This window comes from Phyllobates terribilis, unplaced genomic scaffold (assembly GCF_046119375.1).
Source record: "Phyllobates terribilis strain yellow unplaced genomic scaffold, ASM4611937v1 Scaffold_8__6_contigs__length_399053987, whole genome shotgun sequence".
NCBI lineage: Eukaryota > Metazoa > Chordata > Amphibia > Anura > Dendrobatidae > Phyllobates > Phyllobates terribilis.
The window spans coordinates 80695583-80839761 of record NW_027362768.1 but is presented as its reverse complement, the minus strand read 5'-3'; the positions used below and the strand labels follow the sequence as shown (position 1 = coordinate 80839761).

Sequence of the window (144179 nt, the reverse complement as noted above, 5' to 3'; positions counted from 1 at the left end):
TGGTACGTAATAAAGGAAGGTGTTATACATAATAAAAGGTGAAGCTATATAACTAAGGATGGCACTATACATAATAAGTGAGTACACAATATACTAAGGGAGTATGCTATACATAATAAGGCAACATTCCTGCATCTGTGTGCAGTGTCGGTGTCCTGCCCACTTTTAGAGAAGCATTGGGCATGTCCTATTCTGATCCTCAAAATTGGATCAGAACAGGACATTCTCTGACCCTCACAGATCTCATTCTCAGCTCCGTGATTTTCATGGATGTGTGAATGGATCTATAAAACTCTACGAGTCCATGGATCATCCGATAAAAAAATCTGGCAGCACATGGACATTTCACACAAATGTGAGAATGCAGCCTAAGGGATTTTACAGATAACATTATCATTACAAGTCACACAGTGCAGATACAGAATAATATTTGCATCCAGGCACTTACCGCTGACGTCTCATCTGATCAGAGTCGGTTTCTGTTGCTTCTTCTCCATCTGGTCAGACCTTCATGTCGACATCTCCCAGCCATGACTCGTCTTGTCAGTGTGATCAGTAGAGCACTAAAAATAACAAGGTCACATATATTGTAAATATACATGTGTCTCCTCGCATTGCGCTCCTGAATACAGATATGTACCCCACCATTAATATACTATTAGCCACTTAGTAATCAAAATACAAATTGATAAGCAGCACTGTGCCCCCCATTAACTATAATCTCCACCGGCTAATAATATAAACTATTCGGTCTCTGTGACTCTACCCAATTAATTACAAGGCTTTACAGTACAAGCAAAGTGAAACCCCCATCATTGCTCTCTCCCAGCACCACCATCATTGCTCTCTCCCAGCACCCCCATCATTGCTCTCCCCAGCCCCATCATTGCTCTCCCCATCGCCACCATCCCCATCATTGCTCTCCCCAGCCCCACCATCCCCATCATTGCTCTCCCCAGCCCCATCATCCTCATCATTTCTCTCCCCAGCCCCACCATCCCCATCCGTGCTCTCCCCAGTCCCATCCCCATCATTGCTCTCCCCAGCCCCATCAGCCTCATGATTGCTCTCCCCAGCCCTACCATCCCCATCATTGCTCTCTCCATCGCCAGCATTCCCATCATTGCTCTCCCCAGCCCCATCATCCCCATCATTGATCTCCCCAGCCCCACCATCCCTATCATTGCTCTCCCCAACACCATCATTGCTCTCCCCAGCCCCATCAGCCCCATCATTGCTCTCCCCATCGCCACCATCCCCATCATTGCTCTCCCCAGCCCCACCATCCCCATTATTGCTCTCCCCAGCCCCACCATCCCCATCATTGCTCTCCCCAGCCCCATCATCCTCATCATTTCTCTCCCCAGCCTCACCATCTCCATCAGTGCTCTCCCCAGTCTCATCCCCATCATTGCTCTCCCCAGCCCCATCAACCTCATGATTGCTCTCCCCAGCCCCACCATCCCCATCATTGCTCTCTCCATCGCCACGATCCCCATCATTGCTCTCCCCAGCCCCATCATCCCCATCATTGATCTCCCCAGCCCGACCATCCCTATCATTGCTCTCCCCAACACCATCATTGCTCTCCCCAGCCCCACCATCTCAATAATTGCTCTCCCCAGCCCTATCATTGCTCTCCCCAGCTCCATCAGCCCCATCATTGCTCTCCCCAGCCCCATCAGCCCCATATTTGCTCTCCCCAACCCCACCATCCCCATCATTGCTCTCTCCAGCTCCATCGGCCCCATCATTGCTCTGCCATCACCACCATCCCCATAATTGCTCTCCCAAGCCCCACCATCCCCATCATTGCTCTCTCCAGCTCCATCAGCCCCATCATTGCTCTCCCCATTGCCACCATCCCCATCATTGCTCTCCCCAGCCCCACCATACCCCTAATTGCTTTCCCCAGCCCCATCAGCCCCATCATTGCTCTCCCCAGCCCAATCAGCCCCATCTTTTCTCTCCCCAGCCCCACCATCCCCATCATTGCTCTCCCCAGCTCCATCAGCCTCATCATTGCACACCCCATCGCCACCATCCCTATCATTGCTCTCCCCAGCCCCGTCATTCCCACCATTATTGCTCTCTCCAGCTCCACCATCCCCATCATTACTCTCTCCAGTTCCATCAGCCCCATCATTGCTCTCCCCAGCCCCACCAGCCCCATCATTGCCCTTCCCAGCCCCACGATTCCAATCATTGCTCTCCCCAGCCCCATCATTGCTCTCCCCAGCCCCACTATCCCCATCATTGCTCTCCCCAGATCCACCATCCCCATCATTGCTCTCCCCAGCTCCATCAGCCCCATCATTGCTCTCCCCAGCCCCACCATCCCCATCATTGCTCTCCACAGTCCCATCAGCCCCATCATTGCTCTCCCCGGCCCCACCATCCCCATCATTGCTCTCCCCAGCTCCATCAGCCAAATCATTGCTCTCCCAGCCCCACCATTCCCATCATTGCGCTCCCCAGCCCAACCATCCCCATCATTGCTCTCCCCAGCCCCATAATTGCTCTCCCCAGCCCCACCATCCCCACCATTGCTCTCCCCCACCCCATCATTGCTCTCCCCATTGCCACCATCCCCGTCATTGCTCTCCCCAGCCCCACCATCCCCATCATTGCTCTCCCCATCGCCACCATCCCCATCTTTGCTCTTCCCAGTCCCACCATCCCCATCATTGCTCTCTCCAGCTCCATCAGCCCCATCATTGCTCTCTCCAGCTCCATCAGCCCCATCATTGCTCTCCCCAGCTCCATCAGCCTCATCATTGCTCTCCCCAGCCCCATCTTTGATCTCCCCATCACCACCATCCCCATCATTGCTCTCCCCAGCCCCACCATCCCCATCATTGCTCTCCCCAGTCCCATCATTGCTCTCCCCAGCCCCACCTTTCCCATTATTGCTCTCCCAGCACAATCATTGCTCTCCCCATCGCCACCATCCCCATCATTGCTCTCCCCAGCTCCATCAGCCCATCATTGCTCTCCCCATCGCCACCATCCCCATCATTACTCTCCCCAGCCCCAACAGCCCCATCATTGCTCTCCCCAGCCCCATCTTTGCTCTCCCCATTGCCACCACCCCCATCATTGCTCTCCCCAGCCCATCACTGCTTTCCCCAGCCCGAGCATCCAGATCATTGCTCTCCCCAGCCCCATCATTGCTCTCCCCAGCCCCACCATTCCCATCATTGCTCTCCAAGCCCCATCATTGCTCTCCCCATCGCCACCATCCCCATCATTGCTCTCCCCTGCTCCATCAGCCCATCATTGCTCTCCCCATCGCCACCATTGCCATCATTGCTCTCCCCAGCCCCACCATCCCCATAATTGCTCTCCCCAGCTCCATCAGCCCCATCATTGCTCTCTCCAGCCCCATCTTTGCTCTCCCCATCGCCATCATCCCCATCATTGCTCTCCCCAACCCCATCATTGCTTTCCCCAGCCCCACCATCCCCATTATTGCTCTCCCCAGCTCCATTAGCCCTATCATTGCTCTCTCCAGCCCCATCTTTGCTCTCCCCTGCCCCTCATTCCCAGCATTGCTCTCCACAGCTCCATCAGCCGCATCATTGCTCTCCCCAGCTCCATCAGGCACATCATTGCTCTCCTCATCGCCACCATCCCCATCATTGCTCTCCCGGCCCCACCATCCCCATCATTGCTCTCCCCAGCTCCACCATTCCCATCATTGCTCTCCCCAGCTCCATCAGCCCCATCATTGCTCTCCCCAGTCCCACCAGCCCCATCATTGCTCTCCCCAGCCCCATCATTCCCATCATTGCTCTCTCCAGCCCCATCATGGCTCTCCTCAGTCCCATCATTGCTTTCCCCAGCCCCACCATCCCCATTATTGCTCTCCCCACCTCCATTAGATCCATCATTGCTCTTCCCAGCCCCATCTTTTCTCTCCCCAGCCCCCCCATCCCCATATTTGCTCTCCCCAGCTCCATCAGCCTCATCATTGCTCTCTCCAGCCCCATCAGCCCCATCTTTGCTCTCCCCATCGCCATCATCCCCATCATTGCTCTCCCCAACTCCATCATTGCTTTCCCCAGCCCCACCATCCCCATTATTGCTCTCCCCAGCTCCATTAGCCCCATCATTGCACATCCCACCCCCATCTTTGCTCTCCCCACCCCCCCATCCCCATCATTGCTCTCTCCAGCTCCATCAGCCCCATCATTGATCTCCCCAGCTCCATCAGCCGCATCATTGCTCTCCCCATTGGCACCATTCCCATCATTGCTCTCCCTGGCCCCACCATCCCCATCATTGCTTTCCCCAGCTCCACCTTTCCCATCATTGCTCTCCCCAGCTCCATTAGCCCCATCATTGCTCTCCCCAGTCCCACCAGCCCTATCATTGCTCTCCCCAGCCCCATCAGCCCTATCATGGCTCTCCCCAGCCCCATCATTGCTTTCCCCAGCCCCAACATCCCCATTATTGCTCTCCGCAGCTCCATTAGCCCCATCATTGCTCTCCCCAGCCCCATCTTTGCTCTCCCCAGCCCCCCATCCCATCATTGCTCATCATTGCTCTCCCCAGCTCTATCAGCCGCATCATTGCTCTCATTATTGCTCTCCCCGGCCCCACCATCCCCCTCATTGCTCTCCCCAGCCCCATCAGCCCCATCATTGCTCTCCCCAGCTCCATCAGCAGCATCATTGCTCTCCCCATTGCCACCATCCCCATCATTGCTCTCCCCGGCCCCACCATCCCCCTAATTGCTCTCCCCAGCCTCATCAGCCCCATCATTGCTCTCCCCAGCTCCATCAGCCCCATCATTGCTCTCCTCAGTCCCACCAGCCCCATAATTGCTCTCCCCAGCCCCATCATTCCCATCATTGCTCTCCCCAGCCCTATCATTGTTCTCCCCAGCCCCATCATTGTTCTCCCCAGTCCCATCATTGCTCTCTCCATCCCCACCATTGCTCTCCCCAGCCCCATCATTGCTCTCCCCAGCCACACCATTGCTCTCCCCAGCCACACCATTGCTCTCCCCAGCCACACCATTGCTCTCCCCCACCTCCCCTCATTCACTTGTTCCTGTCTCCAGCATTTTAAGTAAAAAATTTTAAAAAAAACAACTTACTCCTCAGCACGCTCTACTGCAGCATCCTCCTAGTTGCTGGCAACTTTCTTCCTGACCCAAGCACGCGCTGCATGATGATGTCATCAAGCTGCGCGCGTCTGTGTCAAGGAGGAAGCTGGCATTTTCCTCCTGTCAGCAGCGGATCTGCAGGGATCGGTCCCTGCCCGCCGCGAGCAGGGAGCAGCTGCACCGGTGAGCCGCCCGATATATCTGCCCTGGGAGGCCCGGGTGCAGCTGCACCGGTGGCGGTATGTCCTCCCCTGGACTGCTCTGGGGCCCCGGCTCACGGGCCCCATAGAAGTCGCGTGGCCTGCCGCCATTGGTGGTATGCCACTGCCCCCAAGTTACTACATACCTGGCTTATATTGGCGAAAAAACTGCTCCTAAAGCATTAGCTAGATCCCAATATCCCTCCCATTATGGAACTAATAGCACAAATGAAGTATTATATGGAGGTAGAACAACAAGATGCCCTATGTAATAAAGAGAAGCAAGCAGGGAAATACCTTATAAAATGGAAACAGTTTATTATAAATTGCTGTTCAATAGAGGACAAAAGGAAAATGGTAGAACCCTTTACATCTACAGCAAAAATAACTTAGGTCCACTTAAACTTAAAATGGAGAAGAGAAAGGTGAGGAGAACAATCAATGGACCAGGGCTTCTGGCATAGATATAAATGCATTAATTATCCATGATGGCTTCAATGAGATATAAGACATACTGTCAACTAATTCATTTTGTTGTTTTTTTATTTGTATGTACTCAATTATTAGTTACATTTTGAAGAATTCTAGCTTTGATTTTGATCTGTGAATAGAGATATATCTGTTAAACCAATTAAATATGTGATTAGAGTTGTTATAGGCCCAGTCTGTGTACTTATCTTTCAATGTACCAGATTTGATTTATGTTATGTATTTGTGTCATGGAAACTCAACTAAAAATGATGCTGAAAAAAAAAAAAATCCGAAATGTTGGCCTACTGAAATGTATGTTCAGTAAATGCACTCAATACTTGGTCGGGGATCCTTTTGCATCAATTACTGCATCAAGGCGGCATGGCATGGAGGCTGTGGCACTGCAGAGGTGTTATGGAAGCCCAGGTTGCTTTGATAGCACCCTTCAGCTCGTCTGCATTGTTGGGTCTGTTCTCTCATCTTCTTCTTGACAATACCCCATAGGTTCTCTAAGGGTTATGGTCAGGCGAGTTTGCTGGCAATCAGGCACAGTGATACTGTTGTTTTTAAACCAGGTATTGGTACTTTTGGCAGTGTGGACAGGTGCCAAGTCCTGCTGGAGAATGAAATTTCCATCTCCAAAAAGCTTGTCGGCAGAGGGAAGCATGAAGTGCTCTAAAATTTCCTGGTAGACGACTGCGCTGACTTTGATCTTGATAAAACACAGTGGACCTACACCAGCAGATGACATGGCTCCCCAAACCATCACTGATTGTGGAAACTTCACACTAGACCTCAAGCAGCTTGGATTGTGTGCCTCTCTACTCTTCCTCCAGACTCTGGGAACTTGATTTCTGTTACGGGTCCGGGTGGTGGAACCTCTGTGCTTCGGTGCAAGGAGGGACCAGAGGGGCGTGACTAAGTGCCTAATCGGCCTGACCCAGGTCACACGGCGGCTTAGTCGACTCCGTGAACGAGGGAGGGACTGGGCAGGTGAACCAGGTGCCACTCTGGGACCGACCATGTGTGAGAGCAGGCGACTCCCACGGTTCAGATGACAGGAGCTAACTGGTACAGCGGATGAGCATGGCAGGCAGGCTGGCGGGCGGACCGGGTAGATAAGCAGGCAGGTAAGGCCTGATAACCAGACAGGCGCTCCGATTAGGCAAGCAGGTGGGCACGACAGGTTACTTGGCAGGTGCTCCGGGTAGGTAAGCTGGCGGGCACGACAGGTTACTTGGCAAGTGCTCCAGGTTGGGGAGGCTGGCTGGAATGGCAGGTAACTGGCAGGTGCTCCGGGTAGGCAGGCTGGTGGGCACGGCAGGTAATTGGCAGGTGCTCCGGGTAGGCAGGCTGGCGAGCATGGCAGGTAACTGGCAGGCAGAACTATTAGACAGACTGGCAGGCTGGACTGAAGACAGACTGGCGGGTAGGACTGACAGGCAGCGGGACCTGGGGGCTGAAGAAAGTGTTAACACACGGAACAACAGCCTTGCACAGGCACCTCCATTTTGGAGGAGGTGCTTTATAAAGGGGAAGTCCTCCGGCCATTGGCCGGGGACTCTTTAGGACGGCGCACGCGGCCCCTTTAAGAGGGAGGGAGCGCATGCACCTGGGAAGCTGCGCGCGTTGCGCGCCACAGCAGCAGCAGGAGGGTAGCAGAAAGACGCTGGACCGGGACCGCGGCGGTGAGGGGAACGGCGTCTCTGCCCAGCAGGAGGCAGAGATGCCAATGCTACAATACCCCCCCTTTACACCCCCTCTTCTTTAGGCCCGCAAGAAATTTTTTAAGAAGATGAGGGGCATGAATGTTCTCCCTGGGCTCCCAAGACCTCTCCTCCGGGCCAAACCCCTTCCAATCCACAAGAAAGAAAGTCTTTCCTCTTACCCTCTTGGTGGCCAAAATGTTTTCTACCTCAAAGACATACTCAGCGGAGACCGGAGCTGGGGTGGTAGCTGGATTGTCAGAGAAGGAATTAAGGACACCTGGTTTGAGGCGGGATACATGAAAGGAGTTGGGAATCCGTAAGGTGACCGGGAGTTTCAGCTTGTAAGCCACAGGATTGATTTGGTTCAGAACCTCGAATGGACCGATGAACCGCGGACCCAACTTATAAGAAGGTATCTTGAGACGGACATATTTGGAGGGAAGCCAGACCTTGTCTCCCGGACGGAATTTAGGCGGATCCTGACGTCTCTTATCAGCATGTTTCTTCATCCGCTCGGAGGACTGAAGAAGTGCAGATCTAGTGTCTTCCCAAATAGTCGAAAATTCGCTGACAAGAGACTCCGCAGCAGGATTGTCCACTGAAGAGGAGACGGGAAACGGAATCCGGGGGTGTCAACCGTAGACCACAAAAACAGGGATTTAGAAGAAGACTCGCTCTCATGGTTGTTATAGGAGAACTTGGCCCAGGGCAGGAGCTCAACCTAATCGTTATGGTGAGCGTTGACAAAGTGCCGAAGAAAGCTGGTAAGGATCTGGTTGATACGTTCCACTTGACCATTGGACTCAGGATGATAAGCAGAAGAGAAATCCAAAGAGACATCCAGCAGCTTGCACGTAGCTCTCCAGAAGCGCGAAGTGAACTGAACCCCGCGATCAGACACAATGTGGAGGGGTAGGCTGTGAAGATGGAAGATGTGATGGATGAAGTCCTTAGCCAGCACAGATGCAGACGGAAGACCAGGCAGAGGGATGAAGTGGGCTATCTTAGAAAAGCGGTCAGCGACCACCCAAATTACAGTACAACCGGCAGAAACAGGGAGATCTGTGATGAAGTCCATTGCAATGTGTTGCCACGGAGATGAAGGCACGGGAAGAGGAAGGAGATGGCCGGCTGGAAGGTGCCTGGGAACCTTGTTACGGGCACAAGAGGAACAAGCCGCGACAAAGTCCGCAACATCCTTGCACAGGGAAGGCCACCAGTAATGTCGGGCAACAAGCGGAAAGGTCTTCCTCTGGCCAGCATGACCGGTTAGTTTGGATGACTGGCCCCAGAGTAGAACCTTCTTTCGATCCCGAACCGCTACAAAGGTCTTACCGGGTGGAAGATGAGACAGGTCCAACGGAGCAACAGTCATCACTTTGGAGGGGTAAGTGATATGTAGAGGCTCTTCCTCTTGGTCAGAAGACAGGAATGAGCAGGATAGAGCGTCTGCTTTAATGTTCTTGTCCACCGGGCGGTAATGCAGAGTGAAGCAGAATCGGGCAAAGAATAGAGACCACCTGGCCTGAGCGGATTTAGTCTTTGGGCGTTCTGCAAATAAGCGAGGTTCTTGTGGTCAGTGTAGATGACCACTGGGTGCAGAGCCCCCTCCAGCAAGTAGCGCCATTCCTCCAGCGCTAATTTGATGGCCAGCAGCTCACGATCTCCTAGTGTAGTTGCGCTCGGACGAGGAGAAGAGTTTGGAGAAGAAGCCGCAGGTTACCATTCTCCCGGACGAGGATTTCTGGGAGAGCACCGCTCTGCTCCGGAGGAGGATGCATCAACCTCCAGGAAGAACTGATTATTGCAATCCGGACTGTGCAGCACAGGAGCGGAAGAGAAGGCTTGTTTAAAGGAAGATGAAGGCCTTCTCCGCTTCGGAAGTCCATTCCCTGGGATTTGTTCCTTTATGGGTGAGCGCGGAGATCGGGAGGAGAAATGAGGAATGACGAGGCGGTAATAGTTTGCGAAGCCCAGGAATCGCTGAATCACCTTCAACCCCTCCGGTCGGGGCCACTTTAAGACGGCAGACACCTTCTCGGGATCCATCCGCAGACCAGTCTCGGAGATAATATAGCCCAGGAACGGTAGGTAGGCCTGCTCATAGAGGCATTTCTCGAATTTAGCGTATAGGCGATTCTTCCGGAGCCTTAGCAGAACCTGACGAACATCCCTCCGGTGTGAGGGCAGATCCGGAGGGAAAACCAAGATATCGTCCAGGTATACCACCACGCAAGAATACAGGAGATCATGGAAGATGTCATTAACCAGTTCCTGGAAGACGGCTGGAGAATTACAGAGACCAAAGGACATCACGCGGTATTCGTAGTGACCGTCCCGAGTGTTGAATGCCGTCTTCCACTCGTCTCCCTGGCGGATCCGGACCAAATTGTACGCCCCACGAAAATAGAGCTTGGTGAAGATCTTCGAGCCTTTAAGGCAGTCAAACAGCTCCGAAATGAGAGGCAGGGGGTACTTATTTTTTATTGTAATCTGGTTAAGGCCCCTGTAATCAATACAGGGACGTAGAGAGCAGTCTTTCTTCTTGACGAAGAAGAATCCTGCTCCAGCCGGAGAGGTGGATTTCTAGATAAATCCCCTAGCAAGATTCTCTTCTATGTACTCAGACATGGCCTGGGTCTCAGCCAGTGACAAGGTGTAGATTCGCCCGCGGGGAGGAGAAGTACCAGGTCGATGGGGCAATCATTCGGCCAATGAGGTGGTAGTGTCTCTGCTTCCTCTTTGTCAAAGACGTCCACATAGGACCAGTAGGGTGCTGGCAGACCAGGTAGATTAGCTGGAGAAGATGGGGGTCGAGCAGGACGAACCAGAACCAGACAGGACTCCTGGCATTCCTGTCCCCAGCGGAGCACTTCACCAGATCTCCAATTCAGGCTCATGTCTTTGTAACCAGGGTAGACCAAGCAAGAGGGGGTGAGAGAGACCGGACAGCACATGAAAGGAGATCTTCTCTGAATGCAGCATTCCCACCTGAAGGGTTACAGGCTCTGTGACGAGCAAGATGATCTCCGGAAGAAGCCTCCCATCCACGGAGGCAACCGCCAACGGTTCAGCCAGACGTACGGTGGGAATCTGATACCGCTCCACAACAGCCTGTTGAATGAGATTCCCAGTGGCTCCGGAATCCAGATGAGCAGTCTCAAAGAAACTGGTCTCACCACTGGAAATAGAAACAGACAGAGTCAAGGAAGGAGAGGATTTACTCTTGCCTAGGACGACCTCTCCGAGAGGTCCTAGACACTGGAGTTTCCCGGCCTCACCGAGCAGGAACGGATCGGATACCCTATACTGCCACAGTAGAAGCAACTCCCCTCGGCTCGGCGCGTCTCCAGGCGAGACTTGACCATCTTGGTTTGGTCAATTTGCATAGGCTCAGGCGAACACGCCCGGGGAATTGCTGGTTGCAAGGTTGACCTTTGGAATGTTGGAGCAAGACGCGGAAATCTTCTCTCCCTGGTAGTCTCCTCAGCACGTTCCAGAAAACGGATGTCAATCCAGGTAGCTAATGACACCAGGTCATCCAGGGTGGAAGGGATGTCACGACCGGCTAGCTCATCCTTGATCCGTCCGGAAAGACCCTCCCAAAAGGTGGACACCAGAGCCTCCTTGTTCCAGGCAAGTTCAGATACGTGGGTTCGGAAAAGTATGGCATACTGGCCCACAGTGAGACTCCCTTGGTGGAGACGGAGAAGTGAGGAGGCAGTAGAAGATTTTCGTTCGGGCTCATCGAAGACCTTCTGGAAGGCAGTGAGGAAAGCCAGAAGATCGGACACCAGGGGATCCCCTCTTTTCCACAGAGGGTTTAGCCATGCCAATGCCTTACCGGTGAGGTGAGACATGATGAATGCCACCTTGGCCCAGTCGGAGGTGAACTGCTGTGCCAGGAGTTCAAAGTGCAGCGTGCACTGAAGCCCCGACATAAGACGGGGTCACCACCAAAACGTGGAGGCGCAGAGAGCCGGGGTCCAAAGCTGGGTGCCACAGCGTCACTGGGTTGAGGTGCCGCCAGAGCGGGTGCCGCTCTTCTAGAGACAGACACCGACGGGGTAGACAGCGTGTCCAGGCGGGAGTTGACAGTCCGCAGATAGGACAGGATAGTTTCCTGTTGGGATCTCTGACGTAAGACCTCCTGGTACAGGTCAGAGAGCGAAGGAGCCTGGGGGCCACCGGGTTCCATGGCCTGTGCAAACTGTTACGGGTCCGGGTGGTGGAACCTCTGTGCTTCGGTGCAAGGAGGGACCAGAGGGGCGTGACTAAGTGCCTACTCGGCCTGACCCAGGTCACACGGCGGCTTAGTCGACTCCGTGAACCAGGGAAGGACCGGGCAGGTGAACCAGGTGCCACTCTGGGACCAACCTTGGGTGAGAGAAGGTGACTCCCATGGGTCAGATGACAGGAGCTAACTGGTACAGCGGATGAGCACGGCAGGCAGGCTGGCAGGTGAACCGGGTAGATAAGTAGGCAGGTATGGCTGATAGCCAGACAGGCGCTAAGGGTAGGCAAGCAGGCGGGCACGACAGGTTACTTGGCAGGTGCTCCGGGTAGGCAAGCTGGCAGGCACAACAGGTTACTTGGCAGGTGCTCCGGGTTGGCTGGCGGGCACAGCAGGTAACTGGCAGGTGCTCCAGGTAGACAGGCTGGCGAGCACGTCAGCTAACTGGCAGGCAGAACTATTAGACAGACTGGGGGGAAGGACTGACAGGCAGCGGGACCTGGGGGCTGAAGAAAGTGTTAACACACAGAACAACAACCTTGCACAGGTACCTCCATTTTGGAGGAGGTGCCTTATAAAGGGGAAGTTCTCCGGCCATTGGCCGGGGACTCTTTAGGACGGCGCACGCGGCCCCTTTAAGAGGGAAGGAGCGCGTGCACCCGGGAAGCTGCGTGCGTTGCGCGCCACAGCAGCCGCAGGAGGACGGGAGCGCGCGCGCACCCTAAGCACAGTGCCTGGGAAGCTGCGCGCCACAGCAGCTGGAGGAGGGGAGCAGGAAGACGCCGGACTGGGACCGCGGCAGTGAGGGGAATGGCGTCTCTGCCCCGCAGGAGGCAGAGACGCCGATGCTACAATTTCCAAATGAAAATTCGAACTCTGGGACCTTGTTCTTAGAACACAACAAATGAAAAGAAATAAATTAATATAAGTTCACCCTAAGGCCAAAACTGTCCTTGACCGAAAGGGGTTAATGCTTGACCTAAATGGGCAGTTTTATGTGGACAGTGTATAATTGTTCTTTTCACTTTATTGTGGTAGGAAACTTAAAGCAATGGGGTTATAACATGTTTCTTAGGCAAAAAAGTACTAACAAAGTCATCCGATAAAGTCTGATGAATAAATAACTTGTAGTCAAAAAAGTCAAATAAGGCAAAGGCATAAAAAAAAAAAATAATACAATCTTGGTATCCTCCTTGTCACTGTATAAGCCATCTCTCAATCTAAGCTGCCATTACTGGGCTGGAGCACTAATTTGTTCAATGATTACATAATACATCCCTGAGGTGCGTTACACTTCAGTCCACAGCGCTGTTTTTTGTGTGTATGACAACTTCAGTGCAAGGTGTGAATACTATATACACTATTTGGCAACCAAAAAATATAGCAACACGCTAAATATCAATTACAAGAGTTACATATTCACCCAAATAGTAAACAAATAAATTGTTTCTGTGCAGTGGTGGGATCCGATAGTCTGAGAGTGTAATTCTTGGTTACTGCCCCCCCATGTTCTGCCATGTCAACCCCTGTTCTTGTCACTTGTTGTCTCATTGATGTTAGCTGTGTTCTTCAAGAATCACTGAACTTTGAAATTAGGACTGATAGGCTTGCGAAATGCAAATGTATCCCATGTAGACTGTTAGTAACTCATATTAGCTGGAACCATTATATAACCCACTAGCTGTGGATGGCCCAGTAACATAGAATGTATATGTAGAGTGGCAAGTACTAGTTATTTTATTAACTTTGGAGATAGTGATACAATATCAATTTTGATGTACTCATTAAATTACAGGGGTGTTCTCAAGTTTGGAAGTTATCCCCTACCTTTTGGATAGGTATAACTTCCTGATCGCTGGGGGTCCGATTGCTGGAACCCTACCGGTCCTGAGAACTGGGGATTTTGTGTATGAATGATGCATTTACAACCCCGGGCAAAAATTATGGAATCACCGGGCTCGGAGGATGTTCATTCAGTTGTTTAATGTTGTTGAAAAAAAGCAGATCACAGACATTGCACAAAACTAAAGTCATTTCAAATGGCAACTTTAGGGCTTTAAGAAATACTAAAAGAAATCAAGATTAAAAATGTGGTACTCAGTAAGGGTCATTTTTTTTCAGACCAAGCAGAGGGAAAAAATTATGGAATCACTCAATTCTGAGGAAAAAAATATGGAATCATGAAAAACAAACACACAAAAGAACACTCTAATACATCACTAGTATTTTGTTGCACCACCTCTGGATTTAATAACAGCTTGCAGTCTCTGAGGCATGGACTTAATGAGTGACAAACAGTACTCTTCATCAATCTGGCTCCAACTTTCTCTGATTGCTGTTGCCAGATCAGCTTTGCAGGTTGGAGCCTTGTCATGGACCATTTTCTTCAACTTCCACCAAAGATTTTCAATTGGATTGAGATCCGGACTATTTGCAGGCCATGACATTGACCTTATGTGTCTTCTTTCAAGGAATGTTTTCACAGTTTTTGCTCTATGGCAGGATGCATTATCATCTTGAAAAATTATGTCATTATCCCCAAACATCTTTTCAACTGATGGGATAAGAAAACTGTCCAAAATATCAATGTAAACTTGGGCATTTATTGAAGATGTAATGCCAGCCATCTCCCCAGTGCCTTTACCTGACATGCAGCCCCATATCATCAATGACTGTGGAAATTTGCATGTTCTCTTCATGCAGTCATCTTTATAAGCCTCATTGGAACGGCACCAAACAAAAGTTCCAGCATCATCACCTTGCCCAATGCAGATTCGCGATTCATCACTGAATATGACTTTCATCCAGTCATCGACAGTCCACGATTGCTTTTCCTTAGCCCATTGTAACCTTATTTTTTCTGTTTAGGTGTTAATGATGGCTTATGTTTAGCTGTTCTGTATGTAAATCTCATTTCCTTTAGGCGGTTTCGTACAGTTCGGTCACAGACATTGACTCCAGTTTCCTCCCATTCGTTCCGCATTTGTTTTGTTGTGCATTTCCTGTTTTGGAGACATATTGCTTTAAGTTTCCGGTCTTGACGCTTTGATGTCTTCCTTGGTCTACCAGTATGTTTGCCTTTAACAACCTTCCCATGTTGTTTGTATTTGGTCCAGATTTTAGACACTGTGAACAACCAACATCTTTTGCAACATTGCGTGATGATTTACCTTCTTTTAAGAGTTTTATAATCCTCTCTTTTGTTTCAATTGACATCTCTCGTGTTGGAGCCATAATTCATGTCAGTCCACTTGGTGCAACAGCTCTCCAAGGTTTGATCACTCCTTTTTAGATGCAGACTAACGAGCAGATCTAATTTGATGCAGGTGTTAGTTTTGGAAATGAAAATTTACAGGGTGATTCCATATTTTTTTCCTCAGAATTGAGTGATTCCATAATTTTTTTCCCTCTGCTTGGTCTGAAAAAAATTACCCTTACTGAGTACCACATTTTTAATCTTGATTTCTTTTAGTGTTTCTTAAAGCTCTAAAGTTGCCATTTGAAATGACTTTAGTTTTGTGCCATGTCTGTGATCTGCATTTTTTCAACAACATTAAACAAATGAAGGAACATCCTCCGAGCCCGGTGATTCCATAATTGTTGCCAGGAGTTGTACATACACTATGAGCTATAACGTTAAAACCTAATTTTGTGTACTTCTCTGTCTTTCTGCCAAAACAGCTTGGGATTGGCTCGTGTTCTCTCCCCATGAGAATCAATGAGCCTTTGGCACCCACAGCACTATCACTGGCTGTTTCCCCTTGGATCACGGCATGCCAGAAACACCCAAGAAAAAAATTGAATTTTGTAAATACTCAGACGTCTCACCATCTGGACCTTGTCAAGGTTGCCCCATTCTTTACACATGACCATTTTATCTGCCATCAACAGGTGAACGTCAAGAACTGACTGCTCACCAGCTGCTTAATATATTCAACCCCTTGACAGATGTCATTGTTAAAAGGTAATCAATGTTATTCACATCACCAATTTTAATGCTATGGTTGATCGGTACATTGGGTATACATTGCTGGTCCTGATTCTTGTTTCTGAGACTCCGCGTGCATGGCGATCCCCCCACGTGCTACTCCATGATGCAATACTCCTGTGGAGCTAATCTTCACAATATACCATCTAAGGGTATGTGCACACGGTGTGGATTTGCTGCGGTTTTGACGCTGCAGAATTTCTGCACCGTTTCCGCACCTAATATGCAAATTAGGTTACTTGCGGTTTTTGGTGCGGTTTTTACATGCGGTTTTGCCGCATACGTTTTTTGATGCATTTTTTATCCATGAGTTTTTCATGTCTTCATGTTGAAATTAGAGAATAGTTTTTTTTCAAACAAACTTTATTGATCATCATGTAGCGTTTTTGTGTGCGTTTCCACTGCGGAAACGCACACAAAACACACATACGGTTTTTACGCATGAGGATTTTCCTCATCTAATGCAAGTCTATGGGGAAAATCCGCATGCGTTTCTGCAAGAGAAATTGACATGCTGCAGTGTGGAAAGACGCGCCTCATGTCAGTTTCCACGTGGTGCACAAAAACGCATAGTGGGCATGGGATTTCTAGAAATCCCATTCACTATGCTGTAACATCTGGCCGCTGTGGTTTTGATGTTGCATAAAAACGCAGCGTCAAAACCGCAGAAAATCCGCACCGTGTGCACATACCCTAATAGAACATACCATAATTTCCGTTCTGGTAGATATGTACTGAAATTGTAATCATATTGGTGTACAGTAGTTCCCTATGGAGTTCTACGGGTGCCCTATTATACCTTCAATTTTCAATCCGCTTAGAGGTTGGTTATAGCCATAATACTCCTGTGTGCGTTTCACAGAGCATGCCATAGTGAGTATGTATGTGTTATAGTAGATTTGCAGACACATTTGCAATCCAGAAAAGTATGAACCACTACAAAACCAGTGGGCATGCCCAATAGCAAATTTGGCAATCAATCATATCAAAAGTCCATAAATTGCTCATGTCAACATGTTTCACCACTGACATCACCAGCTGTGTTTATTAGGTTATCTTTTCATTAGTATTCTTTATCACACATTCGTGGACATTTATAAAAAATAACCTGAAGCATAAGAAGGCTATGGGAACATATAGAAGAAAAGACCAGTTTGATGGATGAGGGAGTCTGGATCACTTGTTTCATGTTCTGAATAAGAGAAAGTGATCGTCCATGTCACTGTTACGTCATGTCCTACATGATATGGTTACATGAGAAAATTTCAGCTAATTAATTTTGTAGGCTTTTCATAATAACACCAAATATACCTGGCGATAGGGTAGGTGGCATCATGCTTGGGTGTGAAGGGTTAAAGAAAGCCTGTCACATCAGAAAACACTATTTACCTGCAGATATGTGGTCAATCTTCAGGTTAGTAGCGTTATAATGCTGTCTGGCCACCTTACTAAAAATACATGTACCGGGAGAAAATTAACTTATTTCCTCTAGTGAGATGCCAGCTTTCAGTCATGAAGTGGTACATAGAGCGGCGTCAGTCACTGCTCACAGCGTGGCTCACTATTCTGTAGGGGCTGTAAGCACGCCCCATCACTTTGACAGGTCGCTTTGCACAAATGCGCTGCAGAGATGTCTGTTAATCAAAGTGTGGGGACCTGATTGCAGCTGCAGCTCACAATATATATATATACCGGATGTCAGGTGACCGGAACCGGAAGTGACACGATTATGAACAGAGCGCGACCAGGATTTAAAACAGGATCTATTAGAACGTTAAGTAGCGCTGTCTGGTGAATGAGCTGCGCGATTTTGGGCAGCGTGCATACCGCATGTCCTCTTCCCTTTTCCCCTGATGAATAACTAAGGCTAAGAAACGCGTCGGGAGCGGCATCTGGGGAGCGGTATTTGGCTGGTGACCTCATGAGTTTCGGTCCACCTCCATCATATGGAGCCCCCTCTGAAGTCTGAGAGCAGGAACAGATATCAAAACTGGTGAGGATGTTCCATTTCTATACATAACAAAGTTAAATGGTCACCACTGGTAGGGCGAGTGTTTTCATGTTCCCATATCTCAGGGCGAGTGTTTTCATGTCCTCATTTTTTTGGGGTACAATAAGTTGATATAGTGTACCGTGGGCTCCACTATTTCTTATTGCCATTTTTTCCTTGGTTTGTGTTAGAGATACAATATGCTTATATGACATATATTTATATCTCTGGAAGCAACAATATATGGAAGTTTTTTTGGCTATTCTATATCACAGACAGTCAAACTGTGTGGTTTTAGGTCCTTGCATTTTGCACATATTTTATCTAATGGTATTAAACGTTAAGTTTTAAGTTCCTATAGCACTACACCTGCTTGTATTCACAATATAGTCAGCAGTGACCGAAGCCACTCTATGCACGCCTTCATAACTGAAAGCTGGCGGCTCCCTGGAGGAAGTAAGTTCATTTTAACACTACATCTGCAGGGAAATAGCATTTTCCAAGGTGACAGGTTCCCTTTAAAGAGGTTGTCCACTATTTTTTCATTGATGACCTATTCTTCCTCCGGCCGGAAGTACTCACTTGCAGAGCTGGCCATCTTCTGATAGTGGCCGAGGCTGGGTACTACACATCCGCCTCCTATTCTAATCAATAGGAGGCAGATGTGCAGTACCCGGCCGCGGCCACTATCATGAGATGGAGCAGCTCTGCCAGTGAGTATTTCCGTCCGCTGTCTGAATAACAGCTGATCAGCAGGGGTGCCGGATGTAGGACCCTGGCAAATCAGACATTGTTAACCTATCCTAAGGATAGGTCATCAATGAAAAAATAACGGAAAACCTCTTTAATGTGATGATGCAAAAAAAATATCAGTGATTTAGGCTAAGTGCATACTTCGTTTGTGCACTTAGCCTACCATATATATCTGAAGCTTTTCCTGACATAGCGTGACAGCAGATTTGTACCCTAAGGCCGGACAATCCATTTAAATCATCAGTTTGATCCTTTGACAACTATTTTATAACATCAGCTTTATAAAATAGACACACAATTTGTAAACTAAAAGTAATTAAAAAAAAAAACAAATAAAAATGTCTGCCCATAACAACAAAATAAAACTGATTTAAATTTCCGATACCTCAAATATTTCCAGTGGAAGTGCATATATATGATACAGTCTTTATTCTTTGCTATATTTTTTCCTAAGCGCTCCCAACTATAGTTATAAACATGAAATAACCTAAATGGGCAGCATAGTATTAAATGCTATGAATGAATAAATCATATAAACCACAGGGAAGCTTCCTTGTGCTGAATAATTTGTGAACTTAACTATTTCAGCTCTGTCGGTTTAACACTCGGTCACCACTCCACCCTGGGAGATCTGAAAGTCAACACCTTGGCTGGTGAGGGTAGTACGGGGCCCAAAATAGCCCTGAGGTATAGGACGGAGAGCTGGAGTAAAACATAGTATTAGATGGTGGAGGGGTCATTCATAGACCGGTATACTGCCGACTGCGGGGACACAAACTTTCATTATAACACTGATTTTTCATATTCTAGTAAAAGAAAATGTTTAGGAATTAAGGAATTTTGACTGCAGGTAGATTAATTTACTAATATTATGTGACGCCAAGCATCTCTTCACACACTATTTTATTCTAATTTATATGATTTTTTCACAAAATATAGCTTCTGTTTAAAAATGTATTGTCAACTGTACATGAATATAGTGAAGAAAAAAAGAAATGATATTTGTTCTTACTAGTGCTAATAAAATGAAAAATGGACATTTCCTAGGGGCGTAATTACTATGTTGTGGCATTCTGCTATATAGCTGGGGCACAATAGAAATGTGGAATGTGCTACAGCAAAGTCTGAACATTGCATTTTCTTTGCTGTCAATATTAGATTGAACATTGGTATGACTGATGGAATCCCGTATAGCTCACTGCATAAAGTGGAACTCTGTTTTTTATAAAAACAATTCTTGACTTCAGATGAAAATGAAGGATGATTTGTAATCTTTTCTCTCCCAGCGTTATCACTGTTTAATAAAGTGAAGTGTATAATCTAGCCAAGTCGGCGTAGCCCTTGTAAATATATAGTATCTGAAATAAAATTCAAGTTGGCCATACAATGGGGCCACCAATCTTCATTAAAGGGGTTCTCTGCTTTCAACAACGCCTTCTCGTGGGTAGAGTCCCTTGACAACAAATTAAATACAAGTTATCTCACTGCATGAACTTGCAATCTGTCATAGATGCACTTTTAGAAAACTGTTGACATATTATAGAGAAAAGTCAGAAGTTTTGATTGGTTGAGAAGGTTTGAAGGTTGAGACCCCCACTGATCACTTAATTGAATTAGTAAAACTGCTCAACTAACCGCTGATCACAACCAAGACTGAAAATGGGCTTCATGAAATTACATGGAGTCTGAATTTAGTCTTGGAGGAGAGCAGCATCTGGCTCAGAGCTACTTATCCATACTTTTAATGATTGATTGGGATGTTAGAACCAGGATCTCCACCAATTAAAATGTTGACGTGCCTTTTTGACATGTCAAACTTTTTGACTTTCTTTTATAGTCCCAACTTATCCAAACTATCCACTTTGCAATATACTTTTATTACCAATCAAATCAATAATCAGTAGTGCAACTTGAAGCTTGTGGGCCCCAATGCAAAATCTCCAACAGGGTCCCCAACTCACACATGTCTTTAAAGGGACCTGTCACCAAATTTGGCTGATATGAGATACAGCCACCACCTTTCAGCCCTCATATACAGCATTCTATAATTCTGTATATAGGCCCCCAATCCAGCCAGCAAGACAAGAAAAAGAGCTTTTATTATACTCACCTGGGGGGTGGTCCGGTCTGATGGGTGTCACTCATCTTGGTCCTGCGCCTCCCTTCTTCTTGCTTCGTGTGTATGATACGTCCCGTATGTCATCCACACAGTGTCCCCGGCATTGCACTCCTGCACAGGCGTATTTCTCTGCCCTGACGAGGGCTGAACAAAGTACTGCAGTGCGCAAACGCTGGGAAAGGTCAACCACATGCGTCATCCACAGGAAGCAAGAAGGAGGACAGCATCGTAAGAAGAAGGCAGGCGCCGGACCAAGATGAGTGACACCCATCAGACCGGACCGCCCCCCAGGTGAGTATAATAAACGCTCTTTTTCTTGTCTTGCTGGTCGGATCGGGGGCTTATATACAGCATTATAGAATGTTGTATATCAGGGCGGAAAGGTGGTTGCTGTATCTCATATTGGCCAAACCTGGTAAAGGGTTCCCTTTAAAAGTTTCCCTTCACAGACAATTTTACATTTTTTTTTCCTCTGCTTTTTCCAAGAGCCATAACTTTTTTACTTTTCTGTTCACATAGCTGTATGGTGCCTTGTCTTTTTTTTGCGGGATGTGTTGTAGTTTTGAATCACACCATTCATTTTACCATTCAATTTACTGAAAAACAGGAAAAACATTCCAAGTGAGGTGAAATTGGGGAAAAAAATACAATTCTGACATGTTTTTTTTGTGTTTTTATATATATATATATATATATATATATATATGTACAGTGCCTACAAGTAGTATTCAACCCCCTGCAGATTTAGCTGGTTTGATAAGATGCAAATAAGTTAGTGCCTTCCAACTGCAAACGAGAGTAGGTTTTATGAACAGAAGCATAAATCTTACAAACCAAAAAGTTATGTTGCTCAGTTGAATTTTATTAAATTTTAAACATAAAAGTATGGGTCAATTATTATACAACCCCTATGTTTAATATTTTGTGGAATAACCCTTGTTTGCAATTACAGCTAATAATCGTCTTTTATAAGACCTGATCAGGCCGGCACAGGTCTGTGGAGTTATCTTGGCCCACTCCTCCATGCAGATCTTCTCCAAGTTATCTAGGTTCTTTGGGTGTCTCATGTGGACTTTATTCTTGAGCTCCTTCCACAAGTTTTCAATTGGGTTAAGGTCAGGAGACTGACTAGGCCACTCCAACACCTTGACTTTTTTCCTATTGAACCAGGCCTTGGTTTTCTTGGCTGTGTGCTTTGGGTCGTTGTCTTGTTGGAAGATGAAATTACAACCCATCTTAAGATCCTTGATGGAGGAGCGGAGGTTCTTGGCCAAAATCTCCAGGTAGGCCGTGCTATCCATCTTCCCATGGATGCGGACCAGATGGCCAGGCCCCTTGGCAGAGAAACAGCCCCACAGCATGATGCTGCCACCACCATGCTTGACTGTAGGGATGGTATTCTTGGGGTCGTATGCAGTGCCATCCAGTCTCCAAACGTCACGTGTGTGGTTGGCACCAAAGATCTCGATCTTGGTCTCATCAGACCATAGAACCTTGAACCAGTCTGCCTCAGAGTCCTCCAAGTGATCATGAGCAAACTGTAGACGAGCCTTGACATGACGCTTTGAAAGTAAAGGTACCTTACGGGCTCGTCTGGAACGGAGACCATTGCGGTGGAGTACGTTACTTATGGTATTGACTGAAACCAATGTCCCCACTGCCATGAGATCTTCCCGGAGCTCCTTCCTTGTTGTCCTTGGGTTAGCCTTGACTCTTCGGACAAGCCTGGCCTCGGCACAGGAGGACACTTTCAAAGGCTGTCCAGGCCGTGGAAGGCTAACAGTAGTTCCATAAGCCTTCCACTTACGGATGATGCTCCCAACAGTGGAGACAGGTAGGCCCAACTCCTTGGAAAGGGTTTTGTACCCCTTGCCAGCCTTGAGACCCTCCACGATCTTGTCTCTGATGGCCTTGGAATGCTCCTTTGTCTTTCCCATGTTGACCATGTCTGAGTGCTGTTCACAAGTTTGGGGAGGGTCTTAAATAGTCAGAAAAGGCTGGCAAAAGAGATCTTTAATCCACACATGTGAAGCTCATTATTCTTGGTGCCTGAACTACTTCTTAATACTTTAGGGTGACCAAACAGAATTCTTGTGGTTTGAGGGGTTGAATAATAAATGATACTCTGAATTAACTTTTTACGTTTTAAAAAAAAAAAAAATTGCTGCAGTGCATTTCCCACTTCCAGGCTGATCTACAGTACAAATGTCACAATGCCAAGAAAATTCCGCATGTGTCAACCAGCTAAATCTGCAGGGGGTTGAATACTACTTGTAGGCACTGTATATATGAAAGCTTTTTTAAATTTTTTACTTTACTTTTTAGTTCTTTCATGGGACTTTAACCTGGGATTGGCTGATTGCTTATGATATATGCTGGAATATCATAGTATTGCAGTATATAGTGTAAATCTCAGTCTATTTGAACCTCAGCATATAGCAGAGCTTCAGAGAAGTATCAAGATGGTGGTGATGGGGGCCTTCAGCAGGCCCCCAGCTGCCATAGTAACTCATCGGCGCCCCACAATGGCGTCACAGGGTGCTGATGCGAACTGGCAAGCATGAGCAGTGGCGAAGTTCCATTTAAATGCCTTTGTCAGAGATAATCAGCACTGTTTAAATGTTTAATAGCCGTGGCCGGAGAAACAATGTTAGCTCTCTAATATACTGTAGGGAAGGAGATCAGCTTCTGATCCCCTTCCACACGATATCACCCCCACAATCATGTAAGGGATATTGCGTTAAGGGGATAATAGTAACCATCTTTTCCTAAAAGGCAAAGGTTCCTTTTGGGGACCCCGAGTTTCCAGGGCCTGGGTGTGATTACAACCACTGCACCTATTATAGTTACGCCCCAGTCAATAATGTATCATATCCAGCAGAAGGATTTTAATGAGTTCCTCCAGGTTCATCTGAATCTAGAGCCTGGTACAGGGGTGGATTGGACAAAGCAGCACAGGAAAGAGGAACGGCATGTGAACGAACAATACATCATGGGACTCCTGCAAGATGCGCTCAGAAAAGAAGTGCAGGTAATACAAGTATATTGTAAAGTGGATTGTTTTGAATGTAGGTTAAGACGTAGTGGAAAACCGCTTTAATCACAGTGCCCATTCAAATGAATGGGTTATCTGTGTAATGCAAGAAAGGAGATGTCCTCCGAGCTGTGAGAGTCTTAGACTCAAAATTCAATAATACAGTATGTAAAATGAGGTTTTTGAGCTGGACAGCACCTTTTAAGAGGATTTTCTGGGAATCAAGAAAACCAGTAGGGAACATTTTAAAATAAATAATTATCTATTACTTACCTGCTCCAATGTTCACCACCATTCCTGCAGTGAAAACGCCCCGTCCATCACTCATGTCACTGTTGCCGCCAATCACTGGCCTCAGTGGTCACATCATGTACATGCAAACATTACTGCCGAGACCAGTGGTCACGTGAATGCTGGACAGAAGGTCATCACTGCAAGACTGGCAACATTGGATTGGCAAGGACTTCATTAGGTAAGTACTGGTTATTTATTTATTTTAGAACATTCCCTATTTTTTTTATATACCTAGACACTAAAAAAGCGTAGAGTGGGGTCATATATCTTAAGAAAATAGCTAACCACCTATACACAAAATGATATATGCCCAAATAAAAGAGAAATTCAATCAATTGAATACTTTATTGTATTCTAACATACCATTGTTTTTTGTTTTTGTTTTTTTTTTACCGCCATTCGGCTCGATCTCGAGCCATGGCGACTTGATGAATGAACGATCTATGGCAGGGGTGGGCATCTAATTTTCCTCAGGGGCCACATGAGAGACCTTGACTCTTCTCTCGGGCCGAATCAATAGGCTGAAATTAATTCTGCTCAATATTAATATTAACATATTCATTATAATAATTATATTAATATTAATTGTATCACTTAATACTGAGCAGAATGAAGTATGCTGACATCCCCCTATATACTGTTTTACCCTGCATATTGCCCCTTCTATAAATCGTTTGAGCTGTCACACAGCATGAACCCCCCACAGCCTCCCCATGTCCAGCATGAGAGCACCATAGCCTCTCCATGTCCAGCATGAGATCCCCATAGCCTCCCCATGTCCAGCAGGAGAGCCCCATAGCCTCCCCATGTTCAGCATGAGAACTCCACAACTTCTCATGTCCAACAGGAGAGCCCCATAGCCTTCTCATGTCCAGCATGAGAGCCCCATAGCCTCCCCATGTCCAGCATGAGAACCCCACAACATCCCATGTCCAACATGAAAGCCCCATAGCTTCCCCATGTCCAGCATGAGAGCCCCATAGCCTCCCCATGTCCAGCATGAGAACCCCACAACATCCCATGTCCAACATGAAAGCCCCATAGCTTCCCCATGTCCAGCATGAGAGCCCCATAGCCTCCCCATGTCCAGTATGAGAGCCCCATAGCATCCCCATGTCTAGCATGGGCGCCCCATAGCCTTCCCATGTCCAGCATGAGAGCCTCATAGCCTCCCCATGTCCAGCATGAGAGCTCCATAGCCTCCCCATGTCCAGCGAAACATTCGATACACATAAAAAAAACACCACATACTCACCTCGCTTCTGTTCCAGTTCCCGTTCCCCCAGCACTCTGCCTCTGCTCCTGTCTCCGATGCACTGACTCTCTGCAGTGCACAACTGATGCGATTAAATGACCAATGCATTCACCGCGGATGGAGATTCACCGTGGATGGAGACGGCAGAGACAGCGGTCGGGTGGGGGAGTCACGGTACGGCCCGTGGGCCACTGTTATCAGCTCCTCGGCTGGATAGGTCTGCGGGCCGGACTGGAACAGCCAGAGGGCCGGATGTGGCCCACGGGCCGCATTTTGCCCAGGTCTGATCTATAGGAAATGGATCTTGTGCAAGCCTAGATAGGTCCACCAGGCTCTTCTCCGCCATTATTTTGATAGTATCAAGCCATCGGGTTGCTGGTCTTCCTCTTCGCCTTGTTCCTTCTAGTCTTCCGAACATGATGACCTTCTCCAGTGATTGCTCTTTTCGTATGATGTGTCCAAAATAGGCAAGTTGTAGCTTGGTGATCCTTGCTTCCAGTGACATGTTTGACTTGATTTGTTCCAAAATTGATTTGTTTGTTCTCCTTGCCACCTGTGGTATTGAGAACATCTTCTCAAGCATCACATTTTGATGGTGTCGATTATTCTTCTGTTTTCTTTCTTTATCGTCCAGGTTTCTTTATCGTCTAGGTGTATACCATTGTATACATAGCATTATAATGGTATGATAAAGTGCTCAGTGCTTAATAGTGCCTGTAGCAGTGGAGCCAGAATTGCGGGACCTAAAGAAGTATATCGCACGAGCCCCAAACTTCATAATATGAAATGAAAACTTAAAGGGAATCTGTCACCCCCTGGGACTTTTCTAATATGGGCATATTGGTGATAGAAATGTAAATCTATACTTACCTGTATGTCCCATATTAGAGGTTTGCTTGCTTTGAAATACCTTTTTATTAAATTAGTTTTGACAAGCTTTGCGTCTGGGGGATGCGAAGAAATTCCCACCTATTAACTTAATTTCTATATCCTTCCCTCCCCTGCATGTCACAGTGCCCTGTAACGTGCAGTTCCCGTGGCAGGATCCCGCGTCTATGCAATTTACCTTGTACGGAAGGCGCAGTAATCCCTGCCGTCGGTGTAGCCTTGTGGAGCAGGGATCTTGTGCGCAGGCACCGGGAAGGCAGAGTGACTCACCGGCGCCAGCGCACAAGATCCCTGCTCCACAAGGGGAGGGAAGGATATGGAAATTAAGTTAATAGGCAAGGATTTCTTCGCGTCCCCCAGACGCAAAGCTTGTCAAAACTAATTTAATAAAAAGGTATTTCTAAGCAAGCAAACCTCTAGTGTTAGCCATACAGGTATATATAGATTTACATTTCTATCACCTGTATGTCTATATTAGAGGTCTGAAAAGTCACAGGGGTTGACAGATTCCCTTTAAGGAATATTAACATAATTCAGCAAAAAGGTGCAAAGCATGTATCACAATACATATCAAATCCTCACAATGTGTTACAGTGATGGAATAAATTGCTAGGTGCTTAAAGTGAATCAGACAGCAGACTTTCGCACCCCAAACTATTTGTGTGCATGTAGCTCTTTCAAAGAGAAGTCCAGCAATACCTTTACAGGACCAGTTTGTTCCTCTGTTCCTGAGAAATCAGCATTTGAATTGATATGCAAATGAGGCTGGAGAGCTATGGTAAATCTGAAGTCTCTGTCACTCCAGCTCTATTTCTGGCCCAGTGCCGCCTCCTCCAGCTTGATTGATGGTTCCTTTGCCTGAAGTCACACAGCATAGAAGCTGAAAACGTTAAAAACGTAAGGTACTTAGAGAGCGTTTTTTGATCAAAGCGTGCACGAGCCATCCAACTATGTCAAGGTGTACCTAAATATGGATGGTCTCTAACTCCCTATCACTAATATTATACCTCTCCATGTGCCAAACCAGACCTCATCTGAATGTGGAGTGAAAGGAAACAAGGCATAGTTCTCAATTACAACCTTGCCTTGGAAAAATGGGTGGATATGGAAGCTGCGCCTTGGAGGGGGCCACACCCCTTAAAAAATAGGGCCAGCACACCTTTAGTATTAAATTAAAGTACAGGTGCACAAATACGCTATGCGGCCATATTTTGGTGACATAGCGTAGTTCTGCACATGTGCATTAATTTAATACTAATGGAGTTAGGGCCCTATTTTTTGTACAGCATAGAGGCTGTCAGTCACACAGGAGGAGGCGGTGCTAGGCGGAGAATAGATCTGGAGTGACAGAGGCTTCAGATCTACAAATAGCTCTTCTGCTTCATTTACATATTAATTCAAACGCTGATTTCTCAGTGATGGACTGGCCATGTAAAGGTATTGCTGGACTTGTCCTTGAAGTAATTTGGGGAGTGATATCATGACAGAGCCCCGAGGGAGCCATTCACTTCAATGAAGCCGATGGACACTTTGGACACTGGCCTGTCTCCCTCCTGGCAGTGTTCACCTTTTTCAGACATACACAAAAACATGGTATGAAATATCTGAAAAAGATGAAGACCCGATGTAGTCCTCAATGGAGAGCACTGTATGTGGGTGAACCTGGCTGAACCTGATTTATAAAGGAGATCTAACGTGGAGGCAGACGACTATTAATATTACTGTGGTTGCACATATGGGCAAGTAATCAGGGGTCCACTCAACTCCGCAATGTCCAGTACTCTCATACCTTCTTGTGCACACTTGTTGGGCAGCTTAGGATAGCTCTCATACTTCTTCTTAAAAGGAACATGCCATTATATATTGCCATTATATATTGATGAGGGAGACCTGTCAATCACCTGGAGTGGCATGTGGAGAAACTGGCCAGGGGCCGCACCGGACTAGTCATGGCTCTCCCTCTCTATAGTCCTGACTTTCCAAGCTGTTTTCTCTGAAACCCTGCAGCATTTCAGAGCCGCACATACGCGGCCACAGTCGCAAGGCCAGGCTCTGTATCCCGCTGTCCGTACATCATGGATCTAGTGACCGGTTCCCTCTAAGCACGGCCGGCGCTAATCATAGGAAATACTTCTGTCGGGTTATACACTCAGCGGGCCCATCGTACAGCGCAGTAATGAGCCTGGCATTTATGTGAAGGGCACCATGTTGGGCACCAGGTTTGCCCCTCAGTAGGAATTCTATCAAATCCCTTTTTCCTAAATGAACCTTTGGAGCTGAGATATAAACCCTGGTGGTTAGTGGGATGGCGGGTGAGGGCCCACAGATTGGCTATTGACCACTGGTGGACATAGAAGAGGGCCCCTGAGCAAGAACAATATATGGGCCCTTTTCAATTCAATGCCTGTGACAGAAGCAAGTTGCCACTTTGGAGGTGTTAGTGGCCCCTTACGTCTTGGGCCTCTGTCACGGGTAGCACCATTGGTCTGTCGGCCCCTCGTGTATTGCTCCAGTGGCGGCCATGTACCCGGTCTCCTAGGACCACGCTCCGCCAGTTATGTGTCTTCTTGCAGTGAAGGGTGTGAATGTGGTGAGGACACACTGGTTACAGTCCCCAATGTAATGATTTCAGCCATAATTATTTTACCACACAAAAAATGGCCTCAGAAGACAAAACATAAGTGCAGTCACTGTGTTATCAGGGGCAGGTGGCCCTGTGAGAGGTTTCCAGTGGGGCCCTGGAATGTCATGAACACTTGTCCTGTTAGTAATACACGGTGCTGCAGCACTGCTGCCGGTCACTGCTGACCGCTGCGGGTACAGGAGGAGGAGGAGACGGCCTCCTCACAGCCGAGTCTCCTCCTGCCCGCCCCGCAGCGCTCAGGCACTGCAACAGTTAAAACCTCAGCGCTCCTTACTTCACCCTGATTGGCCGGGAGACACAAAGCCCTAGTAACGGAGGCCGGCCGCGGATTGGCTGGCGGTTACCAAGACGTGCGACTTTAAGAGAGCGGACACAGAGTGCAGGGGCAGGGGGAGAGGCTGACACCACGGGGGCAAGACGGGAAGAAGTGCTGCAGCGGCGGCGGGAAGAGGCCGGGCGGGAGAGTGATGTGATAGCGTAACGGGACAGGAGGATTATCCGGGGGCAATGCCAGGGGAAGCGGCGCTCTCCCTGTGACCGGGGATGGAGAACCAGGAGCTGATCAGCGCAGCGGAGATCATCAAGGGTAAGAGCCTCTGCACCCACCGCAGGGTATGGAGCATGTCCTCTGCCGCTTTATCTCTGACCCACCGTCAGTGTTGTGCTGCTCGGTGCACACTGCGCACCTAATGCCCAGGGATGCCCTGCAGACTGCTCGCCCACTGCCTGTGCCCCACACATGAGGAGTGCGGCCATCCCACCCGTGAGAAGTGTGGCCATCCCACCCGTGAGAAGTGTGGCCATCCCATCCGTGAGAAGTGTGGCCATCCCACCCGTGAGAAGTGTGGCCATCCCACCCGTGAGAAGTGTGACCATCCCACCCGTGAGAAGTGTGGCCATCCCACCCGTGAGAAGTGTGGCCATCCCACCCGTGAGAAGTGTGACCATCCCACCCGTGAGAAGTGTGGCCATCCCACCCGTGAGAAGTGTGGCCATCCCACCCGTGAGAAGTGTGGCCATCCCACCCGTGAGAAGTGTGACCATCCCACCCGTGAGAAGTGTGGCCATCCTACACGTGAGAAGTGTGACCATCCCATCCACTAGAAGTGTGACCATCCCATCCACTAGAAGTGTGACCATCCCATCCACGAGAAGTGTGACCATCCCATCCACGAGAAGTGTGACCATCCCATCCACGAGAAGTGTGACCATCCCATCCACGAGAAGTGTGACCATCCCATCCACGAGAAGTGTGACCATCCCATCCACGAGAAGTGTGACCACCCCATCCACGAGAAATGTGACCATCCCATCAGCGAGGAGTGTGGTCATCCCATCCATGAGAAGTGTGACCATCCCATCAGCTAGAAGTGTGACCATCCCATCAGCTAGAAGTGTGACCATCCCATCCGCGAGGAGTGTGGTCATCCCATCCATGAGAAGTGTGACCATCCCATCCACGAGAAGTGTGACCATCCCATCCGCGAGAAGTGTGACCATCCCATCCACGAGAAGTGTGACCATCCCATCCACGAGAAGTGTGACCATCCCATCCACGAGAAATGTGGCCACCCCATCCGCGAGGAGTGTGGTCATCCCATCCATGAGAAGTGTGACCATCCCATCCGCGAGAAGTGTGACCATCCCATCCTCGAGAAGTGTGACCATCCCATCCGCGAGAAGTGTGGTCATCCCATCAGCTAGAAGTGTGGTCATCCCATCCATGAGAAGTGTGGTCATCCCATCCATGAGAAGTGTGGTCATCCCATCCATGACAAGTGTGACCATCCCATCCATGACAAGTGTGGCCATCCCTGTCATCACTCATCAGACACATTCTAAAGCAGATTCCTAAAATTCTTGTCTGATCTTTTTGAATTGCCTAAGAAGTATAAAGGGATCCTACAGATTATTGAGAAAATGAAAGAAAATCCTCAGATCTGTGAGGGATACAAGATTGCAGAGATTTCTTTTAGACGCGTTGGGTCACACTTTGTAAATCACTTGATGGAAGAGGATGTGATCCTTATTGACGGCCGTCACATTTATTTCTTATGACCACAGATCACAGTGGTAATCTAATCAGCTCCCGCTGTGTCAGTATGTCAAAGCCAAATAGAATCAATGTAAACTGTAAACTCACCGCTCCTGTGTGTATGTATATAATTACCGTATATATATATATATATATATATATATATATATAGTCCACAGTTTACTTTCAGAACCTGTTTTCATGTAAAGTGCATTGTTCCTCAGGTCCACTTCCTGTATTGTGTGTCCTTGTGGTGATACATTCTTTGTCCCCATAGTAACGGGACTCTCAAGTGTTTCACAAGCGTAGCCACGCCGTCGTCACCGACCACAGTGACATTGGGTCCCCGAGATGTTACAATCATAGTGCAGCTGTGAACGATCCATAAAATAATAATAAATCACACGTACACAGTGTAATCTACGTGTACAGAATTGTCCCATCCTATAGAGTGGGCTCCTGCTCTGCTGTGAGATAATCTGCTGTGGATCCCTTATATTAATGCTTTGATAATATCTATATTATCTATAGTAATAATAATCTTGATATTATTAATGCTTTGATTATATTAATGACTTGATAATCCATATATATGCCCATGTACATGAAGATTTTGGGTTAGTAGAAAATGACCCAGAGATGTCATTTTTGTTTTTTATACATACAGTACAGACCAAAAGTTTGGACACACCTTCTCATTTAAAGATTTTTCTGTATTTTCATGACTATGAAAATTGTGCATTCACACTGAAGGCATCAAAATTATGAATTAACACATGTGGAATTATATACTTAACAAAAAAGTGTGAAACAACTGAAAATATGTCTTATATTCTAGGTTCTTCAAAGTAGCCACCTTTTGCTTTGATGACTGCTTTGCACACTCTTGGCATTCTCTTGATGAACTTCAAGAGGTAGTCACCGGAAATGGTCTTCCAACAATCTTGAAGGAGTTCCCAGAGATGCTTAGCACTTGTTGGCCCTTTTGCCTTCACTCTGCGGTCCAGCTCACCCCAAACCATCTCGATTGGGTTCAGGTCTGGTGACTGTGGAGGCCAGGTCATCCGGCATAGCACCCCATCACTCTCCTTCTTGGTCAAATAGCCCTTACACAGCTTGGAGGTGTGTTTGGGGTCATTGTCCTGTTGAAAAATAAATGATGGTCCAACTAAACGCAAACCGGATGGAATAGCATGCCGCTGCAAGATGCTGTGGTAGCCATGCTGGTTCAGTATGCCTTCAATTTTGAATAAATCCCCAACAGTGTCACCAGCAAAGCACCCCCACACCATCACACCTCCTCCTCCATGCTTCACGGTGGGAACCAGGCATGTAGAGTCCATCCGTTCACCTTTTCTGTGTCGCACAAAGACACGGTGGTTGGAACCAAAGATCTCAAATTTGGACTCATCAGACCAAAGCACAGATTTCCACTGGTCTAATGTCCATTCCTTGTGTTCTTTATCCCAAACAAGTCTCTTCTGCTTGTTGCCTGTCCATAGCAGTGGTTTCCTAGCAGTTATTTTACCATGAAGGCCTGCTGCACAAAGTCTCCTCTTAACAGTTGTTGAAGAGATGTGTCTGCTGCTAGAACTCTGTGTGGCATTGACCTGGTCTCTAATCTGAGCTGCTGTTAACCTGCGATTTCTGAGGCTGGTGACTCGGATAAACTTATCCTCAGAAGCAGAGGTGACTCTTGGTCTTCCTTTCCTAGGGTGGTCCTCATGTGAGCCAGTTTCTTTGTAGCTCTTGATGGTTTTTGCAACTGCACTTGGGGACACTTTCAAGGTTTTCCCAATTTTTCGCACTGACTGACCTTCATTTCTTAAAGTAATGATGGCCACTCGTTTTTCTTTACTTAGCTGCTTTTTTCTTGCCATAATACAAATTGTAACAGTCTATTCAGTAGGACTATCAGCTGTGTATCCACCTGACTTCTGCACAACACAACTGATGGTCCCAACCCCATTTATAAGGCAAGAAATCCCACTTATTAAACCTGACAGGGCACACCTGTGAAGTGAAAACCATATCCGGTGACTACCTCTTGAAGCTCATCAAGAGAATGCCAAGAGTGTGCAAAGCAGTCATCAAAGCAAAAGGTGGCTACTTTGAAGAACCTAGAATATGACATATTTTCAGTTGTTTCACACTTTTTTGTTAAGTATATAATTCCACATGTGGTAATTCATAGTTTTGATGCCTTCAGTGTGAATGTACAATTTTCATAGTCATGAAAATACACAAAAATCTTTAAATGAGAAGGTGTGTCCAAACTTTTGATCTGTACTGTATATCCTTCATAAAGTGACTGATCTCATTTACTATAAATAGCAGACCAGTTAAGAGTTTTTTAATATATTATTTAACTTTCTTTTACATTTTCAGCGAAATTGCTTTAATCTGATAATCCCTAAAATCTGATAATCTGATGTGTTTCCTGCACTGGCCTGCAGTGTAATGGGCAGAGAGCAGACGCAGAACACTGGGCAGAGAGAACCAGTTCAGACATCATCTGATTAAAACCCAGAGTGATGGTAGCAGATTTTGTCTTTATTCCATAGCTGTATCCTGACCAGAAAAGCCGCGGCTGCTGCAGTGTCCTGTCCAGTATAAAGGGACAAATATGATTCAAAATGTCGTTTTTCCCACAATCATCATACCTGTTATTCATCCTGTAAAAGCGGAAATCATGATGGCAGGGTGAACGGAGCCTTTCACACTTTTCTAGAAATAATCCTGTGTAATTGCCGCCCTGGCTGATGACTCTACAGTAGCCGGGGATCCATGCGGGACCGGCCGTCACTACTCACCAGAGCTGTAACATTCACCATTGTTTCGTTCTTCTTTGTAGATCGCTTGTACTTTGCAACCTTGAGGAACAAACCAAAAAGTACCATAAACACTCACTATTTCTGCACTGATGAGGAGCTGGTCTATGAGAAGTAAGTATGGCTTGTTCTTATCTTGTGTATGGGTATTCTCCATTTTTCCTTGTTCTCTGTATTAAATTAATAATGTATTCTTTCTAATCAGATCTTGTCCAAAGAATTGATCTTGAAGAATGAGCTTTGTGATGAAATTGTTGCATTTTTATTTGATCATTGTAAATGGAAACATTCAGGGGGGTTAGATCAGTGTTCCCCAAACTCCCGCCCTCACGGCCCCCAACACATCATGTTTTCAGGATTTCCTTAGTATTGTACAGGTGAGAGAACATTGGGCAATTTCTGCTGCCTTCATATTAATTGTATCACCTGTGCAATACTAAGGAAATCCTGAAAACATGATCTCTTGGGGGCCGAGAGGACGGGAGTTTGGGGCATCCCGGGTCAGATGTATGGGTAGTTGTCTTGCTACCCTTTTCCCAAACAACAAGTTTTAGAACAAACACCGTACCATTCCAATATGTCCAATAACCATCTCATTTCTGATGCTCTGTAACTTGCCATCCACTTGTTTTGAGTGTGTGATTCTTCTTCTTCAGCATTCTGCCAGCACTATAGGAGCAGGAACTTCCTTTCCCTTACATTGCACCTACCATAGTCCCATAGCCCCCCTGTCCTAAACTGAAATTTTTCTATTTCATATGTATGCAGTTTGACAGACAGGAGAGTAGGAGCAGAGCGAACAAGACCCGACCTCCTACTTATTCATTTGGCTATCTGCAAATTTCTTTATTCACTTCTATGGATGTTCTGAGAATAGCCGAGCCAACTTGTTCATCTGTTGTCTTTGAATGGAGATATCTGCACCTGCCCAACCATCTTTCCATTCACAACAGGGCTCAGGGGACCCCCATTATCAAGACACCAGAGGTGGAAGCCACATCTATTACACATTTATTTTATGGCATACACCATGCCCAAAAATGTCTGAGATGGGTTTAATTCAGCTTTGGTGTAAAACAAGGTCATACTAGATTATTTATTTACAAAACAGCCTTTTCTTCTATATGTATAATATGTAATATATATGTATAATATGTAAAGAATCAGCAAAAACAGTCAAAAAAAGTCCCAAGTTTCAGATTTAAAAAATGAAACGAAAAAGTAAAACTATAAATAAAAAAAGTATAAATATTGTATAAAACTCACCCCCCAACCAATCAGTACTGTCCTAGCTCTGACCCCGTAACCCTAAATTAGCCATGTAATGAATAAAAATGAATGCCAAGTGTAAAAAGGACGCTATAGGATTAAAATAAATATCAATAATTATGAGATAGATAGAATTAATTCTAACTATAAAAATGTTTTAAAAAATCGACAGTTATATATGTAAATGTTATAAAGAATTGGATCTTTCTCAGGTCATGAAATAAATTATTTAGAAATCACGTCCACAGCCCGACAAATGCAAAGGTTAATGCTGTTAAACTCACACATTAAAAACTCCAAATACCTATTCTGAATACATAAAATCCAGAAATTATTCCCCCTAAGAGAAGCGGTAAAGATGCAGTTAGACGTGTGCCTTCAGGGAAACCCTTAAACTGATTCCAAAGGAAAATCTATCTTTTTTTATTGAATGTGCTGTGTGATAAAATCTCCGGGGGGATTTCATTTCCTTACAGGGATTAAGCTAAATAGATGCGGACTTGGCTATCAAACTGTGTAAAGATTTAGGCCTAATGGTTCTGGGAAAGTATGACAATCTCTGGTCTAGTGAACATGTTGTCTCACAGCACTGACCTAGTTTTCTGAAAAGGGCCCCATGATTTTTAATTCTGGAGTTTTTTGTTCTACCGCCGTTGTTTACCCCGCACCATTACTCTAGCAAATGGGAAAAACAATAAGGAAACAATAAGAGCGGATAATATGCTGCCATGAGAAATCTCTTAGCCCCATAATACCGCACATGCTGCATTTATTTTTTCTTTTTATTCATTGTCGCACTTAAAAAAGGCATAACTTGTATATTTTCCACCGATATACTTTTATCAGAGCCTGGTTTTTATTTTTTTGGGGCATTTATTTTTTTAACTTGTTGATTAACTTTTATTACCGTATTTTTCGGACTATAAGACGCACCGGACCATAAGACGCACCTAGGTTTTAGAGGAGGAAAAAAAAAAAAATGTAAGCAACAAATGTGGTCATGATGCACTTTTAAGGGGCAGGGGGTCTTCTGACACTGGTATAGGGGTAATGTCCCCCAATTCTGACAATATCCCCCATCCTGGTATATATGCCCCCCCCTTCCTTTTATACGTGGTCCCCATCCCCATCCTGGTATGCCTGGCATCCCTCCATTCTGGTATGCATGGAACCCCTCCATCCTGGTATGCATGGCACCCCTCATCCCTTTCCTGGTATGCATGGCACCCCTCATCCCTGTCCTGGTATGCATGGCACCCCTCATCCCTGTCCTGGTATGCATGGCACCCCTCATCCCTGTCCTGGTATGCATGGCACCCCTCATCCCTGTCCTGGTGTGCATGTCACCCCTAATCCCTATCCTGGTATGCATGGCATCCCTCATCCCTATCCTGGTATGCATGGCATCCCTAATCCCTATCCTGGTATGCATGTCACCCCTAATCTCTATCCTGGTATGCATGGCACCCCTAATCTCTATCCTGGTATGCATGGCACCCCTAATCCCTATCCTAGTATGAATGGTCCCCCTCATCCCTATCATGCTGCATATAAAAAAAATAAACACTCCTACTCACCTTTCTTCTCTCCTCCAGCACTGCGTCCTGTCTGCCTGCACTGATCTCTCCATGTGAGCTGCGCATGACGTCAATGCCATGCGCGTCTCACAAGTAGAGATCAGCTGCCGGAAGTCACTGCTCCCCACGCCGGGTCTGTGTGCGCGGGGAGCAGTGACTTCACTCTCCCTCATAGCCGGAACACAGCGGAGCCGCGCTGCTGCCGGCTATCTCGTGTGCCCGCTCATTAAAGGCATGAATATTCACCCCCTCCCCACGCCCATGGGCGTGGAGAGAGGTTGAATATTCATACCCTTTAACAGCGGGCACAGGCGATTCCGGCAGGATCCGCAGCACGGGCGTGGGGAGCAGTGAATATTCATTTTCTTTAGCAGCGGCGACAGTGTAGGCTGCAGCTGGCGGTTGCTGCCTCCTGTGCCCCGCTCCTCCACCGCTACCGCTCCCCCCACATATATATACACCTTCGGACTATAGGACGCACCCCCCATTTTCCTCCAAAATTTTGGAGGAAAAAAGTGCGTCTTATAGTCTGAAAAATACGGTAATTCTTTTTGGGAAAGAAAGGAAGAAAAACAGCAATTCCATTTTAATTAAAATAACATTATAGCTACAACTTGGTCTGAATATGTTGACACCAAATAAGTATGGTATATGTGTTTTTTTCACCACCTAGTACTTTTGCTCCATTATAAAAAGTTTTAGACCAAAAATTTTTTGGGTCGCTGCATCCAGAGAGCCATCATTTATTTTTATGTTATAGTTTACAAAGACATATTAGAGCTTGCTTTTTTGCAGAATGGGTTAAGTTTATATTTGTACTATTTTGAAGGTCACATTTATAGGTTATTGAGTATTAAAAAAATGGAAATGCATAAAGAGTAGTCATTTCTTTTTTCTACCAGTTATTATGATTGCGGCTGTATTAAAAATTTATTTTTTTTATGCTGAAGTAGAAAAAGGAGAAAAATGCATGGTCATATGTTTATAGCAGACCAAGGGGCATTTGTTAGGTCTTTAGCTTTCATAGTAAAGAGGGTCCATTGATTTGACAGAAGGAGCCTCTCCCTCTGTCAAACATCTTAGATGCAACATCTAATGGGTTGAATAATGGAGATCACCCCTGTTGGTCTTTAATCAGTGCCTGATGCCCAAGGCTGCTAGCAGCATCCTACATATTGGGAGCCACCTACTATAGCGCCATCTTTAAAAAAAATGGTGCATAAGAAATATTATCATTACCATCCACAGTAAAATACTATTGGTTAAGTGGGAACTGTAGAAATGGTATTCTGTGATGAGCTTATAAAGTGTGGCTTAGGCCTCATTCAGGCATCCGTTTTTTTCACGGATGAGAAATACAGACTGAGTTTCATCAGTGTCTTTGATCCGAGTTTCAGCAGTTTTTCTCAGATGATAAAAATAAAAGTTTATCCATCTTCTCCCTATCAGTCCATGAAGAACAGACAGCACTCGGATGACATACAAGAGCCATTGACCCATAGACTTACATGGCTGATTTTGATCTGACTCTCGGAACAGTTTTGGACATGTCAATGCGAATTTGCACAGATCACTTGGTCCAACAGAAAAAAATTGATATGTGAACGGCCTCATAGCCTCTCATAGGTACAAGTTCTGTCCATGAAAACAATAGAACATGTGAAAACCCCCAGACCCCGAATGTACCAAAATGGGAGAAGTGCTGAGAAGGGGAATATGCAAACAAACCGCAGGAGAAGCAATAGAGAAAACCTCAGCAAGATAATCCTTCACTGGGGAGCTGGGACTCCAAACAACCATCTAACTTGGAATATAGTCAGCCAAGACTGCATGTACATGGTGAGTGTAAATAGCCCCTCCAAGATGTGATAGGACAAACCAAAATGAGGAAGCGAAAACACCTGAACAGAAACAACACAACAAAGCAAAGACAAGAGCATTATCAGCAGTTGGACAGAGACACAACAGACAGGTCCAACAGAGACGGAAACCGACCCACAGCCCGAGCTCACTGAACTTGTACGTGAAAAACGGACACCTGAATGAGGTCTAATATAGTGGTCTTTCATGGACAATTAAAGGGGTTGTCCTCTACATAGATATTAGATGGATGGAAGTCCACCACCATATAACCCCATCGATCATATGATTGTAGCTCCGTCAGTAATTGGATGTAATCAGTGTATTGAGATGGCACAGCTCAACCCCGTACACTGTGTGATGTCTGTTCTTGGTTTCCCGCAGCTCATCTTCTAATGAAGTGAATAGGTCATAAATAATAAGGAATGGACAACCTCTGCAGTCATGAATGTGACTGTAGGATGCGGAACTAAAAAGTGTATGATGTGCACACTGTTACCATCAGGGCTGTTGAGTCGGAGTCGGAGTCAGTATAAAATGGACCGACTCCAACTCCTGAAATATATAATAAATTGGGTACAGTAGTTAAATGCAGTTTGTGGGGAATATTTTTTCATAAGAGTTTGGGAAAGTTATGAAATGTCCTATAAATGTCTGTCCTATTCCTGATCTAAGGGTCTAGACTTTTAGCTGAGATGAATCTGTGCTACAGTAAATTTATCACTTAAACATGAGCCATGTATGAGGGAGTCAGAGTTGGTGTCATGGAAATTGAGGAGTCGGAGGTTTGGCTTACCAACGCCACAGCCCTGGTCACCATTCTCCTGTTTTCCCTGTGTGATGGAGGCCACCTGACTGCATGTATGCCATTTACACAGTTGCGGTCACGTGCTGACTAGTCTCACCCATGAATAGAAGAGAAATGAGAGAAGCGCAGGAGACGAGTCAGTATGTGACCACAATTATGCAAATCGCATATATGCATTCCTGTTACTACCACCCGCACGAGGAATGCAGGGGAATCGTGACAGTGTGCTATACACACATAGTCATGACTTGGTAGTCTGCAGTTACTGTGGTTGCAGACTTTTCTTCTGACCCCTTTAAGGGTCAGTTGACTCGTATGTATACAGATACTGATCCCCCATTACACACCTATTTCCTGGCCTTTGGCTCTACGGCCTGTAATGTGAGCACTGTACATTAGTAGGACAGATATATAGTATAGTGCATATGATAATTTGTTCCCATGTAACCCTTTTAACACAGATTTCACCCGGGAACTCATTAATATTTAACAGTTTCCACCTACATAATAAAAGCAGAGGTGTAAATCAATCCTAGCCTGTATAATTAAGTTGTCTTTTAGTGTTTGGCATCAAGCAGAAGAGTGGTGGCATGTTCATGTATGGGTTTTTTTCAAGCATGACCTAATTTATCTCTTTATTATGTAGTATTAGCTCCTGTATAAAAGAGCTTTCCTTCCAGCAATTGGATCTTGGCTGCAGTTTTCCAGCTGTTACAGCTCTTAGATGTTTTTTGATAAATGGTGGGAGGTTATTTTTCCAGTGTGACCTGGGGTTTAGAAGGCATCCTACCAGGGACTCGTATACATGAGCAGTGTGCACCAAGGTGTGTGCAGACCATGCAGTATTGTAGATTTTTTTCTTACGGGGGTCAAGTTCTTAAGTTGAATCATCTCAAAATAATATAATAAGGGAGGCATGTGTATTGTGTTCTTGTATTAATGCACTTTATCAGAAAGTCACCTTTAAAGTTGCTGCCTGGTTTGGAAACTCACTTAAAAATGATGGATTACTGGAGACTAGCTGATATGATGGGGTCCGTTATAAGGACCCTAAACTATTTTAAATGAAACCAATGTGTAAGTGCAGTGGGGAAAACTAAGGGTGCGTCGTCCCCAAAGAATTTGAATGGCGCACGCTAATTCCAACTACCCACTGCAGTGAGAAGAAATGAGAAACATGAGACCCCTCGTATCATGATCGGTGGGAGTCCCAGCAAATAGATGCTTAAAGGGTAACTATCATGTAATAAAATGATTTATATATTATAGGGACTGCTGTGGGGTCCTGATTCATGGGGATCTCGAGACTCCTACTGATTGGTAAAACCTGGACTCTGTAGTGTGCGCCTCATGCTGGACACATGGGGTGGTGTCCTGGCTCAGTAGTAAGCCTATGGGTTTTCACCAGTTTATTGGGGTTTCTGGACCCAAACACCCCTAAGCGTCTCGATCAGCAGCCCATGTAATATATAAAACATTTTAATAATCAATAGTTACCTTTTAACACCTACACATTGGATAGGTGATAAATGTTGATTCCGGATAGTCCTTATAATCCTGTTTAATCCTTTATGTGCATCTTCCCGTTCATTGTATATTGTGTCTCATAAGTGCATCATTCACACATGAGCGGCGATAATAAACCCTTTTATGTTCTGTAATTGTATACATGAGTCACTGTATGACATGTCTTCATTTTACTGTGATGCGACCTGAGTAGCACAACTGAGCTAACTGGTCTCATTACCATCAATTCATACATTGACATTTGGAAAGCTGGGTCCGCAGCTCCTCTGTGCAGCGAGTGTGATTGTGCCTGATGTGACAAGATACGGCGCCCTGAGGGGTACATTGCTAGGCAGTAATATTGTAACAAAAGGGAGCTGAGAACACCACACAATGGCTCGGACGCGCTCCCCACCTCTGATTTTGTCATGTTTCCTCTTTTCCACTTTCTCTAGCTCCTGATCAGCCATCCCACACCTCCTTCTTATCTATGTCTTATATCCTCCTCATATCCCTCCGCGTGCTATGAAATGAAAACATCAGAGTATGGAACAAAGAGAAGGATTATTATAATTAGACATAAAGTTAGTATTACTATAAATAGGTGTCACGGGTGTGTCAGAGGTGACAGACAGTCGCCCTGCAGTTGGTTGCAGGAGATCTCTACGTTTGGCATTACAGACATCTTCTTAGATGAGAGGCTGTCTTTGGGACCAAGCGGCTACCTCTTGCCTGGGTGTGTAAATACCTGATGTGTCTGAGAGGGAGGTGCCGGCTATATTCATTACTACTTGTGAGGCTTAGCAGGAGCAGTACTTCGTCCTCTCTGGAGCTTGAGGCCGAGTGCACATTTGGAGTCGTCTAAAGCTAAGCAATTTCCCCTTTTGTCTACCCTTGTTGTCTATAGAGTGTAGTGGAGATCGACTAGTGCTCATCTCCTCCCTTCTCTAGCCTTAGCTATACGCCAGGGAAAGACAGGGCGAGGTACGCGTCTGCGATTGGTGCAGAGCCAATATAGGGACGTTAGTTGAGACTAGGAGGACTCCACTTCCCCCCCTTTCCCTATTGTCTGGGCTCCCTTTCCCTTTTCCTTTTCCCTCTGTGTTGCTCTAGTCTTTCCCACACCTGGCGTCACAATAGGGAATTATACAAATTTCAATCACATCAACCAAACCCACTGACTTTGTCGGGACTGGACGACTGTCTAATTTGTGTGGTGGTATCCTAAGTCTTGCCCCACCGATGATGTCAGGGAAATAAAGGATCAGGCATGTAGGAAATCAATATGCCTGATCCTTTGCACTGAAGGAGATAAGCTGCTGCCAGAGTTGTGTGGCAGCTTCTTACTGCCCTCTTCCCATTGAGAACATATGCAATACACGTACATATTTTGGGGATGGGGTCAAGGGAACAGCAGTTGGCCAGTGCGTCCATGGCAGGCAGGTATCTAAGGTGTATGGCCAACTTATTATTTTCTTCCTGTCTGTCATCGTATTAAGCGGACGTGTATTGTAAAGTTTTGCATACACGTGAGATCACTGTCAGCAGTCCCACATGTACATGAGCACTTGGTTGGCTTCGCGTTCAGGTGTTTTCAATGGGGAGAGAGGAGAAGAGCCACTCATCTCCCCTGAAAACAAAAGGATTCCATCCTAATCTCCCCTTCATCATCAGTTGCGGACAGTCTGGATTCTGATCCATCTGAAATTGGCGGATTGGTCAACGTTCATCTCATGTCTACGGGGGCATTAAGGGTCCTTTTGCTTGAGCAGATTTTCTGCCCCTAATGATATAGAAAATATAAGAAGTCAAAGTCTTGTTTTATATGCGTCAGTCATCGTAAATGTGCCAACTGCATGGGGACACCCATTACCACAATCGTTATTCCCTATTAAGCTTGCAATCCTGTTGGCACTTGGGGGTGTTTTGTGGATAGTCTGATTTTTACAACTATGATGATGATGATGATGGTGCCTGTTAATGCAGCAATGATCACGGAAGAGGGCTTCTATGAATGTCTGCTCTACCGATCATTGGACCGTGTATAAGGATCTTAAATGTAGGTTATGTTTTTCCGCTTTCTGTAACTGATTTTTCGCAAGGGAAGCAGAGTTTGTCATGTGTAGTTTGTCAGCAGTTTGTTATACCGTGAAATTGAACATGTGGATTTCCATTGGACTGTAGTTATTCTCACAGCATTATCCCAATGCACAAAAAGTCTAAAATCACATCCCATGTCACCCTAAAAGGATGATCACAGAACGTCCCCACCTTCTTGTGTCTCTTACCTCTCGTGTCTGTCTTCGGGTATATGGTAACCTAAGACTCTTGTCTTTCAGCTTCTATGCAGATTTTGGGCCTTTGAACCTTGCACTTCTCTACAGATACTGCTGCAAACTCAACAAAAAGCTCAAGGTGAGTAACTTCAGAAGTGATTATTGTTTCTCATTTTTACCCATTAAAAATCGATTTTTTTTGTTTAACCAAAATAGCTGATAATTGTTCATTATAGTCAAAATCGGTCATTTCAAATGACTTTTATTTAGGGTATGATCACCATAAGTCTTGCTGTTCTTCTGTTATCCTTCCTGGTAATGTACGATTACATTTTTAAATGGGTGTTACCATTTCTTTGTCAAAGGGACCGACTCTCATACACTTTGAAAGCTCGTGCAGTCGACCCTCATTTCGGTCCAAGTGCAATCCAACAAAACATCGGATCGCTTTCGGACCAATGTTATTCTATGTCAATTTTTTATTTTTTTTGCTCTTACAGATTCTTTCCTAGGAAAAAATCATAGCATGCCTGAGTTTGACCCAATATTTGGATCACATTCGGTCATGCAAGTCAATGAGTGCATGGAAAACACCGGACTGCACTGGGATGACATCTGTCAGTCTATTTCCACAGACTGACAGAATGGAGAAGATGGAGACTTTTTTTTTTCATCCGAGAGAATCTGAGCACACTACGATCACACTCTGATCAAACCCTAATCAGGGTCAGATCTGAGTGTGATTTGCGTAACTGGTGCAATTCTTTTGGATGACAGAATATACGGTGGTCTGCACCTGCCCTGACATTGTCCAATTATTGCTGACAGTGACAGACGCTAAAGTCAAGAAGGGCAGTAACACATAGTTGTCCACTCATTCATACATTTCCAGGAAGAATGAAAAAGGAAAAACAAAACACAGCGTTCTAAAATATGGTCCCCAATTGTCATTTAAAGAGTAGCTAAGCTTTGAACTTTCATATATATATATACATATATATATATATATATATATATATATATATATATATATATATATATATATATATATATATATATACACAGTACAGACCAAAAGTTTGGACACACCTTCTCATTTAAATATTTTTCTGTATTTTCATGACTATGAAAATTGTACATTCACACTGAAGGCATCAAAACTATGAATTAACACATGTGGAATTATATACTTAACAAAAAAGTGTGAAACAACTGAAAATATGTCTTATATTCTAGGTTCTTCAAAGTAGCCACCTTTTTGCTTTGATGACTGCCTTGCACACTCTTGGCATTCTCTTGATGAGCTTCAAGAGGTAGTCACCGGAAATGGTTTTCACTTCACAGGTGTGCCCTGTCAGGTTTAATAAGTGGGATTTCTTGCCTTATAAATGGGGTTGGGACCATCAGTTGTGTTGTGCAGAAGTCTGGTGGATACACAGCTGATAGTCCTACTGAACAGACTGTTAGAATTTGTATTATGGCAAGAAAAAAGCAGCTAAGTAAAGAAAAACGAGTGGCCATCATTACTTTAAGAAATGATGGTCAGTCAGTCCGAAAAATTGGGCAAACTTTGAAAGTGTCCCCAAGTGCAGTTGCAAAAACCATCAAGCGCTACAAAGAAATTGGCTCACATGAGGACCGCCCCAGGAAAGGAAGACCAAGAGTCACCTCTGCTTCTGAGGATAAGTTTATCCGAGTCACCAGCCTCAGAAATCGCAGGTTAACAGCAGCTCAGATTAGAGACCAGGTCAATGCCACACAGAGTTCTAGCAGCAGACACATCTCTTCAACAACTGCTAAGAGGAGACTTTGTGCAGCAGACCTTCATGGTAAAATAGCTGCTAGGAAACCACTGCTAAGGACAGGCAACAAGCAGAAGAGACTTGTCTGGGCTAAAGAACACAAGGAATGGACATTAGACCAGTGGAAATCTGTGCTTTGGTCTGATGAGTCCAAATTTGAGATCTTTGGTTCCAACCACCGTGTCTTTGTGCGACGCAGAAAAGGTGAACGGATGGACTCTACATGCCTGGTTCCCACCGTGAAGCATGGAGGAGGAGGTGTGATGGTGTGGGGGTGCTTTGCTGGTGACACTGTTGGGGATTTATTCAAAATTGAAGGCATACTGAACCAGCATGGCTACCACAGCATCTTGCAGCGGCATGCTATTCCATCCGGTTTGCATTTAGTTGGACCATCATTTATTTTTCAACAGGACAATGACCCCAAACAGGCTGTGTAAGGGCTATTTGACCAAGAAGGAGAGTGATGGGGGGCTACGCCAGATGACCTGGCCTCCACAGTCACCAGACCTGAACCCAATCGAGATGGTTTGGGGTGAGCTGGACCGCAGAGTGAAGGCAAAAGGGACAACAAGTGCTAAGCGTCTCTGGGAACTCCTTCAAGATTGTTGGAAGACCATTTCCAGTGACTACCTCTTGAAGCTCATCAAGAGAATGCCAAGTGTGTGCAAAGCAGTCATCAAAGCAAAAGGTGGCTACTTAGAAGAACCTAGAATATAAGACATATTTTCAGTTGTTTCACACTTTTTTGTTAAGTATATAATTCCACATGTGTTAATTCATAGTTTTGATGCCTTCAGTGTGAATGTACAATTTTCATAGTCAAGAAAATACAGAAAAATCTTTAAATGAGAAGGTGTGTCCAAACTTTTGGTCTGTACTGTATATATTTCTGGCACTTTAGTTACTTGACAATCACTTAAAAGATCTCTGAAAAGTGCGAAGCTGGAGAAGCAGCCGTGCTCAGAGCGGATTCCGGGTCAGTAGAAATTCATAGGCTTTCTATTGAATTCGTCCTCTTCTCTGTGCACTCGCTCAGGCCGACACTGTGCGCTCCTGCCCTTTGAGCTTTGCACTTTTCAGTGGTCTTTTGTGCGATCGGTGGGGGTTTTAAGGGTTTCAGCACCCAGACTCTAACCAATCTGAAAAGCAATTAAAATGCCTGAAAAAAAAAAACAAACTGTTCAAAGTTTAGTTACCTTTTAATAGTGAAGCCAAGTGCTTTCTTAACACTGACATATTGAGAGAGGGGGCAGGCCCTCTTGACCTTTTTTGGGCTATGCGGTAACCCAATGCACCTACTGTAGTACAGGCATATTTGTGACGGTGAAAGATCAGAGCTTTAGCTCCTTGGGATTTGGGCAAGGTCAGTGCCGGCTGCTTTACTAACTCTGTATTCACAATTCATTGACCTGACATTAACTTTTTGTGTACCTGATGAGGCTTGTCTCCCGCTACAGTGGATGGATTTTCCTATTAATGAGCCTGGCAGGCAGTATCCAGGAGATGAACTGGCATTAAGACGGCCTCTCTCTTGGAATTAAATGAGCCAGTGTTAGTGCTCCCCTTCCCCCATTGTATAATCTGCCCCTCCTCGCTCCATTCTGATTGTGCAAGGAATCCGAGATCCGTGAGCCCTGCACAAAAGACAAGTCTGTATCTCCGCTGGTGAAATCTGAGCAGAATCTTTTAACAAGCTTGCCTGAGCAGCAAGTAAAGGTTGCTGAATGCGCACCCTTCGTTCACCTGCCAGGCTGCTTCTTTCCCCTTGACATGGCTCTACTGAAGCTACTTCGTCGACTTACAGGGGTATTAATTATTTATAAGGTAAACTATGTCCGCCATAGCTGTCAGTTGTGTTAATGCACAGCCATTGCCAATACCCTGAATATGTCATTTCCAATTCAGTGAGAACTGTGTTCTGCTGCTCTCCGCATTGTAGGGAAGTTGGTCTGATCAGTAGATACATCCCTCTTATCGATCCGGAGATTGCACCAGGTTCTCTCCTGGCACCAGCTGCAAACAGATGATTTTCTCTTGGGAAGTCCCAGCTTGTATGTGGAAGGGGAAACATAGTCAACATTTATCCGAAGAGACCTCTAAGTAATACAAGGACAGCTCATATAGACAATGGTTAAAGTGGGATATTCCAGTTTTAGTAAATAAAGTTTAGGAATTCCATGATGACTAGATTACATTTTCTAACATTGGTACACCGGCAGACTGAGAGATTCCCCAAAGCAGACTTTTCATTAGGGCCAGTGTATAAAAACCCCAATCTTGATGGAATCCCCCTTTTTCTCCCATTTAAGCTGTATTTACACTAAAATATTCTTATGAATGAGTTTTCGTCAGAACACTCGTTTCGCAAATAACCTTGCAGTGTAAACAAGCGGCCTTTCACCCTATGAAGGAGCAATACGATCATTTGTTGGGTGGAATGATCTTTAAGCTTGTATCAAAATCAGCAATGCAAGTCAATGTGTCCGTGAAATCATCAGAACGTACTCAGATGAGATCACGGACTGTCTGAATGGAGAAGGTGGAACCATCAGAACGTACTTGGATGAGATCACGGACAGTCAGAATGGAGGTGGAACCATCAGAACGCACTCAGATGATATCAGGGACTGTCAGAATGGAGAAGGTGGAACCATCAGAACGCACTCAGATGATATCAGGGACTGTCAGAATGGAGAAGGTGAAACCATCAGAACGCACTCAGATGATATCAGGGACTGTCAGAATGGAGAATGTGGAACCATCAGAACGCACTTGGATGAGATCACGGACTGTCAGAATGGAGAAGGTGGAGCCATCAGAATGCACTCAGATGAGGTCACGAACTGTCAAAATGGAGAAGGTGGATCGGTCAGAACTTACTTGGATGAGATCAGGGACTGTCAGAATGGAGAAGGTGGAGCCATCAGAACGCATTTGGATGAGATAACGGACTGTCAGAATGGAGGGGGAACCATGAGAACGCACTCTGATGAGATCACGGACTGTCAGAATGGAGGTGGAACCATGAGAACACACTCTGATGAGATCGCGGACTGTCAGAATGGAGAAGATGGAAGCATCAGAACGCACTTGAATGTGATCGCAGATTTTCAGAATGGAGAAGGTGGAAAAACTTTTTTTTTCTTTTTTTACTTCTTCACTTACGAGGAAAACTGATGACACTTGGACCACTCTGATCAAAATAGTCTGTTTTTCTCATACGTGGAAAAATCGGATGTGTGAATGAGCCTTCACACTGAATTCCCTGCCATGTATCAGACCCAACCACCTGTCAATTAACCAGAGTAGGGTGGTGCTAGGCAGGGATTACGGCGTGAGGCTGAGGAGCTTTAAGTGCACCGTCACACCCCAATGCACTTCCAGACACACATACGGAACTTCAAAACGCTATTTCTTGTTGCTGAAGCATCGCTTTGGGGTCATAAAGACATCAACTCTCTTATCTTTTAAACTACTACACCGACATATAAATGTTTGGGGGTGTAGAAGTTTCTTTACAGGCTCTCTTTAAGACTTTTGTATTTGTATTGTTAATCTGATAATTACAATCCCGCTCAATCAAGACAGAACCCCACTGGTAATTATCATGAATTACAGATTCGCTTGTTAGAAAGGCTGTGTACAAACAATGTTATCCTAAATGCCGAAGAACAATGTGTTACTATGGAAGACGCTGTGCAGTTGGACACCACAATAAGCTGCAGACATTTGACTTGTAATCTGATTTTTCTTAATAGCAGACAATTGTGCAACGGTTGTTTAGACATCGTGAATTACCGATGAGGTGAAAACAGCACATTTATAGTACCGATGACATTTCGGGGCCATTAAACTGCTCCATATGTCCCATGAAGGAAAAGTGTAGGCATGGTGAAAATCTAACATGTCTGCCCTTGTTTCTCTTTACATCTGTGCTTGAGATGCCCAGATATACATGAGTACATTCTGGAAGCCCTGATCACTTATTATGGAAAATTGCTGAAAGATTACTGGCATGTAATTGAGCTCTACTTTGTGGCCACCACCATGGAAAAGTTTATTTTTTATAATATTTGGGTTGCATGGTGGAGCGAAGAGGAAATGGAAAGTGTTCAACCATGGATACCAAGCAGCTGAATTTAAAGGATATCTTAAGCTCATAAATGGGTAAAATTTCAAAATGCTTGTAAAAACATGCAACTTTGCAATTTATCCCTTATTAAAAAAACTTCTCAAGAATGGAGGAATTTTTAATTTTAGGTTAGGAGCGCACGTCGGGAGCAGGCTCTATGCTTTACATCCTGCTCGCGGTTCCTACAGGCATGTAATTGAGCTCTACCATGTGGCCATCCCAATGGAATTTTTTTTTTTTTTAAAAAGAGTTGGATAATGGAGAGAAAAAGAAAGGGACAGAATACAAGCATAGATACTGAACCGCTCAACTTAAAGGGGATGTCTCAAGTTAATAAATGGGTAGAATTGCAAAGTGCTTATAAAAACATGCAATTTGCAATTTACCCCTTATTAAATAACTTCTCAAGAATGGAGGAATTTTTATTCTTAGGTTAGGAGCACGCGTCAGGAGCAGGTTTCATGCTTTACATCCTTCTTGCGGCCCATACAGGCATGCAATTGATCTCCACCATGTGGCCATCCCAATGGAAAAGTTTTTAAATGGGTTTGATGATGGAGAGAAGAGGAAATGGACAGAGTACAACCATAGATACTGAACAGCTCAACTTAAAGGAGATGTCTCAAGTTAATAAATGGGTAAAATTGCAACGTCCTTATAAAAACAAGCAACTTTGCAATTTACCCCTTATTAAAAATTCTCTCTGTTCTCAAGAATGGAAGGATTTTTAATTTTATAGTGTCCAGGTCAGTGCCTAGGTTCCCATCCACTTTGCAATCCCAGCCTGGCCGGTCGCTTGGTAAGGAGCACAAGGCGGGAGCAGACTCTATGCTTTTCAACCTGCTTGCTGCTCTCTGAAGTTGGCCAGATTGATTGAGTCCCCCTGTCCTTCTCCCATGCTGCAGAGACAAAGCTGTCTGTGCTAGCAGCCTGGCAGAGAGCACTGTTCGGACCAGCGGTGTGACCATGTCTTAGGTCCAAATTGTCAGTCTTCAGGAGCGCACCACCCCCGGCAGAATAGGAGGCCGGGAGACAGAAGAGCAGTGTGTTCCTGAAGATACAACTTGTGAAAACCCCTTTAAAGAGGTTGGCCACTTTATTACAACAGATGTGTTGGGGACCTGATTTTGTGGCTTCCGTACAGACTGCACAGCTCTCCTGCCTGTCCAAAAATGGCTGCTGGTGGAGGAGCATGTGGCCGGACCTGTCCATCCTTTTTTAATTGACAAACACTTCACATGAGGAAGGTGTTTTTTCATTTATGTGACAAATGTCAGGAATTCAGAAGACTGTATCAATGAGGAGATTAATGTCCTAAATGAAAGAGCCCCAGTATTCAGTGGAGTAGCCGGCCATTGATATTCTATTTCGGTGTAATGCCTCTGTAGTGGTATTGCTGTATTGATTCTACATGGATGTATAGCCTCCACACAGCTGAGGCATGCATTATGTAGGCTCAGCCAATATTCATGAGAATGGGACCTATAAATCCACTGACTGCATAATTGCCACATGTAGAAGCCTCCATCATTGCTCCCCTGACACACTGGTGAATGGACAGTCTGGTACACCCTATAAATCTACTTTACTGCATCCTTGTGTTAGGCTGCTTAGTAAGTAATGAAAGGGGTGGTCAAAGCTTGGGTTAATATGCTAATATAGATACAGACAACATCATGAAAAAGGGTCTTCTTTAAGAATTCTGCTCTGGTCCTGTGCCAGCGTTCACCTCCATTTGTATAAAGTAGGCCTTATTGATGTTGTGTCCATCCATAGCCATGGTAATGTCCAGCAACTGCGTAATCATATTACTGCTGTCCATACACTTAAGATAACCAAACGTTCATTCGGTAGACAGCTATCTCTCACGGGTTCCCCATACACATGAGTACTCCCGTCAGCCACACGTTCCTCGAAAACAAAAGAATCTGCTACTTTCCTCGAAAACAAAAGGATCTGGTTGTTGAAATTCCAACGTCTCGGTCCTTCTCTCCGCTAATGTGTCCGTCAGGGAAGAGTTGGGAGGCCCCCATACACACCAGGAGGCCTCCTGCTCCCTCTGACATTGACAGGTTTGGCTGACTCATCCAATGTGTATAGAGCCCCCAATGAATACAAAGTCCACATTAGTAAAATTTAGTCTCTGCCATTGTAACTTGAGAAAAATGTAGCTCAGTTCCCTATTTTTGCTCTTTTGCTTCCATGGATGTGAATTTCCATCATTAGTTTAACAAATCCTATCTTAATACTGGTGTGAACTTTGGATACATTGTAGCACTTTCTGATCTGCAAGGGGTTCTCAGGACTTTATTATTGATGACCTTTCTTTATCCAAAGGTCATCCAACATCAGATTAGTGGGGGTCCTACAACAGATCAGTTGTTTGAAGGGGCTTTGTACCCTTGGTACCATGAATGCTGTTGCAAGCGCTCTCACATTTGATTGTATGGGTAGGTTCATACTTCCGTTTTCTCCCCATCGGAGATTAGAGTGTCATCAGATTTTCTCAGACGCGGAAAAAAAAAAAAAGTTCTCCATTGTGTCAGTCTGTGAAAATCATTCAAGTGCACAGCCCCATAGACTATCATGATGGGTATGAGTGCCTTCTGTGAAAACCACGGGTAGCACTCGTCCAAAAAATCTGCCGTGTGCACGAGCCCTATGAGAGAGAACTTGCAACACCATTCACAGATCACCCTTCTGCCGATTGTTGTGGATGTGGAGAATCAACCCACCGCACCGTTCAGATGGTAATCAGCTATTCTACAAAAAATGTCCTGGATGGAAGCTAAAAAGAATATAGCAAGTAAATATGCTTCAAACACAAAGATTCATTATGGCATATTTTTTTTATCTAGTTTTTGGTGTTTTTCGTTGGTTTTTCATTTACACCTTATTCTTCTTTTAATTTGCACCTTTTTAAAGTCCTTTTTAAATGTGTTTGTTCTCCTGTTTTCTTCTTATGTTTATCATTGTGGGCTGGGTTTGGGATTTCCAGATGTTTCCAGCTGATTCATCAATTGCGACATTTTAAATAGTCGCAGAAGTTTTGCGTAACTGTACTCTAGTCCGCCCTGCCATCGCCCTTGGAGAGATTTAATATACATCTGAGATTTTTTTTTTCCCCCGCTAATTTGGCATCTTTTTAGCAGATCATATGACTTTTTTATGCTAGAAAATCACAGAAAAAGGCTAAAAACAAAAATAAAAAGTATTTTTGATTTGGCATAATATTCATGAACCGCGTGCGACATTTTGAAGTTTGTGCCACAAATGATCAATGAATACCACAAGACAAAAAAAGTAACTCAAAAAAACGAATGAATCGGGCCCATAGTGTAATTAGAAAGCTGAAGAACCCCACATTGTGCAGTATGATTTAGAAAAGGTGGAGACCTTCCAATGTCAGTAGGACCCAGACTTGCGCTGAGGGAATGTTGATGTTTATTACCGAGTTGTTGAGATAAAACTGAAAACCTGTCATCGAGAGCTGTGAAGAAGCAGCGTTGTGTGACTCTGTGTCTCATTGTGCAGAATGTTTGCCGATGCTGCTCATTAATCAGGAAATTACAGGTACAGTTTCTTGCTTGGCTTGTGTGTGTGTGTTGCCCTGGAATCACCAAGGAACTAGGCAGAGCATGGTCACTGCCAGAGTTATGGGAGGAAGCCCGGCGGCTGATAAGGATCCTCTGCATGCTACGCTGTCAAGGAAACTGTTTGGGATTTCGAGTTTGCACCCTGCTCCTCCTCTATGGCTGGATATCTTACAAGTGTTCGCTTCTGCTTGGCTGTGGACAGAAATAAATCTCCACTTTTAGCGTGCCCAACGTGTGATTGCTCATCAGGTCAGAGAATGCCATCTGACAGTGAAAGGGGTTCACATGGCATATAAATAGCATTTCAATTCCTGAATACTGGACACGGTCTAATATAATAACCGCTGACTGTTATAATCCTACCTGTGTAGACAGGCCTATGTAAAATCCTCTCCTTATTCCCTCGGAAAGAGCCTCCAGCTCACAGCACAGGGATTACATTTCAGTGGTCAGTATACTAATCACTGAGGCCCCCTTCACACCTTCATTTTTTCTGGTACGTGTGTCATCCGTTTTCACACTTACCAGAGACAAGTAGACAAGCACACCCATTATAATCTATGGGGCTGCGCACATGTCCGTGTTTTCACATGGACCATGTCACCCACACGTAGACATTTCCATTTTTTCCAGCAGCGCGGATGGCAGTACATACCACACCCGTGCACTCAGATGATATAAGTGTGACATCCGTGTGACGTTGATGTGATACAAACCGGATTAAAATGCAGAATAGAAATGACAGATGTTTAGGTGTTAAAGATGTGCAAAGATAGGTAGATAGATAGAGGGTACATGGATGATGGATAAATAGATAAATAGGTATCTGTGAGACATATAGTTAGTGCCTTGCTTGTGTCGCTTACTGTACATGGATTGTTATAAAAAAATAAATGAAAAAAATGACGTTAGGTCCCTCCTCCCATTTTTGATAACCAGCAAAAGTAAAGCAGACAGCTATGAGCTGATATCAGGCTGGGAAGGTCCGTGGTTATTGGGCTCATCCCAGCCTGAACATTCCAGTTCTCAGCTGCCCCAGAAGTGGCACATCACATTAGATGCACCAATTCTGGCCCTTGTCCTTTGCTCTTCCCATTTGCCCTGGTGCAGTGGCAATCTGGGTAATGGGGCTTGGGGTTGATGTCAGCTGTGAATTGTCCAAAAACACAGTTGGCATCAACCTTGGTGTAAGGCTATGTGCCCACGATGCAGAAATGCTGCAGATTTTTTTCCGCATCTCCCTGGCAGGAAAAACGCATGTGGATTTTACATGCGTTTTTCCTGCCAGATAGAAGATTTTGTCAATTGGTTTTGCATGCATTTCTGCATGCGGGGTTATCAAGTGCTTTTCCAAGCGATTTTAGCATCACTTGGAAAGTGCTTGACAACTTGGTCACACTATATAAATCCATGCAACCGGCATGAATTTATATAGTGTGACCAAGTTAATAGTTGGAAAAAAGATTAAAAATGGTAAAAAATAAAAAAATAAAAAAAACATTATACTCACCTTCTGATGGCCCCCGGTCTTTTCTCCGCTGCGTCCGGTCTCTTGTATGGCTCGCGGTGGTGTGAAAGGACCTTTCATGACGTCATTTAGTCATGTGACAGGTAACGCGACCACCGACGTCAGCGGTCGCATGACCTGTCACATGACTAAATGACGTCATGGAAGATCCTTTTAGACCATCGCGAGCCGTCGGGGAGCCAGGACGCATCATACAGGAGACCGAGGGCCATCGGAAGGTGAGTATATGTTTATTTTTTATTTTAAATTCTCTATTTTTTACAGGTACTATTGTACCAGGGTCTGGACGAGAGTCTCCTCTTCTCCAGACGCAGGTACCATCCGCACATTGAATCGCTTAATGTGCACATGTAGTCATGCGGATATTAAGCGATTCAATGCAAGTCAATGGCGGCAATTACGCTGCGTGTCCGCAAAATTAATGGACATGCTGCGGATTTTTCCGCAATGATAATCCGCAGCGGAAATTTCCGCAGCATGTTCACAGCACATGCGGATTATCATTGGGGACCATGGGGCATGTATTACCAAGCGTTTTTTAAGCGTTTTCGCAGCCGAAATTCCGCTGCAAAAACGCTTAAAAAATGCATAGTGGGCACACAGCCTTAGTAATGGAGAGTTGTCTATCAGACACCCCCATTAATAACCCAGTAATCAAAACTAAAACATACACAAAAATACTTTATTTAAAAAAACACTCCCCGACACTTTCCCTGGTTCACCAATTTATTTAAAAAAATTAAAAAAAACCCACTCAGGTCCGACGTAGTCCTGGAAATCCGTCATAATCCAGAAATAGAAACCTGAAAAACATAAAAAGAGAGGAATGAAAACAAGACAATGTCCCTCGTTCACCAATTTATTAGATAAAAAAAGGTCCCACACAGGTCTGACGTAGTCTAGCGCTTCTCATGTCGTTCCCCGATTCCGGACGGTGACATCACCTCTCATCAGAGTTATCGGGTCACGCTGCTCTACGCGAGATTCGGCAGCTGTGAAGAGCAGTAATGTTACTGACTATCAACGCTGTTCACAGTCGCCGGGTCGCTAACGCTGCTCCAGTTATCTTGTATTGGCTGTGCCACTGATGTCACATCGACAGCCATTCACTAAGCTCAGCAGCTCTGCCCGTTGTAGGGATTTAACTCGTTGGTAGCATTCACACAGGCAAGCAATTTCTTATCCAAACAGGAAGGTTTATTAACTCCATAAACTTCCAGCAGAAAGTAATAACAAAACATATAGTCCATACAGCAGTATGAGAAACAGAGCAGTTCAGCTGCTCAATATTCAAAGTCCAATACTCTGCCCCTTGTGGAGTCTGAGCAACTTACACAGACCCAAATACCAGAGGTGTTTGCACCTCCACTCCCAGACAAGGAGTGAACAGCTCGGCTGCCCTTTTAAACCAGCTGCCCCTCCTGGATTGGAGGGTGGGAATGACTAGTTCTTCCCATCTCATCTAATCATTCCTAACAAACCTGGATTCATATATTGCTCCTATTAACCCTCTCAGTGTCTTCTATCCAGGATTCTGCCCCTCCCCCACACTGACTCATGCAGGTGGTTAGACAAGTAGATCAGGGCTGTATCATTACATCTCACACACTGTGAAAACTGCTCTAAGCTATTGTGGGGGTGTGATCTTCTTTTCTTTGAGTGATTTTGCCTCCTTATGATTGGTCAGCATCATACAGGGGACAGAAGTACACAGCCCCAGTGAAAACTATCTGAAAACACCTGCTTGGACTTATCAAACATTAACTCATTAGGGGGCAAATATTTGATTGCTAAAATCTCCGCAACGGAGAGGCGAAATAAGAAAACAAAACGTATTATTCCGATTTCCAGCCACTATTACATCGTGTGTCCAGTTCAAAGTGAAAAATTTGGTAAAAGGTCTTAACTTAGATGGTGCCAACTTGACTAGACAGTCTTAAAATTTGTTATAGTGGTTTGTGCTGTTTGATAAAACTAGTGTAGTTTAATAGTCCAATAGAGAGGAGATGATGAAAAGCTGAACTCACCGTTTATGTAAAAATAAGAGTCCTTTATTTCATATTCGGATAAAATGAATGGAAAGCAGGGAGGGCAGGGAGGAGGTGGACGACAGCTGTTTCACACTCTAACTAGCGCTTCTGCGGGTCCATCATCTCCTCTCTATTGGACTATTGTTTCTGCATTTTAAAGTTGGCACCGCAAGTTTATCGATGTGTATTTGCCGTTAAGATTCAGGTGCGGTCATTGTGTATTTAGAAGGTGTTGCAGGCTCATCCTCCATTTAGCTAGTGTAGTTTAAGACTGTTTAGTCTAAGTTGGCGCCACCTATTAGATGCCTTATTTTGTGCTAGAAATTTTCGCCAAAACTTTGGCACATTTTTTTTTTGGGCACAGTGTTGCATTTTAGTCCTCTAATCAGACAAGGTGCAGAAAGTGTCTAAAACACATAATAAATGTGGTGCAAGTTATGAAAGATTTTGTTTTGTATAAATTTGGTGCACTTTATATTTTTGCTTTTCCCTTCGGATTGTACTCTAGTCTACTGTTGCAGGGAGTCTATTCTACTTCTTCCCCTTCCGCATCTACTTTATTTTATTGTCAGCAGTAGATTCCTTACTCCTTCCTTTTGCATGCACTCTACATCTTCTTCTTGTAGGCATAATATTTTACTGCTCCTTTCTTCTGCATGAACTCTATTCTGCTGCATCTCCCTTCTGTAAGCCTTTGTTCTACCATGTCTTCCTTCTGCAGGCACTTTTTATTAATGCTCTTTTCTTCTGCAGACACTTTATTTTTCTTTTCCTTCCTTCTACAGTCACTCTACTCTACTATCTTCTTCAGGCTTCTGTTCTACTCCTCTTTTTGATGTACTGCTCCTTCCTTTTGCAGGCACACTACTGATTTTTCATACTGCAGGCACTTTATTGCTCCATCTTTATACAGGCTCTTTATTCTACTGCTCCATCATTTTGCAGGCATCCTCTTTTTTTCTCGCACTCCACTGCTCCTTCCTTTTAGAGACACTCTTTTCTACTGCCCTTCCTCCTGTAAGTACTCTATTATACTGCTCCTTCCTTTTAGAGACACTCTTTTCTACTGCCCTTCCTCCTGTAAATACTCTATTATACTGCTCCTTCCTTTTAGAGACACTCTTTTCTACTGCCCTTCCTCCTGTAAGTACTCTATTATACTGCTCCTTCCTTTTAGAGACACTCTTTTCTACTGCCCTTCCTCCTGTAAGTACTCTATTATACGGCTCCCTCTTCCTGCAGACACACTGAGAGATATGCACAAGTTAGTGCGAGGAACAATGGAATAGCTGCCGATAACTATTATTCAGGGTACTGCTCTTTATTTCGCAAATGGCCTCTGAGAAATAAGAGCTGGAATCTGATTGATTGGTGACTTTCACCCTTTTTTTGCACAATATACAGTATAAGAAACAATGTTTTTTTTTTAAAATCCGTTTCACTGTAATATAATATCTAGCTAATGCAGTATAATACCGCAACATCCACTTTGTACAAAAACTGCCTCGTGCGTACAAAGGTTATGCAACAAACAACTTGTGACCAGTGTAAGTAAAGCTGAGTAATTAGAGTTACACTTGATGTAGAAAGTTAAATGATGTTTAAAGAAACAAATATAAAAATATAAAGGCTTTAAAGTGGATAATTCATCGTCGTACATGGCTTTAGTAGAGAGGAGAGAATCATGATTCTGGAATACAAAATAATACAATTTTTTCACTTGGTATTATCTAGGAAAGTCACCCAAGACTTTACAAGCGTATCCAATGGAATGGTCGTTTTAGCCATACAATTTGACAGCACGTTGGGTGGGTAGACGGAAAATCCATGTATGAATAAATGGAAGCGGGTGACCCTACACTCTCAGGAAGCACTGAGGGAACTGATACAACACAAATAAATACTGAAGGAAGAAAACATTTATCTCTGTGTCATACTGCGGCCGATCTCTCTTCCTTTTCTTATGTAAACATTTATATGATACATTGGCTTCCTGTGATTGCATATATACACTTATGTTTTTTTTAGGTACACATGCGAAATGAATAGGATGAACAGATAATTTGAATTAGTTGATTCTTGGATGATGAGATTCTTTATATGTCCACCTTTATAGTTTGCATTTAGATGTAATCTACATAAAGATGTGGAACCTTGTAAATAAATTGTGTTCCAGCCTGTACTGTATTCCAGATCTTTGTTCATTGTTCTGCTGGCTGTCATTGGAAGCAGACAACAAACTTATCATTAGCCAGTAGATTTTATAATAAAGATGAAAAATGCTTGCATTAAGCTACAATCACACATCCAATGTTACCATCTCAGAGAAGCGGTTCAATTTTTATCTCAAGTGTTATCCCAGTTGCATCCATTTTTTTTTTCTCATCCATTTTTTTTTCTCATCCGTTTTTTTTTTCCACTGAAGCAGGTAGACTGTCTGAACTTTTTTTTTTTTATCCATTGACTCTTAAAGGGTTGTCCGGCCTTAAGCTACAAGTCTGCAGTCATTCTGGGTGACTGCAGACTTGTGAATCCTCACATTGCGTGCACTGCCCACTGTGAGGATCCTCTGGTGCAGGCGGTCATGTGACTGCAAGTTTGTGATTTGCATATGTACGGTCACGTGCCGACTAGATGGGTGCGGCCTCACTCAATACAAGTGTATTGAGCGAGGCCAGACTCAGTCTAGTCGGAATGTGGCCGGAAGTATGCAAATCACATATTTTCAGTCACATGAGAATCCTGACAGTCGGAGAATCCTGACAGTGTTCAGTGCGCGCGATGTGAGGATTCACAAGTCTGCAGTCTCATAGAATGACTGCAGACTTGTAGCTTAAGGCCGGACAACCCCTTTAACAATGGATCAGTTAAAAATATATGAAACTTGGATAGAACTGTGAAGTACAAAGTATATCCTCCATGTTTCATCCATTTTACATGTATCCCTGTAGACTTTAATGGTTGATGTAGATGAGAGTAGGACATGCTCTGGAGTCTCACGGACTGAAGACATGAATCCATTTTTAAAACTGATGTCTATATAGATCAATGAAACTCTATTGGTCCATGTGCTGTCTGAGAAAAATGGAAGCACGCAGACTTGTCACACGGATCGGATGTGTGAATGCAGCCTAAAGATAACACTTCTCAGAATTCAGATTCCCGGATTACTTATGCAGGAAGTGATTTCTGCTTCAAGATGTGCGATATAATACAAGATGTAAGTCAGGATCAGTGCAGGATACACTATATGGGCACATGTATTGAGGCTCCCACAAACTACACCTGCGGGAGCTTTTATGACATCCCAATATCCACTTGAAGTTTGTCCCCCTTCTGCAGCTAAAATAGTTTGCACTCTTCTGGGAAGGTTTTCTACAAGATTTTGGCGTCTGTGGGAGTTTTTGCCCATTCATCCAGAAGAGTATGTGTGAGGTCAGACGCTGATGTTGGATGACACAGCCGGGCTTGCAAACTCTGTTCTAGTTTATCCCAAGGTTGTTGGATGGGGTAGAGGCCAGGACTGTGTGCGGCCAGTCATGTTCTTCCTCTCCAACCACACTCTTTATGCACTAGGCACAGTCATGGGGGACAGAAAAAGGCCTTCCCCAAACTGGTCACAAAAATTTGGAAGCTAGAATTGTTCAAAATGTCTTGATATGATAAAATATTAAGATTTCCCTTAATGGAACTAAGGCATCTAGGCAAACCCGTGGAAGACCACCCTATAGCATTAGCCCTACTCCACCTAATTTTACAGTTGGCACAATGCAGCCGGGCCGGTAACATTATCCTGACATTTGCCAAATTCAGACTTGTCCATCAGAATATGTTTTCACTGCTCCATACTCCAGTGGCTGCATGCTTTACACTTATCCCACCCTTGTGATTGTGCTTGGTGGTGTAAGGCTTGAATATAGATGCTCAGCCGCAGAAGCCCATATCATGAAGTTTCCCGCCCACAGTTTTTGTGCTGATGTTAATGCCAGTAAAGTTTTGGACTCTCCAGTTACTGAGTCGGCACAGCGTTGGCATCCTTTATGTAGTGCAGCACTCGGCGACCCCACTCTGTAACTTTACGTGGTCTGCCACTTTGTGGCTGTGTTTCCTAAATGCTTCCACTTTTCCATAATATCACCCCACAGCTGATCATGGAATATTTAAGAGTGAAGACATTTCACGAACTGACTTTTTAGGACATGATCACGCTCCGTCTTTTTTGCCCCATTTTGGTCGGCTCAAAATAATGGCACTAAAAGCCCTCACAATTCGATCGAAGGAATAATCCTATTAATTTGTATGGCAAAAACAACTTGCTGTTCATACGTTCAGGCTTTCAAACGATTCAGGCTTTCAAGGACGCCAAGCGTTTAAAAGAGGTGGCATGTCCATTCTTCTAGCGTTTTCCGCTAGGAAGACGCTCCATACTATTCAATAGAAGTCAATGGAAAGACTAGAAGACACCCGAGAATCTTTTTGAGTGTTTTGTGAGGCTTTTTGTTTAAAAAAATGCTAACATTTTCTTCATTGTGTAATGGATTTTAAAAAAAAAAGTCCAAAAAAACAGTAAAAAGATGTCCAAAAACACTGAAAAAACACACACACAAAAAAATAAAAATACACAGCAGTGGAAAAAAAAAACGCTCAAAATCCACTAAAATGAGACACTTTTAGTTTCCACAAAAAAGTAGCGATTCATGAAGCTTTTTCAACTTGCGAAAGATGTTTTTAACTGTTGTAAAAAGAGGCAGTGTGAATATACTCTTACAATGACAGTTTTTCTATTGACATAACCTTATGAGTACTTATTTTTTGTACGACGGGTTGTAGCTTTGAATGACGCCATTCATTTTGCACGGTAATGTACTGGAAAAGAAGGAAAAAAAATTCCAAGTGTTGTGTAATTGCAAAAAAATGCCATTCCACAATAGCTTTTGGGATTTCATTTTCACAGTGTTTATTGTGTGGTAAAAATGATCTGACAACATAATTCTCAATTCCAGTATGAACGTGGCGATACCGATCTTGTCCATTTTTTATATTATTTTAGTAGTAAAAAAACCCACAAATTTGTAAAAAAAAAAGTATAGTTTATGTTGTCTATTTCTGCAACCTGTAATTTACCTTCTTTATTTCCTATCAGTAGAGATGTGTGAGGGCTTCTTTTTTTGCACCCTGAAGTGACGTTTTTATTGGCACCATTTCAGGGTACATATGACATTTTGATTTTTTTTTATTGTACTGTTTTTTTAAATGAGGCGATTGAAAAATGGCAATTCTGACGTTCTGATTTATTTTTCGCTGTTCAAAATACAGTTTGAATAATTTTATATTTGGATTCATTGGACTCTTCAGATATGATAATAACTCATATGTTTCTTCTTTAAATTTCTTTATTTTTTAAGGGAAAGAAGGGGGTGATTTTTATACCTTTTTATGAATTTTTTTAATTTCAATTTTCCTTATAGTCTCCTTAGAGGACTTGAACCTGTGGTCTTTCAATTGCTTATATTATGTGCTGCAATACCACAATATTGCTGTATGTAGTGAAATTGCAGAGCTCAGATGCCGGCTGCGTTAACACAGCTGTTATCTGCCTGGTATGCAGCAGGCTCAGCTCCTGTACTGGCTCCAGACTTCCCTTATGGATTTTTTTTTTATACTGCAATACTATAGTATTGCATGATGGTCTCCTATGAAGCCCAGCCTTATTTACATAAGAAGTAGAAGGTTATAAAATCGTATCCAAAGATGGATGTTTTCAATTTAAAATGAGTATGATTATTTTTTCACTTTCAATAATGTGAGCCCCGTTATGTAAGTTTGTATGAGTTTATTATTATCATAGGGGTATGTCACATGGTAATCTGCCTGGTATAACAACCCTATGGAGATTTGCATCTTAAATACTGCATCAATGCTGTTTTTTTCCTAATCGGAACATTCATCAGCACACTTATAAATAGATTAAATCTTCCATACACAACAAATGGAACAATCACTAGTAATAAATAGGTTACACTTCTGCAAAGATCCAATCTTAGAGTTTATTAGTATGATTTCATACAATTTTGCAGAAAAATGTGTTGATAGGAGGCAATGACTGCTTTAAGGCAGCAGGAGGCAACTACCTGCTGGTATTTTCTTAGTCCCATAGCCAAAAAAACCCCAAAGTCCCTAATAACCCCTTTAAGTTTTGTAGTGACAAGACAGTTATTACTCTGGTGATGGCCATAACTGTGTTCACAAACTGCAACGAGGCCTTATTCATTTTACTGATGTTAATAACTGGCCATTTACATCTGATCTACATATGATGGAAATTAGTCTTGATTACATGATAGAAATCTAGGCCCCGAGTCATCATTTACATTTTCTTTAAAGGGCCATATCAGACCTCTACTATGGCCTTACAGGGTATAGAAAAGTAAATCTATACATACCTGTATGGCTCATAGCAGAGGTCTGATTGCAGAAAAATCTGGTTTTATAAACTGTTTTCCGTCCGGGGGACGCCAAGCAAACCCCTCCTATCTGCTTATTATTCCCCTAAATCACCGTCTCAGTGCTCAATTACCATATTCCCCCCCTCCCCTGCACGTCACAGGGCCACTGAGACTTCCGCTCCGCTTGCAGTACGCAGCCAAACGGGGCTGGAGGGAAACAAAGCGTGCTCCATGTGAATGGCGCTCTGCGCATGCGCGGGAGGGGAAGCAGAACAGGGCACGTCACAGGACCTGTCACAGAGGCGGTGATTTAGGGGTATAATAAGCAGATAGGAGGGGTTTGCTTGGTGTCCCCCGGACACCAAGCCTCTGGAAAACAGACTTTATAAAACCAGATTTCTCTGCAATCAGACCATATGGGCCATACAGGTAAGTATAGATTTACTTTTCTATACCGTGTATTCCCATAGTAGAGGTCTGATATCGCCCAGGGGGGTGACACATTCCCTTTAAGTTACTTTCCTTTTTTGTCTTGTGGCATTAACTGCCGTTTTGGCGCCAAATTGATAAAAATGGCGCACACGATTCACGAATTTGGTGCAAAGTAAAAAATAGTCTTTTTTTCCTGTCTTGAAATGCTTTTGCGACTTTTGGCAGAAAAAGTCACAATTTGGCGGCGAAAGTTGGGAAAAATGTGCCAAAAATCTGGCATACTATGAAATTTCACTAAATTGAAATTGCACAAAAATGTATGATATATATATTTTTTTAAAGTTGTAATTGAAGAATCAGGCGAAAACATTTGGAATCGCTAAACTTCCGGAAAACAAAAAAACAACAACAGACGAGCACATATGACATAGATTTAAAAAAGGTGCAAATACAATAATGAACTGGGTGCAAACATAAGAAGGCACAAAAACACACAAAACTAGACATAAAAAACAGGTGCAAAGGCAATGATGAATCAGGGCTGTAGTTTGTAGGGAGGTGACATAGACATATTCCCCAACACACTGATTGCTGTGCTATATAATGTCCCCTCACACAGTATAATGTCCACGATGTCCTCACAAAGCCCCTATACAGTATAATGTCCCCACAAAGCCCCCCATACAGTATGATGTCCCCACAAAGCAACCCACACAGTATGATGTCCCCACAAAGCTCCCCATACAATATGTCCCCACACAACCCCTCACGCATTATGATGTCCTCAAAAATCCCCCACACATTATGTCCCCACAAAGCCCCTCACACAGTATGATGTCCTCAAAAAGCCTCCCATGCAGTATGATGTCCCCACACAGCCCATAACGAATTATGATGTCCCTACAAAGCCCCCATACAGTATTATGTTCCCACAAAGCAACTCACACGGTATGATGTTTCCACAAAGCCCCCCCCATGCAGTATGATGTCCCTTCACAGCCCAGAACGAATTATGATGTCCCAACATAGCCCCCATACAGTATTATGTCCCCACAACGCCTCTCCATGCAGTATGATGTTTCCACAAAGCCCCCCCATGCAGTATGATGTCCCAACATAGCCCCCATACAGTATTATGTCCCCACCAAGCCTCTCCATGCAGTATGATGTCCCTTCACAGCCCCCCACGCAGTATAATATGACACACAGGCCCGCTTCCTCTGCTGAGCACTCTTATGTTCTCTATGAGCGAGCCACTGACAGGCATTTCTGGCAGCGGGTTGTCTCTTGGAGAACAAAAGATTGGCAGTCCAAAATCAGACATGTCTGATTCCTAGTCTTCCCCGAAAGATGATTGTTAGACTGTTGTCTGAACCCTTTGATAGCGGTGCTTTCTGACGACATTAGGCTAATGTGCATGGGGGCTTTTAGCTGCCCCTTATACACAATAGATGGTTCAGCCAAACATTCAGCCGGTGGCTATCTCTCCTGACTCCTGCATACACAGGAGCGCTCGCTGTGTCGAGCCCGCCTATATTTTCCAGACTCCTCTGGGGGCTTATCTCACTGAGGAAAAAGGATCAGCAGTCCGAAATTGTTCATGCAGGATCCCTATCTCACCTGACATCATCTCTCCAGGAGTCGGGAGGCCGCCATACATGTCAGACCTTGGACTGAGCCCACAAATACGAGTGCGGCCTGCATTAGTGTAATGTAAGGGGTCCTTTAGACCCGATAATGAGATTTTTGACTATAACACATTTACACATAGTGTTGTGCCTTGTTCAGCATAGTCGTGGTGTTGTCATCATAAAAATAGATCATCTCTAGATTGTGCTCCCTTGTGATCTGGAGGCACCTGGATGGAGAGTATTTCATTTTTGCTGTGTTCATTACTTTATCAGGTGCAGCGTATTTATAGAGATCTGCTAACCTATGCATACACTCTGTGCACTGGAAAATTCTGTTTTTCCATAATATCCTAAAATCTAAAGTTGCTGTTCTGTTATTTTTTTCCTTTAATATAGCAGTTTCCCATAGATAAAAAAAAAAATCACTAGTAATTGTGAGACATTATGGAGGGAATTTATCAAGACTGGGATTTCTAATGCCAATTTTGAACCAAAAGCTGTTTGGAGTAAAGTGCACCAAACTGTGTTCCCTTTAATAAATGTGTCCCTTCTTTGGACCGTCCATGCTCCACAAACAGTATGGTAAGCTTGTCTCTTGCTTTTAGAGAAGTTACATGGCCAGCCAGCAGGGAAAATACCCAATACACCAAATTTCTGCAACTTTTTTATATCTGGAAGCTAGTATTTAATAATGATATATTCCCTTGATAAGGTGTATAACTATATCTCTTGAGCGTATCTGTTATCAGAGGTCCCCATACAAATTGCATATATTATTTAATAGATCTCTTGGGCCTGAAGAAGCTTGTGTACTTACTAAAAATCTATGTCAGCATGGCTGAATAATCCTTTTTGAATGTGTTCCTGCCTGATAATAAAACAAGCATTTTATCAGCCCTGTTCTAGCTCATCCTAATAATTGGACCATGCAGCCATTCCAACATAGATTTTTTAAAGTACGGTACATCATCAGGTCTAAGATCTTTACAACGTATGCTGTTTGTATTGTGAAATCTGGTTACAGATCCCATTTAGGTATGGTCCCAGCTGTCTGAATTATCCATAGTTTTAATTTAGCGTCATACAGTTTTTCTAAATACCCCAAAACATAATATTTTGCCAAGAGAAGAACATTTATCCTATTAAAATTGCATTTACATTTTACAAAAGGTCTAAAATAATCTGTGCTTTGATACAGATATTTAGAACTGGCAGACTTACTTTAACTTTACACTGGTACAATATAATTTTAGACTAAACAATTAACATTGTCCAGTGCAATATCTTCATTTATATACAAAATGATTATCACCATTGGTATTAAAAAGGACCTTTCACCAAATTTCTAATGTTGAACTAGACACATGCTTTAATAGCATCTGCAGAGCAGAATAACATGTTTTTTTTTTTTTTCAGAGATATTAGCAATCAAAGTATTTAGCACCTAATAAATAAATTTTTCATTAAGTCCAAGTGGACGTTATCAGACAGTTTTCACTGAGGGCGTGTACATTTTCGCCCTGTATAATGCTGACCAATCATAAGCAGGCAGTAACACAGCAGAAAAAGAACACTCCCAATAACAGCTTAGAGCAGGTATTTCAGTGTGTGAGATGTATGACAGATAGCCCTGATCTCCTGGTCTAACCTGTCTTTGAATAAAAAGTGGTGGTATTAGAGCACAGATGACTAACACCTTCCAGATAAGGTCCCTGTGGGGAAGGGGCAGCACTGCCGAGTTTAGCTGTGTCACGGTACAAACCCTGCTACCAGCTCCCCTCCTCTCATAGCATGGTCACCTGTGTTGTAGTGCCCCACGCTGTTTGTACAGAGATGTCTCAGTAATCACACTTATGTCTGCTGTGCTCAGAGCCACTTGTAATAGTCGCTCTACAATGGGCTGCACAGTGGCTCAATGGTTAGCACTGTTACGTTGCAGTGCTGGGGTCCTGGGTTTACATCCAACCAAGGACAACATCTGCAAGGAGTTTGCTCTCCCCATGTTTGTGTGGGTTTTCTCCGTGTATTTCGCTTTCCTCCTACACTCCGAAGATCCAGTGATAGGGAATTTAGATTGTGAGCCCCAATGGGGACAATGATGAGAATATCTGTATAGCGGTGTGGAATATGATGGTGCTGTATAAGTAAGCATAATAATCAGAGTAGACTTTCATTATATGCCTCAAACATGAGTAACCTGCCTGTTTTGGACAACTCATGTGTGAGATGTAATGACAGCCTGCTCTGCAGTGTTGTGCGATTTCTGACACCAATGAGCTCTCATAGCTAAACTCAGCTGTTCTGCCCCTTCCTCCACACTGACTGCCAGGACCTTATCTGAAAGTTTTTAACTGTGCTCTACTGCTACCACGTTCTCCTCATGCAGGAGGTTAGACCAGGAGATCAGGCTGTCGGACATACATCTCACACACCAGGAAACATGCCATAAGGCTAAGCTCTGGGCATGCTCTTCTTTCCCCTGTGTGTTGCTGCGTGCTTATGATTGGGCAACGTCATTCAGAGGGAAGATGTACATACCCCCAGTGAAAACTATCTGATAACACCAACTTGGACTTAACAAAAATTAAAGAGAACCTGTCAGCACGATTTTGTAGTGTAAAGTAAATACATGGCTGTATTACAGATCAAATTGATACCTTTGGTGGAGAAATCCTCTTTGTGGTTCTTCTTTAATCACCATTTGAAGATTTCTGCTAATTAGATTTTTATGCACAGGGGCTGGACTGTGCACTGGGTCTTCTCCCTGTCTGTGATCTCTCCGCCTGCCTCCAGTCTGTGATTCCCCCGCCCCTCCACCTGCCTCCAGTCTGTGATTCCCTCTCCCCTCTGCCTGCCTCCAATCTGTGATTCCCCCCACCCCTCCACCTGCCTCCAGTATGTGATTCCTTCTCCCCTCTGCCTGCCACCAGTCTGTGATTCTCGGCCCCTCTGCCTGCCTCTGGTCTGTGATTCCCCCGCCCCTCCACCTGCCTCCAGTCTGTGATTCTTGGCCCCTCTGCCTGCCTCTGGTCTGTGATTCCCCCGTCCCTCCACCTGCCTCCAGTCTGTGATTCTCCTGCCCCTCCACCTGCCTCCGGTCTGTGATTCCCCCGCCCCTCCACAGGCCTTCGGTCTGTGATTCCCCCGCCCCTCCACCTGCCTCTGGTCTGCGATTCTCCCGCCTCTCCGTCTCCCTCCGGTCTGTGATTCCCCCGCCCCTCTGCATGCCTCCGGTCTGTGATTCCCCCGCCCCTCCGCATGCCTCCGGTCTGTGATTTCCCCGCCCCTCCGCATGCCTCTGGTCTGTGATTCCCCCACCCCTCCTCCTGCCTCCGGATGCAGGCGGAGGGGCGGGGGAATCACAGACCGGAGGCAGGCAGTGGGGCCGGGAATCACAGACCGGATGCAGGCGGAGGGGCGGGGGAATCACAGGCAGGAGGAGGGGGGGCGGGGGAATCACAGACAGGAGGCAGGAGGAGGGGCGGGGGAATCACAGACCGGAGGCAGGCGGAGGGGCTGGGGAATCACAGACTGGAGGCAGGCAGAGGGGCCGGTGTTACAGATCCGGGTGGTGGAACCTCTGTGCTGTGGTGCAAGGAGGGACCAGAGTGGCGTAACTAGGTATCAACTCGGACCGACCAAGGTCGTACGGCGGCTCAATCGACTCCGTGACCAGGGAAGGACCGAGCAGAGGGACCAGGTGCTACTCTGGGACCGACCTTGTATGAGAGCAGGTGACTCCCACGGGTCAGAAGGCAGGGACTGACCAGTACAGCAGATGAGCACGGGGAGGCAGGCAGACGGGTGGTCCGGGTAGACGGACTGACAGGCACGGCAGGTAACAAGCAGGAGCCTCCAGGTAGGCTGACTGGTAGGCACGGCAGGTAACAGGCAGGTGCTTCCAGGTAAGCGGGCTGGCAGGCACGGCAGGTAACAGGCAGGTGCTTCCAGGTAAGCGGGCTGGCAGGCACAGCAGGTAACGGGCGGGTGCTTCCAGGTAAGCAGGCGGGCTAGACCCATAGACAGACTGGCGGACTGGACTGTAGACACTGTCGGGCTGGAGAGTAGACAAGCTGGCGGATAGGACTGGTAGTCAGGCAGGCGGACTGGACTTGTAGTCAGGCTGGTGGGCTGGACTGGTAGTCAGGCTGGCGGGCTGGACTGGTAGTCAGGCTGGCAGCGGGACCTGAGGGCTGAAGCGGAGTTTAACACACAAAGCTACAACCTTGCACGGGCACCTCCATTTTGGAGGAGGTGCCTTTTATATGAGAGGTCCTCCTTAGGACGGCGCGCGGCCCCTTGAAAAGGGAGGAAGCGCGCGCGCCCTAAGCACAGTGCCCGGGAAGCTGCGCGCATCGGCAGCAGCAAATGCAGGAGCGCCAGAGGACGCCGGGTGGGGAGCGTGGCAGTAAGAGGGACGGCGTCTCTGCCTATCAGGGGGCAGAGACGCCGATACTACAGCCATTAATCACAGTCTGGAAGCAGGCGGAGGGGCTGGGGAATCACAGACCGGAGGCAGGCGGAGGGGCTGGGGAATCACAGACCGGAGGCAGGCGGAGGGGCTGGGGAATCACAGACCGGAGGCAGGCGGAGGGGCTGGGGAATCACAGACCGGAGGCCGGCGGAATCACAGACTGGGAGGAGAAGACCCAGTGTACAGTCCGGCCCCTGTGCACCCAAATCTAATTAGCAGAAAACTTCAAATGGTGATTAAAGAAGAAGCACAAAGCGGATTTCTTCCCCAAATGTATCAATGTAATTAGTATTACAGCACCATTACAGCCATGTGTTTAATTTACATTACAAAATCGTGCTGACAGGTTTTCTTTAAAATGAAAAAAAAAAAAAAAATATGTTTTATTCTGCTCTGCAGCCACTATTACATCATGTGTCCTGTTCAACGTGAAAAATTTGGTAATGGGTCCTTTTTAACTACAGCTCTTCATCATGTGTTTACTAGCAGCAAACAGTTCTCCATTAGATGTCATGTCATTAATACTGCCTGGTTGTAAATGTGTGGTCTACTCAGGTCACTGTCTTATTCTTCCTTTTTTTCAGTCTTTCAGTTTATCAAGAAAGAAAATTGTGCACTACACCAGCTATGATCAGAGGAAAAGAGCCAATGCAGCTTTCCTGATAGGCGCGTATGCGGTAAGTGTTTAATAAAGACGTGAACCCAAGAACCCTGACCATTCTATACTCTGATCCGGAGGGGGCTGTCACCTGCCCCTTGTGTGTGTGTGAGGAGTGATAAGTTCCTGAACTGCTGCTGTTCCTCTTCTGAACCGATCCTCCCTTTGTCTAAGAGATTCTCATTCTGCCTTGTTAATATTTTACAACAGGACAGAAATAAATAGAACGGGTCTCATATGTCAGGGTTCTGTTCAGGCTTTCATCATAATGTGTGCATCAAACCAAGCAGTGCGGCAGATTTAAAAGGCCTTTATTACAGACTGACGCTTTTTACGGGGCATCTTCTATGTTGGCAACGCTGGGAGCTAATTCCTATTATTCATAGTCTGTATTAAGATAAAATATGTGTACGGAGATGGATATACTGCCCACATTCCCCCTTGAATAAACATGTGTTATTGTGATGTATAATGTTAATTGTGACTTGTGTTAGTAATGTTGATAATGTGTTCTGCTTGACAATAGGGAAACCAAGAGTTAATGTTTGGGACTAGCCCAGAAGTGGGAGGGGAAAGGCTGAAGAAAAAGAGACAATTTCCTGTTGAGAAGTGTTATGATAATGGCATAGTACTGCTGGAAACCAGTGGCTGAAGGAGCACGAGCAGGAACAGCAAGCAGTAGTAAAAGTTCTTGGAGTTAGCAAAGGAATTGTAGGAAACAATCCATAGATAGGTGAGAACAATCTGGGTAAGAATGTTCAGGAGCTGGAGACTGGAACTAGGCTAACAGCTAGACACAATACTCAAGCAATGAGTGAGAGATCCATGTGGCTTTAAGTAGGCCCAAACAGGAAACAAGATGGATCCCACAGGTTCAGAATCTGCCATCTTAGTAAAGGGCAATTGCAGAACATAACAGCAGCCTCCAGTGGTAAGGAGTGGGATTGCAGCACAATTATTAAGGTGAACAATAGCAGCCACTGGTGGTCAAACTGTAGAAGGTCAACAGGAAGGCTTGGAGTGCATAGAGAAGAGACCTAAGGTTTAGTATGAGCAGTGCCGCATTCCCTGGGTGTCCCTAGTAGTGAGCGGACACCAGGAGAAAGAGATAGCGTGATCCGGAGCTGAAGTGAGGAAGAGTGACTGAGAGACAGAGTGATTTACCAGAGGCGAGTCCTGGGAGAGGACATCTAGCAGCAAGGACCAGAGTTTGTAACTCCTAAAGGTAAAGGGCCTAGATAGGACGGAGTACGCGAGACGAAGAGAGTGCCCCGGTCGGGAGTTCCAGAGCATCAGTGGAAGAGAAGTATGTGCCATACTGGCACCAGATTTCCTCAAGGCCACAGCCCCACTATCAGTATTTGGTCAGTATTCGGTCAGGAGTGGGTGATAATTGCAGAATTGGTGACTTGTTTCTATTATATCCTTTCTCTGATTGTTCCTCACCTGGTTTTGGCTCCCACTCCTGAGAAAAAATACTGACCACCTACTGACAGTGGGGCTGTGGCCTAAGGGAAAAGAAGACTCGGAACCTCAGGTTGCGTAAAGGACTCTTGCTATCTGAACTGTAGTGTTGAGCTGGGTTGTGGTGAAGTAGTGAGGAATAGTGAAGATAGAGGACAAGTAAAGAGTGAGAAGAGAAGAGAAAAGGATTGAATTTGTGTGAGGAAAATGTTACGCGTTATCAAGGAAACGTTTGAGAAGATATGTACCCGCTATCTAGTGTATATAACGCTCCCCAAGTTTGTCTTCAGTAAAAAAGTTTATTTTAAACCTGTGGTCTTCCTCCTTGAACTGTCAAACATCTGGTCTTGGCCAACCAGCTACATCGGTTACATGCAGCCTGCACGGGCGTAGCGCTCTTACAGCACAAGGCCACACACCCAGGCAGGGCCCCCCCTTCATGTAACGTCCCGGGGTGTAAGAGACGAGCACCTCGCCCTCGGCTACTGCCCTGTGCCATGTTATACATGGTCACCTACATCTACAAAGAAGAAATTGGAATCTGCAAAACTGTGATTCTACTGTAGGGTTACTTAGGAGTAGTCTCATGAGAGTCTGATTTTAATCTTGGGCTTAGCGAGTGAACGCCAATTAGAACGTCAGCACGTAATTACAGTTCGGTAATTGTGTCCTGCTTTCCTGCTACACTGGTGGAAGACTGCTGTGCATAGCGCATCCACACAAAATCAAGACTGAGTACACCAGGGAGACACTTTGGATAGTGGATTTCTGCTCTGGTTATTGGATGGTTTTCCAGAGCTGGAGACCCCACTATATTGTAGTCATATGCCCATAAAGGACTTATTAGGGTATGTTCACACATAGAATTTTTGATGTGTTTTTGTTTTTTGCAAATCAAAAATGCATTCCAAAGGCAGAAAACTTCAGCATTTTTATATGTTTTTTTTGTGCCAAACGATCTTGCTCTCATTTGGGAAAAATGTAGTAAAAACTCTGCAAGAATGGACTTTGCACCACAAGTCAAAAACTCAATGAAAAAAAACACACCCTGTGCGAATTATATTTTAGAAGGCTCATTCCTTTTGCTATTACTGTAAGGCTACGTGCGCACGTTCAGGATTTGAATGCAGAAAATTGGTTACAGCTTCTGCATCTCTTGGCAGGAGAAACGCTGTAGAAAAAACGCGTTTTGCCGCGATTTTGATGTGGTTTTTGATGCTTTTTTTTATGCATTTTTGTACATCAGTGAATGCTTTTTGGAGCTAAATAAAGATATTTGAAAAAAGAAACGTGGAACATTGCTTTAACCCTTGGATTACTGTCAGACATTGAGTGAGTATATTGGTTAATTTAAATTATTAAAGAATGTATCTGTTGTATTTCAAATAAAGTGTTTTACCCTGTGTGTGTGTTTGTTTAACTCTTTACTTAGGTTTAGTAATGAAAGGGTCGGATTGACACCTTTTCATCACTAAACAAAAGGGCTAGGTGTCAGCTAATCCCATAAACCCAACTCATTAGCATTCCCATTCATGTCATTTCTGGGGTAGCTGAGAGCTGCTATTTTTAGCCTAGGAAGGTGCCATTAGGCAAACATGTTCCCTGGCTATTAAAAACAGTTCACAGCTGTTTGTTTAGCTGCTAGGTCCCCAAGATCAGCAGCGCTTTATACCCAGCGTATTTTAGCTGTGTCCAAAATGCTGTGTTCTAATGCCGCACTTTTGTGGTCAATACATGCGGATCCACCACATATAATGACATTTCAATCTGCCAAAATCTGCAGCGGAGACTAGCGTGTCCGCAACAGAAATTAACATGCTGAGGGTGAGTTTGGATATATGCCCACGATCTGGAGCCGCTGCGGGTTTGAAGCTGCGTGTTTATGCAGAGTCAAACCCGCAGCGTCCAGATGTTGCAGCATAGTGGATGGGATTTCTAGAAATCCCATATCCGCTATGTATGCATCTGAGACTGCGGATCACCCGCGGACACTGACATGCGGCGCATCTTCGCAACAGAAATTTGACCACAAGAATGTATTGAATGTGGTAAATCCGCATAGTTCAGTGAACACATGCGGATTTACCTGCGTTCAATAGAATGCAGCATTTTGGACGCAGCAAAAATATGCTGCGTCCAAAGTGCTTCTACGTCCGGATTGTGGGCACATAGCCTAAAATTAAAAAAAAATGGCGTGGGCTCCCTCGTCATTTTCATAACCAGTAGAGGGAAAGCCGACTGCTGGGATCTGATATTAGTAGCCGCGGAAGGGGCCATTAGCCAAAAATGTTCCCTATCTATTAATAACAGCCCACAGCTGTTTGCTTAGCTTTTACTGGCTAGATTACAGGGGGACCCCAGAGAAAAATTGACTTAAGGTCCCCCTATAAAATCTTACCAGAAAAAGCTAAACAAACAGCTGCGCGCAGATATTAATTGCCATGGAAGGGGCCTTGGATTCTAGCCCCCTCCGAGGCTAATATCAGCTCTCAGCAGCCCCAGAAATGGCGCATCCACAAGATGCGCCAAATCTGGCACTTAGCCTCCGCTCTTCCCACTGCTGTGTAGCGGTGGCAAGTGGGGTAATAAGGTTAGGGTTCATGTCAGCCTTGTATTGGCAGCTGACATGAAGCCTAGGTTAGTAATGGAGAGGCGCCTTCATTACTAACCCCGTAGTAAGGTTTTTGACGTTATCTCAAATAAGGATATAGCCAGAATAAAGTGCTTTCATTTAAATAAAATTCCACATGGTTTTAATAATTTATTTAAAAAAAAAAAAAGACACCGTATACTCACTTAACGCCCAGTCCCCGAAGCCCTTATCTCCTGTAAAAAAAACAAAAGTAAAAAATAACCATATCACTCACCTGTCCACCGTCATGACGTAATCCCAGTGTCCCATGACGATCCGGGTCACTTCTGCAGCAGTCACATCAGCAAGCACTGATGTCACTGCTGTAGAAGACAGCACTATACACTGACAGGAGTGTAATCACTCCTGTCAGTGTACATCGCTGCGCTGCTGGGGCTGAGTTCTCCTGAGTTCATCAGCTGAAGATCAGCTGATCAGCACTGGTGCCCTCATTTACTGCATCAGTGTTCCGTGGGAAAATTCCTACGCAGCACCGATGCCGTAAGTGAGGGCACCGGAGCACGTCAGCAGCGCAGCGATGTACACTGACAGGAGTGATTACACTCCTGTCAGTGTAGTCCTGTCAAGTGTATAGTGCTGTCTTGTTCAGCAGAGACATCAGTGATTGCTGATGTGACTGCTGCAGAAGTGACCCGATCGCGCTCCTGTCAGTGTATTGCCGGGTGGTCGGGTCGCCATGTGACATTGGGAGGACGGTGGACAGGTGAGAATAAAGTGGTTTTTATTTTAATATAGATTTTTACTTCTTTTTTTTTTAAACACAGTGCACAGGCGCTGCCTAATGAGACTACTTCTCCCCTCAGCTGCGCCTGCTCCTGCTTTTATCAGCGGGAGTAGCCGTCGGATGATGGGAGGAGTAGTCTTCCCCAGCCCGGGTGCCATTCTTTATGCATTTTTGCAGTGTTCTTGCGGCGTTTTTGACTCATTGACTTGAATTGAGTCAGTCAAATATGCAGCAAACGTCCGGAGCAAATCTGCAAATATATTTATACCTGCGTTTTTTCTGCGGATTTGATTGACTCAATTCAAGTCTATGGTGAAAAACGCTGCAGAAATGCACAAAGAATTGACATGCTGCAGATTTAAACAGAATGACAATCCTGACCGGAAAATTCCTGATCATGTGCACAGCACTTCAGGATTGTCATTGCATTAGCTGGCACAAGGATTACCTAGCGTTTTTGGTTCATTTCTGCGCAGAAAAAATGCAGTGAAAATGCATCAAAAACGCACAGTGTGCACATAGCCTAAAACACAGTTTTTTTTCCACACTGAAAACCATGTGTTGAAAAATTAATCAAGAACCCTACATGTGAATATACCCTAATACATACTTGCATTTTTGCACCATTTTACAATAGTAGCAAAATTAATGTTTCTAAAATGTTATTTTTTTGACATGCGGTACTTTTTTTTTTTCAAAACACAGCATGTCAATGCTTTCTGCATTTTTTGCAGCATTTTTTCTGTTTTTTTTTTTTTTTTACCCATTAAGATTAATGTAGCTCTTTTAAACAGTTGAAAGTAAAAAAAAAATCTGAAAATCTCATAAAGAACTTGCGTAATGTATGCTATGTATTTCCTGCCAACACTGAAAAAACGCAGCAGAATTGGTACTTGTGAACATACCATACCCTTAAGGGCAGGTGCAGGCGACAGTATTTTCGATCTGAGCGCGATAGTATTTTCGATCTGAGCGCGATCTGAAGGTTTTTTTTATCCTATGGGGCTGTGCACATGTCCAAATTTTTCCTCGGAATGAGCCTGTTTTTCATATATCCGCAGGTTTCCTGCAGCACTCCTAGTTATACCATAAGCCTCTGCTTGTGCTTGCTTTACGGCTTATGTTCCCATATATTTGGCAGAAAATCATACTGAACTATACTTGCTGTCAAAACCCTTCTAAAATAAAGGGCAAAATCCCATAGTGTTCTGTAAAGAGTGCTGTAACATTTGTGATACAATATTAGACAGGAACTGAAGGCCCCCATACATATCAGCCAAAAATGGGTAAATGAACGGTTGGTCATTGGTGGAAAAAAATTCCATCACAGACCACATCAGCTGAGTTTAATTTTTGCGGCCGATGATACAGCCGGCGCTTATCAACGTCCCCAAAACTTGACAGGGAAAATAAACCTCCAAACAGAGACATAGAATATCCTACAAAATCCAACATATAGATCCATAAGTATAAAGGAGCCAAGGGTATTAATTACTAAAGTGCAAGTGCTATACTATTAGAAGGGAATAGATATCCCACCCAGATGGCTAGTTGTGCAATGGTCTTATATGTAGTGTTGCCTTCAGGTAGCATACATCAAAACAATCAGTAGACGGTATATTACCTAAAATGATGCGCCACCAGAAAGGTCCCAGGCTCTGTGTCTCACCACCCCAACACCGTTTCGCCTCGCTTCTTCCGGGGACGATGTATGCTACCTGAAGGCAATGCTACATCTGTACTCCCAATTTCCCATCCAGTGATTTTATGAACTCCTGAAATTTGTGTGCAAATTTTGCAACATTTTTGCAGAACATGCGACTTTTTGCTCTAAAAAGTTGCAAGGAGGATACAACAACAAAAATAAAAAGCATTTTGGCTTTCGTACAAAATTCATGAAAGTGTCAGTTGAAGAATTTTGGCGTCAAAAATGTCAACGAATAATACAAGACAGCAAAAGAAAAGTAGAACATTTACACACGAACAGTGAATCTGGCCTACATTTCTGTACACTATATGGGCTGTGGACACCACCGATTTTCTCGTATGACTGCTATCTGTGGTTTTGCCAGATAACACTTGTACCTATGATATCCTATGGGGCTGTGCATATGTCCGATTTTTTTTCCCTCGTACCTAGTGGTCTACGAAAAAAATTGGAGACATGTCCAATTGTGATCCGAGTGTTGGATTAATATCGACAATGCAAGTCTATGGGTCCATGAAAAAAGTGTGGACTGACATAATGGAGAAGGTGGAGAAACTTTTTTTTCTTTCTCTCCACGTCCGAGAAAAACTGATGCCGCTCTGATGAAAGTCTGATCAGAATAATTGGACTGTTTTTCTCGGATGTGGAGGAAACAATCTCGTTACCCTGCCCTAAATCAATGTCTAATCTTTACTTTCTGAATTGATTACATTTCCATATTACATACACAATACCTATGGCTGCACCTTCTGCAGGGCATTATTCCTTGTGACCATTAACCATCCAGAGTGATATAAATGTAGCGTGGATTACCTGCTGTGTGCAAGCACAAAACAATCTCCTGAATGTATTCTCTGCAACCTTTTAATCTCATTTTCCATCCATGCTGTTGATGCCGCCATCACACACCGGCCAGCGTGCTCCCTGGCTTGGCACATTGTGCTGTCTGGGAGCATTACAGTTCAGGTGGTTCTTCTATAGCTGTTTATCATGTTATTTATGTGCTGTTTATGTATGTTATTCACTATGTAGGTGTTCTCATTAGTAGTAACCTCCTTAAATATACATTATTTTTTCATTTGTATGTTTATATCTGTATTAGATTTGATAGAGGTTTACGGGGGGATATAGAGATTTTCCTCATTATGTAATTATCATCAATAATATTTTCCACATGGTGACCTGTTCCCTCGGTCATCTGCTGTTCTCCTGCGGCTAGTCGTCTCCGGCATGTAGTAGTGCAGTGCATCGTGCTGGAGGGTCGGTGTTACGACTTCCTCAGTATACTTGTGGTTATTGTCTTTGTATTGATAATTATGGTGAATGTTTCTTTTTTCTTGAAACTAGGTCATCTACTTGAAGAAGACGCCAGAGGAGGCATACCGGGCACTGCTGAGCGGATCCAGCCCCCATTATCTCCCTTTCAGGTAAGAAGCTAAACAGGAACTATGGTGGGGCAGACTTATCAAAACTGTCTTTCCCATAGCAACCAATCAGAGTGCAGCTTTTATTTTTCAAGAGCACGAAAAGAAATGAAAGCTGTGCGGTGATTGATTGCTAAGGGCAACAAAGACTGTGTTTCTTTTGGACAGTGTCTTTAATCTCCCCCATTTTTTTGTCATATGGAGCACATTGAAGACAATGAGAGTCTTTGGGTTAGATTTGAGATGCATACATTGACTGACGTTCCGTGCAGTCAGACGGCCATATAACACGGATAACGATCGCATCACAATGCTCAGACTCGCCGGCAGCTCTCCTGACCCGAGCGTGACAGCATGTATTTCTATGCAGCTGTTCGGGTCAGGAGAGCTGCCGGCCAGTCCGAGCATTGTGATGCGATCGTCATCCATGTTATACGGCCGTCTGACTGCGCCCTTAGACAAGTTTGGTCAGTTAGAGCAGCTCAGATAATTTCTACCTTTAATTGCCCCATATATATACACTGGGGAAAATAATTATTTGATACACTGCCGATTTTGCAAGTTTTCCCACCTACAAAGAATGGATAGGTCTGTTATCCTTACCAGAAAATCACATTGTATGATTTTTACATAATTAATTTGCATTTTATTGCATGAAATAAGTATTTGATACAATAGAAAAACAGAACTTAATATTTGGTACAGAAACCTTTGTTTGCAATTACAGAGGTCAGACATTTCCTGTAGTTCTTGACCAGGTTTGCACACACTGCATCAGGGATTTTGGCCCCCTCCTCCATAAGGATCTTCTCCAGATCTTTCAGGTTTCAGGGCTGTCGCTGGGCAACATTGAGTTTCAGCCCCCTACAAAGATTTTCTATTGGGTTCAGGTCTGGAGACTGGTTAGGCCACTCCAGGACCTTGAAATGCTTCTTATGGAGTCACTCCTTAGTTGCCCTGGCTGTTGTTTCGGGTCATTGTCATGCTGCAAGACCCAGCCACGACCCATCTTCAGTGCTCCACCATACCGCTGCACGACCAGCTCTACCCTCACCTACTATATCCTCACCCATCCCTTGTAGATTGTGAGCCCTCGCGGGCAGGGTCCTCTCTCCTCCTGTACCAGTCGCTGACTCGTTTTGTTAAGATTATTGTAAGTGTTTTTGCTATATACCCCTTTTTCACATGTAAAGCGCCATGGAATAAATGGCGCTATAATAATAATAATGTTCTTACTGAGGGAAGGAAGTTGTTGGCCAAAATCTCACGATTCATGACCCCATCCATCCTCCCTTCAGTACGGTGCAGTCGTCATGTCCCCTTTGCAGAAAAGCACCCCCAAATTATGATGTTTTCCCCACCATACTTCACGATTGGAACAGTGTTCTTGGGGTGTTACTCATCCTTCAAACATGGTGAGTGGAGTTGACACTAGTGACGAGTGAGCATGTATTGTTAACTCTTTCGGCGAGCATGTTCAGGTGCTTGCTGAGTATTTGCGGTGTGCTCGGTATGTATGTTAGTGTCACCTCGGCGGCATGTGTCACGGCTGTTGGACAGCTGTGACACATGCAGGGATTGCCTGTTTGTTAGGCAATCTCTGCATGTGTCACAGCTGTCTAATAGCCGTGACACATGCCGCCGAGGCGACACTAACATAGATACCGAGCATGCCTCAAATACTCAGCAAGCACCCGAATGTGCTCGCCGAAAGAGTTAACAATACATGCTCGCTCATCACTAGTTAATACCAAAAAGTTCTATTTTGGTTTCATCTGACCACATGACATTCTCCCATGCCTCCTCTGGATCATTCAGATGGTCATTGAAAAACTTAAAATCGGCCTGGACATGTGCTGGCGCGAGCAGGGGGACCTTGCATGGCCTGCAGGATTTTAATCCATGACGGCGTAGTGTGTTACTAACAGTAATGTTTGAGACTGTAGTCCCAGCTCTCTTCAGGTCATTGACCAGGTCCTCCTGTGTAGTTCTGGGCTGATTCCTGACTTTTCTCATAATCATCCTTACCCAGTTAGGCGAGATCTTGCATGGAGTCCCAGACCAAAGAAGATTGACAGTCATCTTGTGTTTCTTCCATTTTCTAATAATTATGCCAACAGTTGTTGCCTTCTCACCAAGCTGCTTGCCTATTGTCCTGTAGCCCATCCCACCCTTGAGCAGGTCTACAATTTTGTCCCTGGTGTCCTTAGACAGATCTTTGGTCTTGGCCATGGTAGAGAGGTTGGAGTGTGATATTGATGGAGTGTGTGGACAGGTGCCTTCTATAGAGGTAACGAGTTCACACAGGTGCAATTAATACAAGTAATGAGTGCAGAGTAGGAGGGCTTCTTAAAGAAAAACTAACAGGTCTGTGAGAGCCAGAATTCTTGCTGGTTGGTAGGTGATCAAATACTTATTTCATGCAATAATATGCAATTTAATTATTTAAAAATCATACAATGTGACTTTCTGGTTTTTATTTTTAGATTTTGCCTTTCACAGTTGAAGTGTACTGACGATACAAATTACAGACCTCTCCATTCTTTGTAGGTGGGAAAATTTGCAAAATCGGCAGTGTATACGTATTTTTCTCACTGTATATACAGTTAGGTCCAGAAATATTTAGACAGTGACCGAATCTTGGTGATTTCAGCACTGCATGCCACTATTTTGGATTTAAAATGAAACAGCTGAGATGCAATTGGAGTGTAGATGTCCAGGTTTGATTAAAAGGGGTGAACAAAAATGTCTTGTGAAACGTTTAGGAATTGCAGCCATTTTTCTACAAAGCCTCCTCATTTCAGGAGCTCAAAAGTAATTGGACAAATTAACTTTATCATAAAATGGTCATTTTTAATACTTTGAAGAGATTCCTTTTCAGGCATTGACTGCCTGAAGTCTGAAAGCTTTTACTGCAGCTGACTTCTGTTGTTGCTTGTTTGTGGGTTTTGCTGCTTTAAGTTTTGTCTTAAGCTTGTGAAATTCTTCTCGATGGGATTGAGATCTGGTGATTGCCATTGCAGAATATTCCACTTCTTTGCTTTAAAAACTTCTGGGTTCCTTTCGTAGTATATTTTGGGTCATTGTCCATGTGTCCTGTGAAGCGCCGTCCAATCAACTTTGCTGCACTTGGTTGAATCTGAGCAGACAGTATTGCCCTGTACACTTCAGAATTCATCCGGCTGTTTCTGTCTTCAGTCACATCAGGAATAAACACTAGTGACCCTGTGCCATTGGAAGCCATGCATGCCCGCGCCATCACACTGCCTCCACCATGTTTTACAGAGGATGTGGTGTGCTTTAGATCATAAGCCGGTCCAAGCCTTCTCCATACTTTCTCTTTGCCATCATTCTGGTACAAGTTGACCTTAGTTTCATCCGTCCTGTGAATGCTTTTCCAGAACTGGGGTGCTTTAGATGTTTTTTTGGCAAAGTCTATTCCGGCCTTTCTATTTTTAAGGCTGATTAATGGTTTGCACCTTGTGGAGAACCCTCTGTATTTGCTCTCATGAAGTCTTCTCTTTATGGTAGACTTAGATACTGAAAAACCTACTTCCTGGAGAGTGTTCTTCACGTGGGTGGTTGTTGTTAAGGGTTTTTTCTTCACCATGAGAAGGATTCTGCGATCATCCACCACTGTTGTCTTCCCTTTTGAGTTCCCGAGCTCACCAGTGTGCTCTTTTTTTTTTTTTTGCAGAAAGTACCAAACTGTTGACTTGGCCACTCCTAACATTTCTACCGATCTCTCTGATGGATTTCTTCTTTCTTTCAGCCTAATGATGGTCTGTTTCTTTTCCTTTGAGAGCTCCTGTGACCGCATGTTATGGGTTCACAGCCACAGCCTCCAAATGCAAATGCCACATCTGGAATCAGCTCCAGACCTTTTACCTGCCTAATTTATGATGGATTAATGATGGAAAAGCATATGCAGCCCATTAAAGAGCTTTTGTATAATTTTCTGATTACTTTCGGACCCTTTAAAAGAGGCAGCTACGTATTAAAGAGCTGTAATTCCTAAACCCTTACTCCAATTAGGATGTGAATACCCTCAAATTAAAGCTGAGAGCTTGTACTTTAAGCCAATATTGATTATATAACTGCATGTTGAATATGTTTTGGTATACAGCTAAAATGACAAACGTGGTCACGTGACCACTCGCTTGCATCGGCAATACCAGTGAATTATCACTGTAGACTTATAGCCCAAACCTGGACGACCCCCTTTGGCTTTATTCCACCAGTAGTTCCACATTTTTCTTTGTGCTGTATAAATATTATTTAAAGAGCACACATTTAGATTGTGGGGGCAATAAACCTAAAATGCAGCCTTTTTAGACTGGAAGACTCTGAGATTTTTGCAGTGAGTAGGTGCATTATTCTTCGATACGATCATGAATAGGAAGTTCAGAAAAATACCTGTTATCTCACATTACTCACATTTTATGTTAAACTTTTATAACTTTGTACATCATATAAAAAAGTGGCCTACCTGGTTCTGTGAGCGGCTTGTCTCAGACATAATGCAAATGGCTGATTACATCAGATTTGGCTATCTTTGACTGCAGTCTATCACCTCTATACAATGTCCTGATTGAATGGGGAAAAGTAAATGAGCACTTCCCTCCTAAATCCAGCACTCAGGATGCTTTGTATGCAGTTCTTCAGGGGCATTGTAGGACATAGCAGCCTCATCCTTTACAATGTAAAATAGCTTTCTAACCAGATTGTAGTCTCTTTGGGGAGGTTGTGTTAAAAATATGAGAAGTGAAAAAGCCTTTGGAGTTGCAGAATTGGAGATTGGCTAGGGCAGGCAGACGCTACAGCTAACCCGTGCCGGCAGCTTTATGTAGAATATTTTCCTCCACATGTCGCTCATACCTCAGGGGATCCCATACCAAGCTTTAGCTGCCGGGTGACTCCACATTTAATACTTGGACTACTTGTTCTCTCTTGTTATTACACGTATTTTCTTCTTGTATCAAATTTAATACAGTTATTATCTCTGACTGCGTACAGAGAGGTAATTATGTCTTATTGCACCACTGACCCCTTAGTGACTACCAATACACCTTTTTACTGACCCGAGGATTAAGAGAATAGCGCCCCCCGATGGGTGAAAATGCAGCTGGTGTCATATTGCTACCTGCTGCATTGGCCACTGTGAGTGTTAGGCCACGGCCCCACTATCAGTATTTGGTCAGTATTTTTTCTCATGGCTGTTTAACCCCCAATAGTGACAGTGTCATGTAGATGGTTAACAGAGGGAGGGGGCTCCCGGTTTAACCCCATCAGCACCCATTATCGCGATTGTGGGGTCCCAGTAGTTGCCATGACAACCCAAGGCCAAATACTGACCATAGGGTCTGCTATCTATAGTGGCCTGTTAAGATGTTAGCAACATGTTACTGAACAAAAAAATATGTATTCCATTCATTCCACTTTGCGTTAATTCTGCAAAGTACTGGAAGGGTTAACAAACTTCCTGACAGCAGTTTTGACTACTTTGAGGGGTTCCCATATGTCTACTTAAAGTCGACTTATGGTAAATGCTGTTTATTAACTTTTTTGTGTCGTATCACTGTCTGGTTTGAGGTTATAAACATTCAAAGTTTGACTTTTGCAAATTTTTCAAAATTCTTGTCAACTTTCCAATATTTTTATAGATATATGCAAAACATATCGTTCTAAATTGACCACCTAGGGCTCGTTCACACGACCGTATTTTCAAGTGCTATCCGTGATAAAAAACGGGCAGCACTCGGACCCATGTTATTCAGTGGGGCCGTGCCAATGAGCGATTTTATTTTTCCACCAATCAAATCTGCATATGAAAGAAATTGCAGTGGCTCTAGTTTCCTCTGTAAATAGGATGAGACTCACCTAGTCAAGTCTATGGATGTCATACAGAACCTACATTATCTGTATAGGGGGTTTTATGCCACCTTCCCACGATCAGTATTTCAGTATTTGTAAAGCCAAAACCAGGTGAGGAACAATCAGGGGAAAAGTATAATAAAAACACGTCACCACTTCTGTATTTATCACCCACTCCTGGTTTTGGCTTACAAATACTGAGGTAAAATACTGACCAAATACTAAATGTGTGAACATGGCCTTAGGGGTAGCTGTTGGCCAAGTGAGCTTTCATCCAAGAACTCTCTTGTGTGTGTGCTCAGCCTTAGGGCGTCTTTCACACATCCTGATATTTCCGGTACTGGAGAAACCAGTACCGGAGATATCTGTGTCCATGTGCACCTGTGTGGCACATGTATGACAACCGTGTGCCGCATCAGGATTACAAGTACCAGCCTCTGGGAATCAGTGTACAGTTAGGCTGTGTGCCCACTATGCGTTTTTTAAGCGTTTCACTTTCTGCAGCCGCAATTCCGCTGCAGAAACGCTTAAATGCTTGGTAGAAGGCCTGCCATGTTCCCCAATGATGATCCGCATGTGCTGTGCACATGCTGCGGAAATTTCTGCTGCGGGTTTTCATTGCGGAAAAAAACGCAGCACTACCAATTATTTTGCAGAAGTGCGGTGTTTTCACCGCCATTGACTTGCATTAGAACGCATGTAATCTGCATCACTGCATCTGTAGATGCGGAATCCAAGCATTTCAATGTGCGGATGGTACCCGGGTGTGGAGGACAGGAGACTCTCCTCCGGACCCGGATACCATAGAACCTGTAAAAAAAAGAATAAAATAAAAAATAAATATCATATTTACCTTCTGACGGCCCCCGATGCTCTCGTCCTCCCATGCCGGCAGATCGCGGTGGACTGAAGGACCTGCGCTGACGTCATTTAGTCATGTGATGGCAGGTCCTTCAGTGTAGTGTACCGCGAGCTGCCGGCACGCCAGGACGGAGCGCAGCAAGACTCCGGGGGCCATCAGAAGGTAAGTATAGATTTATTTTTTTATTTTTAAACATTCTTTAAGGTAACACTATATAAATCCATACCGTTTGCATGGATTTATATAGTGTGACCAAGTTGACAAGCACTTTCCAAGTGATGCTAAAATCGCTTGGAAAGCGCTTGTCAACCCGCATGCGGAAATGCATGTGAAGAACGCTTCACATCTGCTTGTCCCTGGCAAGAAAAACGCATGTACAATCCACATGCGGTTTTTCTGCCAGGGAGATGCAGAAACACTCAGGAAAAAATCCTAAGCATTTCTGCATCGTGGGCACATAGCCTTAGCGCTGTTCCCAAGCGCCAGGTGCTGGACACTGCCCTCATCATGGTTCCCTGCCGGCGCTGTGATCAGCACCAGCAGGGACCATGATGAGGGTAGTAGTAGTCTGATCCCAGTGTCCCCACCTGTAAAAATAAGAATAAAAAACCCTCCAAAAATGTATACTCACCTAAGTGTGCCCGTTGTAATCCATGCAACCGATCACGCCGAGGAGCCGGGGAGAATGACTCACTGGTGTGGGCCCCGTAGTGCGCTGAGCTCAGTGAGTAACAGGAGATCGCTTGCTGAGCACAGATCCGGGGCCCGCTCTCTGCAGGAGTCATTCTCCCCGGCTCCTCTGCTGAGTGGTCTCATGGATTACAGCGGGGGACATTTATGAGAGGTGAGTATAATGATTTTTTATTTTATTCTTATCTTTACAGTTGGACACTGCGGGAGCAGATACTACTACTCTCATCATTGTCCCTGATGGTGCTGATCACAGTGCCAGCAGGGAACAATGATGAGGGCAGCATTCAGCACCTGGCGCCTGGGAACAGCGCGAACTGTACACTGATTCCCAGGCGCCGGTATGTGTCACACGGATGTCATCCGTGTGTCATCAGTGCGGTACGTTTTGCGGCTCGTGCAGCTTGTAAAGAATTCATATGTCAGCGTGTGGAGCACACGGACACACGGTCTGTGGAAACACACTGACAAGTGCACAGACCCATAGATTTGAATGGGTCTGCGTGTGTCAGTGTCTCCGGTACGTGTGAAAACTGTCACCACACGTACCAGAGATACTGACGTGTGTAAGAGGCCTTATTAATGAAAATGTGGAGCTTTGTGAACTCTTATGTGAAATGACCCTCATATAACAGCACTTCAAATCTGGCATGTAACTCCTGCAATGACAGACAGTGGATTTAACTACAGCTCCCAGCTTTCAGCTACAGTGTCAGGGCATGCTGGGATGTGTAGTTTCACCACAGCACTGGAACCCTCAGCTGAATACAAGGAACATATTCATTGGAAAGTGATTAGAGGAATTGCTATGTAAGCCATTTCTATTCCACTGTGATGTACAGCTGAATGTGTCTAGTAGAGGAAACGATCTCCTTTGTCCTCTTCAAGTCCCTCTTTGCTACACAAAGCCTAATTTATAATGGTAACGTAACCCCTCTCGCTGTATGTGATCTTATTTCTCAGTGGTAGTGAAGTCACCACAATTAGATCTCATTTCCCGCATGAGTGACTACTTGAACTTTTAAGGCTAGGTTCACACTAACACAGCGCTCTATGCCGAGCAACGCCGTCAGCTCCATACAATACAAGTGAATGGCTACGTCAGGGTTTCTATTGTAATACAGTTTTTCGGGGATTCCGATGGGGAGTTAGGCTAGGGGCACACTTATCCAATGTTCTGGTTGAAGCATTACTTTAGGTTTTTTTTCTGGAATCTCTGATGCAGTTTTTCGTATTTTTCCGACATGCAGAAAAATGTGGCTAACCATGTTTTTGTGAATGTCAGAAAAAGACCAATATTGACAGGCGCATACAGAGTACACTGTGTGAATGGCTCTGTCGGTGTCACAGGTTTACCACAACAGAGAGAGGGGCCAGAAGACCGCAGCTTCTGATTTCATGTACTCCGATCCAAGGGGTAACGTTTCTCCTTGTGGAAAGTGACATGTCAGGCCTGACATGCCAAGGTGAGGAGACTTTTAAGCTGCGGTGCTCCTCTGGGAAATACGCAAAATGTCTCTTCAGAGAGGAAGAGGACTAGAACTCTAGTGCCACCTATTGGAAGTAGCAATCCTACAAGTCAGTAACGACTCTATAACAAGCCTTATCACATGACTTAGGATTAAAGCCATAACCAAAATCTTAATTTTCAGACACCTTGTTTCAGGGTACTGCCCCTCATCAGTGCAAAGTGTGAGAGCTGGTTTGGCTGGGTGAGAGGCGTCTGACCGGGATCCAAGGGGTAACGTTTCTCCTTGCGGAGAGTGACATGTCATTTCTGACATGCCGAGGTGAGGAGACTTTTAAGCCACAATGCTCCTCTGGGAAATATGCAAATTGTCTCTTCAAAGAAGAAGAGGACCAGAACTCTAGTGCCACCTACAGGAAGTAGCAATCCTAAAAGTCAATATCGACCCTCTAAAAAACTTTTTTAGTCCTCTAGACAATTTGCATGTTTACTTGCCCAGAGGAGCATGCATGTCTTATAAGTCTCCTCACTCTGACATGCCAGGCTTTACTTGTCACTCTCCACAAGGAGAAACGTTACCCCTTAGACCCCAATTTGCCATCTCATAACGACTGGACGCAGGGACTCTGCTGCCGGTAACTAACAAGCATCTTATTTGCAGGTTGCTCACCCTGTTCCAACCCGTTTTTCAGACACTTCTGAGCTCTTGTGACGCTGTATATCCACAACTGTATATCCTCTCCGCTCTGTATTGGGACAGTGGGATTTATGGCTTCCTGGTGGCCATTGTTCTTGTGCCTGCAGTGTGGGACATACATAAATGTGCAGGCTATTATGCTTGTGTACCTGTCACACCTATGCTGAATACCACATTATACTGTAATTGTGAAGTAATTAGTGATTACACACAACAGAATTGCTTCATCTCTTAGGTCCTGAGCTGAGATCTGAAAGGGATATTGTATACAATGCAGCCCTATCACTTCCTAGGCTCCTCTCAGGCTGCAGTGTACTGTATGTGGCCATATGTGCCTGGAAAGCTCCCGGTGCATTGTTCAAACAGTAATCATCATTTTAATTTTATTTCATAGATCAATAGAATACATGAAAATAAGCAGGTTGCTGATGGATCTAATCACATAAGTTTGCTTCTTTCATCTCCTGAACTGATCTTTCACTCTTAGTAATAAGACACTTTCCCATTACTAAGATTGGAGATGACAGTTGGTGCTTTTAGAATTCTATGGAGATGCAATGAGGAGGAGGGAGGAGCTACATAGATATTCTGCAGCAAGTTCTCCTGAAACAACAGGCACAGTTTTCCATAGAACTGTATGAGCACCAACTGTCATCTCCTATCTTGGTAATGGGAAAATCTGTATTCATTGAAACCAGATTTTACCAGTGAATTGGAGTATTGTGAGAATGAATGACCAGTCCTGGAGGGGAAAGAAGCAGATTTCTCTAAAAATATATATTACAAAGTTTGTTATTTTAACGTGTACTTTTGATTTATGAAATAAAGGGATAAAATGATGATTACTAGATTCATTGGCCCTCATTTATCAGTTGTCAAGAGTATTTTCATGGGAGATTATACAACCTCTGGCAAAAATTATGGAATCACCGGGCTCGGAGGATGTTCATTCAGTTGTTTAATGTTGTTGAAAAAAAGCAGATCACAGACATGGCACAAAACTAAAGTCATTTCAGGTGGCAACTTTAGGGCTTTAAGAAACACTAAAAGAAACCAAGATTAATTCAAGATTAAAAATGTGGTACTCAGTAAGGGTAATTTTTTTCAGACCAAGCAGAGGGAAAAAAATTATGGAATCACTCAATTCTGAGGAAAAAATTATGGAATCATGAAAAACAAACACACAAAAGAACACTCCAATACATCACTAGTATTTTGTTGCACCACCTCTGGATTTAATAACAGCTTGCAGTCTCTGAGGCATGGACTTAATGAGTGACAAACAGTACTCTTCATCAATCTGGCTCCAACTTTCTCTGATTGCTGTTGCCAGATCAGCTTTGCAGGTTGGAGCCTTGTCATGGACCATTTTCTTCAAATTCCACCAAAGATTTTCAATTGGATTGAGATCCGGACTATTTGCAGGCCATGACATTGACCTTATGTGTCTTCTTTCAAGGAATGTTTTCACAGTTTTTGCTCTATGGCAAGATGCATTATCATCTTGAAAAATTATGTCATCATCCCCAAACATCCTTTCAATTGATGGGATAAGAAAACTGTCCAAAATATCAACTTGGGCATTTATTGAAGATGTAATGACAGCCATCTCCCCAGTGCCTTTACCTGACATGCAGCCCCATATCATCAATGACTGTAGAAATTTGCATGTTCTCTTCATGCAGTCATCTTTATAAATCTCATTGTGCATCATCACCTTGCCCAATGCAGATGAGCGATTCATCACTGAATATGACTTCCAGTCCTCCACAGTCCACGATTGCTTTTCCTTAGCCCATTGTAACCTTGTTTTTTTCTGTTTAGGTGTTAATGATGGCTTATGTTTAGCTTTTCTGTATGTAAATCCCATTTCCTTTAGGCGGTTTCTTACAGTTCGGTCACAGACATTGACTCCAGTTTCCTCCCATTCGTTCCTCATTTGTTATTTTGTGCATTTCCTGTTTTGGAGACATATTGCTTTAAGTTTCCGGTCTTGAAGCTTTAATGTCTTCCTTGGTCTACCAGTATGTTTGCCTTTAACAACCTTCCCATGTTGCTTGTATTTGATCCAGATTTTAAACACAGCTGACTGTGAACAACCAACATCTTTTGCAACATTGCGTGATGATTTACCTTCTTTTAAAAGTTTGATAATCCTCTCCTTTGTTTCAATTGACATCTCTTGTGTTGGAGCCATGATTCATGTCAGTCCACTTGGTGCAACAGCTCTCCAAGGTGTGATCACTCCTTTTTAGATGCGGACTAACGAGCAGATCTAATTTGATGCAGGTGTTAGTTTTGGAAATGAAAATTTACAGGGTGATTCCATAATTTTTTTTCCTCAGAATTGAGTGATTCCATAATTTTTTCCCTCTGCTTGGTCTGAAAAAAAATTACCCTTACTGAGTACCACATTTTTAATCTTGATTTCTTTTAGTATTTCTTAAAGCCCTAAAGTTGCCATTTGAAATGACTTTAGTTTTGTGCCATGTCTGTGATCTGCTTTTTTTGAACAACATTAAACAACTGAATGAACATCCTCCGAGCCCGGTGATTCCATAATTTTTGCCAGGGGTTGTAGGTGATGGATGTAATTTATTGCCATGGTACGTGTATGTTGAATCTTGTACTCTAGGATTTTCAATCATTGTAGACATTCTGTTTTTTATTGACTTCACGACCCCTTTCTCCTTTCTCTTTTTTTTGCAGAGATGCTTCTTTTGGAAACTGCACTTATAACCTCACCATTCTTGACTGTTTGCACGGCATCCGCAAGGTAAATGCAGCTGCATATAAACATCACATCTATGATATACTTACCTTGTAAGGTCTTCACATCCTGTTCCGTCCAGATGTGTCCAGATCCCAGAATTCCAAGCGGCGGAAGTTCGTCGACCGCCATATTGGGACACCCAAGTGATGGGTGTCTCAATATAGAAACCGCTGGTGATACCAGCCTCTTGCGTTGTACCACCAGCGCAACACCGTCGTGAACACGCTGCACACGCCGCCGCTGGGATCAGCTGAATGATTCACTGACCGCCGTATCTAATGTCAGGGATTCCTCAGGCAGAATTGCAGCAGACAACCTTTGTACTAGAAGATCTATGAGACAGTAGGATTCCTTGTAGTCTTATGCAGTGACGTCACAGAACCAAATGACAAACTCAGCTGTGCACCTGTACAATTCAGAGCTTACTACCGCACTAGATCCTGATACAACATAGCCTCATTATACTGAATGATTGGTCTGAGAAGACGTGATATAGGAGCAGGGAAAAGGAGCAGGGCAGAGCGGTGTCAACGGCGTCAGCAGGCAGGGCAGCATGGCAGAGCGGTATGAGGAGGGAGAGCACAGCAGAGCGGTATGAGCAGGCAGAGCAGAGCGGCATGAGCAGGCAGACCACGGCATGAGCAAGCAGGGCAGCTTGGCAGAGCGGTATGAGCAGGTAGAGCACAACAGAGCGGCATGAGCAGGCCGAGCAGAGCGGCATGAGCAAGCCGAGCAGAGCGGCATGAGCAGGCAGAGCAGAGCGGCATGAGCAGGCAGAGCAGTATGAGCAGGTAAAATAGAGCGGCATGAGCAAGCAGAGCACAGTGGTATGAGCAGAGCGGTATGAGCAGGTAGAATAGAGCGGCATGAGCAAGCAGAGCACAGTGGTATGAGCAGAGCGGTATGAGCAGCAGAGCAGAGCGGCATGAGCAAGCAGGGCAGAGCGGCATGAGCAGGCAAAGCGCGTCATGAGCAAGCAGAGCACGGCATGAGCAGGCAGCGCGCGGCGCGAGCAGGCAGAGTGCGGCGTGAGCAAGCAGAGCGTGGCGTGAGCAGGCAAAGCGCGGCGTGAGCAGGCAGAGTGCAGCGTGAGCAGGCAGAGCGCGGCAGCGCGGCGTGAGCAGGCAGAGTGCAGTGTGAGCACGCAGAGTGCGGCAGCGCGGCGTGAGCAGGCAGAGCGCAGCCTGAGCAGGCAAAACGCGGCAGAGTGGCATGAGCAGGCAGAGCGCAGCAGCGCGGCGTGACATCACCGCCCTCCCGATGCGATAGCATCGGGCCTCCATATAGTAGTTCATATTTGGGAAAAGTCTCTGCCCTGCTGATAATTATACCTGACGATGCTGCGGGGTCTATCTGATATGCCGCACACTCATCCTCCTGCTCTGTTGTCGGCTGGAGCTTTCCTTTACTTCTCTTTTCACCTTACTGACTTCCCCCTGCCGTGATCCAAGTATTGCACTGATACGTAGAAGTGGAGTGGAGTCTTTTTTTCTCTTTAAATTCTTTACAAATGTTTTTCCACTAAGGTCTCTGTAAACTGTCTTAGGGAGTTGCTGCCACCCAGAGGATAGGGGTGTTACTACAGCACTCACAAAAATGTGCAAAATGTTTCAAATAATAATAAGTATTATTATAAAATGTAATGTCTCATGGTAGAGTGTAATTTTTTACTTCTTTTCCCACCAGAGTACTTAAATAGATTTAACCCCCTCACTGAAAGTAAGATTAATAAAATCAATATTCTTTGTATTAGGGCTCGCTCACACCACTGTATTATCAGCTTGAGTGTGATCCGACAAAACATCGGAATGCACTCACACCAATGTTAGTTTCTGGGGCTGCGCATGTGTCCAATTTTTCCAAGTCGGTCGAAGGAAAAAGTTGCAGCATGTCCGAGTTTGATCCAATATTTGGATCGTGCTCCACCATGTAAGACAATGGGTTCGTTGAAATCATCGGACTACACTCGGATGTCATCTGAGTGCAGTCCGATATCTGCTCACTGACACAATGGAGAAGATGGAGAACATCTTCTCAATCGAGAGAATCGGATCACACTATGTTCACACTCTGATCAAAGTGTTTTTTTGCATATAATCATCCCGATTCTCTCGGATGAGAGGCTACATGGCCGTCTGACCCTAGCCTTACACTTTCCCATTAACTTTGGTATTTTATTTAGAAAACTTATAGGCAAAAGTGAGGAGATCTGTGCCGATAACAAAGGATCCACCAATAATAGGCGTTTTCACAGTGGTAAAAGGCCGGAATCACGTAGTAATCGACATATGCCTAATCTATATACATATACTGTATATTTCAGTAAGTAGGGGACAAATATACTTTATATCAGTAATAGATGTTGGATGGAGATTTCCATGTAAAGTGATTATATGTGGTCAGTAATGCCGGGATGTTTCTCTCCCTGTAGGCGCTGCATCTGGGCTTCTTTAACTTTGAAAACTTTGATGTGGATGAATATGAACATTATGAGGTTTGTTTCTTGCATAGTTGTTCATTATGGAGAGGAACTTTTTTTTTCTGTCTACTACTTAAAGAGTAACGATCCCCCCCCCCCCATAAATTAATAGTACAGGTGAAATTAAGAAACTTTATAATATATGTTATGATAGAAATCTGCTTTTTTTCTCCTCCTGGTCAGATTGTTTATTCGCCTATTTTCAGTGAATACAGATTTTCCCATTACTGTGATAGGAGATGACAGTTGGTGCTCATAAAGTTCCATGGAGAACTGTTACAGTCATTTCAGAAGAACCTGCAGCAGAATGTCTGTGTCGGCCTCTAGCTCACCCCCCCCTCCCCCATAGAATTGTAAAAGCACCAACTGTCATCTACTATCTCAGTAATGGGAAAATCTGTTTCACTGAATACTGATTTTAAAGCTTTTACCCATGAAATGATTGAGTCAAGAGTGAGTGATCGGTTGAGGAGGAGAATGAAACCGATTTCTCTGATAAGATATATTACATAGTTGCTTATGTTCTTGTGTACTATTGATTTATGAAATGAAAATTAAAATGATGGTTACTCTGAAAATGAACCTTTCCTTATCAATATCAGATCAGCGGGGAGGCCGACACTTGGCACCTTCACTGATCTACTTTTTGCTGCACGGGCGGTGTAAAGAGCTGGAGCACCACATCTCCGCACACTGAGCCAGTCTCTGGTGCTGCAGCTCTGCTTCCTTTGAAGTGAATAGTAGCTGAGCTGCTGTACTCGGGGATGATCACCAAGCAGTGACCAGAGCTGTGCTGTCCCAGCTCCGTATACTGTACCGCTGCTCGCACTCTAAGCAGGTGATCGGTGGGTGTGCTGGGTGAAGGACACTACTGATCTGATATTGGTGACCTTCCTCAGGATTGACCATTAACATCTAAGTTGTTGAAACTAACATCTACTGTTAAAAGCCATATTTGTTAGGGCTTGTGCAAACGTCCGTGCAAATTGATCCAAGAATGGACCGCTAATGCATGGACTGGCTCTGGGCTTCATGTATTTCTATGAGGCCGTCACGCTTAGGTTGGGAGACCCGCGACCAGTCCGTGCATTGCATTCCAATATTGGACCGAGATCCACAGACATCTGCATGCGCACTTAAAGGGAACCTGTCACCAGCTTTGTCATATGACAACTAAAACTAGGACCTTATTCAGCGCCTGTGCTGCGCTCGATAAGTGCTTATATAACCCCCCACCTGTATACCCCCAAAAACCTTTTTAAGTTCTCCCGTGCTGTATGGAAATCGGATCTGTCCAATCCGATGGGTGTGGTTTCGGCCCACTCCGTCCCTCTCACTGGCTGCTGCTTGCCATCCTCCATCTTTTATCTCATCTCAATATTTTATTGGGTACATACAATCCAAGCATTGTATGAACCCAATAAAAATGTCACAGCGCAAAGAACAAGACTTCGCACAGCTCCATCGATGAAAAGTACAAAAGTTCTTGGTCTCAGAAAATGGAGACACAAAGCAATTTTTTTTTTATTATTTTACAAATTTCTGAATTTTTTTCACTACTTTAATTAAAAAACACATGAGAAGTTTCATATCACCCTAATCATACTGACATTGAGAACCGTGTTTTTAGGTCATTTTTAGCGCAGAATTAACAGTGTAGAAAAAAATAAAAGCAAGGTTTTTTTTCACCTTGGATTCAGTTGGATTTTTTATCTATTCCGGTGTATTGCATAGTAAAATGAATGGTGTAAAAACGACAACTTGTTCCAGAAAGAAGAAGCCTTGGTACAGCTACGTTGATGGAAAAATAAAATGATTATGGCTCTTGGGATGCGGGGAGGAAAAAATGGACACGCAAAACTGTAAAATCGCCTAGAAAAAAACATAAAAATGCAAAAAAATAAAGGTTGAGCAGAAATACCAAATGTAAACTTTGGCTCAGTGGACACAACATCCATACAGATCCTCATTTCTTGATGCTCATTTTAGGACTTTGTAATCAGACATGGAGATTTCACACAAGTTGCCGGATTCTGACTCTTTTCTTGTGTTCACAGAGAGTGGAAAATGGGGATTTCAACTGGATTGTCCCAGGGAAATTTCTGGCATTCAGTGGCCCTCACCCAAAAAGCAAAATTGAAAACGGTAAGTTTAGCAAATAAAGTAAAACTAATAGCATAAATGAATTGACCCATTTCCAGAGGGTTTAACTGAAATATAGGTTTTCAGTTTTATGCAATTAAAATGTAAATTATTAATTTATAGCGCCTCTAAGCCTTTTAGTAAATCAGACACATCTTATACCAGCGCATGCCTCTTAATAAATCCCGTGCGTCTTGCACCAGTGCATGCCTCTTGATAAATCAGCCACATTGCATGCTGTGCAAAAGTCCAAATGTACACAAGCATTGGGCTGGCATATAGATTTGCACTATAATTGACACTATAATTGATACCATTTTCTTGTGTAATCTATGGCAAATTTGTTGGGTTATGTGTGGCCTCACCCTTGTCTGTGGCCATATTTTCGAAAATTGTCAGGAGCTGCGGTGAAAGTTTAACAAGTTGCAAATTATGGAGTACGTACAGCATAGACCATAATTTTCAATTTTTGGACTCCAGAAATCTGGGGTAGTAACATTGTTAAATCCACCTCAAACGCTGTACAAAGCTCTCCCTTCACTCGACCATGGGCTTCTACAACTGTTTCCATTCATTGACTGCAATCATATGCAGTATCTTACAATAATCAGTAATTGAAACATAGAACCTTGCTTTAGGCTATGTGCACACGTAGCGATTTGTGGAATTTTTTCGCCGCAGAAATGCAGCGAAAATGCTTGCTAATCGGTCTGCCACCTATTGCAATGGTAATCCTAATGTGCTGTGCACATGATGCAGAAATTTCCACTCAGGATTACCATTGCGGATAAATCCACAGCATGTCAATTGTGCCGCATTTCCACCACAAATTTGCGCCCATTGACTTTCATTGAACCGCAGCAAATCCGCAGGTATAATATTTATACCTGCAGATTTGCTCCGTTTCAATTAAAACCAATGGGCAGTGAAACGCTGCAGAAACGCGCTGCGGGGTGGTACCCAGGTCAGCAGAGGAGCAGTACTACTCCCCTCATCCGACCGCCGCTCCCGCTCCTCAGCCGACCCGGGAGCCACTGGCAGTAAAAAATTTTTAAAAAAAGTAAAAATATAAAATAAAAAACGTTATTCTCACCTGTCCGGCGATGTCGTACTCCCGGCAGCAGGCGGTACACTGCCATGAGCGCACTTGTTCCCAGCAGTGTACTGCGCTGCCAGCACCTGCGTTCATGTGAGCTGTCAGCTGAAGATCAGATGAGAGCTCACGTGACCTCACCGTGGGAACACTCTCAAGAATGTTCTCACCAGTACTGGTTATGAGCTCACCGGGGCTAATCATCTTATCTTCAGCTGATGAACCCCAGTGACCTCACTCCTGCAGCAGCAATGTATACTGACAGCAGTGATTTTTCACTCCTCTCAGTATACATTGCTGTCTTCTACAGCAGTGACATCAGTGATTGCTGATATCACTGCTGTAGAAGTGACAAGAATTGCCGAGGGACAATCGTGATGGAATCGCGGACTACATCGTGACGGCGGACAGGTAAGGGATATGGTTGCTTTTTATTTTACGTTTTTTTCAGGAGACGAGGGATTCGGGGACTGAGAGCGCAATAAAAAATTTTTTTAAAGCCCTGTGTTTTTTATTTCATTAAAATTCTTTATTCTGGCTGTGTATTTATTGAAAAGGGGCAATGTAACGGGTCTAAGAGGCGGAACCTCTGAGCTACAATACAAGGGGGCGGTCCTTGTAAGGGAGCGGGTGGCGACCAGGGAAGACGGGCAGGAAGTCACAGCAGGTGACCGGGACAGTCTCTGAGTGAACGGGCTGGAGGTCACGGCAAGTGACCGGGGCAGTCTCTGGATGAACGGGCAGATGGTCACGGCAAGTGACCGGGGCAGTCTCTGAATGAACGGGCAGATGGTCACGGCCAGTGACCGGGGCAGACTCTGGGTAAAGGGTTGGTACGACCTGTGGCGGCTGATGATAGACGTGAGCTCCCAGGTGAGCAAGGCGAGAGTCTCTGGATGAACGGGTGGTCACAGCATGTGACGGCGGAGCCTCCAGGAAGACCAACAGACAGGCGGCAGATGAGCGCTCCCAGGTGAGCGGGCAGAAGTCTCTGGACAGGCGGGTGGTCACAGCACGTGACGGCAGAGCCTCCAGGTAGGCTAGCAGACAGGCAGCAGATGAGCGCTCCCAGGTGAGCGGGCAGGAGTCACTGGACAGGCGGGTGGTCACAGCACGTGACGGCGGAGCCTCCAGGTAGGCTAGCAGGCAGGTAGCAGATGTGCGCTCCCAGGTGAGCGGGCAAGCTGGTCCATAGACAGACTGACAGGAGTTGGAAGGCAGACCGTCGGACCTCAGGCAAGCAGGCAGGTGGCTGAAGTGCGCTCCCAGGTGAGCGGACAGGCTGGTCCTTAGACAGACTGACAGGAGTAGTAAGGCAGACCGTCGGACCTCAGACTAGCAGGCAGGTAGCAGATAATCAGGCAGGAATAAGACAGCAAGCTGGCAGGAATCTGGCAGGTAACTGGCAACGGGACCTGAGGGCTGAAGCAGAGTAGTGAACAGTGCAACAACATTGCTCGGGCACCTCCATTTTGGAGGAGGTGCCTTATATATGGTGAAGTCCTCCGGCCATGGCCGGGGACTCCTTAGGACGGCGCGCGCGGCCCCTTTAAGAGGGAGGGAGAGCGCGCGCGCGCGCGCCCTAAGCACAGTGGCCGGGAAGGAGCGCGCGCTGCCAGCAGAGCGGGAGGAGGACACCGGGCACGGAGCAGAGAGGTGAGGGGAACAGCGTCCCTGCCTAGCAGAGGGCAAGGACGCCGGCGCTACAGTACCCCCCCCTTTAGGCCCCCCCTTTTTTAGGCCAGACAGAAATTTAGCTAGGATAAGAGGGGCATGGATGTTCTCCCGGGGCTCCTACGTTCTCTCCTCAGGACCAAACCCCTTCCAATCTACTAGAAAAAAGGTCTTTCCTCTTACCCTTTTGGTGGCAAGAATGTTCTCTACCTCAAACTCGTCCTCAGCAGAAACCGGAGCAGGAGGCGTACCTGTAGACTTGGAAAAAGAGTTAAGTACCACAGGTTTGAGGAGAGATACATGGAAGGAGTTAGGGATCCGTAAGTTGGCCGGGAGTTTCAATTTATAGGCCACCGGGTTGATCTGACTGATGACCTCCAGAGGACCGATGAACCGAGGCCCTAACTTGTAAGAAGGTATCTTGAGTCGGACATATTTAGATGAGAGCCAGACTTTATCTCCAGGACGAAATTGTGGAGGATCCAGGCGTTTTTTGTCAGCGTGTCTTTTCATCCGTTCGGACGACTGAAGGAGTGCGGATCGGGTACTCTCCCAAATGGAGGAAAATTTGCTAACGAGAGATTCCGCAGCTGGGTTGTCCACAGAGGTGGAGACAGGAAAAGGAATCCGAGGATGCTGACCGAAGACTACAAAAAACGGGGATTTGGAGGAGGATTCGCTCTCGTGATTATTATAAGAGAACTCGGCCCATGGTAGGAGATCCACCCAGTCTGAATGATGGGCATTAACGAAGTGCCGGAGGTAACTGGTCAGGTTCTGATTGATCCGCTCCACTTGACCATTGGACTGTGGGTGGTAAGCGGAAGAGAAGTCCAGGGTGACGTCTAGCAGTTTACAAGTGGCTCTCCAGAAACGTGAGGTGAACTGTACCCCACGATCCGACACGATGTGGAGGGGCAGGCCATGAAGACGGAAGATGTGGCGGATAAAGTCTTTAGCCAGCTCGGGTGCAGACGGGAGGGCTGGCAGGGGAATAAAGTGAGCCATCTTGGAAAAGCGATCAGCGACCACCCAAATGACCGTACAACCGGCGGAGACGGGGAGATCAGTTATGAAGTCCATAGCAATATGCTGCCAGGGGGCAGCAGGCACAGGAAGCGGAAGGAGGCGACCGGCTGGCAGGTGTCTCGGGACTTTGTTGCGGGCGCAGGACACACAGGCAGAAACAAAGTCTATTACGTCCTTGTGCAGGGTAGGCCACCAGTAGTGCCGGGCAATAAGCTGGAGGGTCTTTTTCTGACCGGCGTGGCCAGCTAGTTTAGACGAATGGCCCCAGTGTAGGATCTTCTTCCGATCAGGTACTGAAACAAACGTCTTACCGGGAGGGAGACGATTTAGACTCACGGGAGCCACCTGCATTACTCTGGCGGGATCGATGATATGTTTAGGTTCTTCCTCGAGATCGGACACCAGAAAGGATCGGGACAAGGCGTCTGCTTTGACGTTTTTGTCAGCCGGGCGAAAATGAAGAACAAAATCAAAGCGAGCAAAAAACAAGGACCACCGGGCTTGGCGCGGGTTAAGTCTCTGGGCATGCTGGAGGTAAGCCAAGTTCTTGTGGTCAGTGTAAATTATTACCGGGTGAAGAGCCCCCTCGAGTAGGTAACGCCACTCCTCCAACGCCAGCTTGATGGCCAATAACTCTCGGTCTCCTATGGAATAGTTGCGCTCAGAAGAGGAGAAGAGTTTGGAGAAGAAGTCACAAGTTACCATTCTCCCGGAAGATGATTTTTGAGTAAGTACCGCTCCGGCTCCAGAGGAGGAGGCGTCAACTTCCAGGAAGAACTGCTTGTTGCCGTCCGGGCGATGCAGCACCGGGGCGGAAGAGAAGGCCTGTTTTAGGGAAAGAAAGGCCTCCTCTGCTTCGGGCGGCCACTCTTTGGGATTAGTACCCTTACGGGTGAGCGCGGAAATTGGGGCAGTCCGGGAAGAGAAGTGTGGTATGAAGAGGCGGTAGTAGTTAGCGAAGCCCAGGAATCGCTGAATGGCCTTCAACCCCTCCGGTCGAGGCCATTTCTCGATGGCAGACAGTTTCTCTGGATCCATTCGTAGGCCGGTCTGAGAAATAATGTAGCCCAAAAACGGAAGCGAGGTCTGCTCAAAGAGGCACTTCTCATATTTAGCGAAGAGGTGATTCTGCCTGAGCCTGAGCAGGACCTGACGAACGTCCCTCCGGTGAGTCTGGAGATCCGGAGAGAAGACCAAGATGTCGTCCAGGTACACCACTACGCAGGAGTAGAGAAGGTCCCGGAAGATGTCATTGACCAACTCTTGAAAGACGGCAGGAGCGTTACAGAGACCAAAGGGCATTACCAGATATTCATAGTGGCCGTCCCGGGTGTTGAATGCCGTCTTCCATTCATCCCCCTGACGGATACGAACCAGGTTGTACGCCCCACGGAGGTCCAGTTTGGTGAAAATTCTAGCCCCCCTCAGACGATCAAATAACTCCGGAATGAGCGGAAGGGGGTACTTATTCTTCACCGTGATCTGGTTAAGGCCTCTATAGTCTATACAGGGACGGAGAGAGCCGTCCTTCTTTTTGACGAAAAAGAAGCCTGCTCCCGCCGGGGAGGTAGATTTCCGGATGAATCCCCTGGCCAGATTCTCCTCAATATATTCGGACATCGACCGGGTCTCAGCAGCGGATAATGGATAAATACGCCCACGGGGAGGAGTAGTACCAGGTAACAGGTCGATAGGGCAGTCGTATGGTCTATGAGGGGGTAGTGTCTCTGCTTCCTTTTTATTAAAGACATCAGCATAAGACCAATAAGGAATCGGAAGTCCAGGTAGATTAGCTGGGGTAGGAGAAGGACGGACGGGATGGACGGGAACCAGACAGGTCTTATGGCAGTCCTGTCCCCAGCGAAGGACTTCTCCGGTCTGCCAGTCAAGCACGGGTGCATGTCTCTGGAGCCAAGGTAGGCCTAGCAAGAGGGCGTGGGAGAGTCCAGGCAGAACATGAAAGGAGATACTCTCAGAATGCAGCATTCCCACCTGCAGAGTAATGGATTCGGTGATGAGTTGGATGGGGCGTGGTAAGAGACCCCCATCCACGGCAGCAACAGACAAGGGTACAGCCAGAGGTTTGGTGGGGATGCGGTATTTCTCTACCAGGGACTGTGAAATAAGATTCCCGGCTGCTCCAGAGTCAAGTTGGGCTAGTTCGAAATAACGGTTCTCCCCGCAGACGATTGAGACTGACAACAGCAGAGATGGAGAGGATTTATTCTTGTCTAGGTCGACCTCTCTGAGCGAACCTAGACACAGGCGTTTCCCGACCTCTCCGGGCAGGTACGGATCCGGTGCTCCTTACTGCCACAGTAGAAGCAGCTCCCCTCGGCACGGCGTAAGTCCTGACGGGTTTTGACCATCTTGGTCTGGTCGACCTGCATAGGCTCAGGAGAGTGTACCTGGGTAGAGACGGAGGGAGTGACGGGTTTCTGAAAAGTAGGAGCTAGACGTGGTAACCTCCTCTCACTGGTGACCTCTTTGGCACGCTCCTGGAACCGTAGGTCAATCCGGGTGGCAAGAGTTATTAGGTCATCGAGAGTGGTAGGGATGTCCCGACCGGCAAGTTCATCCTTAATACGGCCGGACAGACCCTCCCAGAAGACGGATACCAGAACGTCGTTATCCCAGGCCAGCTCCGAGGCAAGGGTACGGAACCGTATGGCATATTGGCCCACGGTGAGACTTCCCTGACGGAGGCGTAGCAGTGATGATGCGGATGAGGTCTTCCGTCCGGGTTCGTCGAAGACTTTCCGGAAAGCCGTGAGAAAAGCAGGCAAGTTGGACACCAGGTGGTCTCCTCTCTCCCATAGAGGATTTAGCCAGGCCAGGGCCTCCCCGGTGAGATGGGACATGATGAATGCAATTTTGGCTCGGTCGGAGTTAAACTGGTGGGACAATAGTTCAAAGTGCAGGGTGCACTGATTTATGAAGCCCCGAGCCTGGGCGGAGTCGCCTCCGAAGCGAGGAGGTGCAGAAAGCCGGGGTCCGGGGTAGGATACCATGGTATTAGTGGGCAGCGGAGCTGCCGGATTGCGAGACATGGCACTGGCGGAGGTTGCTGGTGGAGCAGTCAGAGTGTCCAGGCGAGTATTGACATTCCGCAGGTGACCCAGGATGGACTCCTGTTGGGACCTTTGACGGGACATTTCATGACACAGGTCCGAGAGCGAGGGAGCTTGGGTGCCACCGGGTTCCATGGCCCGAGCAAACTGTAACGGGTCTAAGAGGCGGAACCTCTGAGCTACAATACAAGGGGGCGGTCCTTGTAAGGGAGCGGGTGGCGACCAGGGAAGACGGGCAGGAAGTCACAGCAGGTGACCGGGACAGTCTCTGAGTGAACGGGCTGGAGGTCACGGCAAGTGACCGGGGCAGTCTCTGGATGAACGGGCAGATGGTCACGGCAAGTGACCGGGGCAGTCTCTGAATGAACGGGCAGATGGTCACGGCAAGTGACCGGGGCAGTCTCTGGGTAAAGGGTTGGTACGACCTGTGGCGGCTGATGATAGACGTGAGCTCCCAGGTGAGCAGGCGAGAGTCTCTGGATGAACGGGTGGTCACAGCATGTGACGGCGGAGCCTCCAGGAAGACCAACAGACAGGCGGCAGATGAGCGCTCCCAGGTGAGCGGGCAGAAGTCTCTGGACAGGCGGGTGGTCACAGCACGTGACGGCAGAGCCTCCAGGTAGGCTAGCAGACAGGCAGCAGATGAGCGCTCCCAGGTGAGCGGGCAGGAGTCACTGGACAGGCAGGTGGTCACAGCACGTGACGGCGGAGCCTCCAGGTAGGCTAGCAGGCAGGTAGCAGATGTGTGCTCCCAGGTGAGCAGGCAAGCTGGTCCATAGACAGACTGACAGGAGTTGGAAGGCAGACCGTCGGACCTCAGGCAAGCAGGCAGGTGGCTGAAGTGCGCTCCCAGGTGAGCGGACAGGCTGGTCCTTAGACAGACTGACAGGAGTAGTAAGGCAGACCGTCGGACCTCAGACTAGCAGGCAGGTAGCAGATAATCAGGCAGGAATAAGACAGCAAGCTGGCAGGAATCTGGCAGGTATCTGTCAGGTAACTGGCAACGAGACCTGAGGGCTGAAGCAAAGTAGTGAACAGTGCAACAACATTGCTCGGGCACCTCCATTTTGGAGGAGGTGCCTTATATATGGTGAAGTCCTCCGGCCATTGGCCGGGGTCTCCTTAGGACGGCGCGCGCGGCCCCTTTAAGAGGGAGGGAGAGCGCGCGCGCGCGCCCTAAGCACAGTGGCCGGGAAGGAGCGCGCGCTGCCAGCAGAGCGGGAGGAGGACGCCGGGCACGGAGCAGAGAGGTGAGGGGAACAGCGTCCCTGCCTAGCAGAGGGCAGGGACGCCGGCGCTACAGGCAACCTCTTTACTACGTGGTTAGTAATGGGGGCGTCTTATAGACGCCCTCCATTACTAACCTGGGCTTCACGTCAGGTGCCAATACAAGGCTGATGTGAACCCCAACCCCATTACCCCACTTGCCACCACTACAGGGCAGTAGGAAGAGCGGAGGCTAAGCTCCAGATTTGGAACATCTTATGGACAACAAACAGCTGTGAGCTGATATTAATAGCCAGGGAACATTGTTGGCTAATGGCCCCTTCCCCGCCTACTAATATCAGCCCCCAGCGGTCGGCTTTCCCTTTGCTGGTTATAAAAATGGCGCGGGAGCCATTTTTTTTTTTTAATTTTAGGCTCTGTGCCCACGATCCGGACGTAGCAGCGCTTTGGACGCATATTTTTACATTCTATTGAACACAGGTAAATCCACATGTGTTCACTGAACCATGTGGATTTACCACATTCAATACTTTCTAGTGGTCAAATTTCTGTTGCGAAGACTAGCGACTCCGCAAGAGGATTTGACATGCTGCAGTCCTGAAAGAAGAGCCACATGTCAGTGTCCACTGGTGATTCGCAGCCTTTGATGCACGCACAGTGAACATGGTATTTCTAGAAATCCCATCCTCTATCCTGTAACATCTGGACGCTGCGGGTTTGACGCTGTATAAACACGCAGCGTCAAACCTGCAGCGGCTTTTGATCGTGGCGATGTACCCAAACTCACCTGCAGCATGTCAATTTCTGTAGCGGACACGCTAGTCTCCGCTGCAGACTTTGACTGATTGAAGTGTCATTGCGGTGGATTCACATGTACCGACAACAAAAGTGCGGCATTAGAACACCATCAAAAATTCGCTGCGTCCAAAGCTCTGTTAAGTGCTGATCGGGGGGGATGTAGTGGCTAACGAAACCAGCTGTGAGCTGTTAATAATAGCCAGGGACCCAGTTTTCATAATGGCACCTTCATAGGCTAAAAATAACAGCTCACAGCTGCCCCAGAAATTACATGAATGGAAATGCTATTGACATTGGGCGAATGTGATTAGCTGACACCTAGCTCTTTTGTTTGGTGATGACAAGGTGTCAATCAGACCCTTTCATCACCAAACCTAATTAAAGTAAATTAAAGAGTTAAATAAACACCCAGACACAGAGTAAACGCTTTATTTGAAATATAACAGACACATTCTTTAATCGTTTAAATTACCCAATATACTCACCCCAGTTCTGACGGTAATCCAAAGGTTTAAGCAATGTCCCACCAAATAACTTTATTTAGCTCCAAAAAGCATTGATTGATGTACAAAAACGCTTAAAAAACACATTAAAAACGCGGCAAAACCGCATGGTTTTTCTGCAGTGTATTTCCTGCCAAGGAGATGCAGAAACGCTGCGGAAATTTCTGCTTCAAATCCTGAACGTGAGCACAACACCTTATACCAATTTAAAGAGAATCTGTCAGATCCAGAGACTCTTTTCCTGCAGCTATAGGGTTAATCTGGAGGTAAATAGTATATGTTAATTCAGCTCCTTACCAGATAAGGATCAAGCCATCTACCCCTGTTCTGACCAGGCACATTTTCGTGTTTTTTCGTACATGCCGTTTAAAGAACTGTAAAAATGTTTCTCATTAAAATATTCAATACATTTTTGCATTTGTGATACATTGGGTTTTATTTTTATCATCTTAATAATCTCTTTTTGTTGTCTTATTCGGCAATATTGTTGGGAAAATAAAGGAAACGCATGTCTGTTTTTCACATTTAAAAAAAAAAAATAAATAATACATTTTCTATGGCCACAAAGGATCATTAAAATTGTTTTACAAGTTTATTCCCCCTTTCTGAAACAATTATTTTTATATATTGAGTAGTGCCAACCTCATTTTTATACACTGCTCAAAAAAATAAAGGGAACACTTAAACAACAGAACATAACTCCAAGTAAATCAAACTTCTGTGAAATCAAACTGTCCACTTAGGAAGCAACACTGATAGACAATCAATTTCACATGCTGTTGTGCAAATGGAATAGACAATAGATGGAAATTATTGGCAATTATCAAGAAACACTCAATAAAGGAGTGGTTCTGCAGGTGGGGACTACAGACCACATCTCAGTACCAATGCTTTCTGGCTGATGTTTTGGTCATTTTTGAATGTTGGTTGTGCTTTCACACTCGGGGTAGCATGAGACGGACTCTACAACCCACAGAAGTTGCTCAGGTAGTGCAGCTCATCCAGGATGGCACATCAATGCAAGCTGTGGCAAGAAGGTTTGCTGTGTCTGTCAGCATAGTGTCCAGAGGCTGGAGGCGCTACCAGTAGACAGGACAGTACACCAGGAGACGTGGAGGGGGCCATAGGAGGGCAACAACCCAGCAGCAGGACCGCTACCTCCGTCTTTGTGCCAGGAGTAACACTGCCAGAGCCCTGCAAAATGACCACCTGCAGGCCACAAATGTGCATGTGTCTGCACAAACGGTTATAAACCGACTCCATGAGGGTGGTATGAGGGCCCGACGTCCACAGATGGGGGTTGTGCTCACAGCCCAACACCGTGCAGGACGCTTGGCATTTGCCACAGAACACCAGGATTGGCAAAGTCGCCACTGGCGCCCTGTGCTCTTCACAGATGAAAGCAGGTTCACACTGAGCACATGTGACAGACGTGACAGAGTCTGGAGACGGCGTGGAGAGTGATCTGCTGCCTGCAACATCCTTCAGCATGACCGGTTTGGCAGTGGGTCAGTAATGGTGTGGGGTGGCATTTCTTTGGAGGGCCGCACAGCTCTCCATGTGCTCGCCAGAGGAAGCCTGACTGCCATTAGGTATCGAGATGAGATCCTCAGAACCCTTGTGAGACCATATGCTGGTGCGGTTGGCCCTGGGTTCCTCCTAATGCAGGACAATGCCAGACCTCATGTGGCTGGAGTGTGTCAGCAGTTCCTGCAAGATGAAGGCATTGAAGCTATGGACTGGCCCGCCCGTTCCCCAGACCTGAATCCGATTGAACACATCTGGGACATCATGTCTCGCTCCATCCTCCAATGTCACGTTGCACCACTGACTGTCCAGGAGTTGGCGGATGCTTTAGTCCAGGTCTGGGAGGAGATCATAGAATCATAGAATCATAGAATGGTAGAGTTGGAAGGGACCTCCTGGGTCATCTGGTCCAACCCCCTGCTCAAAGCAGGATTCACTAAATCATCTCAGACAGATGTCTGTCCAGCCTCTGTTTGAAGACGTCCATTGAAGGGGAACTCACCACCTCTCGTGGCAGCCTGTTCCACTCATTAATCACCCTAACTGTCAAAAAGTTTTTTCTAATATCTAATCTGTGTCTCCTCCCATTTAGTTTCATCCCATTGCTTCTAGTCTTTCCTTGTGCAAATGAGAATAAAGATGATCCTTCTACAATGTGACAGCCCTTGACATATTTGTAGACAGCTACACAGGAGACCATCCGCATCCTCATCAGGAGCATGCCCAGGCATTGTAGGGAGGTCATACAGGCACGTGGAGGCCACACAAAATACTGAGCCTCATTTTGACTTGTTTTAAGGACATTACATCAAAGTTGAATCAGCCTGTAGTGTGTTTCCACTTTAATTTTGGGGGTGACTCCAAATCCAGGCCTCTATTGGTTAATAAATGATTTCCATTGATGATTTTTGTGTGATTTTGTTGTCAGCACATTCAACTTTGTACAGAACAAAGTATTCAATGAGAATATTTCATTCATTCAGATCTAGGATGTGTTATTTGAGTGTTCCCTTTATTTTTTTGAGCAGTGTATATTGGAGCACTTTTTCAATGGGTGTGGGGCTAGTGACAATGATTTGGATTGGCAATGGCTTTTTTTATTTTTTAGTACTTTTTCTTTCATTTATTTACACATCTATTTTTCATTTATTTCTCATTATGTGCCCCGAATAAGGTCATAAAAGACCTAAGGACATTTCCATATTTGAATACTTTTTTTTATCTGATTTCCCCTGTAACTGGGGCTGATATATTAGACACCGTTACAGTGGGAAACAGAAAAAAATTGCATATTCGTTATTTTTATCTGCATATTTTCCACATCTCATTCAAATCTTTTGGGAAAATCCTCAAATAAAATGCATATATAAGGCAAGAGAATTAACGTGTTGCAGATTTCAATATCGCACCACAGGTCAGTTTTTGCATAGCAAAAAAAAAAAACAAGCACAGTTGGCATGAGTTTTCTATAGATCCATCCACTTTTCTGGAACTGTAAGACGCTGCACACAAATATACGCAGCAGAAAAAATGCACCGGATACTAATTGTGGGAACTTAGTGTTACGGGTATACTAGGCAGTATTGGTGTGCAGCCATTCTACGTATTATATTTGTAGTGTATCATAGCTTATTCCCTTTTAAGATTAGAATTAAACATTTTAATTCTTTTCCACTTATGTTAGTGATTGAACTGCAAAGGGAACAGTGATTGGACATGTTTAAATCCCCAATGCCAGATACCTGTTTCCTCAACATCTGTCATCGCAGGGCCGTCAGAAGAGCTTGTTGGCTGAACCCCTCTAATATAGCATTGTACATATAGGAAACAGATAAAGAAACTTAATTCCCATTGTTCTCATTTTCCAGGTTACCCCCTCCATGCTCCAGAAGCTTACTTTCCATATTTCCGAAAGCACAACATCACCGCCATTATCCGGCTCAACAAGAAGATTTATGATGCCAAGCGATTTATAGATGCTGGGTTTGATCACTACGACCTGTTTTTTGTAGATGGGAGCACTCCTGGGGACGGCATAGTGCGGAGATTCCTGAACCTCTGTGAAAATACAGATGGAGCAATAGCTGTTCACTGCAAAGGTAATAGAACGTACTGAGTGATATATTATCTGTGTTTCCTCACTTATTTATATGAAAGCACTTCACGTTACATCTCAAAATCCTCCTAAGCTGTCTCTTTGGGTATGTAGTTCATAGGAAGATAAATAAAATCATACCTTGATATCTGTTATCCGATGCCTTATTGTTACGCAAGGTGTGGGAAAGACTTAGTGCAACACAGAGGGAAGAGGGAAAGGGAGCCCAGACACTAGGTAAAGGGGGGAGTGGAGACCTCCTAGTCTGGTCTAGTGTCACCTTGTCTCAACTACCATCCCTATATTGGATCTTCACCAATTGGCGCACGCGTGCCTCGCCCTGACTTTCCCTGGCGTATGGCTAAGGCTAGGGAAGGGAGGAGATGAGCACTAGTCGATCTCCACTAAACGCTATAGACAACAAGGGTAGACAAACGGGGGAATTGCTTAGCTTTAGACGACTCCAGACAAATACTCACACGGCCTCAAGCTCCAGAGAGGACGAAGTACTGATTTTACTAAAGTCTCACAAGTAGTAATGAATATCGCCAGCACCTCCCTCTTATACACAGCAGGTATTTATACACCCAGGCTAGGGAGCTAATTAGCCAGAGGGAGGTAGCCGCTGGGTCCTAGAGACAGTCAGCCTCTAAGAAGATGTCTGTAATGCCAAACGTAGAGATCTCCTGCAACCAACTGCAGGGCGACTGTCTGTCAGCTCTGACTCACCCGTGACACTTATTCCTGAGTAATCCACTTTTTTCTTAAAATGTAAATGAGCTGTTAAGATCTATGGGCTGGACGTAGATCTGTCCGAGGATCTGTCTCCAGATCTAATTATAAATGAAAGGAGGCTATACCAGTGTGAGACCTGTAGATCAGAAGAGCAGACTGTCAGTCATTACATGTCTCACCTGTTTTTATTTATAATAAGCACAGGGGGAAGATTCTCAAAGAGATTGGGTCCCTCCCATAAATCTTAACAGCTCATTTACATTTTAAGAAAAATGTATATTTCTTTGGAATAAACATCAGCTTCCTATGACCTACATGCCCATATAGATGGCCCAGAAGGGTTGATCCTACAGATGCACTATAAGGGCACTGATTGCTTTTTGCTTTGCATAACTAGAATAAGGTCCTGGCAGTTTCCTTTGTCTTCTGTATTATTTTCATCATTCTTAAAGGGAACCCGTCTCTGGATTTTACTGCCGCAAACCACTAGAATAGCCACATACCATTTTGTCACAACATGTTCCTAGGGGGCGGTACCCATAGGACAATTATCCTTAGGACACGCCCCCAGAGAACCCTGTGAGCCACGCCCTCTTGCAGAGACCATAAAAATGAGCACTAAACATAAAGGCCTATATCTCTGCAACCATATGGCGGATTTAAAAAACAAAACAAAAAGAATACTCGGGAGCAGGAATAAAAGAGGAGCAAAAAGTGTCCACTCTTACCTAGTGACAGATCTTTCTGAGAGGTTACTAGTATATAGAATGTACACTTATTTAGCTTCATTTTCTGTGCATTGATAAGACATTGCGGGTTGCACGACCGGGACCTCCACATGTCTGGAGAATGGGGGTTCTCTTCTCCCCAATCAGTACTCTGGTGGGGAGGAGACCCTATACTGCAGAACTCTCTCCATTGATGACTATCACTCCATTTAGCTGGGGCAATGCAGTGCCTCATTCTCGGAATTGCAGGGGATTTCAGAAATCTTAAAAATCGTGGAAAATGGAAGAAAAAAGTATTTTTTGTAAGCTACAAAATGCTGATATTACAGAGTTTCAGTCATTAAACAGATATTTAGCGCATATTTATTCAATTCATTATACAGTAAATGACCTCTATTTACAGAAAACTGGAAACCCCCATAAAATCTGCTGTTCCGCCTCTGTCCAGTAGGCTGCGCTGTTTCTCCTCTTCCCACTTGTGTAGGCTCCTATTGTATCAGCCGCCTCTGGAGGCCGCTCATGTAAATATTTCTATTTATAAGGCGGTAATTAATGTGCACGTATCATGCTCCTTGGCCCGGAGGCATCTAATTACAGCCATTGGAGAGTAAGCGGCTGTGATTTTCCCGACCCTCTGGGGAATGGGCGCAGGGTCATTTCCTCTCTTTGTTATATGATAAGCAATAGATTCTGGTAATTAAGGGAAGCAAAGTAGGGTTTCTTCTTTATCAAACACATTACATATTTTATTTAATGCCCTACTATTTCAGCATTCACATTAGATATTAGGTCTTTTTTAGTCTTCTGCTACACTAACTTGCAAGATTAAAAGGGGTTATAAGCTTCAGGGCATGTTCACACTCCGCATTTTTGCAGCATTTTTTTCTGAAGAAGCTGCTTTTTAAAGTACCTGCAAAATGAGATTTCAGAAAGTGTTTTTAAAATCTGCAGCATGTCAATTCTTTTAGTATTTTTGCTGCGTTTTTGACGTGTTTTTTTTTTCACCCATAGAAAGCAATGAGAGTGCAAAATTCTGCAAAATAAAACAGCAAACAGGTTTTCCTACGTTTTTGCTGCGTTTTTGGTGAATAAAAATGATTTATATTAAGCATATGCTCTAGACAAATCACACATGTAATCTACATCAAATAAATGCATCAAATAGCAGCAAAAATGCAGCAAACAGTTTTGCACGCCAAAATAGCAGGTTTTGCCTGCAGAAAAAAGCGCTGCTTGTAAACATAGCCTTATACAGTCACCGTAACAATATGGTCTGTAGGGGACAAATAACAGGCTTTTACAGGTCATCCCCTTACACCATAAGGCCAGTTTCACATGTCCGTATATTTCCGGTACCGGAAAAACTGGTACCGGAGATATCGGTGTCTTGTGTGTGTTACACGTGTGGCAACCGTGTGCCACATCAGGATCACACGTACTGGTGACTGGGAATCAGCGCTACAGTTAGCGATGTTCCCAAGTGCCAGGTGCTGAACACTGCCCTCATCATGGTTCCTGCTGGCGCTGCGATCAGCACCAGCAGGGAAAATGATGAGGGTAGTAGTAGTCTGCTCCCGCAGTGTCCCTGTGTAAAAATAAGAATAAAATAATAAATTCCTTATACTCACCTGTCTGGAGATGTCCCCCGCTGTAATCCATGCGACCGATCAGCGGAGGAGCAGGGGAGAATGAGCCGCTCCAGCGAGCGGGCCTCGGAGCTGCTCTGAGCTCAGGAGTGGTGTCCTGTCACTCACTGCTCACTGAGCTCAGTTCCGGAGCAGCTCATTCTCCCCGTCTCCTCAGCGGTCAGAGGATTACCGCGGGGGACACTTAGGAGAGGTGAGTATAAGGATTTTATTATTTTATTCTTATTTTTACACAGAGATACTGCGGGAGCAGACACTAGTACCCTCATCACTGTCCCTACTGGTGCTGATCGCAGCGCCGGCAGGGAACCATGATGAGGGCAGCTTTCAGCACCCGGCGCTTGGGAAAAGCGCTTACTGTAGCGCTGATTCTCAGGCGCTGGTACGTGTCACACGGATGTCATCTGTGTGGGACGTTTTGTGGACCGTGCATCCGCATAAGAACGGACTTGTCAGCGTGTGCAGCACACGGACGCACGGTCCATGGAAACACACTGACATGTGCACAGACCCATTCATTTGAATGGGTCTGCATTTGTCACTGTCTCCAGTACGTGTGGAAACTGTCACCACTCGTACCAGAAACACAGACATGTGAAAGAGCCCTAAGAAATATTTCACAGGAAGATTGCTGCAGAACTATTTGGGGTCCCGGTTTTGCAGCTGTAATATAAATGCCTAACTGTGTCTGTATTATGTCCTACTGAAATAGAGCGGTCTGGTGAAAAGAAGTTATCACATATCCACAAGATAGGTTAGATCAGTGGGGTCAGGGTCTGACCACTGGATTCCCAAAATGATCCACAGAGCTTGTAACTTTTATTCCGATTAGTATAGCACAGTTGTGTGCATGTTCTGCCATCATTCATTCTCTATGGGACTGCCTCACGCTGAGCTTTTTCCATAGGCAATGAAATTAGTTGGGGTCGAGCATGCAAACTGCCTGTCCCTCCACCATTCTAGTAATAGGCGGGGGGTTCTAGACATCAGACTCTCACCAATCAATAAGTTATTACTAATGGATAGGTGATAACTTCTTTTTACGGGATAACTCCTTTAAAGGAACACAAAGCTCTGCAATATAATCCATTTTATATTTTTATTATAGTAATCATGCTATTTATTTTATGGCCTGCACTTTTACAATCAGAAAACATTATTGGGGGGCTTTATTTATGTTGTTCCACTCTATTCTTCCACTGTAACTGTAGTTGCACAGAAATACAAGTTGCATGGGAAATCTCCAAATTGTCACTGTTCGCATTTGGCTGGGTGGCGTCAGCTTTGGAGTTGATAGAAAAGTAATAACTTTGACTCCAGCTTTAAAAAATATACAGTATATAGTATATTTTATGAATATCATGTTAATTCATTAACTTTCATAAGAATTTAAAAAAGTGAATATTTATGTTCTATCAAACTAAGGCCACTATTAATAAAAGAAAAAAAAAATAACAAGGATGTTCCAGTGGTCATAAAAATTCAGTTTCTACCCCTTTTGCGTTCTCTCTGGACATTTATACTTAGATTTTTTGGACCATAAGACACACTGGACCATAAAATGCACCTACGTTTCAGAGGAGGAAAATAGAAAATAAATTGAAGCAAAAAAAAAGGGGTCATGATGCACTGTTATGGAGGAGGGGGTCTGCTGCTGACACTGTTATAGGGGTAATGTCCCCCAATTCTGTACTAATATCCCCATCCTGGTATATATATGCCCCCATCCTGGTATATATGGCCCCCCTTCCTGTTATACGTGGACCCTATCCCCATCCTGGTATGCATGGCACCCCCATCCTGGTATGCATGGCACCCCCTTCCCCATCCTGATATGCAATGCAACCCTCATCCCCATCCTGGTATGCATGGCACCCCCATCCTGGTATGCATGGCACCCCTCATCCCCATCCTGTTGTGCATGGCACCCCTCATCGCCATCCTGGTATGTATGGCCCCCTCATCCCAAATCCTGGTATGCATGGCACCCCTCACCCCCATCCTGGTATGCATAGCACCCCCATTCCCATCCTGGTATGCATGGCACACCCATCCCCATCCTGGTATGCATGGCACCTTCATCCCCATCCTGGTATGCATGGCACCCCCATCCTGGTATGCATGGCACCCCCATCCCCATCCTGGTATGCATGGCCCCCTCATCCCCAATCCTGGTATGTATGGCACCCCTCATCCTCATCCTGGTATGCATGGCACCCCCATCCCCATCCAGGTATGCATGGCACCCATCATCCCCATCCTGGTATGTATGGCACCCCTCATCCCCATCCTGGTATACATGGCACCCTTCATCCCCATCCTGGTATGTATGGCACCCCCATGCCCATCCTGGTATGTATGGCCCCCTCATCCCCAATCCTGGTATGCATGGCACCCCTCATCCCCATCCTGGTATGTATGGCACCCCTATCCTGGTATGTATGGCCCACTCATCCCCATCCTGGTATGTATGGCCCCCTCATCCCCAATCCTGGTATGCATGGCACCCATCATCCCCATCCTGGTATGCATGGCACCCCTCATTCCCATCCTGGTATGTATGGCACCCCCATCCCCATCCTGGTATGTATGGCCCCCTCATCCCCAATCCTGGTATGCATGGTACCCCTCATCCCCATCCTGGTATGCATGGCACCCCTCATCCCTATCCTGGTATGCATAGCACCCCCATCCCTATCCTGGTATGCATGGCACCCCTCATCTCCATCCTGGTATGCATGGCACCCCAATCCCCCATCCTGGTATGCATGGCACCCCAATCCCCCATCCTGGTATGCATGGCACCCCTCATCCCCATCCTGGTATGCATGGCACCCCCATCCCCATCCTGGTATGCATGGCACACCCATCCCTGTCCTGGTATGCATGGCACCCCCATCCCCATCCTGGTATGCATGGCACCCCATCCCCATCCTGGTATGCATGGCACCCCCGACCTGGTATGCATGGCACCCCTATCCCCATCCTGGTAGGCATGGCATACCCGTCCTGGTATGCATGGCACTCCCATGCCCATCACGCTGCACAAATAAAAAAAAAATAAAGGATTCTACTCACCTCCCCTCTGCTCCAGCACTGCGTCCTGTTCTGCTGCCAGCAGCTGATCTCACCGTGTGAGCAGCCCATGACGTCACTGCCATGCGCCCTCACACATTGAGATCACCTGCCGGAATAATCACTGCTCCCCACGCCTTGACTATGGGCGTGGAGTGTAGTGAATATTCATTCTCCTTACTAGCCGCAGCCACCGCTCCAGCAGCGACTCGGCGATCACGTGTGCCTGCTACTAAAGAATGAATATTCACTACTCCCATGGGAGTGGGGAGTAGTGAATATTCATGCTCTTTAATAGCGGCGCACATGATAGCCAAGCCGCTGCAGGAAGCCGGCGGCTGTGGCGCTACTAAGGAGAATGAGTATTCACTGCTCCCCATAGGCGTGGGGAGCAGTGAATATTAATTTTCTTTTAACCGGGGGCACAGTGTTAGCCACAGCAGGCGGCTTCTGCCTCCTGTGCCCCTCTCCTCCGCCGCTACTGCTCCCCCCACACACCCCACCATCCACAGCCGGACTGTACATTTGGACTATAAGACGCACCCCCCACTTTCCTCCTAAATTTTGGAGGAAAAAAGTGCGTCTTATAGTTTGAAGCATACGGTAAGTATCTACATAAATCTCTAGACTTGGGGCCCGTTTCATCATTTGAGATTTATTGAACTCACTTTTATTCCTTTGTATTATTGTATTATTCACCTACATTTTTGTGTCAAATTCTTCAAAATGGTGCATGCGGTTCATGAATTTGGCGCAAAATCAAAATCTTCGACCTGTTTTTGCAATTATTCTGCACCAAAAGTCGCAATTCCTTTGGAAAAAGTCACGAAAATGCGCCAAAATTAAAACTGTTCCAGAAACCTTACTCCTTACAGTGACTGGAGTGAGACACGCCAACAAAAAGAGATAGTTTGTAAAAGTTGCGTTTCATGAATCTGTCTAAAACATCTAGTAAGGAAGGTTGTCGAGGAAAAAAAGAAAGACGACAAAAAAATGGAGCAAAATAAAAATAAAATGTGGAGTATAGAGAATAAGGCACAAATTCAAAGGCCACTAAAAAGGAGCAAATTACTCCAGAAAAGTGTAGAAGCAACAATGGTGAATTGGGGTCTTGGTCTTGTGGCTTTTTAGTTTGACTGTTTTCAGTCTACATTAATTAAAGATTTCACACCTCATGTCTTGTCCCCTGTCCTTGTTTCCACAGCTGGCCTAGGCAGGACAGGTACTTTGATTGCTTGTTATATCATGAAGCACTACAGATTCACACATGCCGAAGCAATAGCGTGGATTCGAATATGTCGACCTGGTTCCATCATCGGACCCCAACAACATTTCCTGGAAGAGTAAGTTGGGTGCTTGGATGATAGAAGTCTCAACCTCTCGCATGAGCTCTCTGTACTCTACCTGGAGGCCAGCAACTTCTGTAACACTTCAGTACTTTACAGCTCATTGTTTCTAAACAGGACGGAAGTAGTTACTTGTAGTGCTGGCCAATGATCCTCTCCACATTTTATGTCCTACTGGCCCAGTTGGCTTCCACCACCCCTGGGTAACCTCCTGAGAAGGAGTGTAAACAGGCGTGGAGGCAATGTAGTTTTCCCACATGGTCCACTCAAGGTGCAATGTAATGGGATCATTTTACACCCATCTCACTCTAGCTCTCTCTCGGTACTCAAAAATGCACTTCTGGCCCAACTGCTCTTCCCAGGCAAGTGATCCCAAAATCTTTTTTCTGGGTTTCTGGGACCCATAGTCTGATGTTTGAGATGTACACACACCGGCGACTTGTAGTCACAGCTACTCACACCAGGGCACCCGAGGTAGTCACTGCTACACCCACTGGGGCACACGATGTAGTCTCAGTCACACACCGGCACACCATGTAGTCACAGTCACACACACCGGGGCACGCCATGTAGTCGCAGTCATACACACTGGAGCACACCACATAGTCGCAGTCACACACAGTGGGGCACATAACGTAGTCACAGTCGGGCACACCATGTAGTCGCAGTCATACACACCGGGGCACACCATGAAGTCTCAATCACACACACCGGGGCACACCATGTAGTCGCAGTCACACACACTGGGGCACACCATGTAGTTGCAGTCACACACACCGGGGCACACCTTGTAGTCACAGCCACTCACACCAGGGCTCACCAGGTAGTCACTGCCACACACACCGGGGCACACCATGTAGTCGCAATCATACACCGGGGCACACCATGTAGTCGCAGTCAAACACACCGAGGCACACCATGTAGTCGCAATCATACGCCGGGGCACACCATGTAGTCGCAGTCAAACACACCGAGGCACACCATGTAGTCGCAATCATACGCCGGGGCACACCATGTAGTCGCAGTCATACACCGGGGCACACCATGTAGTCGCAATCATACGCCGGGGCACACCATGTAGTCGCAGTCATACACCGGTGCACACCATGTAGTCGCAATCATACACCGGTGCACACCATGTAGTCGCAATCATACACCGGGGCACACCATGTAGTCGCAGTCAGACACCGGGCACACCATGTAGTCGCAGTCATACACCGGTGCACACCATGTAGTCGCAATCATACACCGGTGCACACCATGTAGTCGCAATCATACACCGGGGCACACCATGTAGTCGCAGTCAGACACCGGGCACACCATGTAGTCGCAGTCAGACACCGGGCACACCATGTAGTCGCAATCATACACTGGGCACACCATGTAGTCTCAGTCACACACACACGCCGAGATACACCGTGTAGTCACAGCCACACACAGTGACCTCTTCCTTACTGCAGCCTCTCTTTATAATCTATAGCGCTACAGAGACATTTAGTGGCAGCCATTTTCATTGTAGATACACATTCAATAAAAAATTTTTTAAAAAAGCAAGTTATGTTCATTTAAAGTTTTACTGTTAAAATTATCATTCATTTTCTTTTTGTATGACTTTGTTGGTAGTGGCTACTAGAATGACTCTGTATGCCCCCTCCAGTCTGGTCACATTACAGCTGTGCCAGAGTTCATTGTCAAGTACTATTAGATGCCTTTTAGTGTAATAGACTTTCTTTGGGTGCATTTTGTTATTATCACCCTGAATTGAGAAGCTGCAGATGAATGATCTCTCCTCGCCCTGTCTGTAGGAAGCAGGCTTGGCTGTGGCTGCAGGGCGATCTCCACAGGAGTAAACAGAAACAGATCCAACTGGAAGACGGGACAGTGAACCGGATCTTATCGGAGTTTGAAGATCTGTCTGTGAGCAGCAGGATCAGTCGCCATCACAGTGTGGATAGATCAGGGGAGGTTAGTGTGTTCGTGAGTCATTGTTATGTCTGCATGTTACATCTGATATCCGCCTAATATAATATAACACATAGTTCTTCTTGCCTTCTGCGCACCCACTTATGCTTTATTGTTACCATTTCCTCGTTAGCCTCATATCGGTGTCAGATGTAGCTAAAAAATGAGTCCTGCAATTACAACTTATCATCAGTCAATTAAATCAGTGATGAGTATCTGATCTCTGGGGGGACCACACCATAGGACCCCCACTAGTCATGAGAATAGAGGTTTTGTGTTCCCCATTAGAATGAAGAAGCACCCATCCAGTCATCGTCTAGACAGTGGGACCCCTACTGATCATATACTTAACACATATTCTGTGAATAGAAAAAAAGACATTAAACAAAGTAAGCACAGCCATAATATTATTAATATGCCGGTGCAGAAACGCTGCAGACATACAGTGGTGGCCAAAAGTATTGGCACCCCTGCAATTCTGTCAGATAATACTCAGTTTCTTCCTGAAAATTATTGCAATCACAAATTCTTTGGTATTATTATCTTCATTTAATTTGCTTGCAAGGAAAAAACACAAAAGAGAATGAAGCAAAAATCAAATCATGGATCATTTCACACAAAACTCCAAAAATGGGCCAGACAAAAGTATTGGCACCCTCAGCCTAATACTTGGTTGCACAACCTTTAGCCAAAATAACTGCGAACAACCGCTTCCGGTAGCCATCAATGAGTTTCTTACAATGCTCTGCTGGAATTGTAGACCATTCTTCTTTGGCAAACTGCTCCAGGTCTCTGATATTTGAAGGGTGCCTTCTCCAAACTGCCATTTTGAGATCTCTCCACAGGTGTTCTATGGGATTCAGGTCTGGACTCATTGCTGGCCACCTTAGAAGTCTCCAGTGCTTTCTCTCAAACCATTTTATAGTGCTTTTGGAAGTGTATTTTGGGTCATTGTCCTGCTGGAAGACCCATGACCCTTGAGGGAGACCCAGCTTTCTCACACTGGGCCCTACATTATGCTGCAAAATTTGTTGGTAGTCTTCAGACTTCATAATGCCATGCACACGGTCAAGCAGACCAGTGCCAGAGGCAGCAAAGCAACCCCAAAACATCAGGGAACCTCCGCCATGTTTGACTGTAGGGACCGTGTTCTTTTCTTTGAATGCCTCTTTTTTTTTCCTGTACACTCTATGTTGATGCTTTTTCCCAAAAAGCTGTACTTTTGTCTCATCTGACCAGAGAACATTCTTCCAAAACGTTTTAGGCTTTCTCAGGTAAGTTTTGGCAAACTCCAGCCTGGCTTTTTTATGTCTCGGGGTAAGAAGTGGGGTCTTCCTGGGTATCCTACCATACAGTCCCGTTTCATTCAGACACAGACGGATAGTACGGGTTGACACTGTTGTACCCTCGGACTGCAGGGCAGCTTGAACTTGTTTGGATGTTAGTCGAGGTTCTTTATCCACCATCCGCACAATCTTGCGTTGCAATCTCTCGTCAATTTTTCTTTTCCATCCACATCTAGGGAGGTTAGCCACAGTGCCATGGGCTTTAAACTTCTTGATGACACTGCGCACGGAAGACACAGGAACATTCAGGTCTTTGGAGATGGACTTGTAGCCTTGAGATTGCTCATGCTTCCTCACAATTTGGTTTCTCAAGTCCTCAGACAGTTCTTTGGTCTTCTTTCTTTTCTCCATGCTCAATGTTGTACACACAAGGACACAGGACAGAGGTTGAGTCAACTTTAATCCATGTTAACTGGCTGCAAGTGTGATTTAGTTATTGCCAACACCTGTTAGGTGCCACAGGTAAGTTACAGGTGCTGTTAATTACACGAATTAGAGAAGCATCACATGATTTTTCAAACAGTGCCAATACTTTTGTCCACCCCCTTTTTTAGGTTTCGTGTGTAATTATATCCAATTTGGCTTTAGGACAATTATTTTTGTGTTTTTTCATTGAAGACAAATTAAATGAAGATAATAATACCAAAGAATTTGTGATTGCAATCATTTTCAGGAAGAAACTGAGTATTATCTGACAGAATTGCAGGGATGCCAATACTTTTGGCCACCACTGTATACACAGACACTGTGCGTCAGCACATCGCGATTAATGAGGACAAGGATTCTGCTATGGCTACACACGTAAAAGAAGTCAGGTATCAAAAAGCATAGAAGCCCTGTACCAGCGACAAAGGGAACTCATTGGATGGACCCTACATATTTTACATTCATTTATTTGTATTGTGTATTGGGGTGTGGCTCCTTTTGGGCCGTTCACCTTTATCCACCCATCTGTCCCCAAAAACTTTTAATTAGAGGTAAGTCAGATTTATCTTTTTCTAAGATTATTTGAGGCCAGGTTGACACATAAAGAAGTAAATTAGAAGATTAGGGTCCATCCCTATGAGGTGCACCTTGTTGTGCTTGGATGGCACCTATGCTTTTTCATCAGCAATCATATTAAGCTTGCATGACTTAGTGTCAGCAGATCATGACGATGTGGACAGAGTTCAGTGTCTGTTTAAAGGGGATGTCCACTACTGGAAAATCCCTTTTTAATAGCTGTGCAGCATTAAATAAGTCCGACCCTGATGGAATCATGAAGATTGCAGCCATTGGCCCTGATTTATATTATGTGCCCATTTTGGGACATAGAGTTGAGATTAAAAGAACAACACCGATCCGAGGGAATTCATTTTTCTTATTCTATTAGTATGGGACTGTACAATAGTGGACAACCATTTAATATGTATGAAGAAGCTTCAGTGTAATTTGGTGTCTGCTGTTAGAGAGAAGGTTTCGGCAGGTTGGATATCCATGCACGCAAACCCCTGTCCAATTGGAAGAGGGGTATGGCAACTGACGATCACTGAGGCAATATTCCTCATTCTTGGCCACTGATTGTTTTCTATAGTTTGCAGATGGGGAAGCAAAGTTTTATTCTAGAGGCACAGAGCTCTGACCCTTAGGGCTCGTTCAGATGTCTCTTTTTTCCACGTATGAGAAAAACAGTCCCCCCCCTCCAAAAAAAAACAAAACAAAAAAACAGTTCTCTACTTTCTCCTAATAGTTCATAAAAAATAGATAGCACTGGAATGGTATCTGAGTGCAGTCCGATTTTTTTCACTGAGCATAGACTTGTATTTCTTTTTATGATCTGACACTCGGATCCATATTGGACATGTCTCCCCGATTTTGCACGGACCACCTAGTCCACAACAAAATATTGATCATGTGAACAGCCCCATAGACTATACTAGGTCCGACTTCTGAATGGAGTCATGTATGCACACCTCAGCTGCACTCAGGATTGGGCTCTGCAGAGCCCCATTTTCAGGTTCCCATTTCAGATTCTCTCGGGGACCCAGCAGTCAGACCCCCAGGGATCAAAAAGTTCATCCCTATCCCATGGATATAGTATAATTTGGGGTTTTGGGAGTAACCTTTTAACTTTTTGCCTCGTGGAAAAGTGTTGCTCATGAAAGACATTTATCACCTTTACATGTAATGTTTGGTTGGATGTCCTCCATCGTTCCTACAGACAATGAATGGAGTGTCACCATTCCGCTGCATTCAATCCCAACCTCAGCGAGGAGGAACTGAGGGACAAGAACTGGATTGTAGAGATTGGTGGGGGGTCCAGCAGTTTGGATAGGTGATAAGTGTCTGATCGCTGGATGCCCCAGAACTCCCAGTACACTGCTTGGCTCCATAGACAATATTATAAGTGCATGTGCTACCATGCCGCCCAATTCAATTCCAACATCAGAGAGAGAGAACGGGTGGGGTGGGAGACCCCTTTTCTAGTGACAGGTGGGTTTCCCAGAAGAGTGGATATGGGAACAATTTCTTACATGTGAAGCCCCCTTTAACTCTTTAATACTTATGGAGGCAGCCTTTAAAGGTTTTCAGACTCCCATATCTTGCTGCCGGCAGTATCTTGAACTGGCTTTCTGCATAATGAAACCTATCCAAACATAATCGGACATGAATGCTAAGATAACGCTATAGAATTAGTTATGTGCGGTAAATAATAGCACATTTAATGTATTTGTGCAAATTAGCATGTTACTTAAGGCCTCACTCAGACGTCCATGATTTTTCACGTATGTAAAAACACGGACCATTGTTCACCAGTGGTAGAGATACAGTTTTATCAGTGTTTGTTCGCTGTGTCAGTTTCCACCATCAGTGTTGCATCAATGATTCTTCAGAGATGGAAAAAGAACCACAAAGCTTCTCCTATCCATCACGATGTTCATCACGGACAGCACATGGATGGGATTTTCTTGCACCCATAGACATTTATGGGTAATTTTGATCAAAAGCAGATGTCTCCGCGATTTTTGCACAGACGTGCATTCCACAAAAATGCACGGGCTTGTGACTAGCACCATAGCCTTAAATCTGTGCGTGTTCTATGCATGAGAAATAAAAGATAGAACATATACTTGAAAAATGGTCGTCTGAATGAGGCCTTAGGTATAATGCCACATGCACACATTGAGTAGTTGGTGAGTTTTTTATCTCAGTCTTTCTAAGCCAAAACCAGGAGTGGGTGATAAATACAGAATTGGTGACTTGTTTCTATTATACTTTTCCTCTGATTGTTCCTCACCTGGTTTTGACTTACAAATTCTGAGGTAAAATACTGACCAAATACTGATAGTGTGAACGTGGCTGAAGGGCCCAGAAAGAATCATGCTTGATAGAGTGCTAGGAATCACCTTTCCAGCTGCCTGTAATGAACACGTTACTGCCTGTAGTGTTACGTTATGGCAGAAGGCTGACCCTGTACTCATGACTAAACATGACTGAACATCCATGATGGGAACTTCTGGTGCAGCTGTATTACACTGCGATCAGACCACATACTACTATATTCCTGGAAATGCATCATAAAATAAATATAGTAAAGCATGCTAAGATGCTAAACATGGTAAAATGATGAGTTTATGTAATTTATACAGGTATGTTCTCGTTGTTGACCTGGTTGATTATATTCTGTTGTATTGGGGTGTTACACCCATGTAAGGAGCAGCTCAGGATCTGCAGATTACGGCAGCCGCTGTGAGTTGTTCCAGTGTTTTGCGTCTTCTCGCAGTCCGCACTTTTGTGTAAGTGTGCTGCGGGGGCACAGAGTGCTCGGTGTAAAAGCTCCGCTTGTCTCACACTAATCGCTCGTATTTTGTCCTGACGAGATGCATTTTCCTTCCGTGGTAACATAATGGGGCCATTATCCCTTGTACTGGCAGGCATTCCCATGTTCTCCTGACGTCCTTCTTGCACATTTCCATATCTCGTGCCCTGTCGGTGATTTCTCTTGAAGGTGATTTCAGCCGACTTTCTCCTTATACCTTGCTTAGCACAGCGGAAGCCAAACTGTAGATGAAGTAGTCGTCATACCCACCTTCTTTATTCTTCTCACTTTGGTTTCTTCTAAGATTTATTTTTTGTAGCTAAATCTAGATGAAGCGTTTCTCCTTCTCCACATTTACTGTAGGCGATATAAGATTGTTTTGACTTCTGCACTTGCCATCTCTTTCCATCACAGCATACAGTTTACCTCTTTCCCAGACATCAGTCCGCTCCGGTGTCACTCTCAGGGTGTGTAAATTACATCTTGTTATTTTGTGGTTTCCGAAGAGATATCTTGAGCAGAGAGAGCAGACAGTGGATTAAGATTGCTTTCTTCCATTTGCTTCTTGCTGCTGGTTTGGCTTTCTTGGGAGATTACTACACGGAGCCATCAGCAATGGATACGATCTTGTTCACATATATTTATAGAATGGTTATAAAAAGTTTACACACTCCTATTAAAATGCCAGGTTTTTGTCATATAAAAAAAAATCCTACCAAGAAGAATCATTTCAGAACATTTTCCACCTTTAGTGTCACCCAAAATCTGTACAATTCCATTGAGAAACAAACTAAGATCTTTTTTAGGGGGTACAAGAAATAGCAAAACTAAAATAATGTGGCTGCATAAGTGTGAACACCCTCATATATAATTGGGGATGTGGCTGTGTTAAGAATTAGCCAATCACATTTAAACTCACGTTAAATAGTAGTCAGTACACAACTGCCATCATTTACAGTGAACTCCATATAAAGTCTAGGTGTCCAAGTAGGATTTTCCTGACATTTTCTTAGTTGCATTTTACAGCAAAAGTGATGGTCCACAAACAACTTACAACACAGCAAAGGGATCTTATTGTTGAAAGTTCTCAGTCAGGAAAAGGGTACAAAAAAATTTCCAAGGCATTAGATAAACCATGTAACACTGTGAAGACGGTCATCAAGAAGTGGCTTAACATTGCCTAGAACTGGACATCCCTCAAAAACTTATGGAAAAACTAAAAGAAAATTGGTCCAGGAGGCTACCAAGAGGCCTACAACAACATTAAAGTTGCTGCTGGAATTTTTGGCAAGTACTGGTTGTGACACCAATCTCCGGTATTCTTCATACGTCGGGCCTGTGGGGTAAGACAGAATCCTTTTCTTACAAAGAAAAACATCCAAGCTCCGGCTATGTTTTGCCAAAATCTACATCAAGTCTGCTGAAATCATGTGGAAAACATGTTATGGTCTGATGTGACGAAGGTTGAACCTTTTGGCCATAATTCCAAAAGGTATGTTTGGCACAAAGCCAACACTGCGCATCACCAAATGAACACCATACCCTCAGTGAAGCATGGTGGAGGCTGCATTATGCATTAGGGCTGTTTCTCGTCAGCTAGAACTGGGGCTTTAGTCAGGATGTTTGGAATAGTAAACAATTCCAAATAGCGGTCAATTTTACAACAAACCGTTCAGGCCTGAGCCAAAAAGTTGAAAATAAAGAGGAAATTCACATTTCAACATGACAATGACCCTAAGCATAACTTCAAATCAACAAAAGAATGACCAGAAGAGGATCAAAGGTTTTGGAATGGCCCAGCCAAAGCCCAGACCAGATTACAATTGAAAATCTGTGGTATGACCTGAAGAGGGCGGTGTACACTTGAGATGGTCTCGCAATCTGACAGATTTGGAGCGCTACTACAAGGAAGAGTGGGCTAAGATTGCCAAGTCTAGATGTGCTATGCTGATAGACTCCTGCCTGAAGAGACTGCATGCTGTCGTGAATTTGAAGGGTACTTCAATAAAGTATTAGTTTAAAGGTGTGCATATTTATGCAACCACATTAATATTGGTCTTTATTTTTCTTTTTCCTTCTGACAAGATTTCAGTTTATTTTTCCATTGAATTGTACAGATTATAGGTGACATTGGTATGATTTTTATTTACATTAGAAAAAACTAGCATTTTACCAGGAGCGTGTAGACATTTTTATAGCCACTGTATATATCTTTAGGTTGGCATACAGATTTGATGAAAATCTGCCAAACCAACCAATTTCAGCAGAACTGGCGGAACATCCAACGTATCTAGGGGTGTTCTGACTCTTCCCTGGCGGCAGCCGTGTTGGGGAATAGAAGGATTGGGCATGTTGGATTTTCAGTCTTTTGTTCTCATGAGAGGTCTGGCTGTAGCTACTGTGGCCTTCCCAATGAAAATAGACTGTGTGATTTAATATGGGATAGGGGTCTGGGGGAGGATGAAATAGCCATAGGTCAAACAAATGTTCAGCCGACAGCTATCTAAGGTGTATGGCCGTTGTTAGATGCCATTTCCACCTTCCCTTAATCTTCTATTATTATTCTCATCCCCAATCTTTAACGATAACTTTCTTGTTCTTATTTTCTTTCTTGCACCTCTCCTCTGAGTTTTCAGAAATCTCAATCAATTGTAATAATATAGAAAATCTTTTAACTATTTTTGACATTTTTAAATGACCCCGTCCCTCCATAACTGTAAAGCTCTTCCTCTTGCTCTTATCTCATTACCAGCATCCCTTCTGTTTTCATGTACACTTTTTTTTTTAGATGCCATTGATTTGTTAATTGTGTTTCCAAGTGTGTTTTAAGCTGACCATGTTTTCACTTGCAGATTGATTCTGAGGAAGAATTGGAACCGAGAAATGGATTAACACAGGGAGACAAATTACGTGCCTTAAAGAGCAGAAGACAGCCAAGGTCGGCCACCACCGGGGCTCTACGGTAACGGCAGCATTCACACCACAATAGACTCTATTACACAGGATGTTTTCTTTTATGTTCTGTACCCCAAATCTTCAAATGTGAAATAATTTTCTGTATTATGGAGTCTCTTATGTTTCCATCTTGTCTCCGTATTTTTAGCTTGACTGAGCTTCTACAGAATCCATTAGCTCCCACTACTATACGTGCGCATTCACACTCCTAACTTATGAATCCATCTTCCATTTCAGGCTAGAGGAAATGAAACCGCACACGAGATCCACATCACAGCCTTTCAGGTGATTTGTTTAAATGTTGTTTTTTTTCTTTTCCAAAAATATCTTTATATTTGGCAAAAGACTGGTCCAGTCAGAAGACGTTATGGTCTCATGCGGTTGATTAGTGACTACTTTATTAGCAACTGTAAGTGGCAGAATTTTTTCCAGTGTGGATCTAAAAAATCTGGCAATTTTGTAGTGAAATCTGCATTAGTCACATTTAAATTATGCTGAATTTTCATAATTGATTTTATTCCTTTACATTGAAGAGACAAAATCCATTGTGAAAATCCATAACATTTCTGCAACATGCGGCACATTTGGAAATCTACAGCATGCTTATTTTTCAGCGCAGTATTTTTAAACCTCATTCACATTCATTGTATTGGAATTAGAGGCCTATTTGGAGTGTTTTACACCCACACAGCAATTCCACCACATCTCATTCCCAAAGGTATGTTCACACATAGCAAGTTTATTGCTTAATTTCCGTCCGTATTTATGGGTGGGAAAATTGCAAGCATTACAGCAGCAGCAAAACAGTAAAGAATTACAGCAGCAGCAAAGCAGTAAAGAATTACAGTAGCAGCAAAGCAGTATAGAATTACAGTAGCAGCAAAGCAGTAAAGAATTACAGTAGCAGCAAAGCAGTATAGAATTACAGTAGCAGCAAAGCAGTAAAGAATTACAGCAGCAGCAAAGCAGTAAAGAATTACAGCAGCAGCAAAGCAGTAAAGAATTACAGTAGCAGCAAAGCAGTATAGAATTACAGTAGCAGCAAAGCAGTAAAGAATTACAGTAGCAGCAAAGCAGTATAGAATTACAGCAGCAGCAAAGCAATAAAGTATTACAGCAGCAGCAAAGCAGTAAATAATTACAGCAGCAGCAAAGCAGTAAAGAATTACAGCAGCAGCAAAGCAGTATAGAATTACAGTAGCAGCAAAGCAGTAAAGAATTACAGCAGCAGAAAAGCAGTATAGAATTACAGTAGCAGCAAAGCAGTAAAGAATTATAGCAGCAGCAAAGCAGTAAAGAATTACAGCAGCAGCAAAGCAGTAAATAATTACAGCAGCAGCAAAGCAGTAAATAATTACAGCAGCAGCAAAGCAGTAAAGAATTACAGCAGCAAAGCAGTAAAGAATTACAGTAGCAGTAAAGCAGTAAAGAATTATAGCAGCAGCAAAGCAGTAAAGAATTATAGCAGCAGCAAAGCAGTATAGAATTACAGCAGCAGCAAAGCAGTAAAGAATTACAGCAGCAGAAAAGCAGTATAGAATTACAGTAGCAGCAAAGCAGTAAAGAATTATAGCAGCAGCAAAGCAGTAAAGAATTACAGCAGCAGCAAAGCAGTAAATAATTACAGCAGCAGCAAAGCAGTAAAGAATTACAGCAGCAGCAAAGCAGTAAAGAATTACAGTAGCAGCAAAGCAGTAAAGAATTACAGTAGCAGCAAAGCAGTATAGAATTACAGTAGCAGCAAAGCAGTAAAGAATTATAGCAGCAGCAAAGCAGTAAAGAATTACAGCAGCAGAAAAGCAGTAAAGAATTACAGTAGCAAGAAATCAGTAAAGAATTACAGCAACAGCAAAGCAGTAAAGAATTACAGCAGCAGCAAAGCAGTAAAGAATTACAGCAGCAGCAAAGTTGATGAGGTTTTACCAAATCACATTCACACAATCGGGAAAAATATCCAAGGTGGAAATTGATATGTGATGTATGATCTTTTATGCTTTGGATTTTTACCCTGATTTCACCCTTTGCAATGTATGTATGTGGGTGTTGCAGATTTTGATATGGATTTGCCAAGGATCTGCAGTATATGTATGAAGGTAATCTTAGGCCAAGTTCACACGACCACGTTTTCGGCTCAAGTGCTATGCGTGAAAAAAGGTGCAGCACTTGGGCCAATGTTATTCGATTGGGCTGTTCAGATTTGTGGTTTTTTTCACGGGCTAAACCTGTGTGTGAACTAGTTTCTTCCATATGTCGGATAGACTCTACTAGTCAAGCCTATGGGTGCACAAGAAAAAAAAAATCTGATTTCATGTGGATCATCCATATGGCACCTAATTTTTACAGTTACATTGAAATTCTTTATCATAGGAAACTGTATTTGGTCTTGCAAATTTTAGCAAATGCTGCTGTTTAAAAACGGATGCCATATGGATGACAATTAAGATGAAAGCGCCCATATTTTCTGGATGAAATTCAGATGATTTTCTATACGCTCATGTGAACCTAGCCTTAGAGCACTGTGCTGTGCAGCTGGCCAAATGGCTGTAACCCTGTCTACCTGCCTCGGCCAATGGTGGCACGATTTTGAAACAAAATTATGCGTCTTTTAGCCATCGTGAACCTTGCACACCAATACAAGTCTATGGGTGGGTGTAAAACATCGGACTGCACTCTGTTATCATCCGAGTGCAGTCCGATTACTGCGGACACAGAGAATGGAGAAGATGGAGAAATTAAGTTCTCCGTCTTCTCCGCAACTGTGCTGCGATTCAATCGGATCACAGTAACATGACACTCGGCCCAAACATGAGAGAACCTATGCTAGTGTGAGCGTACCCTAAAGCTGTCAGTAGACAAGGATAACATCCTAACCAACTGCAAACTGAAGGTGGGTTTCAGACACTTTAAGCAAAATTGGTCAGTCCTTGTGATAAAATAGTTGTTCTCTTATGATTATAATTTGATAAGTAACTGTTTTGTGATGTTCCTTAGAGTAATCGCCTCTAACAGCACACAGGGCTCCATGTCCCCACTGAAGTCATCCAGGGTGTCTGCGTCCACATCAGCCGTTGCAAGAAGAGTGGGGCAGAGCTCAGGGTCCTCAGCCAGCAAGATCAAAGGGTGAGTGTCGTGTATTAGATGCGGCCACGCTTACTACATTCTACTGTCAATCCCTTAGTGGAAATCAAGCTGTAAAGTGTTTTCTGAACTTGATATCTTTTACTGAAGCTTCTAATATAATTACCATAAATGAGCTACTTTGATCTCCGACATTAATCACACATCCTGTGGGTTCTCTATGGGAAAGCTGCTGCCAAACATCTCTGCCGGCGGCTTTTCTCTTAGAGAACAAAAGGATCGGTGGTTCCAAGAAATGCCAGATCATTATCTTCCCTGACAATCATCTGTTGGGCCCCCATACACATTAGACCGTCGGCTAAACCCACCGATATCTGCAGGTTTGGTTGATATTATACTAATATGTATGGGGGCCTTAAAATAACTTTATAAGAGCCTTAAAAGAATGGAAATTATAAATTAGAGATAGTTGTTTTCATGAATACTTATGATGTACATTATTGACATATCATAATTATATAGATAAATATCCTAAACTTTTATAAATTATTATGACTAAAAAGGGTATTGACGATTGCATTATCATCATTACATTAATATAGAAAGGATTGATAGAATGTAAAATAGGTGTCAAGAAATATACAGTCATTGCACCATTATTTTTTTTGTAACTGTACTAACTTGGTATAAAGGTAGATGCATGAAGCCTCAGGGAATGAACAGCGTAAATCAAAGTCAGAGCTAATGACTGACATTGAAGACATTAACACCTTTTGTCGATCTTGGATTCTGGCTTTTGATTTTCTGCGTGGGATAATGTACCATGATTGCATGTGACAATACTATTATGTCATTGTTCTAATGACTACCAGAAGTATGATCTGACACATAACTATAAAGTGGAGGTGCTGCATATATATATATATATATATATATATATATATATATATATATATATATATATATATATATATACACTGTATATACGGTATATACAGCAGGTGAAATAAGTATTGAACATGTTACCAGTTTTCTAAGTAAATATATTTCTAAATGTGCTCTTGACATGAAATTCTCACCAGTTGTCAGTAACAACCCATCAATCGACACAGTCAAAGAAATCAAACCATAGATGTCCATAAATAAAATTATGTGTAATAATGAGAAACGACACAGGGAATGAAATGTATTTAATACTTTGTAGAAAAGTCTTTGTTGGCGAGGACAGCTTCAAGACACCTCCTGTATGGAACTAGTTGCATGCATTGCTCAGGTGTGATTTTGGCCCATAAGTATGTTTTGCAACAATAAGGTTGTGAAGGTTTTGAGACAGCTCACTGGCTTTACACATCATGAGATGTTTCTTGTGTGGCTCCATGGTAATGAGACACCTTTTTATAGGCCATTATATATCATATGCTCATATTATTTTTCACTAAGTGACAGGATTGCTTTCGAATTACTGATAGATTTCGGCTGGCGTCATGACTTTCCATGGCTTTTTGCACCTCTCTTGCTTTATGTGTTCAATACTTTTTCCCTGTGTCATTTCTCATTATTACACATAACGTAATTTATGGACATCTATGGTTTGCTTTATTTGCCTGTGTGGATTGGATGGGTTGCTACCAACACATCTGGTGAGAATTTCATGTCAAGAGCACCTTTAGAAATATATTTACTTACAAAATTGGTGACGTGTTCAATACTTACGGTATTTCATCCGCTGTACATATAACGTATATAATATCTGCACCTGATACATTATCAGAAGCAGAATTTTCATGTAATGGGCTTCAGATCAGCCAATTGTGGCAGAAATGAATCACTGTAGTGATCATGTTTCAGTAGTCGTCTCATTGTTATCATTGGTACAATCACCTCTGTATAGAAAAGTCAGGATCCAACACTTACAGTAGGTGATAGTCTCAGCTTAGCTCCTCCCCCTCTCTGCACAGTGACCCACGCACAGGTGACAGAGCATGCCCACAACACTCTACCGTGAGTCATCTCCAGACTGCAGGTACTTATGATTCATGTGGCAGCTGTAAATCTCTAAACACTGTTAACAGCGACTCAGGTAAGATGGCAGCCCCTATAATCATGTACAGAGAATACAAGTGACAAAATCTACAATCAAAAAATAAACTACAATTTGAAAAAAAAAAAGAATTTGTATCAATATCTGGTTTGAAATAGTAAAAAAAAAATAGATGATACATTTAGTTGGTATTATAGTGGGCAATGGTACAGTATATAGTGTACCATCACATTCTGCAATAGGATAGTTAATAAATGAGCAGTGTAATGGAGTAAAGGTTTATTAATATCTAATCTATTACATCCCAGCATGTGGAGAACGCCGGCACTCAATACAGACGTGGGGTCTTTAAATGATAAGAACTTGAGCCTGTGCCATGATGTCTTAAAAAAATAAATGCTTCCTGCAGCCCGGGCCGCTCTCCGGCTCACCGCTTCCTTTCTCTGGAAATTCCCATTATGCAGCTGAAATTGAGCAGATTATTTTCCCACTAGAGGGAAATTTTATTACCACACGAGACATTCTGGTTTATACAAAATGTCATGCACCTATAGATCAGTGAGTAACAGAGCAGTAATCACTAGTAGACGTCCATTCCCCACATATTGTTCTGTTGTATAGAAAATATTTCCTGTTTTTTTTTTTGCTGACTTATTAAATATCCCCAAGTGTAGATAGCCATTTTGTGGAATCAGGCTGCATTTAGGAGAAATTAGGTTTAGGCACGGTTACATCAAAATTGAAACCTTGATTTCCCAACTTTTAGCCCCAATGAAATGCAATACATCCCACTGTGTAGGCGTACTAGGCTCTCGTAGTAACAGAATGGATCAGTGCGGTATGTGGGTTTTTATTGTATACTTTTAGCTTTCTACCCTATCAAATATAGATAGACCCGTTTATACCGTTCCAATGGAAGCCAAACAACACTCTTTTGGCTTCTGTCGGGTGAATGGATCCCTATGGATACATATAGCATACATGCCAGGAGCTTAGGAAAGGTTATTCAGCTCACCAATGTGAAAGGAGCCGTCCGGCAGTGCGAGAATTCAGCTGTGTCGGCAGCAGGACGAAGCAATAGAGGTAAGTATCCAGCAACAGGTCTGGAAGAGCGTGATTAAAAACAAACATTTTTTATTATGAATTCATTAAAAGGCAAAAAAGAAAAATATTTTTTTGGGACTGTCCCCAGGGATTGTACCCAGTTACTCCCAATAGATCTGATGCGCTTCCAACTAAGTAGCTCGTATTCATAACAAAAAAAAAGGGGGGTAAATGACATACCAAACGTGGGGAAAAAAAAGGGGGAGAGGGATGATCTTCTTGATGTAGGATCCGAGTTCTGTCACCTCCCTGTTTGGGTGGAGGGACTTTCTCAACAGCATTAACTCTGAGAGTGCTGACATCACCCTGGTGGTAATTTAGAAAGTGTTGGGAAGCACCTGACAAGCTGCAGGTTGTATTGTATTTTTTTCCCCCAAGTTTGGTACGTCTCCCCCCCCCCCCCCACATACTTTTTTTTTATTTTTTTTTACTATTTAATGCATTTACTTGTAACGTGGAACCATGGCAGACTATGAATAAGAACTACCCAGTTCGAAGCGCGTCATATCTACTGGAGTAACTGGGGACAGTCACAATTTTTTTTTCTTTTTTGCCTTTTAATGAATTCATAATAAAAAATGTTTGTTTTTAATCACGCTGTCCCGGACCTGTTGCTGGATACTTACCTCTAATGCCAGGAGCTTATACACTGTATACATTATTATATATTGAGTTAAACTTACATAAAGGAATTTAAGTCATTCAGACATTTTTTTCAAAGTAAGTACAACAGCCCCATCAAGTATTTGATAATGTATGCAGTTTACATTTTGAAATCTGGTGCCAGATACGCTTTAAACAGCATTGGTATACACGCAAAGGAACATGATGGGAACAAATCTTGGCTGCCTTGGTAATGTGCCTCCTCTCGGTATATAGAAATGTAATAATAAATCAGTAGTTTTTACTGTATTGTTTCTGCTGCATGAATATATGTACACACGGTATAACCTGGGAACACCACGCGGTATTGTAATGGTTGGGCATGCTGGTGACTCTCATTACATGTGTAACACTCTGTGCTGTGTTTGCGCCATTAATCGCTTGTATTTGAGCTCCAGCATGTGGTCAGTTCATGTCATTTTCCTGCATGTTGATCAGCCGTGTCAGTGCACCAGGGTCTGTGATATCCCCCCTGTTTTCTCCTCTCAGTTATTCTGTAAATTCGCGGTATGCTGGCTCACTTGGGAACCTGAACTCTGCTCTGGAGGAGATAGACAGCACCCGCAGCTCCTCTCCTTCCCGCCCCAGCTACTCCCCGGCTCACCCTTCCAGCTTGTACCCCTCCAGTCCTCATGGGCGAAGCCAAGGCGAGCTGAACAACAACCGTAACTGGAATGTGTCTACCGCTGGCAATGATTCCTACGGATCCTACCGACCCTCATACACCGGCCTCACCTCCTCTGCACGTTACCTGAGCCGCTCTATTCCTGTAAGTGTCCTTCTATTGCACCCTAACCACCAGCAGGCACACGGAGGCCGTCTGCTAGCTCCTTGGCGGCCCTCATTCATTCCTGCCTGTGCTTAACGCTTCCCTGTTGGGTATCTTCTCAGCTAACATAGCCATGCTGCCCTGCTTACCTGACAACATGTTTTATGCATCTATGTTCACTTTGGATCACAGAAACAGAAGATATTAATCTATCCGAGCAGGATTATTTTTTACATTGTAATATTGTAAAATAAAAATTTTAAATAAACTTTTATATTACCAAAATGCCAGCAGGGAGCACTAATCATATACCAAGTGCATGCTGATATTATAGAGTAGCTGTACAATTTGGTCTATTTAGAAAGCACAAGTTAATGGATCCAGTCCCATTTCCCTGGGGTCCCGGGACTAGGGGATTTTAAGGACTTGCTTCCTCCAGATGATGACAGCCAAGCAGGCTACATAGTGAGAACTGATTCCCTCAGGGACCTCAAGGAGGAAAGATTCTGCAGAGTAGGAAAATGGCACTTAAACGCGTTCCTGAGCCTTGTAACAATAACCTTGTTCAAGAGAAAGTGGGCAAAGCAAAGACACTATACAAATGGAGACTGACATAGAGGCTCACCATAGAAAGCTTTAACCAGAAATTAAAGTTAGAATTTAATGCTTACGTTAATCAAGAAGTCTAGTTTCCAGGCCTGATGGTTGGGGTGCAACATTTTCTGCATGATCCTGAAACAATCAGTCTTGTAGAAATCCCGCACAGAACAAAAGGGTTAATTTTCGGCTGATCAGTTCCATCTTTGGCTAGTGGTGGACTGATGCCCCAACCCTAGTTAAAGGGAATCTATTTACCAGGTTTTTTTGCTACCTCTTCTGAAAGCAGCATGATGTAGAGAAAGAGACCCTGATTCCAGCGATGTGTCACTTAGTTTACTGGGTGCAGCAATTGTGATACAATCAGAGTTTTTAAATGTTCCATATAGCAGAGCTCAGAAAGCTTCCCCCACCCACACCACAGATTTGCAGCTTTCTGTCTATATTCAGTGCTGTGGTCATGGATGGACCAGGATGAACGTGGCCTATAGTCCAAGCAATAAAAACACTCATTGTATTGAAAAAACAGCACACAACCTAATAGGTGACACATCGCCTAAATCGGTGTCTCAGCCACACATTATGCTATTCTCAGATTACATAGCAAAAGCCATCTAACAGATTCCATTTAAGAGGGCACGGCTTGGCCAACTTTTGTCCTACAGCAGGAAGGATTTGCTGCAGCCAGTTGTCTTACAGCCACACACAGGGCAGTGAGGAAGAGAAGGGACATGGCTGAGCTCCTAAGCCACACAGAGAAGACCTTGTTGCCTTTTCATATTCTATTATGGCACCGTGTTGTCAAATCTTTTAGGTAATGTGTGTTTCTTCCTGCGTGACCAGCTTTTTTTAGTTTTTTTTTTACTTTAAGTGAGCTTTTTTAGTTTTCAGTAAAACACTGACCACCACACACGATCTACCCATCTAATACACTCATTGTCGGTACTTGGTCCCTGTGCCTAGATTTTATGAACTGAGGCAGATAGTGGTTACCATGCAGAATACTCATCCACGGACATGTAGGTAGGTACTACTCACTGGACGTACAGTGGGGAAAATAAGTATTTGATACACTGCCGATTTTGCTAGTTTTCCCACCTACAAAGAATGGAGAAGTCTGTAATTTTTATGGTGGGCACACTTCAACTGTGAGAGACAGTTTCCAAAAAGAAATCCAGAAAATCACATTGTATGATTTTTACATAATTAATTTGCATTTTATTGCATGAAATAAGTATTTGATACAATAGAAAAACAGAACTTAATATTTGGTACAGAAACCTTTGTTTGCAATTACCGAGGTCAGACGCTTTCTGTAGTTCTTGACCAGGTTTGCACACACTGCAGCAGGGATTTTGGCCCCCTCCTCCATACAGATCTCCAGATCTTTCAGATTTCATGGCTGTTGCTGGGCAACATTGAGTTTCAGCTTCCTCAAAGATTTTCTAATGGGTTCAGGTCTGGAGACTGGCTAGGCCACTCCAGGACCTTGAAATGCTTCTTACAGTTGCCCTGGCTGTGTGTTTTGTGTCATTGTCATGCTGCAAGACCCATATTCAATGCTCTTACTGAGGGAGGTTGTTGGCTAAAATCTCGCAATTCATGACCCCATTCATCCTCCCTTCAATACTGTGCAGTCGTCCTGTCCCCTTTGCAGAAAAGCACCCCAAAATATGATGTTTCCCCCACCATGCTTCACAGTTGGGATGGTGTTCTTGGGGTTGTACTCATCCTTCTTCAATCAAACACGGCGAGTGGAGTTGAAACCAAAAAGTTCTATTTTGGTCTCATCTGACCACATGACCTTCTCCCATACCTCATCTGGATCATCCAGATGGTCATTGGCGAACTTCAAATGGGCCTGGACATGTGCTGGCGCGAGCAGGAGGACCTTGGGTGCCCTGCAGGATTTTAATCAATGATGGTGTAGTGTGTTACTAACGGTAATGTTTAAGACTATAGTCCCAGCTCTATTCAGGTCATTGACCAGGTCCTCCCATGTAGTTCTGGGCTGATTCCTGACCTTTCTCAGAATCATCCTTACCCCACGAGGCGAGATCTTGCATGGAGCCCCAGACCGAGGAAGATTGACAGTCATCTTGTGTTTCTTCCATTTTCTAATAGTTGTGCTAACAGTTGTTGCCTTCTCACCAAACTGCTTGCCTATTGTCCTGTTTCCCTTCCCAGCCTTGTGCAGATCTATAATTTTGTTCCTGATGTCCTTAGACAGCTCTTTAGTCTTGGCCATGGTGGAGAGGTTAGAGTGTGATTGATGGAGTGTGTGGACAGGTGTCTTTTATACGGGTAATGAGTTCAAACAGGTGCAATTAATACAGGTAATGAGTGCAGAGTAGGAGGGCTTCTTAACGAAAAACTAACAGGTCTGTGACAGCCAGAATTCTTGCTGTTTGGTAGGTGATCAAATACTTATTTCATGAAATAAAATGCAATTTCATTATTTAAAAATCATACAATGTGATTTTCTGTTTTTTATTTTTAGATCCTGTCTCTCACAGGTGAAGTGTACTGACGATAAAAATTACAGATCTCTCCAATCTTTGTAGGTGGCAAAACATGCAAAATCGGCAGTGTATCAAATGCTTATATTCTCCATTGTATATATATAGAGAGAGAGAGCCAGGAAGCCCTTTTAAAAGGAATCTGTCACCACGTTTTTGTTGTCCCATGTAAGAGTAGCATAATATAGGGGCAGAGACCCTGATTCAAGCGATGTGTCAATTACTTGGCTGCTTTCAATTGTTCTGATAAAATCTCTGTTTTATCTGGTGGAGATGATCAAAATTACAGTAGGTAGCCCAGTAAGTGACACATCTCTGGAATCAGGGTCTCTTCCCCTACAGTATGCTGCTCTCAGATTAGGTGGCAAAAACCTGGTGACAGATTTCCATTTTTGTATGTCAAATCTTATTAACCTGAATTGGTTTTATACAACTATTCTATAGTTAGCAAATACTTAAGAGAGTTCTTCCACATTTCTGTTTTTTTTTTTGTCAGTGTAAACATTTTACTAGACCTAAAATGTCCAATTAGTGTACCATTGTTCCCCCTGCTTCCCTCCATCCCCCACCCCCACTCCCCGGGTCTGTATTGATTGTGGTCCTGCTGGATAATGACTTTGCATCTCTTTTCTTCCAGTCCCTTCAGTCTGAATCTGTTCAGTTCTAGAGGCGCCCACGCAGCTGTTAACCCCTTCCCCGCCATGAATCCTCTGCCGTGGAGAAATGAAAGCGGAATAAAAAAAAGGAATCCATTGTCCAGATAGCGTTTGAAGCTTAATGAAAGCATGATAACTACCCACCACTGACGTATATTGCTCTGCTACTGACTTTTTTTTTATCATCTCTTAATTTTTTTTTTTTTTTTTTTTAAATGGACTGGATTTTTATATTGAATTAATTTTTTTTGTAGAATTCAGTACTGGTTTGTACATATTTGGTTTGCAAATACAAATGTACTAATAAGGTTTGTTTAGGTGTATGTATATATTGCATAGTATATTCTGAATATCTGGCACACGTAGAGCCACATAGATAAAATGCCGGATTGTCGGAATGCCATTGGAAGTTAGCAGCGGGAACGTCAAACTTCAAGTGCATGGTGTGAAGACAATTGCTGAAAAATACTTACCTAGGTTCTGTCGGCTCTGTCTTCAGGATCCAGTGCTTTGGGTCCAAACTTCCCACTGCTATACTACCTGTGCACCAGCTGAATAACCCTGAAGATGTTGTAAGGAGGGGTCTCATCAGTATAGGAAAGACGTCTTCATTCCCACACACCTTGCTCTTAAAGGACTCCTTGCAATGCTCCCCAGGAGTATTCAGTTAGGTGATGTCCACATGTCCTTTCAGACGTTCCGTTTGTCTGTTCTGTTTTAGGAACAACCCCAACGTTGTCCAAAAACTGTGTGTAAGGTCACATGCAATGAATATTCAGCAGACCCATAGAAGAAGCATGGAAACGACCAAGTAGAGGAAATATAATATAAAAGATCAATAACTTTTATAAAAAAATGCATCAGATAAAAAAAATAATTAAAAACAATTAAAATTAATCCACACAATGAAAAAGAGATGGGGAAACCAGAAACACTGTATATTGTATGTATATGGCTGGGCACATATAGAAATAATAGCTCAATCAAAAGAATTAAAGAAAAAGCCCATAAAATGTAATAGGCCTACAGTGGCTTGCGAAGTATTCACCCCCTATAAATTTTTCATGTTTTGCTACTTCACAACCTGGAATTTCACAGTTTTTTTTGAGGGTTTGCATCAGGTCATGTAGAGAACATGCCTACAACTGTGAACATTTGGTTTTCTTTTTATTGTGAAGCAAACAACAAATAGGACAAAATAACTGAAAACTTCACCTCCCTAAAGTCAGTATTTTGTAGAGCCTCCTTTTGTGGCAATTACAGCTACAAGTCGCTTTGGATAAGTCTCTTTGGGCTTTCCACATCTTGCCACTGGGATTTTTGCCCATTCTTCAAGGCAAAACTGCTCCAGCTATTTCAAGTTAGATGGTTTCCTCTGGTGAACAGCAATCTTCAAGTCTGACCACAGATTCTCAATTGGTTTAAGGTCTGGCCTTTGACTAGGCCACTCCAAAGCATTTACACATTTCCCCATAAAGCACTTGAGTGTTGTTTTAGCAGTATGCTTTGGTTCATTGTCTTATTGGAAGGTGAATCTCCGTCCCAGTCTCAAATCACTGACAGACTGAAACAGGTTTTGCTCAAGAATATCCCTGTATTTTGCACCATCCATCTTCACCATCGACTCTGACCATTTTCCCTGTCCCTGCTGCCTAAAAAACATCCCACAGCATGATGCTGCCACCACTATGTTTCACTGTGGGGATGGTGTTCTTGGGGTGATGAGCTGTTTTGTTTTGGTGCCAGATATAGCATTTACCTTGATGGCCAAAAATCTATTTTGGTCTCAACTGACCATAGCACCTTCCGCCATACATTTGGGAAGTCTCCCACATGTCTTTTTGAAAACTCAAAGTGAGCTTTACAATTTTTGTAAGTAAAGGCTTTTTTCTGCCCACTCTTTCATAAAGGCCACTTCTATGGAGTGTACGGCTTATTGTGGTCATACAGCACAGGTTGTAATATAACAAAATAGGTAAAAAGCCAAGGAGGGTGAATACTTTCGCAAGCCACTGTGTGTATAAATATGCACAACATGCTATTCTCAGGGGAGCGTTGTTACACTTGATACTCACCCCCTGATGAATTACGTTGTGTGAAACGCTCGGCAGATGGACTGGGCACCTTGATCCCTTATTTTGGGCAGTGAAGTCTGTGAATTTGTCTCTACTACCTAGCATTATTATTTGTCTTTATAATTACATATCTATGATTATCGTCTATATTTGTGATTTATTGTTTTCATATGTTAGTTCTTTTTTAATGTTGATTTACAGCTGCTATATTGTGTATACAAATTTATACATAGATCTATTACCTTTTTTGGACTTTTTCTTGAATTGTTTTGATTGTGCTATTATTTCTATATGTGCCCAGCTTCATGCATGTATAAGGTTTCTGGTTATCCCAACTCTTTTTCAGTTGTGTGGATTAATTTTAATCGTTTTTAATCATTTTTATCTGATGCATTTTCAGTAAAGTTTGTGATGTTTTATATTATTATTCACACGACAAATGGATCTGTTGCATCAGGTATTGATACGGAAGCTGAGGAACCCTATTGATTACTGTGGGGTCCGTTTGGGGACTGTTATTTCATATGGAACAAAAGGTTCTGCATGCTGTACTTTTTATTTTTACCTTTCTTTAGAATGGATACTAAAGGACTCTATAATAATCAGTATATTCACTCTGCTTCCATTTGCATAACTGATGTAACAAATCACCTACTTATTCCGTTTGTCTGTTTGTAACATGGGACAGACATATGGAATGTCCGAGTGGATGTGTGAACAGAGCCTTAGACTGTTTTCCCACCGCGGTAGTATTGGCCCATTTTAGCATGTGTATTATGACTGTAATACCTGAACCTTCTGTAGTTCAACTAAACTGAACTTAGATCACCACGATTTATGTCCGGTTCAGCTAAACCAAGGAAGATTTGGGTGTTGCGGTCTTAATAGCGGTGATAAAATGTCCCCTTGTATTATAGCGGTGTACAGTTCCACTACTGATCGTAACAATCTGGCATCCCGGCTACTTTTCACTGTGTGTATATATTTATATATCTATATATTTTGTATATTTATATATAATGTATGTTTATATAGTATATATTTATATACTCACGCATATATATATATATATATATATATATGTACAATATATATAATACATTCAGTAGATAGACAAGGGTTATATATTGACATATCTTGAAGTATATTTTCAATTTTAGAAACTCTTTGTAACCAAAAAAAATCAGAAGATATATTTTTCTGTCTAGAATCATATTTTTGTAATAATGTTTGCTGTGGATTATTCTTTACCTGCATTGTTGGTGCAGGTACATTTTATATAAATGCAATATTAGGGTAACCTGATAATTACGGCTGATGTATAAGGAACAAATGGGGGATATGGGAGGATTATGTGTAATTTTTTTTTTTTAGAGAATTTTTCTAAAATATTTAGCAAATGTACATGTTCATCCCTGATGAACATCCTGGAACTTGTTCGGATCTAAATTAGTATTATTGTTTGTGTTTTTTAGGCAGCTAGATCCTTTGCTACAGTTCTGCCTTACAAAGACAAATGTGTATTAATAACATGGTGTAAATGGTTCAAAATGTGCTTTAAGCCATAGCGACTCTTGATTTAGAGAAATCTTGTTCAATTAAAACTAAAGTGATTGTCTTTAATAGGGTGTGGTACATTTGCTTTATTGATATCATGTTATTATATGGAATCTGTCAGCAGGTTTTTGCTACCTAATCTGAGAGCAAAATAATGTAGGGGCAGAGACCCTGATTCCAGCGATGAATCACTTACTGGACTGCTTGTTGTAATTTTTAAAAAAATCACAGTTTTATCAGCAGGAGATTATCACCAGAGGACTGCTTGGTCTGCTGCCATGTAGTTCAACCACGCCCCCACCACTGATTGGCAGCTTTATGCCTATGCACAGCAAACACAGGAAGCTGCCAATCAGTGGTGTGGGCGGGGTTATACAGAGCTCAGCATTCAGAGAACTGCTAGAACTGCAGTGAATAAAACAGTTTTTAATAAAAGCTGTAGCTCCCTGTAAACTAAGTGACACATCACTGGAATCAGGGTCTGTGCCCCTACATCATGCTTCCCTCAGATGGGGTGGCAAAAAATGGTAACAGATTCCTTTTAAATATTCAGCTTATTTAGGATGTAATTTATTGAACTGTTTGTAACAAATTCTGAGCTCTGGTTACTGGCTGTCAAAAATATCAAAATATAATTCGATTTAATCTGTGACATTCAATGTTATGCTGAATTAAGTTTAATAAATTGTTTTAGATTAGCAGAAACAAACACACGAAAAAAAATAAACACTTTGTACTAGAAATAGCGCCATCATAGGCTCAGTCTGGTGCTGCAACTTACCCCTATTCACTTCAGTGTTGCTACTGCTGTAAGAAATGTATTTTTTTAATCTCTACAGCATTTTAATTCACATAATTGAAACTAAAATGGTGGTTTTAAAATATTACAGGTTACTTCATGCAACTAGGTCGCTGCTCTAGCATAGTATCAAAGAATCATCTCTTTAATTTCTTTAAACATTGTTCCTTATAAATGAGAATGATTTCTTAAAACTGGAACTGTATATACGATATATGTCTTTAAATATAGAAGGACGTATTTTCGAAAGCTGATGAAAATGGTGTGTGAAGCACTGAAAACCATCTAATCACTTCTCTCCTACCATAAAGGAATATTGCTACATTGCTGAGATCTCCACTGTGCTCTAGTTTATCTAGAAAACAAACAAAACCCCTACATTGTATTAATCATTTCATTCCATCCTGTGGTTTTTTTTCCGTTGTTTCGTTTTTATGTTGACCGTTTTAATTTATATATATATATATATATATATATATATATATATATATATATATATATATACTTTGCTTCTCAACTTCATTGATGATGTCCATTTACATGAGTTCATATTACTCCATTCAGATAATAGAAATGGTATCAATAATAAATGCATATATACAATTGTTATGCACATACATTTGTAGTAATATACAGTGATTTGGTGCAAGCTTAAATAGAGTTGTTCCACAAACAAAGAACATTTTAATCAATTGATCTTGTAATACAAATAAGTTCCACAATTGGATGTGATTAAATAACATGTTCATGTGCTGGAATAATCTTATATATGTGCCCCTGCAATGTCCTTTATAATGGCCATGTCTGACCTTACAGGGACATGGTCTGATCATACCACATCTCCTGAGCAGGGGAGGACACAAAAGAGTACACAGACAGAACAGCACGGGATCACAGATGCTGTACCTAAAATGTCCTTTCTAATTCTCTCTCTTTAAACTTTAACTACTTTTGTTATTAGCTTTATTATAAAATACCATATACCTCTCCCTATCCTACTAATCCCTAAATGTGTTGTTTTATGGCACTTCCTGTGATTTTTCATTTGAGAGAAGTCTCAAACAGGATGTCAAAGGAAGCTGGTGCTGCACTTACTTCCTTGCAGCGTCTATCACCACTCCTGGAATAGGTTGTCATCAGGGGGCAGCGCTGCAGTTACTACAGTTTCCTGCATCACTGCCCTATGAAGACATCCTGGGTGATAGATGATGCGCAAGAGGTGAGTGCAGCACTGGCACTCTGCTTCTATCTCTGCCACCACTGCTACTAAATGTGAGAGAAGACGTAATCAGGGGCTAAGTTGAAAAGTAGTGAGTGACACCAGCACCACCCCATGATAACGATTTGTTTGAGGGCGGTGCTAGAAGCTGTGGGGTGGCGCTGCTGTCACTCACTGCTTCTCTCTCCGCCCCCTAGACCAGACTAGTCCAGTGCTGCCCTTGGCTGGCTCTTCCTGCGCCACTCTAGGTGATTGACAGGTATCTCCTTATGTATACAGTCAGGCAGCGATTGATGCCCGTGGTTTGGGCAGCATGAATTGCCTGGCAGGTTCCCTTTAAGAGAAGCTTTTGGTGGTTTAGTGGCTACACAGTAAGAATAGGATGCCTACTGTATAAGAATATCAGGTAAAAATAATGCAAATGCACGACTTTTTATGAAACAACTATAGGATATATCCTTGGTCAACGAGGTTGGCAAAACCCTCTGACATTTGGATTTTCAAGGGGTGATAGCACAGCAAGCCCTTTTGTAAATTGATTGAATTTGATATATGTATTTATTGATTGATACATTGGGAATAACCCTTGAATTTCTGAACCCCTGTTAGCTTGACATTGGAGGAAAAGGGACTTCCAGCAGTCACTCCTTCATTTCTAGGCTTTAATGAGATTAGGCAGCATGTAATTAACTCTGAACATGTATATAAGCAATAAACATCTTGTAAGCCCATCAGGAGAATGTATTTAAGTGATGTTTCTGTTGATTCTACAGTAGTTAGAGTGGGGCTAAAGGTTTGTATTTTTGTTTATGGCTCATACACAGGACACTTGCCCTCCAAAATTCCCTCCAATAATGATGACTAGGAAGAAGTTTAGATCCTACAAAGTGTTAATAAACATCAAATGCAGCAATTTAAAGAAGCACTCCCATTAAAGTTTTTATCTTTTTCAATATATTGCAATCATCATATTATATAGCACTGTGTACTTACAATTGCTCATTTTTCCTTTCTACCCAGTTAACTATTCTCTTTTCTCTGCTCTATGTAGAAACAGAAAGTCTCTTTTCTCTGCAAAAATTATTCCCCTCTTCAACTCCTGAACCAGAGCCTCTCCCCCCCACCCCTGCCAGCGACATTTGCAGTTACTCATGAGTCATGCAGGGAAAATTGACCTCCTGTTTCTACATAGAGCTTAGATGGATTCAGCTAGTCAGTTTTTAATCACGTGATGTCATAGGCCTAATGAAAAAAGAAGAATTAGCATGGTAGAAAGGCAAAATGAGACGTTGTAAGTGCACAGTGCTGTATAATATGATGATTGCTACATATTAAGAGGATAAAAACTTTGATGGGAGAAGGAGAGCTTCTTTCACATAGTACTACCTTAAGAACTACTCTGTGGATCGGTTTATTGGTGAAGTGTGAATATTTCCAATCACAGTAACAATAATCTTGGTTATTTGAGAGACTTTAATGTGCTAGGACTGAAAAAGTGAAAAGTAATTTGTTAAAAAACCCTCTGAACATTCTGTGTAGTCATAAATGATCTGCTAATAAATGTACAGCAATAGAATCTGTTTCTACCTCCCCTCCAAATGAAACTGTTTTTATTGATTTAACTATTTTATTTAATAAAGATAAACTGTATTCAGCAAGTGTGCTTATGTCTGTTCACAGAGAAGCAACTTATTATAGAAATAAGGGGGTTGTCCCATCATTATTGTGAAGGACGCACCGCTCTGCACCCTCCCGGCTTTCTGCTTCCTTGGGTCCTCAGTGACTGACAGCAGACTAGCAGTAGAGTTCAGCCGCTGGCCCATCTGTGCGCTCTCCGATGTGACAGCACCGAGGAGCCGAACACCCCTGAGGCTGGCCAGGATTAGGAGCTAATAGTGCGCCCCAACAATCCCAGACAGATTCAGAGCAGTGCTTACAAGATTAAGAGA

At 44.3% G+C, this 144179-nt stretch overlaps 1 protein-coding gene across 2 annotated transcripts; it reads left to right on the top strand.

The window, feature by feature from the left end:
• Positions 1–29013: 29013 nt before the first annotated feature.
• CDC14A (cell division cycle 14A) lies at positions 29014–140864 on the top strand. 2 transcript variants are annotated; one of them, XM_073643037.1, is made up of 16 exons: positions 29014–29278; positions 33582–33672; positions 42918–42993; positions 69513–69605; positions 77483–77562; positions 89860–89926; positions 92355–92417; positions 94460–94547; positions 107335–107565; positions 114950–115088; positions 116897–117056; positions 125051–125160; positions 125391–125438; positions 128145–128273; positions 132529–132808; positions 136562–140864. In XM_073643037.1, exons 1-16 carry the CDS (start codon positions 29236–29238, stop codon positions 136589–136591), a joined length of 1728 nt encoding a protein of 575 aa, XP_073499138.1. In that variant the 5' UTR covers positions 29014–29235; the 3' UTR covers positions 136592–140864. The 2 variants fall into 2 exon arrangements, with proteins under 2 accessions (XP_073499138.1, XP_073499139.1); XM_073643038.1 differs by lacking the exon at positions 132529–132808.
• The last annotated feature ends 3315 nt before the right edge of the window (positions 140865–144179 follow it).

Coding starts and splice junctions, on each gene's coding strand:
- CDC14A (XM_073643037.1), top strand. CDS start 29,236: ATGGAGAACCAGGAGCTGATCAGCGCAGCGGAGATCATCAAGG. Junction 33,673..42,917: donor GAGGAGCTGGTCTATGAGAA/GTAAGTATGGCT, acceptor CTTGTCTTTCAG/CTTCTATGCAGATTTTGGGC. Junction 117,057..125,050: donor GTGTGGATAGATCAGGGGAG/GTTAGTGTGTTC, acceptor TTTCACTTGCAG/ATTGATTCTGAGGAAGAATT.